The sequence below is a fragment of the Trichomycterus rosablanca genome, chromosome 15, assembly GCF_030014385.1.
Source record: "Trichomycterus rosablanca isolate fTriRos1 chromosome 15, fTriRos1.hap1, whole genome shotgun sequence".
NCBI lineage: Eukaryota > Metazoa > Chordata > Actinopteri > Siluriformes > Trichomycteridae > Trichomycterus > Trichomycterus rosablanca.
In genome coordinates this window covers 8,905,101-9,049,279 of record NC_086002.1, presented here as the reverse complement: position 1 = coordinate 9,049,279, position 144,179 = coordinate 8,905,101, and the positions used below count along the sequence as shown (strand labels likewise).

Here is a 144,179-nt window from a genome sequence, read left to right as displayed (position 1 = left end):
GACAGCCCTAATAAAAACGTATTCTGATATCCAGTTAGCAGCGTAGGGTTTATATAGCAGCAAGTAGAATACAGTGAGAATAAGGTGCAAAAACAATGCAATATTGTGCAAAGTATGAGTTGTCAGAACCCAGGGAACAAGACTGTGTTGATTGTGAATAAGTTTTTGTGTATGTTAGTGTATGTACACCGATCAGCCATAACATTAAAACCACCTCCTTAAAAAAAAAAAAAAAAAAAAAAAAAAAAAAAAGGCCATTAATCGCAATTAACTATATGCAATTCTGAGATTAATCGCGATTAAAAATTTTTAGCGTTTGACAGCCCTAATTTTTTTACTATGGGTCTCGCTCTCAACTTACAAACTAAAAAAGTCTCAGGAACATTAGGAACACTACGCCTTGATTTATAGTAACTCCAGAAAATCTATAAAAAGGTTAAAAGAGTTAAAAAGTTATTTCTTTAGGATTCCACCAAACCACAATAAGAGCAATCATTTTCAAATCTATTTAGTGATTATCATGGTATATTTTTTTTGTAAGGGTGAGGAACAGCTTATCCAGCAAGTCACAAATGATCCCAGAAAAAAGGAAAAAAGCTTTCAGTGTTCCTGACACATTGCAAAAGAGACTACGCAAAAATGGGATTTATGTGAAAAAAAAACAAGACAGAAAGAACTACTAATTAAAGCAGTCATTAGTGTTCTTCTGACTTTTGCACTTTGTTTATGGACAAACAGAGCTAAACTAAAAAATTTTTGAGAACAATGTTCTTTTAATGTTTGGTAAAGAAAACCTTACATTATTGTACAGTAAGTACATTATAATGAGGGTTGATATAAAGAGGATTTGTTGTTAGTAAGGGATCAGTGAGTTTCATTTTCTATCAGTAAATTCTCATTTTCTTTCTCTATAAGTAAGTCAGTAAAACCAAAGCTGGGGTGTAACAGGGTTATACAGCAGTAGTAGCACAATTGTATACGGTTTAATTGAAATGAATGGCATCCCTGCATGTTTGATGAATGCCAACGGATTGAACATTATAAAGACATTAACAACATCCAGCAAACTAAGAAAAATTTTAACTAGCATTTCAAATTGGAACTGGAAGATGGTTTTTGCATGCTTTGTGCGCTTAACATGCTTACATGTTACAACAACCTTTGATCAATCGTTCTTAACAGTGAAAATGGGTAAATACACACATTTAGAAAAAGAAAAGCATAACAATAATAATAATAGTAATAATGATGGACTATAAGGCCCTATGTCCTTATAAGGACATCATATTGATGCTAAGGTTAATTCGGTTCAATCACCAGTTTATAAAGTGCAGGCAGCTGAGCAGTGCAACTTGCGTAACAGTCCCATTAACAAAGCGCTGGTCTTAATTAGTGCACTGCTGCAGGCCACTTCCACACTTCCAGGCTACATGGATCAATCAATCTTACCATAAATCACATTATAAATTCCACACACATCACTCACTTATCTCTTCATATTCTCTCTGTCTGTCCATTTCGTCATCTTCCTCTAACTCAATTGTACTCTTATGGCTGTACTCAGTATTAAATCATTATACATAGAAGGGGGTATAAGTTCTGCTAAATTCTTTTAAGCAATAACTGACATTAGCTGACTGTAAACTAAGCTTACAGCAAGTCATTTTAGGCTATTCGTTTTATCTAAACAAACCCCTCATAAACCCTTCATAACATAGAACAGCAGCGAGTATAAATACCATGACCAGAGCTAGTTCTGCCTACCAACTAGTTGGTAGCTAGTAGTCTATTACATGATAGGACTATTTAGTGTTTTTGGGTAGGAGTCTATCAGCATGGCACATCCTATGGCGCATTCACATGAGAAGTAGCAAAACCACGCGCCTCAGCGCAAACCGCCGCTTTGCTCAGCACTTGGCTTAAGCGGTGCGGTAAAACATCATCAAGCCGCTCAGGTGGCGCAGCGGTAAAAAGAAACGCGCTGCAACCAGGGCTGGATTCTGAGAAGCGTGGTATCGAATCCAGCCTTGCTTTACCGGTTCGAAGCTGAGTGGCTATATGAGCAACGATTGGCCGGTTGCTCATGTGGGGGGTGGGACAAAGAACCGGATGTGGGTCTCTCTCTGTCAGAATGCGATTGCGTTCTCTGCCGGCTGATTGGAGGCGCTTACACAGAGATGGGAGAGGGTGCCCTTAGGGTGTGTCTCTCCGCATGCAACGCTAGGTGGCGCCAAACTCGTCAATGTGTGGGTGGCAAAGATGCATCTGGCTGCTGCTCGTGTTTCGGAGGGGATACGGGTTAGCTTCAATCACCTCCGTCAGGGCAGGGTTCGGCATAGACAGAGAGGAAGCACGATGCTAATTGACATACATCACATACATCTATTTTGAGCTGGATTTTCCTCACTGTTTCACTTTTAAACTTGTGTTATAGATCAGTGTGCTAAGAAACTGATAAGAGAATCAGCTTTTGCAAGAGTCTAAAATGCTTATTGTTAAAAAAGCTTAACAAGGTTTAATGTACTAAAAGAATGACATAGGAACACTTCACTTAATTATTACTGGTCATATGTTCTGACTAATTGAATTATTCGGTCGTTGTTTTAATACAATAAGTCACGTTAAGTTTTGTTCACGTTAACCGCTGTTCGTGCTGCCTGCGTCACTTTTACTACGTCATATCAAACAGTTTGTCAGTGGAGGAGCTTTGAAATAGTCAGCGGCAAACTGGGTCAAAGTTTAATCGGGTAAACTCACACTCCATAGAAAACAATGGCACATACATTTTGGAATTATGGCCAAAAGCTTGGTCTGATGAACACATTTTACCAAATGCTTTTGGCAGACTTGATGTAGGTTTTTGCTAAATGAAACTGGACTTTCCTTTGTAAGAAAAGACTTGTCTGTCTTGGCACCATTCCATCTCTTTTGAGGGTAAATGATGCACACTTGCCCAGCCGTCCACATGACCTCGAAGAAAACAGAATTTGTCAGGCCATATTCTTCCATTGCTCTGATTTACGATTTCAACGCATGTGTGCTTTTTGTAGGTGCCTTCAATGGTGGACAGATGTTAGCGTAGGCACTTTGACTGGCCGGCAACTTTGCAGTTACATACACAGAAGAGTTTGATGCTCTGAGTGTTGTGACATATGTACCTAATCACAAGTATTAACATTGTTTGCAATTTGAGCCACAGTAGCCCTTCTGTTGTGCCATACCAGTTGCTAAGAAATAAGTGTGTATCATCAGTGTATCATCAGTGTATAACCATATTTTATCATTACTGATGACTGTAAAGGTACAAATGATGTGTTTATTACCCAATGTGCTAACCAAGAGCACGTGGACACCTGCTAAATATTGAGTTAAGGTGTTTCAGCCACACCTACTGCTAACCGGAGTAATGCTCTTTCCTAATTAAAAGGACTCTCCTTTTTACTTAATAGGGTCCATAAAGGTGTGATTTGAAGAGTTTAGTGTGGAGAAATTCCAGTGGCAAGCATGAGCAAATGATGAAGGCATTTCAATGTTATTTTGACTCAAGAACGAGTGAGCATCGGAAGCGTCCTTAGTGATCAAGGCAATCCCAGCATTCAGTGCGGCAGCTCTTCTCTAACAGAAAAATAATAAAAACGTGGACATGAGTTATTTTCAAACGTAATTAAATTATTATTGATTTTTAACTTGTATAAACTTGCACTCACGAGTGTTTTTATTTGCAAATTCTGGCTTGTCAGCGAATGTAACCGTTTTCGGTACACGAAGGGAGATAGGGAGAAGAGAGTTAGTTGACATGCTAGCACGCTGTGCCACCCCATCCCATTGGTTTGAATGACAAGATGCTAAATGCGAAACCTGATGGAATCGCTGTCTAAGTAGCGCGTTCGAATAACCTGACTTATAAGTCATTGACTTATTAGAATCCTCTCTACTGAGGCAGCTGCCTATGTAGGTAGTAAGACAGCAAGGCAGCTCCCTAGGTTTTCGAACACACCCATAGATTCTGTGTTGAACGACACTGTGGTTTGGTGTTTAGCACTATTGCCTTGCAGCAAAAAGGTCCTGGGTTCAATTTCCAGGGAAAACAGTTTGGTTCCTTTCTGTTTGGAGTTTGCATGTTCTCCCAGTGGTTTCCACCAGGTGCCCCGGTTTCCTCCCACAGTCCAAAGACCCCCGGTCTGGTTAATTGGAGATACAAAATTGTGTGTGTGTGTGTGTGTGTGTGTTTGCCCTGTGATTGACCAGGTCGTTTCCTACCTTTCGCCTGGTGAATTGTACTCACTGAGACCCTGACTAGGATTAGGCGGTGTAAAACAGACAATGAATGAATGATTCTGTGTTTAAAAGAGGGCATTGTGCATTATCCTGACCTACTAGAACTTTCAGTAGTTTTCATGTAAAAGATTTAAGTCTTTTAATCTTTATGATATTTTTGTATTTGCAAAAAATATCTACAAACATTGCCTAATTAACTACATCAGTAGTTTTTTAAATGTTGGATATACTGATTACTAAAATAAATGTTGCAGATATACCTAAGTCATACTAGCCAAGTATTGTTGGTTTAAAAGTGGAAGCAGATTTGGGTTTAATGAAGAAAAAAAACTAATCAGTTTAAACAGGTGATTCCTGGATGATACGATCATACAGTCAATTACGCTCCATTAACCAAACCCTCACATAATGAATATTTTATTATGGGAGGCCAGAATATTACAGCCTACAGGCATCGTCAGCCCATCCTCCATTCCTCTCTTCTGCCCTGTTGCACTTTGTCTGAGGGCACCAACAGTTCGGGTGGTGTAACCTGATCCATAGAGCTTTACTCCTATTGCATCTCTTTAGTTTTCTCTCTCTCATTATCTCTCTCTCGTTCTCTCTTTCTCTTGTTTCTTTTTTCAGCATTGTCACCACCTGCTCATCCTGTCCTCTGGGACCCCTTTCTTTCCTTCCTACCTTCCTTTAAGGAACCCTGCTTTTCTCTCCCTCCCTTTTCCTTTACCCACAGACATACAGACACACACACACACACACACACACACACACACAGTCCCTGGGCTCTAAGTTTCCATGCTTAATTCAGAATAGAAACATTCTATGCAGACAGTAAGCTCACTGTTCCTGATGGGAAAAAGGCACTGTGAGTTTGGGGTTTGGGATTCGCTACTACGTCATTACTGTAGGCCTTCTAAAAATAATTTTACTGCTGTTGATATAAACTGATATGCACAAGTCACCCAGTCCCCACAATATTTACATGTTTTCTTTACTACACATGTATGTTTGCAGAAGTGCTTTTACAGCTGAACCAGTTGCTGCAACTAATGATTACTTTGGTAATCAATTGATCTATCCATTATTTGTTACATCAATTTATTAGGTGTGTTTCATTTTTACATTCACATACCCCCAACATGTATTTACAAATAATTTAATATAAACTTGAGTGTCATAAATCATTAATATACAAACAAATGTAGTTGTAGAACTGGACTAGGAGAAGGTTCAGACAGTATGTGGTTACTGTTTCATACTGTGCTTCTAGTGTGAATCAAATTATTAATTAAATAGATGTCATTTGCTAAAATATGATAATTACAGGCCTAAATGTGTGTTGTTGCTTGTCTGATAAAGGTTAACCGCACCTCTAAAATATTACATCTAAAATATTACATTGATGTTTGCCTTTTTTTTCTAATCCATCATAATTGAATATTTTGTCTTGCACATTAGTGATCTGTTTATAACCTAACAACAGTGGATTACATGGGGGATAAAAGCAGTGTAAGCATTGTTTAAGATGTAATATTATTAGTACAGTCCACATTGGACTGATTCTCAAAGTGAAGTGATACATGCAAAGGGTTAAAGAAATTATGTCAGGCTTTCCATGGTTCCTCCCAGTCAGATGGGAGGATGTACTTCTGTGCATCTGTGTGTGTGTGTGTGTGTGTGTGTGTGTTTTACATGTGTTGATGTACAAGAGAGGAAGTAGAGGCCTTTAAGGTTTATTTCGTTTGTGAGGGTAAGGGCAGGAGTAACTGTGTTTATGTGTGTACTTGATAATCCTGAGTATGCTTCATGTGTATGTGCGTTTACGCATGTGTGAGTGCTCAGATCTAGTCCCCAGGCTCTGTGGGTGTGGTGTTTGGGGGTTGTATTTAAGTATATGTAAATGTTTATTTTTTCATTTAGTGGCACACATACCTGTAGATCTTACCTGATAGCTGACTGATCTGTCAGCTGTGTGTAAATGAGTCAACCCAGGAAGAGTTTTCTTTTCCCACATGTAGACTTATCTGATTGCACCATGGATACACAGATGCTGAGATGAATCCAGATAATGCAATATAATGATCATATACTTCTTCTCTTCCTCTACTTCTACCTTGCTCTAATACTCCTCCTCTTCCCTACCATTTAAAAGAGGTAGGATTCATCCATGAAAATCTGAACTTTAGTGGCAACATTATTATCATAAGAAAACATGTTTATTAAAAAGGTAATTCTATGCAAATGTTAAACATATTATAAGAATAGAAACTTTTGAGTTTCCATACCTACACTACATAAAAGTATGTGGACAAATGACTTGTTTTCATTGACAATTGGCATTAAGGCCCCCCCCCCCCCCCCCCCCCCCCCATATTGGAGTGTGTTGTATTTTGTTCCCATTCAATTAAAAAAGCATTTTTAAGGTTAAAAGTTTATAATTGACAGACCTTATATAATTTAATTTATACACCTGTTAGCAATGACTGTTACTCAAACACTTGACAACTCATGTCTACATTTTTGTGGCCATATAGTGTATTTCAGTCAAATAAAACTCCTTCTCATATGTAAGTAGAAAGCTCACAGGACACACGATTGAAGCATTTTTGGACCACAGCAGACAAATACTTGTGATTTCTGGTAGGTTTAGTCACTTATCATAATGCAGTTCTGCGTTGCTAGATGTATTTAGAAAGTTGCTATAACAAGCAGGCCAGTTTTTTTTATCATATCAGCCCAGAGTGGCCTTTGCCCCATAATATGTTAATAAACAGTTATACAATATTCAATATTGATCTGCCTTTTCCTTGAAACGTAACCTGACCAGTTGGCCAGTCACACTTAAAGTTTTAGCTAATGGTTTTATTGCTACATTTAAAAAAATAATAGTTACAAGCTGAGACATGCAAGAAAAACAAGAATTAGAGATGTGCTAATTCCCTTGAACCTTTATTTAGGTAGCAAATGTATAAAGAAAATGCCTTAACTAGTCAGCATTAATGTATTTTTAAATATAAACACATTTTCAATATGATTCCTACAACACACTCAAAAACTGAGACAGGGGCAAAATAAGAATGCAAAGTTTTCAAGTTCCACCTTTTAAAACATTTCACAATAAGCAGGTGCATTTGTACCAGGTGAGGAAATCATGACTGGCTATAAAAGGAGAATACACTAAAGACTCAAGACTCAGACATGGTTCATGGCTCTCAGATTTGTGTAAAACTTTGTGAGAGAGAATTGTCATTCAGTCTAAAAAGCATATTTATTAAAGCTAGAAATGATTTAGGTCATTCACCATTTACCATGCATCTGCTCGTGTCACTTAACACAGTCTGGCCCTGCATCAAGAAATGCAATATGAAAATGTATTACACTAATAAAAATACACGCATCAGTTCTGCACAGAAATGAGTTCATCCGAGCTGGACTGAAGACAGTGGAAATATTCTGTGGTAAAACGAGTTCATGTTTGCGCTTGTTTTAAGTGGGGGAATATGTCAAGTTCTTTATGCCAAAGACGCATTATATTGTTTTACCCTCTTCACGATTTTTAGATGACAGTGATGCCAACATGCACACTACATTTTTTTATTTGTGAAAAAGGATTCATACTGGGATAACATTGGACTAAAACATGCTCTGTAACGTATCCCTGGTTTGTTTTTGCTATTCTCTTCTGTGCTCAGTGATTTGTTTGGGATGAAGCCATGTTGTGGCCACCTGCGATAGGAGGGGCCAGTGGTGCAGACTTTTTGTCCTTGACTACAGCTGCCATGGCAGTGTTGCTTGACAGTGTCACCGACAGTGTTATTTTGGACGAAGAACTGATATATCCTTGATTTAATTGGAAAGATAAACATGTGGGTTTGAACAGTGAGAAGTGTTCTGTTTAACTCGTCTATCTGTGCACCTCTGATAAGCAGGTGTGCAGGAGTGGTTGGATGAGCCACTGCTAAAAACGATCTCAATGTAGAGAGAGCAAAGAGAAGAAAGCCCTTTGTCAGTTGGTTCTAAAATGATCTGTTTTAATCTATGAGTTTAACATTATAAGGGTATGTCTAATTATCATGCATGAACCCTTACTGATAAAATATCTTTTTGCTCAAAACCAGGGGGAAACATTTAAGACCTAGGAATTTATTTTGCCAAATTCTTTTTTGATAACCAATCATCATTGCTTGCCAGTTTACCATTAACCTAAAAAGTATAGTCACCCTATACAATATGTGACAAACTTCTTAACAGTGCTGTTGCCATGACCAGAGCCAGTTCAGCTCACAGAAAGTTCATAGATAGCAGCTCATTTCAAATTGAGACCAACTAAACAAGCAAATCAGGTAATACAGTCAAAACCCGTAGAACAGACTAAGCTAGTATCTCGAAACAGTTCCTATGACAAGCAGGATTCTACCTTTTTATAAGAACTGGTTTCCAATCTCATTGCCGGTGGATTTGTGTACGAAAATGCTGCATCTCTTAAGTGTGATATGACTAGTTCACTCCCAAAATGTAATGAATTATTAAACTAAACTTTTACAAATTAGTAAAATAATAAACCTTCTCGCTAGTTGTCTGTGTTTTACTTTGTTTGGATCTTTTGTATACTTTTTGTGCTTTGATGACAGTAATCAGAAGGATTTACAAATATTGCAAAACTAACTGTGTGTTATTGGTCTGCTAATATCGTGTTCGACTATGGATTTCACATCTCGAATTACACATTAACACAACATTAAATATTTACTATGTTAATGACTATGAAGGATAGAGCTATTATGCTGATTTATAATAAGTGTCTTATAAGCATGGCAAACACACATCTCTCTTTATTTCTCTCTCACACACACTCATATGCATGTTATATTAAATAAATAATAGAGTACCTATTAAATTCCTTTTTTACTTCATTTTTACACAATGCTTCAGAAGTCTTAAACTCCACAGAAAAACAGATTATTCAATTAAAAGTAAAGGTCTGAAAATGACTCAGTCTAAGATCCTAATGCAATTTCATTTGCAAGAGTCATTGTTTTGTCTCCATGACGAGTAACATTTTGGATTTGGTGACAAACAGATTTGAGGTTTTGGAGAATTTCTCTAACTAAAGCGGTTAAACAATGACGTACATGTGGATTACATTTCATTCAGTATTGTCTACAACCACATATTTATTTAGTAATGAAGCTAGGAAATGCACATCACATGAACCCAAAAATGATTTAGTTTATTTTGTAAATAATGTTATATTTAGGACATATTTACCAGTTGGTCTTTTATGTGGTATTGACTGAAAATACACAAACACAGTTTTAATGACACTAGGATTTACATGACAGGTTGGCTGGGCCATGTAAACACAGTTACCCTTCTTCTTAAAAGACAACTTTATTTATTTTGGCTTTGTGGGTGAGTCCATTTTCTCCACTTGTCCTTTTTTTTGGTCAGTGAGTTTAAATTCTTCTGTAATATGCTGTGGTATCATTTCTCTATTTATGATTATTATTTATTTATATTATTTTATGAATGACTCAAGTACCATTACAAAGATTATAATGCTTTCACCTTCACAGTTCACTGTAGGTACGGTGTTCTGAGGTTTCTATGTGCAACCCTTTTTGCTCCAAACATGACAAACTGTATACTGGTTATATTTTGGATTCGTCTGACCAGACTGGATTTTTTCAGTCTAGTCTGTGTATCCTGACTGTTTCAAAGTCTGACCATTCAAGACTTTCCCACCAGCAGAACTGCAGCTTAATGGATGTTTATTTCTCTTGCATTATTATTGTTTTTTTGCATTCCCCCCCCAATTTTCCTCCCAATCTAGTCATATCCAATTACCTAATTGCATAACGTTTCCTCTCTACTGATGTTGACCTCTGCTTCTGACCGAGGAGAGCCGTGAATAACACACGTCCCCTCCGACCAAGTGCAGTAGCCGACTGAGTTCATATGTGGATCAGCTTTGTGTACGGAGAGACACACCCTGATCCTAATTTTCAGTCTCTGTGCAGGCGCCATTAATCAGCCAGCAGAGGTCGTAATTTCATTACGTTATGTGGAATCCCCTCTGGCACCCACCCTTGAACAACAAGCCAATCATTGCTCGTGTAGGTGCTCAGCTTGCCGGTAGCAGAGCTGAGTTTCGAACCGATGAGTTTGAGAAGTCAGCTCTGGTGTGTTAGCGCGTTTTACCGCTGCGTCACCTGAGCACCCTTCTCTTGCACTATTGTGTGTAAACTTTACAAAATGCTGTGTGTGGAAATTCCAAGACATGAAGAGTTTGCAGTGTTTAGTCAGTCTGGCACTAACATTTAGGATGAAGTCAAAGTCACTTTTTTCTATTGTGATATTAGATCTGTGTTTGTATGATTTTATGCATTGGCTGAATTAGCCATATTAGCCACTAACTGAAGTGTGTGTGTGTGTGTGTGTGTAGTGCATTATCATATCTAGACATGTCCATCCATACACTCTGTTGTGTGTGTGTGCATTTGCATGTGAACAATACAGACTAAGAAGTCGTAATTCTTCCTGCCTCTCTCGCTCAAACCATTTTACAATGACATTATTCATTTTACTCATCACACACACACACACACACACACTGTTGCAGCGAATTGAATCCTTGAGAGCAGAAGCAGTATGTTTTCATACACTGAACTCTGTAATGAACTCCTGCCCATCTTTACAGTCACACAGGTTTTCTCATAGCACTTGCGTATCATACGGTGTGTGAGTTTTATTCTAAATGAAAGCTCTTGTATAATAGCATTCCAACACAGTCAGTATAGGAGGTTTGTCTGTGTACCTATTTCATGGTGATATTAAAATGATCACCAGCAGGCCTTCATTTGCAGGTATGAAAATGAAGTGTTTGCTTCGTACTGCTTTTTACCATAATTCCAGTGCCGTGTTATGTCTCTCTGTCGCTTTCTGTTTTTGTATATCAGCTTTTCCGCTGGAGGTGTGTCCACCTACTGTCACCACACAAGAATTTAAAGAATCTCCCAGATGTTCCTCTCTCACTGCATGTTTGTGTGAGTGTGTGTGTATGAGAGGGAGAGATATGGTCAGAAAAGGACATAAGGCAAGCAGCAGTTGGCAGTGGGTGTTCCCAGTTTGTGTCTTTTTTATCTGTTGTTTTTTTTAGATATAAGGGGTCTCATGGACCTGACTTGTAACCTTCTCACTTACGTAAACACTCACTCACTCATGTTTAGCAGACAGACTGTTCTAAACTAGAGAAATCTATTTTTGCTGTATTATTGCTTCGCATTGAAGCATGGTGTGTCCTTGTTTTCCTTTATCTGAAACATAACTACAGACATAATATGCCGTTAGGCACTGATAAATGGACTCTTCAAGACATCTGAAAGCTTGCATATGTGTGCATGTGTGTGTCCATGCAGATATTTTAAGAGGCAGTACATAACCTGGAGATAGACATCCAGTAAGCATGCTTTAAAATTTTGCAGAGTTTGACAGGATATATTTATTTATTGTCTGTTATATTGACACTTTACCCTGGTCAGGGTTGCGATGGGTCTGATTTATTGGACACAAGGCAGGAAACACCTCGGACAGGTCGCCAGTCCATCACATGGTATACACAAGTTTTCATTCAAACATTAATGTAATGGGGGCGTCTAGGTGGCGCAGTGGGATGTTCCTCTAGCACACCAGTGCTGGGATTCTGAACTCCCAAGTTCGAATCTTAGCTCTGCAGGGCTCCCTCTAGCGGGCACAATTGGCAGTGCCTGCAGCAGACAAAATTGGCCATCAGTCTGCTAGGTGGGAAGGATCACACCAATAAGTGGGTGGGGTCTTCAGACCCTGGTAAGCAGCCCAAGGCGCCTGTATAGAGGTGGAGGAGTATGAAGATCGGTGCGTGGGCAAATAAGATGGGGTCGAGTGACTGCACATGCATCGGAGGGGCCATGGGGCAGGCAAAAATACCCTTCCCAGACAGGATTGGGATCCCCAGCAGTGAAAGACTAATTGACTACGCTAAAATCGGGAGAAAAAATGAATGTAATTACACTGCTTTGCCACAAAAAGCTGACAAACTGCTGCTGGTATGACTGTGTAATTTCACTTTTATTATTTTTACCTTTCATATTTTGAATCAGATATAAGCAACATTAACAGTGCTGGCATCTTGCCACTGTTCTTTTGCAGTTCATTGGAAGTAAATTAAGCTGGTCCTTTATTTTCATTTGTGGCAGTTAGCAAATCAAATAAGATGCTAGATTAAAGAAAAAGGAATTAAACACAACAGGTCAGGATACATAATAATGCTCCAGCAGTTATTTACATCTTTAAATATTTTATAACAGCTAGCATTTTGATTTATGCCTGACTTAGCAGGAGAAAACTTACTTTTCTCATGTTATTTACACCATAACAGATCAGCAGATTAAAAAGAAAACAACAGAGTATGTGTGTGGATCAGATTCTCATATTGTCAGATTCTAAATGTGCCCCCCTCATTTAATTACTTAAATTAAGCGTGTATTTTTAGTCTGAAATAGTCAGCATTTACTACTTTTACATTTTGAATCCTGGCTCATTCAGTGAAAAAAACTTGCTGTAGTCTTTATCAGATGATGACTCTCTCAGGGAAAGTCTGTGTGTGTGTATGTTTGCAAGATGTGTTTAGATCAGTGGAGTCTGGCAACCTTGTTTGGGGGTTTTAGTGTGAGTCAGATGAGAGTTCCCTTCCACACATCTGTAGCATTCCAGAATATTTATAGACAGCCACATCACTACCATTAAACTTCATTAACAGAATTATTTTCTGAATGCCACAACACTTTCAAGCCAAGTCAAAGAACAGCGGCTTTCTGTGTGTTCTGGTTTAGATAGTTTCTGCTAACACAACTTCTTTTATCCTTCTAAAATCCACCCTGTCCTGCTTCCTTGTTTCGATGTTTCCTGTCTTCTTTTCTTTAAGTTTCCTTTTTCCTGTATGCTGTGTTTGGTGCTGCTTTTGAGTGTGTTTCTCTTTTTGCCTTGTTTCCTCTTTTACTCTGGACTGAACTGTGATGTTGAAGATACCGCAAGACCGTATAACCCTAAACATTTGTGCTTCTGCGTACCTTTCTAATCTTCTTAAGCAGTGTAGCCCAACTTTAGCACCAGATCAATCACAGCTCAGCTGGTAGAGGACCATTATTATACGAGGGTTCTTCAAAACGTTTTTGCACTTTTTTAAACTCTATTTATCAAGAATTTTAAAAACAAATTACATCACATTTCTACATAGTCACATTCCGATGCATTTTTCCCAGCATCGTACCAACTTTTTAATGCCATCAGCAAAAATGTTTTTGGTTGAGCGCAAGCCACTGATGCACCGCTGCTTTCACATCATCACATGAAAATCTTCTTCCCCTTAAACCTTTTTTGGGCGTCCAAAAAGGTAGAAATCAGATGGTGCTAAATCCGGACTATAAGCTTTATCCCAGTCTCTCAATCATGATTAATTGCTACTCCTCTCGCCCTCACCATTTCCAACCAAAATATAAAAGTGCAGAAACTTTTTGAAGATCCCTCGTATTATATGTATTTTTCATGACGCCCCACCCAAGGACGGATTAAGGATAGTCTGGGCCCCTGGGCAAAGAGTTGCCCAGGTCCCCACCCCCCCACCCCCACCCCTAATCCTGAGTTCATTCTTAATACGAGCCAGTTTGGAGAATGAACGCTCCCCTTCACAATTTGTGATAGGCACAGTCAAAAAAAGGTCTAAGTGCTATGTAGACATTTGGAAAGGTTGACTGTAAATTCAAATTTATCATGGTTTTGAGCATTTTACTAGGACATTTTTCTTTTTCTGTTATGAATGATTTGTATTGTATCAATTCATCTGCCAGGCTCATGTTCAGATCTGAAGGATATGCTGCAGCGAGTGAGTTCACTGTTGGACATATTGTCAGGCATGAAAAGAACATCAAATAGCTCAGTTAAGTGTGTGTATGCATTCAAACAGTGGTTGAGACAGGACACAAGTTTGTCAATGACAACATTGAAAGTTTCGATCCGAAACTTGTCCTTTCCGTTAAATGCTACACCTGGCTCTGCACTATCATCAGACATAATTTTGCGCTTCTTTGTACGCTGGAGGTCATGCCTGTACTCTTGGGAGACAGCAGTGGTGACATTTAAAGCTGCCCCTTCAAACACCTCAAAGTTATCTCTCTGTGCTGCCACAAAGACTCGTAAAGACAAGAGAAGTTGTGTAGCTGTACATATGTCAATATCATGCTTCTGCAGCTGCAGGCTTGGGGCTTGGAACCTCTGTAGTATTGTGTCCCAGAAGTATGTTATGAAGGCCATCTCCAACGTGTCCAATTTGTCACAGAGTGCAGAGGCTTCACTTCGAGTTACACATTTCTCCTCCATATCTTTAGACATATCATTCAATGCCTCTCTCAGTTGTGCATAATATTTCCAAAGAGCCTTAGTTGACTCAGCTCGTGCGCTCCATCGAGTACCTGACAGTGATTTCAGTGTGAGTTTGATATCAGTATCACGGAAAACCTTTCCCCACCTGTGTGTAGATGATGCACAAAATGTGTACATTGCCTGTACAAAGTCAAAAAAACGTCCAGCTTCTGGGCTACTGTCAACAGCATTGACACCAACTAAATTCAGTGAATGTGCTGCACAGGGGACATAACAAATCAAAGGGTTTCTTTGTTTAAGATGAGCTTGGACTCCATTGTACTTTCCCGACATGTTACTTGCATTATCATATGACTGGCCCCTACAGTTGGATAAGTCTAGGCCCAGATTCTCCACCATAGCAACGACACACTCTGCCAAACTGTCCCCACTATGGTTTTCAATAGGCTCAAAAGCTAGAAAACGCTCAACTACATGTCCATCATTATTAACAAACCTGAAAATAAAAGTAAGTTGGTCCACATGAGCAAGGTCTGGAGTGGAGTCAACTATAACAGAGAAGTATTTTGGCTAGGGCCCAAAAGCATGGCTAGGGGCCCCAAAAGCATGGCTAGGGCCCCCAAGAGGCCCTGTGGTCAAAGTCCCTAATAGTCAGAGGATCCTTAAAATGGAGGGCCCTCGGAAATAAAAATATATTGTATCATAAATGTTGATAGGCATCGCAAAATGTTTTGGGCCAGGGCCCCCCCCGGGGACCCCTGACCTCAAGGGCCCCTGGGCGCTGGCCCCACTGGCCCGGTCAGTAATCCAGCCATGGCCCCACCACTCACTAGTAGTTTCTTAGATAATATCGGAATTTGAGCTGAAATAGAGTAGGGTGCACTATGCAAAACAAAGCATTCATTTATTTATTGTCTGTTTCACCACCGATTTATCCTATTCTGGGTTTCGGTGTGTCCAATTCACTAGGCAAAAGGCAGGAAACACCCTAGACAGGTCACCAGTCCATCACACATAAACACAGTTACCTAACCATCTGATATTTCAAACAACAGATTATAATGTATTTCATATACAGTATATTTTAGTCTGGTACCTAAAATGTATATAGCCAGGTACATTTTAATACCTCTAGTATTAACTATGACTACTTTAAATTTATAGAACTGACGAGTCTTATTACACTCACACTACTTTTTGGTTCCTCAAAATTCAACAATCTGTAGCAACATCTCTCTGTCGCTGTCACAAACCCATGCAACAGAAAAAGTCACATGACTGGTGTGACAAGTCTGATTTCTACATGTATGCACCATTCGAGAATGCTGCATGCTCTTGTGCTCTTCTTGTGTTCAGGAAGTCTTGGGGTTGGGTTGTGGCCACCAACTTCTTCTTTTTACAGTTCATTTTTTTTGTTTTAGTCAAAGACGTTACACACTTTTTTGTATTCATGTTTTTTTGTTTCCGCTGTTCACTGAGTGGGAATACAGTCTTGCCATTTGGATTGAACTCGGAGGGTAGGAAGGGAACAGTAATAAAAGGAGAAATTTCGACTATGCTATAATGGCTACAGAATACGCGAGTGGAAACGCCCCAATGGAGAGAGAAGATGTTGTGAGTCAACCAGAACTGGAAGGCATTATACAAGGGGTAGGTTTAAACTGGGATTGATTGTATGTTCCAGTGTAAATTCCAGCACAAATAGAACTGAAATGTGATTCAAGATAGCACAGTTAGTTGTATTATAAACAGGTAATTTTTTTGGCTTCTTTAAAATAGTAATTTAGGTGTAAACAGACCAGCATGTATCATTGTTATTGATTGCTCTCAGAAGGCTGATTATGTAGATAGTGCCTACGTCTGATGTTTATTTAAACTGATTTTCTTACTACTGTCTAAAAAAGAAACATTTTGGGGGGTTTGGCATTGCAGCTTAAATGTGACGTCAGTCTTTAATTTTTAATTACATAGGATATTTACATTATTACAGGTTGTTGTGGTCCCCGGACACTTGGTTTACTGGCAGTTAAGTTTCTGGTCTGCTTGCTGTGTGTTTGTTAGCTATGTGCTTGTTGAAGACTTAAAATGTGGTAAGGGTTTTATATATGGTGTTTATTAACTCTACTGCTACTCTAAGCTGTTAATAATCATTTAATGCTGAAATTCCACTTGTTTATACTTGTTTATTTTTAAGAAGATAGCATTATGTCCTATTAAACTTTGCTGAGTTTTAAAGTTGGAACCGAATAACACACTATGGTTTATATAGTGAGTCAATATACTGTACTATTCACACCACTAGTCTGACATTTGTATGCATTTTGGAATGAAGCCAAAAGCTTGAAGCAACATTGTTACATTGGATTAGTGTATTTCATTGTTTTTTTCTAAGATGTTTTTGTGTCTTTTAGTTGTTAGTTGGTTTCAATTATTTTGGCCACCTGATTTATTTATGTTCCCTTTTTCTTTGAGGCTCTTTAGTATTGAGGGCAGTTGTAGCCTAACAGTTAAGGTACTTTACTAGTAATCAAAAGTCGCTGGTTCAAGCCCCACCAACAGGTTGTGACTGTTGGGCCCTTGAGCAACACCATTAAGCCTCAGTTGCTTAGACAATATACAGTCATAGTACAAGTGTCAAGTATTCTGTACTTGGGTTATTTTTCATTCTCTAGGCACAACCCGTTACACTTTTTAATCGTTTTGGAACTGAGGATACTAATTATTTTGGTTTTGCCAGTTAAAAACAAAAATAATGTGATCTTGATGACAACATATGTTTCTCTAAAATCCCAATAAGTGGTATCTTCACACATATTAAAGTCACCCATGCAGTGAACACTGATGCATCCCTGTACGATGTCAGATGTTGGTTTTTGCACCTTTTGCTGATAACATTTGTCTGGATGGTCGTTTTCATCTCTGATATGAAGCATTTGTTTTGCTCAACAACCAGCTGAAATGTGAACTCATCTCACCCAGATGACCTTAAGTGCAGATAACTTAGCAGCATTTCCGCATAGAATTGATGTATGGCTTATTTAGTATGTATGCTTACAAAAACAGCGTATCCACCCGTCCATCTTACTGTCTTTCTAACATCATTAATAGCCAGCAAAGCTAAGTTAGAAAGATGCTTTGCTAGTGATAAAACACTGTTGTATAAAAAGCTTGAGTGCTTCATTAACTCATTCATTCGTGCTTGTGTGGGATGCTTCACTCTTTACTGTGCGAGTGCTTCTCTGATTGTTGCGTGAGCGCTTCATTTCTTGGTGCACTTTACTGAGCGCTTTACTGATTCTTGTGTGTGATTCTTTATCCTTCTGATTCTTAATTTATTAGTGAATATGTTAAGTGCTTCATACATTCATTAGTGCATGCATAAGTGCTTTATATATTAGTGCATGTGTTAGTACTTCTTTTATTAGTGCATGCATGTGTGCTTTATTTATCAGTGCATGTGTGTGTGCATTATCTATCAGTGCATGCATTAGTGTTTCACTCATTATGTATGATTGTTTAATTCGTTATTGTATGTTTGTGTGCTTCATTCATTAGTGCATGCGTGAGTGCTGCATTCATTAGTGCATGCGTGAGTGCTTCATTCAATTACTGCATGCATTAGTGTTTCATTCAGCAGTTCACCAGGTCACAGTGGATTAGGAGCTTATTTACTCAGAAGAAGGCCTGATGTTTGAAATACTAATGTAAATAGAATAGAACTCATAGTGCTGATACTATCATTTGGAAACAAAATATGTGGGTCCAACTGGCTTTTATATTTACTCTCACAGGGCCTCTTAATTTCTAGCCCCATTATTATTGTTCACACAGGCAAATATGGCGGAATATTATGCTAAATGTCTAGCTTTTTTAGATACACTTGTTGCAGAAAAAACATGATATGCCACATAAAAATGTGATAGTTGCAAATGATATAAGACAAAAATCTGTTCAAATAATCTGGGTAAATATTTTCTTTTTAAGTAAGTGATCCTCATGTCTGCCAGAGGAAGAAGCTGGAATCAAAATTAGGTACTAAAAAATGTCTTTATAGCAGACCTCATTATAACCACTTGGAAAGCTTTACCCCATGAACATTTAAAGTAGCTTGTCTAGGCTTTGTGATTATATGTTGTGTGTGAGGTGAGGGAGAAATTGTCTACACTTACACTTCATGTTAGTTGTGATGTTGCTCTTGGATTTGGTTGGACAAATCAGGGTTGACGTGATTGTGCTTTGTTATGAAGCTGAAGCCGCATTCAAGGAATAGGATGCCGTGCAGGAAAAGCTTCTATTCACATCCTGCTTCATGAGCTCATGATGTCACTATTCTCTCTTTGTTTATGCGTGTAGATTAACATAACTGCTCACACACACACACACACACACACACACATACACACACAATGCACATTAAAGTTTAGACAGACTAGGTTGAACAGACAGGAATTATTGCAAATTTGATTCTGTGAAAAACAAAGACATGCAGCACTAATGTTGACCAAGCCAGACTGAACTTCGCAGGAAACAGGAAGTGACCATGCTGAGGCTTAGCCGGATATCCTGCCCAGGGAGTGCGACCCCAGCCATGGCTTTCCCTTCCTTTTTGGCTCTCTCTCTCTGTGTCTGTGCTTCTCTCTGGCTCACTCCATGTCTTAGTACTGGCTAGTAGTTAGTGAGTAAACAGCATGTGCTGGTCTGGGGAATGGGACCACTGGGAGCGCTGGGATTACCTGGACATACAGGTGGAGTGCCATCGCTGGTCTATTTCTGCATGAATTTTGTCTGTGAGTTGAATTAAAAACATGTTGGTGGTTACTCAAGTGTCAATACAGCGTAGATACTTTTCCTTGGAAGTATAACAGTTAATGTGGGGCGATTAGCTGTATTTTAACCCTTGTATTTTTAATCGGAACGTTTGTAAACTTGTCTGTAAACGAGGCTTTTTGCTGCACAAGCACCGCTTCCTGTCTGATAAGATTTTTTGGTCGAGTACCACCAGTTCCTGGAACGTTACGTTTGAGGGTTTTGTGCCTAGTAGAGGCTTTCAGCTGCTTGTGTATTTTCGTTTTATGTCTTATAACTAGTTTTATGTCTTTGTATTGTTTTACTGTAGCAGTTTGCTTCTCTTCAGCTCATTGTTTTAGTCTCATCACTGATGTTTCGGTTTTAAGGCACAACCTTAGACTCAGTGTCTCGTCTGGGTTTGTGATATGACTGTTGTGTTAAATCTTCATTTTAAAGTATTTATTGACTGTTTTATTGAATGTTTGGGGAACAGCATTGTTTTCTTATGCAGTTGTTTCAGGTTTCAGTTTTAGGTTAGTTTCAGTTTTATCTTTATTATTTTTTTTATTTTTTAAAAATCCAACTGTTACGTTATATTTAGTATTTATCGTGCTTCTATATTGCCATATATTATTACTGTATTTAATAGTTTATGCTAAATTATTATTTTGGTTAGTCAACAGTTAATCATGAGAAACTGTATTTTTGTCAGTAATGTTTTGGATTCCTTGAAGTATTTATCATTGTTATGGGTCAATGAGATAACGTTTTTAAACAGGTTTTCCACCTTTTTTTTCCCGGCTAAACCACGTTAGCCTAAATTATCTGCCCCATACATCCTCTTTTAATTTAATTGCAGTATACTTAGATTAAGTTTAAATTTTAACATGTTTTTTCTGTTTCTGGAATACATTATTTTATATGTATTTTTTATTTAGCTGGCTAACAAGTACTTACAGTTTTATTCACATCATACTGAAGGATTATAATGTCACATCATGTAGTCAGTAATTAAAATTGAATTTTGAAATGTTTACCTTTAAGATTATTTTAAACTATTTTTCTTGTAATTTATTTTTACCAGTATTTGTCATTGGCCATTTAGTTTGTTTCATATGTGTAAATGAATGTGTGATACAGTGTATGCAGGCCTATTTTACCATGAAAATGTTAAGTCTGCTCAAAATCAAGTCAGCTTCAATTAAATCCGTTCTCTTAAGGATCTACTAACCTGACAGTCAATGTGTATTTCCATTGTTTGGCTTACAAATCTTTTCCTCTGTTTCCAGAGTGACCCGGGTGGGTTATCTGTGTTGGAGCAGCTGGGGCTGGACCAGGGCTCGGATTTTTCAGACTCCAGCGTGCAGCAGCGGCTGGATGAGGAGCGGGAGAGAATTCGTCGAGAGATCCGCAAGGAACTGAAGATTAAGGAGGGAGCAGAAAACCTGCGGCGAGCGACCACAGACAAACGCAATGCCCAGCAAGTGGACAGCCAGTTACGCTCCTCTAATCGCCGCCTCGATACACTTCATGCCCAACTGCAGGAACTTGATGCCCATATTGTTGTCAAGGGGACAGATGATACACGGGGTGAGTCTAACAACATAAAGGAAGCCATAGAGTGTTGCATAGTCAAAAAGGTTAAAACTGGTCTTTGTGATACAGTCACTGGTGATGAATCAATTAGTAAACAATTCAGGAGAGATGGACATTAGGATTTATTGTTACCCCACTTTCATAATTTCATGCTATACATATCAGCAAATACATGTTATAGTATGATGAGGAAGGTTGAATATTAAGTATTTTGATTGTGACTATATTTGAATGGACATGCAAACATAACAAACGCTCTTAACTTTTCCCTATAGATGATGCACCTCGTTCTCCCGGCGCAGAAAACCGAGCATCGGCCCACCAGCAGCGTGTTGCCGCACTGGAGAGGCAACTTAACATTGAGCTCAAGGTTAAGCAGGGGGTTGAAAACATGATCCCTGTCTATGCCAATGGCTCTACCAAGGTAATAGTTTTAAATGAACTCACATACATTTATTACCCGACGTGCTAGTCCATATGCTTTACAAATAATACAATTTGGCTCTTAGTGTAGGTTGCTCTTGAGGGGTTTGTTTGTGTAAATTATTATAATGTTTAAATTAATTTACATGTACATTAATTAACATTTTCAGGACAAGAAGATGCTGCAGACGGCCCAGCAAATGCTTCAGGACAGCAAAACCAAGATCGACATCATTCGCATGCAGATTCGCAAAGCAGCACAAGCTTACGAGCACAATGAGGATACACAAGGTAAGACTGAATGGTGTGTGTGTCTGTGTTCATGTTTCTGTATATACTGGAATCTGAGTGTGGGTAACATTATTTTTATCACCAAAAAAAAAAGAAAGAAAAAATAGATGAAAGAAAAGTTACAAAGGCTGAGTTGTGCCCAATACCAGATACTCAGTCTACCAGCAACTTTATAAAAAAGCAAAGGTTGACTGCCAATCCCATGTCTGATGCTACAGTTGCAATTAAAAATCATTTAAGCCATATTTCAAATGAGGCTTATTAGCATTTTTGTATACAAACTCTTAGCTGTTTGCAATAAGCCAGTCAAACAAGACCAATTTAAATAGCTCAACACAACTAATATTACGACTGGTTTCTCCAATCACATTTGGGCCTACATCACATTTGCAGCAGGTCATAACAGCAAAAGGCTGCTGTATTAAGTACTACAGACACTTATCTTGAAAGGGTTAAATAATTCTGAGACTGCAGTAGTTATTAAGTCGTATTTAGTGTTGAATTTGGATAAACCACTTGTTATATTAGTTGCGTTGAGCTATTTAAATTGTTCTTGTTTGACTGGTTTACTGCAAACAGCTGAAAGTTTGTACATTTTGCTAATAAACCTAATTTGCAATCAGAGTTGAATAATTTTGATTGCAACTGTACCTGTGCCCAGGAGGGATATCACATGGCAGTCTGCTGCGATGATGAAAGGCTGCCGGCTGAGTTCCCAGGAAATAGTTCAAAAGAATACCAGTAAAGAACCGAAAGGAAAGAGAGTATTTAAAACCTTTCACGGCTAAAGCAAATTAGTGCTTAATGAGGCATAGAAGCTATTGATTTAAGGAATTAACACTATCAGTCATCTGTACAACCATGCCTTCAGGTCCTCACCAACTGCCACAGCTTGATTTGTTTACCTTTAATCTTTCTCTGTTACTAAGCAAATAGATTGATTTGCAAAAAATGCCTTTATTTGTCATTATAGATATACAGACGCATAGTACAACAAAATTCTTTTTTCCATTTGTTTCGAAGCTGGGGTCAGAGCGCAGATTCAGACACTGTACAGCACCCCTGGAGGTGTGACTGTTAAGCGCCTTGCTCAAGGGCCCAGTAATGGCTGCATGGCAGAACCTGGATTAGAACTCTCAACCTTATTGATTGATATCACAAAGCTCTACTCATTTGGCTACCAAGGATTTTTTTTTCTGCATATTCCAGCTTGTTTGGGTCAGAGTGCAGGGTCAGCCATTGTATGGCGCCGATGAAGCATATAGGGTTAAGGGCCTTGTTCAAGGGCCCAACAGTGGCTGCATAGCAGAGCTGTGAGTTCTCCGACTGACAGGCCAAAGATCTACACACTAGACTACCACTGTTCCATGATAACACACTGAGTGGCAGAACTGTGGAAGATTCAGTGTGTGTGTAAAGGCTTGTGTTGTTGATGTTTGTAAAGAAAAAAAAGAACTGCAACATTTTTCCCACAGACTACACACAAAGTTCCTTAAATTATGTGGAGAATGAACCCTTTGCCCTTTGTTTGGTAAATATTTTGGTCAGAGATGTTTACATTGTATCTGTAAAGAGTTTTTTGCAGACAGATTGACTGTGAACATAGATTGACTTGTTCGGGGTGTTTCCTACTTTTTGCCCAGTGAATTGGACCCACTACGAGCCTGAATAAGATAAAGCGGTGGTAAAAAAGAAACACATTAAATTAATGAAATTTCTGTTGAGTCTTTTATGGCATAATCAATTTAATACCTCAGACTAGGGCTGGGCGATATATCGAGTTTTAAAGATATATCGATATATTTTCATACGCGATATAAGATAAGACAATATCGCGTATATCGATATAGATGTTGCGTTCTATTTAGATCCGACAGTTCGTCGTTCCCTTCTCCCAGTTTGTCTCTGCACATGTTCACCTGCCCCGCCTCTCTCCCTCACTGAACACAACTCGCCCCTCCCACCACGTGAGTCCCCCGCAGGGCATGTTCTAAACAGCTCTAGTGACTATAGAACTCCGTCTAAAAATGATATTTTTGTTGTTGATCTCTTTGAATCAATAACACTTGCATTGATGTCGTTTTGAAAATGACAATACTGAATATAACATTTCAAGAACAAAACTGTTTGATGTTTATATGAGCTTTGATCTGGTCTGGGTGCAGAGTTTTATATCGGGCGCAGAACTGAGACGAGCAAGCGAGCGCAGCAACTATGGGGAGCGAGATGCGGGTTTTACCCCGAAAAAATAATAATGAAAAAACACACAAGAAAAGCAAAAGAGAACTTAATATTTTCACAATGATTGGGAGAAAAAGTGTGTGTTTCATTCGCGGGGGGACGACAGAGAGCGGCACAATGTGGAGAGAGGCTTCAGTACGTGTCACAGAAACATCCATTTAAATCGTAGCTTTTAAAAAATCTTACTTAACTGATCATTTGTATAAACATGGGACAGAGTTCATGATTTGTTCTAAAACAAAAGTAGGGATCAGTACAAACGAGATCAGTACAAACGGGACATTATTTGAAGATGGGACTGTTAATGATTTCCTAAAAAAAATGCTACAGAAGTCATAATTGATAAAAAAAAAAAAAAAAAAAAAAAAAAAAAAAAAATTGTGTGATTTTGATCAAAATGCTACAAATATGCTCATTCATACAAAACTGTCAGGAACAATATTTACAAAAATATCAGAGATGTGATCACTCTGACTTTCAGAAATAAATAATGTTACATGTTTAAATATGTCTGTGTTTCCTGCCATGGTAAATCATTGTTAATAATTATTGCAAGAAATAATTAACATGTGATCAGACAGTCTCTTCACATATATGAATATTTATTATTAGTATTATTAATCATAATATTATCATTAAAGGTAAACCATGCAACCTTATGTTATTCAGGAAGTTTGTATCCTACAAGTAGCCCTTTGGCTTACTCAATACCCTTAAAGTAGCCCTCTGTTTCAAAAAGGTTGGTGACCCCTGATTTAATATATGCCAATAGTTTATTTTTGAGGAATTTCTCTACAGCTGAATGTTAATAAAAGTGCCTGTATAACATTTGGAACATGTAGCTTTGTCTCAGAAGTGTCTTTTTTGTTATTACTGTATGGGATGAAAAAATATCGAGATATATATCGTATATCGCCATTCAGCTAAAAAATATCGAGATATTATTTTTGCTCCATATCGCCCAGCCCTACCTCAGACTATATTTGCCACATTCTTTTAAAAAAATGGATCCTGAAAGTCACATTAATAGTAAACATTAAACCACCAGGTTGCCACTGTTGGGCACCTGAGCAAGCCCCTAACCCTCAATTGCTCAAATTGTGATCAGTCATAATTGTAAGTCGCTTTGATTAAAAGAACTGCTAAATGCTGCAAATATAAATGTAGGCAGCAACCATTTACACACACACATACACACAAACATGCATGCTTGGCTGTGTAGTCATGTACAAGGTATCCAATGTCTAAAGCCTTATTAGGTCATAAAATCATCACTTCCTATCTACTGCCTCGCCGTACTCTTTTTCCCCTCTCATTCCCTCTACCTGTCATTTTCTCCTTAGCACTGCTTTTTTTCATGCATTCTTCCCTGCCTACATCCGGTCTGTACAGCAGTACAATTAGGCTGCAGTGTTTACAGTAAATGTTGCCTGCAGACTTGTCTTTAGCATGTGGGATAAGTGAAGATACTCCAAAACTGCACTTACACAAGTCATAATACCTGCTACACTTTGTGTTTAAATACAAAAATTTAATAACACAGTTTATGCCTAAGAGGTTCTCAGGGTTCACTGCAATCAAATATAGGGCACTCCTTTAAAAAATAAATGTCTTGGCTTCTATTCTGAAAACTAAAATATAATGTAGTCACCTATATATACTCGCCCCTTCTGCTAAAATTAGTAAAGTAAAAACATATAATAAAAATGACTGCCGTTAATACTGAATACTTTAAATAGAATAAACTTTAATAATTACAAAATTTTTTTTTTTTAGGATAGTTTCTGTTTGTACTACATTTTTGTAACTCCAGTATCACCCACTAGCCTAGTGGGTATCATCATCGGGACAGTGTTAGCCTAGTGGGTAGAGCTTTGGGTTATCAATCAAAAAGGTTGAGAGTTTGAATCCCAGATCTGCCATGCTGCCACTGTTGGGCACTGTTGCCACCTTGAGCAGGGCACTTAACATCTGTATGTGTATATATGACAAATAAAGGCATTCTATTCTATCATTTACATTTACATTATTTCGTGGCTCATTTACATTATTTTAGCTAGTCATGTCATAGGCAGGCCTTCAGGAGCCCTTTACTTCAACATTATACAAAAACATGGCAGACTATTTTAAGGATTTAAGGATACTATGACTGTAAAAAATATCTGCGGCTGTAGGTTAAATTAGATAAACCGTAGGTTCAAAACTTGGGCCTTTATACTACAGCAGCTTAAGCTAAGCAAATGCTTAAGCTTAAGCTGTTTATTTTTTTCTACCAGTTTCATCAGTCTTGCAGCGAAGGAAGATATTAAATGCCAGCTGTAGCTGTTCTAACACACATCAGAATGACAGAGAGGAAACAAAGTCGTTCCTGGTTTTCTTTACAGCGTGTGCTTGAAATATGCTGTTTATAGTGTAACTTTTGTGTACCATTTTTATGCCTGATCCAAATCCTCTGGTGTAAATCCTAACCTGTTAACATTAATTTATTAAGTGTATGTTTAAAGCATCTGTTTTTGCTCTGAAGTACAGGTGAAATGTTTCTCTCTTGGCAGGGTATACACAATAGATACACTGTTTACATTTTCTAGAAACCAACCCTTTTGTAAATGCTCAAAACCTTATTTGACCTCACAGGAAAGCTGGACCCATGCGGAATGGAACTGAGGATCGAGGAGCTCAGACATCATTACCGGGTGGAACATGCTGTAGCTGAGGGGGCCAAAAATGTTCTGAGGTTGTTGGGGGCCAATAAAGTGCAGGACAAGAAGGCCATGTCAGAGGTAAGAGGACACAAACTGTCCAAGCTGGTACAGTCCAAAATTCCATGCATGTAATTCATATATTGTTTGAGTTTTTATCCGTATTCTTTTTAATCTCACTGTTTATATTATTCCTGATATTCTTCAGGAAATAGATTAAACATAGAATGTGAACAATTTTAAACACTGACAGTAAGCCAAGGAATGTTTGTCTGATGTGTGTTTCTGTACAGTAGTTTTGCAATGGAGCTATGAAGCTAACTCTTCATAGGCCAAACCACTCTAAAAATTTTGACACTGATAATGATGCAAATCTTTAAAGTACTTTAGGGACACGGGTAGCTCAGTGGGTAAAGTATTGGAGTGTTAAACTGATGGTTGCTGGTTTATTGCCCAATATCGTAAAGTTGCCACTATTGGGACCCTGACCAAGGCTTTTAACTCTTAATTGCTTGCATGGTATTTTGTAATAACTGTAAGTTGCTTTGGATAAGAGCATCTGCTAAAAGTAAAAAATGTTAACATATTATAGTACATTTCAATACAATACAGTTTTTAATTCTGATCACTATATACTTTGTATTATTTTATTAGAATAAAAATGCTATTATACATCAACCTTTACCGGAGTAATATGCGGTTGTACCTTTACCTAAGGGAATCTGTGTACTCTACAACTCAATAAAAAAGCAGCAATAGTTTTAGTACAACAGGGCTTTACTAATGTTTTAAACTCTCATACACTCACATAGAAACCTACCCAGCGTTTAAAATTATATGAATATTAAATACAAACAAAATAAACATTTTGTTATATTTGGAATTTAAGTTTATGGTGTTTACTATGTCAAAGGAAAAGTCGGTGATTTTTAGGGAGCCGATTTAAAGCCATAGTTTTGAAAATCAACTGTGAATCAAATTTACATCCACCTTGCTGTGTTCCTACCAACTCAAAAATTCCTCCTTGCTGATTAATGAAATCAGCTCCATTTACTTTTACGGACCCTAGGACAGAGAAGAAATAGCTTGGTGAATTTAAAGAGAATGTCAATGCATACAGAAAAAAACCACTGATGGAATGGCGTAGCCTTTGCCATTTTGGTACCAGCAGCCACATAAAGACTAAATAGCCAAATGTCAGGCAAAAGATTTAACACAATGATGGTAGTTATAATCACTGTATATTAATACCTGTTCTTTGTTTTTACTGTTTTGTAAGCCATATGGTCTTTTCGAAAACATGACTATTTACTGATTATTTTTCAGGCGTAAGATTTCCAGGAAGCCCTTGTATTCAAGCGTAGGCCAGCATTATTAGCATGTATTAAATACCATTCTCAAATTTTCCATTCAGAAGTGTCACATGCGTCCTGTAATTTCTTGGTTCTGTTTGTTTCCTCTCAGCTAGTTGTTGATGAGCACACACTAAATGGGTGATAATTGATCATTTTAAACTGGAAAATGTTAAAGTCTTAATAACTACTTGGCAACTCGAGAAATTAAGTTGTAACATTAGCTTTGTAGCTTCAGTGCTTAACAGTTTGCTTTATATTGAGGGCATTTCTGTTATAATTTGTTTCTCAGCCTCTTAAGTGAAGGTTGTCTGTTTTTCTCTGTTGGTCTGTAGGCTCAGTGTCGTCTGAGTGAGTCGACTCAGAGGCTGGATCTGCTGAAGATCTCTTTAGACCAGCGACTGGCAGAGCTGCCTGAAGATCATCCCAAAGCCTGCTTGATTAAAGAGGAGCTTGTTCTGGCGTCCTCACCAACCTTCAGCTCCCGTCATGGCACCCCGTACCTGCACAACCAGTATAGCACTCTGTCCAAACCCTCTCCTCTTACTGGTAAGCTCTCAGTTTTACAATTCAGCTCTGTGTAATGTCGGATAGGGTTTTAAGAGCTCAGTGTTAGATTTGTTTGTACAATTGAAACTTGTTTTCATTTGTCATTCACTAGGTTTGACTCAAATATGTACAATTTTGCACTAAATGCAGTTAAATTTCCAAGACCCGCTTGCTAATACTTGTTCTCATTTGCCAGTTCAGTTTACTAATATTGTTAATCGTATTACCCAGAGCACATACCTACATTTTCTTAAACTAGCTGTGTTAATTAGTTGACAAACTTTTAAGAAGGTTTCCCATCTGATGTAGGAACATCACTATGGCATTTAGATACAAAAGCATTGTTTAGCTTGTGCGCTGATGTAAGAGACCAGGCTCACAGTCTGTGTTCCAATAAATCTTAATGCTGTTGGATTAAGTTGAAGTCTGGCTCTGTCTGAGCTCTGTGCAGCCAGTCTAGTAATTCTATACCAGATTTAGCAGACTATTGCTTTATGGATCTGTCTCTGTGCACACAGGCTTTGCTATTCTAACACATGTAGAATTTAAATTGTCCATTGACTAAAACTAAGGGACACAAATCAGATGGTCAGTTGTTATCAGATGGTCAAGTGACAGTGTGATTTACACCACTTCAGCTGACACTTTATATTAATCATGTTGATCATAAAATTGTGCTTCACTTTTTGTAGCTGAGCTATTGTACATAATGTCTTGTATGTGTCCACTTTACATTACTAGCACTTACAACTGATCCAAGTCAGATCTAGTGAACTGATTATTTTGATAGGTAGCATAACACCTATAGCAATGCCAACACCTATAATGATTCCATATTTAAAGCTTTTATGGGAGCACATGTGCTTTAATTTTCACATACTATTAAACATTCTATTATTATTATTATTATTATTATTATTATAAAAAAATTTGTTTACACTTTTACTCATATTCACATAATAGATGTGGTAGCAACTTATACTGGAACACAGTTAGTCGTATGATAAAGAGTGAGTGTGTCAGTGCTAAGCAACCACACCTGAAAGTCTATTAATGGAAAAAGACAATTATGGGTTTCACTTTATATCACGTCTGCTCTGGAAAAATTTCAGCTACTCATACAAATGTTGTCAACTGTTAAACTCTGTCCTCTATTTGAACAATTATTTTTGCACAGACAGTATTATTTTGGGTGAACGACCTACATTACCCTCATAGTTGATACAATTAATTTGGGGAAAAAACAGTTTGTTAAATTACGTAAAATAATCCTTTTATGAATATGTACTGTTTTCTGTAAATACAAACGCCAGTCCCGAAAATGTACTCGTCATATTATTACCGGTTATTCATTATTGCTGAGTATATATGTGCATGTGTTTCAGGAACACTACAGGTGAATTTACTGGGCTGTGTGGGCTTACTGGAGGTGGTTCCAGGACGCAGTCGTGGTAACACGGTGGCGTTGCCGTGCTACAGTCCCGGTGATGGTCGCTCGTTTATGCGCAGTGGGAAAGGCCTGTATAGTCGCAGTGGCAGTGTGAGCGGCAAGAGCACACTGAAAAATGACGAGCTCTCTTGTAAGTTAGTGCACGTTAGTAAACACACACGCAGCATGTTCAACAATGAAATAAAACTTAAACAATCGCATTTGTTAAATCGTCACATCAATTCTTTGGTATTTATTTATCACTGGCCACAGAATCATGGCATCATAAAATGCCAAAGAAGCAAAATCAGCACCACTCTCTGGATTCCTGTCTCCCTAGTCAGTCATTAATTTAAATAACACCAGCCAACCTCAAGTGTTAAACACACATGAAATGTACATAATGGACATCAGGACAGTGTAAATGGGCAGATTCTATGAACCTCTTGTTTGATTGTGTGTTGGTGCAGCGGAGGTGAGTGCAGTACTGAAGCTTGATAATACTGTGGTGTGCCAGACAGCATGGAAGACAATAGGGGACCAGACTTGGGACCAGACCTTCACTATAGAGCTGGAGAGGGTGAGTTATAATAACCAATACAGCAAAGATACCACATCGTTTACATTTACATTTTCGGCATTTAGCAGACGCTCTAGTGCTACCATAGTAGACCTTACCTTACTCGAGTTTAAGTAGACAACAGTCCAAGAATATAAATCTACTGAAACCCTGTTAGAACCAAAATAAAACATCAGTTATTATAATATGTATATATTGTGTAATATGTTGTATAATATATGTTATTATATTGTATAATGTATAGATCGGTCCACTGTCTAGGGTTTGTTTCAACCATGACTAACAATAATGAATAATTATAAAATGATAAATAATAATTATAAAATAATTTAAGTCTGTCAGAATTATTACAACAATTCTAATTTCTATATAACTGTGATGTTGGAGGTTGGGGTTAGGGATTTGTTCAGTTACGTCTTTTTAGATCTCACTTTGTGCACATAAACTTGATAATTAGAATTGTCCACATACTTTTGGCCATGGGGTGTATTACTGTATGGTAAAATGCTTATAATGCCCTGTGTGTGTGCAGTCTAGAGAGATGGAGATAGCTGTGTATTGGAAAGACTACCGTTCTCTATGTGCCCTAAAGTTCCTGAAGCTGGAGGATTTCCTTGACAACCAAAAACACACAGTTAAGCTCGATTTGGAACCACAGGGTGTGCTGCTGGCTGAGGTACCCGCACTTCCATTTACAAATACACCAATGTAATGTTCTTTAAATGTTATATTCCTTTACCAGATATATGTACTAGTATTTTGAAAGTATTTGAGTTCAATGAAATGTCGGACCCACTTGATAATTTATTGACAAATAGAAAAAAATCTCTTTTCAATGGACAACTGACTTCAGTGATATTTTGACAAAAATGAATGTGTGTAGTCATAATTAACCATACAGAAGTCAATCATTTACAACTTCAAAAACAGCTTTGTTTGTGCTCTCATTTTTCAGCATTCCCATTATTGTGGTTGTTTCTGTATATTTATGTATGTGTGCGTCCATCTGTGTGTGTGTGTGTGTGCGTGCACGCATTTGTGTTTCAGGTGACGTTCTTTAACCCAGTGATTGAGAGAGTTCCACGCCTTAAGAGACAGAAAAAAGTTTTCTCTAAGCAACAGGGTAAAGCCACAACATCAGCTTCATACGTACTTTCCACATCTGCACCTTGTCTGATCTGATCTGTCATGTTTCATCTGTCTGAACTGTGGGACAATAAACACCTGCTTTATAAACACTTGGCTCAATATGTTAGGCCTGTTCTGATCGTTTTTAAACACAATAAGGCCACATTCTGCATAAAAACCTCGTGTGTTATGTATCAAACTGACACAAGCCAATTGGAGCTACTAAAAATTGTCCTAGGTGTGAGTGTGTGTAAATGTGTGTGTGGTGGCTTGTTCAGTGTGTTCAGGCCCATTGAATCAGACTCACCCTGACCCTGATGAAGATAAAGCTGTGGTAAAACAGACAATGAATGAAAAGTAATTGTTGTAGTTGTAGGCTGTAGACTGTAGACTGTGTCCTAATGCAGTGCCCTCTAGTGGTCTAAATAAATAAAACAAGATGATACAGTGTGAGATGGACATTTTTTGTGTTTTTGGTAACACTCCTTATTCTTTGTATTGACAGGTAAAGCTTTCCTACGTGCTCGCCAGATGAATGTAGATATTGGCACATGGGTGAGGCTGTTAAGAAATGCCATACCAACTGTCAACAATACAGGAACCTATAGTCCCAGTGCAGCCCACACAATGCATGCTGGGTAATACACACATTAACACAAACCCTACAGCAGACAGACCTTATCTTACTAAAAATGTCTCATCTGCAGAAAAAACGTTTCTTAGTTTGTGGATGTTTTTAAATGACAGATGACATTAGTAATCGTATAGTTTTGCTTGACCACAGAAAAAATAGTATTGAAATGCTAACTATGGTTGAGCTAAGTAACTGTATTAGTTTATTCTGTCCATATGTTTACTGAGCAAATTCCAGACAAAAATATTTTTTCTCACTTTTTGCATGTGTGTGATGTAGAGAGATCTCTGTAGAGAAACTGAATCTGGATACTGATTACCCGATGAGAGTGGAACTCAGGAGGGACGCCATAGATGGACCGACATCAGTAAGACTGAGACAGATTTTTTTTGTATGAAAGATCTTCAAAAAGTTTCTGCACTTGTATATTTTGGTTGGAAACGGAGAGGGCGGGAGGAGTAGTAATTGGTCGTGTCTGAGAGCCTGAGAGAGAGCTTATAGTCCGGATTTTGAGCCACCTGATTTCCACCTTTTTGGACGCTCAAAGAAGCATTAAGGGGAAGAAGATTTTCATGTGATGATGCTGTGAAAGCAGCGGTGCATCAGTAGCTACACGCTCAACTAAAAACATTTTTTGCTGATGGGATTAAAAAGTTGGTACGACGCTGGGAAAAATTTATTGGGAGGTGACTGTAGAAAAGTGATGTCATTTGTTTTTGAAATTCTTAATAAATAAGAGTTAAAAAGTGCAAAAACATTTTGAAGAACCATTGTAATAAGTGTTAGTAATGGGCAAAATTGGTTGTAAACAATAGTAATGCTTTAATCAATTAGTAACAGAATTAAACAAACAGACCAACAGCTTTTTGTTATTAAATCCATGCTGTGGTACTGTTTCTTGTTTAACTCTTCTAAGCATAAAACAGCCTGAAGTAAAAATGGACAAGACAAATGTGCCATCATTTTAATATTAGTGAAAATCAAAAGATGGTTGATTAACCATGTAGTGCACTGTGTATGGTCTGCAATGCTATAATGTTATAGATATTAAGATGTATGTAGTGTATATAATGTATGGTGTCATTGTAATTTGTAGTTTTGTACTGGGGTGCAGATGCAATTAAAGGATCTTAACTTTTAGCAGTTTAACTCACAGGTAAAAAAAAAACTGCCTTATTAAAATCATTTGTGCCAGGTCGACTAAATACAGCATACCATGTAAAATCAGAGTAGTATTTACCTATTTGTAATTTGAATTGGTCCTTAGAGATCCTTAATGTTTGACAACATGTAAAACCCAGGCAGTCGAAAACATTGAGCATGTGGTATTTGCTTGTTGGGAGCTTAGGGCACGAGAACATGGACCATCTGGGGTCCCTTGGGGCCAGTTCGAGAAACACTGATCTGGACAAGACTAAAATGACCAGACCACCTTGGAGTTTTTTAGAATGTAAAAAATCTGAGTATTAATATAATTATATTTTTCCATCTTCTAACATTTATAAAGGAGATAAATAAGCTGAGTTCAGCTGCTTGTAGTAGTGAGCATCTACATTGTATTCGTGTAAATTTTTTGTTTACCCTTGCGCTTTCTTTTATAATACATGTGTTTTTTTTTATTTCAGGAAAGGCTTCCTGCTGTTGAACCATGTTCTCCCCAAGACTTTTCCACGCCTCAACGACCAAACAGAACACACTCACTTAGCGGGTAATAACTGATTCCTTTTACACAGAAATCATTTACATGTACTAAGTAATCAGATAACTGCAATATATTAGATTTTGGAAATAGGTTTACAGGGCGGCACGAGAAGGGTTCGAAGGGCCTGGGCCAGGCAGCCAGGGTCCTTTCTGTGTAGAGTCTGCATGTTCTCCCTTGTTCTTTGTTTTTTACCGTACAAGTTTAAAGACATGCATTCAGGCCAATTGAAGCTACACAAAAGTGTAAGTGTGTGTGAATGTGTGTGTGGGTGTCTGCTTTGTGATGGAGTGGCGACTTGTCCCGGGTCTTTCCTGCCTGTTGCTTAATGAATCAGACACACTGCAACCCTGACCAGAATAAAGCAGTGGTAAAACGATAAATTAATGAACAGTGTTCAGAGTCCAATGTTGGAAGATGGCATACAATAAAAAGAGATCTGATTGTCTTACTCCAGTTAGGAAAAAATTAAATAATGCATAATAATTATATGGTAAGATGCACAAAACTATACATTTGAATAATCAGAATATTACAACAGCCTGAGTAAAATCTAAGTATTTATATGATTTATGTGCACATAAATTGCACATAAATGCACTTACTGTTGTATGGTATTACTCATGTTAACTGTTATATGTGTTGTGTGTTGTTTTATAGTAAACAGAAGAAGACTTCATTAGCTTTGCAAGACTTCAGGTTGATCGCTGTACTTGGCAGGGGTCACTTCGGCAAGGTACATTTTAACCTTTTGCACATGGTAGCTTATTGTCTCTTACTTTTTTTTTACTTTGTCCCATTTGCAAATGACCCAACTTTCCTTTATTTTGTCTTTTTTGCTGTCTCTTGCTATCTTAATCTCCTTTTCAACTGTAGCTTACAGCCTCTTACTTTGTCTCCACTCTATACTGAAACTAATGGTCTCTGAGTTTGCTTCCCTTACGTTTCCCTTGTGTATTTTAAATCTCTTTATTAATGAAGTTAATTTCTTTTGCAGGTTTTGCTGACAGAGTATAGAAAATCAGGCACCATGTATGCTATTAAAGCACTAAAGAAGGGAGATATTGTGGCCAGAGATGAAGTTGAAAGGTGAGTCTGCATTGAAATATGTTTAGAGTTACAGGAGGTTACAGTAAATTAATGACGGAGAAGTTCATGTAATATGGATTATTGTCAGTTTACTACTGTATTTGGAAAGCTCTGATCTTAATTATTGGAAAAAAAATCTAGTAGCTCTAGTACAAAACTAAACAATTAGATTTAAAACACTAAACAGTCTTTGGCTGAAGTTGTAATTGTAAATATAGATTTTCTAACTGATGCATTTGTGTGTTGTCCTTATTTGTTTTTACTCTGTTTCCTTTCATCAGTCTAATGTGTGAGAAGCGGATCTTTGAGACAGTGAACCAATCTCGACACCCGTTCCTGGTGAATCTGTTTGCCTGCTTTCAGACGCCAGAACACGTGTGTTTTGTCATGGAGTATACAGCAGGAGGAGATCTTATGATGCACATCCATGCTGATGTTTTCTCAGAGCCAAGAGCCGTGTACGTATCACCTGATGGGTATACGTGAATGTACTGTACATATAATGTGTGGTATTGTGTGTGTACATGTGTTCTTATAACACCTCTATCTGTGTGCAGGTTCTATGCTGCCTGTGTGGTTCTGGGCCTTCAGTTCTTACACGACCACAAGATTGTATATCGGTATGAGGGATTTTCACATGTTCTTGTGTTGTCACGCGTAAGCATTACAGTGTACTGTAGATCTGCTGTTAGATGTGATACTAACTCTGCTCTCTTGGTATTCAGGGACCTGAAATTGGACAACCTGCTGCTGGATACAGATGGATATGTGAAGATAGCTGACTTTGGACTGTGTAAAGAAGGTGGGAAATGTGAATGTGTAAATTAATGGCTGACATTATGACATTTACATGTTTTATACTTTTGTATCTTTATAGCAATGGACATAGTAAAATAGTATTTATTTACAGATTGAGAATAACCTTAGTTGACTTAAGCAGTATTTATGAACTATGAAATCAATGAGATGTATTTACTAACATCACTAGATCTGCCAAGCATACTATTTCATTTCAAGCCTTAATTTCCAGACGCAAACAAATTTTGGGAGGTCCATAAACTTATATCTATAGGCTGGTACATTTGGTTAGCGCCTGCCATAGGTGCTCCTAGGGCAGGGGTGGGCAAACTTTTCGGCTCAAGGGCCACACTGGGTTTTAAAAATTGACAGACGGGCCGGGTGGGTGCGGGGGTTTGGAACTAATATAAGTTCACGTTTAAACCTTTATTTTCGTGATTAAAGGATGAATTTTTGAATATAAATGAAACACCAGACTCATCCTTTTATGTGCACATTTACACATGCGTGAATGTGATTTTTTTTAATGCATTTTTTAAAATTATTTTTATATTTGTTTCCACTTGGTGTATCGCCGTCTAAACAAAACCAATTCAGCCTTTAAAGCAGCACTTTCAACATAAGTTAATGGTTTATGTGTAACATTTTAAACCAGTCAAGTGGTTTGATCATGCTGGGGTGATAGTAGGGTTGCCAACCGTCCCATAAAATACGGAATCCTTCCTTATTTGGAAACTAAAGGCTGCGTTCCGTATTGAACTGATACGGGACGCACTTTATTCCGTATTTTTTATCAATGGTAGAGAAATGCAGCAGATGAGACAGAGACGGGGCGATCTGTATGAAACAGAAGGAAACTGCTGCTACCGTGGGAATTAGAAAGCGTTTGGTTATTATTCTTAGTGTTCACGTTTAGTCTCAGTAACGCCATGTGTGCGCAGGGATATCAGCATAACAGCCTGTTCATTACACCGCTGTTTGAGTAGCGTAGTGGGCAGAGCGCGTGGCTCATGTTTTTCCGCCGTAGGTTCGAATTATGTAAAAATGTTGTTGCACTATGGTTACATGATTACATGATGTTCTTTATGGATGTTGGTTTGCCTAAAACATGGTTCTGGTTTATTATTATAAAGAATAAAAATAATAAATGGTAAACAGCAGAATCCATGTTCCTATGACGGTGTGAGACACGTTATATATTTCATAACATAACCGCCTGGTGTGCGCCATCTAGTGGAATCAATTAAAACGCAAGTTTAGTGCAGGAAAAAGATTTAAATTAATGCGGTTTTAGGACAGTTTTGTAAATACTCAGCGGGCCGGATTAAACAGCCTAACGGGCCGCATGTGGCCCGCGGGCCGCAGTTTGCCCACCACTGTCCTAGGGTGTGAGCAACCCAGCAAGCAAATTTGTTTGATTGCCAGACAGTCATTAAGCTTCACTATGATTGAAATGATTTGTCATTTAATCTGCATTATCAGGCTGCATATTAAACAATCAGGCTGCATATGAAACAGAGAAGAGCTATATCTGTAGCTATCTATAGCTATATCTACCTCAATCTGAATTATGTACACCCCGATACAGAGAGTTTTAGGTATTGCACCTAAATTATTGCATGGACTTCATAAACAGTCATGTTTACACTGTTTTATTCCCTTACAGTGTACTCTTGGTCATGCCCTGTTTTAAACAGATGGCCTATTTTGCTCCCTATCTTTTTTTGGTTTTATGTTTGTTTACAAGAATCATTTGGAGGACCCTGTTGATTAATGAACTACAATTTTACTTTAATTTTTCATTGTTTTTCTATTTAGGAATGGGGTTCGAGGACAGGACAAGCACATTCTGTGGCACTCCAGAGTTTTTGGCTCCAGAGGTTCTGACAGACACATCCTACACGAGAGCAGTGGACTGGTGGGGCCTTGGAGTCCTGATTTATGAAATGCTTGTTGGAGAGGTAGGAGAGAGACTTAAACTTCTAATGTTACACATTTTTAAGATGTATTGATCCTGCACTCAGAATTTTACACTTTTGTGTTTTAACACATTCCACAGTGTACTAAAATATTAATGCAGCCTTAACTAAGTAAAAGCGTTTTCTTTTTTTGTTGTTTCTATTCTTCTCTTTCTTGTGTCTAGTCTCCGTTTCCAGGAGATGATGAAGAGGAGGTGTTTGACAGCATAGTAAATGATGAAGTTCGTTACCCACGATTCCTTTCATCAGAAGCTACTGGCATTCTGAGAAGGGTGAGTGTCCCTCACTTATATGTAATTACTGATTCTTCCTATTTATTTTACCTACTGCTTTATCCTGGTCAGGGCCATGGTGAATCTGGTGCTACCTGGAAACAATAGGCTCAAGGCAGTAATACACACTGGCATGGGTGGCTAACCATTGCAGAGTACCCTACACTCACTTATTTACTCACTCACCTTCATATATTTAGACATGCCAGATTACCCTTAGTATATTTTAAGAGTATCCAAAAGAACTTAGTCAGACATGAGAATCTCGAGTCGAGGTTTGAACCCGGGTACCCAGGACCACCGTGCTGCCCTAGCAAATTTAAAACAAACACAGAGGTGTGCTTCTTGGTTGCTTTGGGTGTTTTTCAACACACTGCACATTCAAAACAGAGCCAACTTAAACAGGGTTAAGTGGAACTTGGGTTTCTGCAAAAAAAAAAAAAAAAAAAAAGTATTTTGACTTGTAGCGGTCTTTTGGTTCACACGTACACTCGTCCACTTGGAAAACATACAGTGAAGGGTGACGTATTTGACCGCACCTGTATTATTGCTTGCTAGTGCACCACTAACATCTCAAATTTGTCTTTATAATAGGGGGTTTATGCACAGCAACTCTACTATAATGATATGTTGGCAGGCTGTTTTTGTTGACTGAGCTTGTCCTGCATTGTCACTCTTAGTCACCCAAAGAAGTTTCTTTGGTAATGCACCAGCTGACAGTTGCTCAGCAATTTATACATGCTACAGATTGTAGAATTTTAACTGATAAACCATAACCTGCAGTACACCTGTCTGAGAGAACCTACAGTCGTTATGTTCCTTCTGCCATTTCCTTGAACTTTTTTTTCTTAATTTCTCACCTGTCTGTAAAAGTACTAGAATGAAGACTGTCTAAAGCATTGGTTTGATTTGTTTGGGTTAACAGCTGTTGAGGAGGAATCCAGAGAGAAGGCTTGGCTCTGGGGAGAAAGATGCTGAAGAAGTCAAGAAACAGCCTTTCTTCAGGGTAAGTGGTGGAGCAATTGTCATTTTGCGTGACACACAATATGACCGAAAGTATGTAACCACCTGACCACATGCCTTGTTGAAAATCTATTTTTTCTTTTAGAATATGGACTGGGAGGCTCTTCTTGCTCGTAAACTTCCTCCACCATTCGTCCCTACTATCGGCGGTAAAGAGGATGTTAGCAATTTTGATGATGAGTTCACAACTGAGGCGCCTGCTTTGACACCACCTCGAGAACCCCGTGTGCTCTCACGTAAAGACCAGGACAGCTTCCGTGACTTTGATTATACCTCTGATTTTTGCTGAGTTCGCTAAGAGTTCACTAAAGGCCGTACAGGTGTCGTCTAGTATCATGTATCTCTTTCCCACTGTGATGCAGTTCAAATAGACTGTCATAACCACTACACTGTGACTGGGTAAAAATGAAGAACTACTGTTAAAGTGTGAAGGACTTGGTGAATGTGTAAAGCTTTTGCACTGTGAAGAAGAAGGAATTATGATGAACGAAACAAATAGGTGGAAAAACATGGCCTTGTAATTACATGTATCCATTCTGCAAACAGTTTATTAAAAGACGTATAATAACAGTCTGGTTCAGACATTAGGGTTGAGCAGCTGAGCATTAAAGCACTTGTTCAAGACCCCAGCTGGCTTTCTAGCAGTCTTAGGATTTAAACTCGCACCCTTTGGATCACATGTGAAGAAACCTTTTTGTGTGTTGAGTTTTTTACCACACAGCTATGTGCTAAAGGTTGGTTTAGTGATTTCATATCATTTTGGCAAAGTGTCCTCACATTCTCGCAGTCGTCAACAAATATATGCTCAGAATCAAAACTTGGACCTCATGGACCACCAACATCTAACCACACAGTACAAAGAGGTTCTCTACTTCATATACGTTTATGTATGTATTTTGAGGCTATGGACTTGGAGAGAACACTGAGGGGTCCGGTTGGAATTGTTTGGACAGCTCCAGCTAACACCAAAATCTTTAAGAGAATTCTGCAAAAGCAACAATACCGTTACATTCTTTATGTCAGTGTGAAACTTTTATTTTTTAGAATGTTACAGAACTGTGTCAAATGGTGAAGAAAAATGCCTTAACTTTATACTCCTTTTTTAATCTTATAGACTTAAGCATGTTAGTCGAAGGAACTGCAACTAAGAAATATGCAGTAAACTGATGGTTTGATGTGACAAAAAAGAAAAACATGTCAAAAATCATGAAGGTAGCATGATGTGAGCTGACGATACTTATAAGGCTCATCATGAAAGTTTTTGATGTGAAGTACTGAAGTACAAAAATGAACTCATGAAAGTAAACCATTCTTCAGATACTATTACTATTACTCTTACTGCATTCACACTGCTGTGAAACGGCTTCTGATTATTTTTTTCCTCCTATGTTAGATTTTGTGATAGTGTAAACAACAAATGTTACTTCCATCTGGACCAGTTACATATGTGATGAAATCTGAACCAAATCTGATGTGTGGAAACATGATACATTTATTCCACATTTACATTAGGTGAAGGTAAAATCAGTTCAGGAGTGTGGTAAGTTTACACCATGTTGGTCCTGAAATGTGTGCTAGGAGTGGTTATCATTACCCTTATTTATTTTAAAGGGGTTGATTCACTGGCACATTAGCATTTTGTTTATAAATGCTTAACTTCACCTATGTTAAAAACTCTTAAAATATGACATACTAATAACCTAAGATGCTAACGAATCCAAGCACATTCTACATGTATATTTAAACAAAATATATAATAATAATTCATCATGAAAAATCATTCAAAATAGTCAGATTTAATAAGTGCAAAAACACTCTGTGTTAGTCCAAAGAGCTAAATCAATGTTTTGTATTCACAATGCATCTCAGAATAGGGGTGATTCTTAAGCATGCATAAATGTGCTCTTAAAAATAGAGGTTTAAATATTTACCAAGACCCAATACTGCCAGACCCAATAAACAGACCAGCTATCTGCAAGCCAATTATTCAAAAATGACTTTTGTGTGGAGTTGTGTTGTGCCAGTAAAAATTGTTGTTTACTTTTTAAAATACACTAGTAAATCAGGTTGGGGTTTATTTTTCTTAATGATTGATTTTTTTAAAATTGTTTAATAACACTTGCATCTGGTTTACTTTTTAAAAAATTCTTAGGTTGCAAAATGACTGTTTTGGGTTGATGTGGGCTGTCATTTTATGAAGGATGAATTTTATGCTTTATTTTAAGTTTAAAGAACATGTAGCAAATTGTTTTAACTCTTCCAGGTCCTGGCCCATTTTATCTTTTAATCCCTTGTTTTGAGTCACTGGTGTTTTTTATCTTCATGCGTAGCACAAAGATTAAATACACTGTCATAAACCTGTAGCACAAGTCTTGAGTAGAGGCTTTGGTTTCTTGCCCAATTAATGTTTGTGGATCACTCATCACATCTTCCAAAACAATGAAACAAGCTTTCTTTTTCTTTTATGTGGAGATGGTATGGAACCCGTGTATTCAGTGTACGACTATTACACAGCTTTAAAATTTTGAGATGAGCTTTATTTATAAAGATTTGTTATTCAATTCTTTTGTCTCGCTGTTTTTTCCAAGTCAGTTTTTTCCTATATACTATACACACCCTCAGGGATAATAATGCAGTGTCATGGGCTGTAAATCAGGGAGAAAAAGAAATTACATAGAAGACAATCTGCCAACCAGAACAATGAAGCAGCTCTACTTGATGTCAATCATGTGGCACAAATATGCACCTGCATGTTTAAAGATCTTGGCTTTGGAGTAAATCTGAATGGAGTTGCTGTAAATGAATTTTCAAAACAGGTAGCTTTAACTGTCATATGCCAATATTAAGACTTTAATAGAAAGGTTTAGATGTCCTCATCTCTTCTGACCAGAATGTTTTCTTTGTGTTGTGCTGAATTTCACAGTATAGTCTTTAACCTATAAGATATATTTTACTGTGAGTATTAATGATAACAGGGGGTATTTCATGTATACTGGTGTATTCTGTATACAGTGTACAAGCAGGCTCTTTTTGAACACAGCCATGATGGGGACCACTGACACCCATCCAATTAGAAAAATAATGTGTTTGTACCTGGCTGTCAAACATGTCAGTCATAGTTAATTATAATTTATAAAATAAATACATCTGCAGTTCTTGCAAAGTCTGAGACCACTAGCAAATATACTTCTATTTTGCATTGTTCTTTAAATGAATATGGTGTTGTTCATTACAAATCACATAATTAGCATTCCAATTTAAGTGAAAACATTGTATTAGTTTGAAGTACAAGTTGTATTAATATATGGTTTGACAAGTATAAGGTCCATTAATATATGGTTTGACAAGTATAAGGTCCATTAATATATGGTTTGACAAGTATAAGGTCCATTAATATATGGTTTGACAAGTATAAGGTCCACTAATGTATGGTTTGGCGAGCCCTGACTTCAACCCAACTGAATATACTAAAGGGTTCAGCTATTTAAGTAACTAAGTAAAAAACAGTTAAATTAAAAAGTAAATACAGTCCAGGTAAACTAAATAACTGAAGATGTAATGAAATAGGGAACTCAAAATGTTCAGTCATGTGGTGACATGGACTGAACATCGTTCTAATGTGACATTCAAAATGGTGAATGTGTTATATATTATAATAGCAGCAGGTATACTTGACATTTTGTATTACTTCTTATTGTATCAAGTGCTTGTCTGTTTTAATAAACTGTCCTAGAGTAATAAATCCATTCCAGGTGCACCGCCAGATACTTACATGTCTCCAAAAGTCCCCACCACTAATATTCCCCACCTGCTTATCCATAATAGAGAGAGTCAACAAAGTGTTAAACAACTGAAAGTTATCCACCATCACAGTGAAATTGGCCAAGTTAAGCTGTCAGTTGTTGTTTTCACATTAGCGTGATCCTGCTGGTGGGTTACATTCACTCTCTCAGACATATGTATTATATACCCTAGTGCACCTAGGGCCAATTTAAAGTTCCATATTTTTGGAAAGTAGAAAGAACAGGACTGTTGAAAGGAAACATACTGGCATACTAAAAACATTCAAAATTAACAACAGTAGTCAAAAACAAATTATTTATAGTAACAAAAATGCACCTAAACCATATTAAAACTAAACAACAGGACAAATAACAGAACGCTAGTATGGTTAATAGTTCTCTTTAGTGGCGTGTACGTTGTTTTACTTCTTACTATTTAAATCCCCAAATGTATAGTACTAGTACGTACTATTTGAAAAACTAGTATGCTAGTTTTGTACGCTGGACTTCATCTGTAGCTTACTGCACAGTATGCTAGTGTAGTGCTGCACCACCGCACTGCATTACCGGTCTCGGCCGCTGGGAGGAGTTTGTGTGGAAGCCGCTCGGATGGTGCTGAGTTTTTCCAAGATGTCGTCGCTGGAACAGAGGCTGTCCCGAATTGAGGAGAAACTGAAGCAGGAGAATAAAGAAGCTCGGAGACGGATTGATTTAAACATCGACATGAGTCCGCAGCGGTCCCGCCCGCGGCCTAGTAAGTATTAACTAAGCATATAGATATAATTAAATGTATATCTGAGTTACCCAGTAACGAGAAAGCAACGAAACCGCGGCTAAGCTAACATGCTAAGAGCTACATAAACAAAACAAATACAAGTGGAAATGTCTGACAGCGGTATTACAAATGAAGCAAATGTTTGTTTGTCTTTAATGTACTATTAGGAGCTGTAAATGGTTTGCTTTTAGAATATGTATGCTTTATATACGTTTTAAAAAGTCATTTGTTAGCTGTGTGACTAGCTACATTGATTAGCAGGCCCGTCAGTAAACATGACATGGACTGCGTCCCAATTTCATACTACCGTACTAAAGAGTGTGTAAGGTCAGTGCTTGTTACTAAGTTTACATACTGTGTAGTACACTAGTATGTGTCAGGGACCCAGCCATAGCTAACCCTGGGGTTTCTCTCATTTTAAAAATATTCTCTTATTTTTCTTAAATGTTGAGGGTTTTTTTTTCATTTTCATGTTTGATATTTATTTTCATATTCATGACAATCATATGCTAGCTAATAATGTGCCAATTTTACACAACGTAAACATACACGAACTGTTATGCTGGTGATGGGTTCATACTTGGCTGTGATTATCTCTTCAAATCTGTGCCAGACACTTTGCAGATTGAAACTCCACCATGCCTCAGTGGTGTCATGAAAATGTACATTTGTACATTATTAGTCTTTGTATACTAACATAAAGAGAGAGTGCTTTCATTAGTTATTGGTTTGTAGACAGGATTTCTGGATTTTGATGCCTTCATCGTGAACATACTGTTATATAAGATGAATTAAGTACCGACAAGGCGTGCAAATGTTGCCAGTTCTTTTAAGCAATCCATAAATGTATCAAACACTTCACTGTGTTTTATGTTACCAAGGCTTTAGGCTTTATTAAATTAAAAAGAACAGTTTGGCCTAGGAAATGAGACAATGCACTTCTAAAAATATAAATATCTAGTACTATTTCTGTTCTAATAGGTTAAGTAAATCTGTAATAGTAACTTAGTTAAGTTTATAACTTGTGAAATGAAATTCTGTTCATGAGCTTCTGGTGCTCGAACAGAGCAAACAGAAAGACTAGCTTTTATTATGGCATCTGTGTTTTGTCCAGTTTGCACACTTAATTTTTACCATAATTACTTTCTGGGCTTGAAATAAAGAAGGATAGTTTAAATTTGGAATAAGACCATTATCATATTTAAAGAAAAATCATATAATCTGCCCAGTATGTTTGGAAAAGTGCTGTATTAGGATGTCCATATTGGATGAGTGTTAGATTCAGGCTGGAAAAATGAAAAAGATGGTAACAGTACACTGTCATTGTCAGTACTGGTGTTTCTTAACCTTATTATTGATTGGTGGTGAGCACTTTGATTTGATGGTTTGGTGGTAAACCAGTGAAGGGTGGTTTAAACCCAGATTTTATTTGTTTACTTTTAGATTTAAATCTTTTACATTTATATATCAACTGTGCTTTGCCTTTTTGTGTAATTCTGTGTTTGAATTATTTAAACTCCTTCATCTTGGTGCAAGATCCCCTGGAGTTTACTGTTCTGTCTCAGTAACAAGTCTGTATGTGTCTGTATTATGATTCATAGAAATGGGTTTCTAAAGTAGTGCTAAGTTTATGTTCATAATGCTTGCCGTAGTTGTGGAACAGGTACACTGCCCTGTTTAAATGTGTGAACCAATGTCTGAATAGCAGCTAAAGAAGATGCCTTAAACTGTGTACTTTTATATAAACCCTAAGTTGCTAATCAGGCTTAGCTACAGTGTGGGTGTGCAGTTACTGTTTGGAGCCCATCTGTTAGCCCCCCCTCCATTACATCAGTTAATGGAAGTAATGTAAGGTAGTGTCCTCCAATACATCAGATCTGTTTTGGGTAATGGAATAAATGTGGTGGTAGTGGATAACATTTTAAAAACAATGTTCTGGTTCAGCTTGTGGGTGTAGATTTAAGAGACTAAGCTGCTTACTGTTTTGGTACATTTTGTGCTATTTGTCTTCTAGTTCATCAGTCTGTTTCTGTTTACTGAATGCTGTTGGCTGGATATACTCTCAATGTAGCTGTTTAAATAGATACCTGTTATACTTTTACCAATGACACGCAACCTTGGCAGTGTCACTGCCCTGCAGAGAATATTATCTGTTTACTAGTGGTCTTTTGTAGAATCTGACCAATGTGACTTTTTTTCATCTCATACCATTTTATTTAGTAAAAAATTACTCAGACAGTTGTTTTAAAGAAAATGGCTGCACTGATAAAATCTAGATTTTGCCAGACTTGCAGAAACATAGTTGTAGACCGATAATTGAAAACCTTCACCAACAGTAGGACAGTAATTAAACAGGAATTAATAACCTGAAAAGATACATTTAAAACACCCACCCAAAATATTAAAATACATTTTCTTCTCACAGCATATCTTTGTATTGTATGTAAACATTTGTACATCCTTAGTATGCAGCCTGAAGCAGTTGATTATGTAAAACCAAAGAAAGCTGTGACATTAACACATCCCAAAAGCTGTTTCTTCAGCTCTGTATAATCTATGTGATCTGAGTACTAAGTGCCCTCTAACATCCCATGGACTGTTGCTTAAAAATGCATTAAACATGAATACACTGTTCCTGTAGAACATGTAAGACATTTATTGACCTGATTTCTGATATCTGATATGATCTTAAAACCTTAATATTGGCTTATACCATCCTCATACCAGTATATTGGTTTACAGTATTTGTAAACCTACAAAGTGCACTTAAGGCAGTTGAACCTAATAAAATAGCGTCTCAATGTAGTATAAAAATAGTATGATCTGCTATATATGTACTTCTTAGTATTGATCCACATTCTATCTGAGTGTAGGCAGGTTTGTACAGGCTACATGCTGTGTGTGCGTGCGTGCGTGCGTGCGTGCGTGTTGGAGTTTAGCCTAAATGGATGAGTGTAATTCAGAGTCTCTGGTGTGTGTGAAGTAATGTGTGTGATTGAGTGGTAAATTAGAAGCAAGGCAACAGTCTCTGCAGAGCATGGGTGTGTGAAAGAGAGAATGACTGTTATTCTTTGAGTAACAAGCGTGTGTGTTTTTCTCTCCTGTATCTAGTCATCGTGATCCAGCTCAGTCCTGCTCCAGCCCCCTCCCAGCGTGCAGGTATCATTCACTAAATCACCCTCTGCCACTGCATCCCAGTCATGTTCTCTTATACCCACATGCACCCAGTAGCAGTGTTTCTATTTCTTTCAGTCTCTCTCTTTTCTGGTGTCCTTTTTTCTCTACCTATTACTAATATTACCTACTGAACTATACTTCCACTTCATTAGGAGTGTTTATAATGCAGAAATTCCCACACACAATTATAAACTTAAAATATAGTTGAAAATAAATATGCACGCTGAATGACTATGTACTGTGTCTTTTTCTTATATTTTGGCAAATTTTTTTCTCCAAATAATAGCATCTGCAGTTTTTTTGTAGATGAAAAACTGGGCTTTTTTTGGGAGCTCACTCCTAAGTGAAGCCCCCTAAGCTTCCACCGGCTTCTATGCAGGCACCTGACTGGATTATTGTTTTACACTGTAAACATACTCGACACAATTTAGTTTCCGTTAATTTCAGGAAAATTGCAAGTAAAATTCAGATGTACAATTCGAATAATAATGTCACATTTTCTGTTTTACCTCTTATTAAAATAGATTTTTAACCAACTTGCTCAAGCTTAAGTAAACCACTTAACATCACTGGTTCATAGATTCACACCAGCAGCATTTTGGTCCTAAACCTCAAATGACCAGGTGTCACCTAAGAGATGTCTCTTTAGTGGTGGAAAAGCATGAACCAATTCCAGATTATGGTCTAGAACAAGAACTGATACCTTACTGGAGTAAAAGGTTACATTTTTTCCTGTTACTGTCTTTCAGTCACAATTTCCCTGCCCTCCATACATCATGATTTCATCACATAATACACCACATGTGGGAAAATCCATTTAAACCTTCCTAATTTTTTAACTTAGTAAAAAAGTTCTGCCTGCTTCCTCATCTCTACGTTTTAAGCCTATCCTACTCATACACTTTCATCCAGCACATTTTGTTTTGGCTCTTTACTCATTTTCCTGCTCATCCATCCTCCCCATCATTTCTCTTTCCCTGCTTGAGTGAGTTTCAGTGGCAGAGCTGTGTGTGTGCGTGAATGTGCGATTGGAGTGGAGGATGTATTAACCCATTACAGTGAATGGGCAGACACTGTGCATGATGTTGCTGTAACTGTAACTGCACGGCTCAATTTGAACATCCACACAGGCTAATACAGCACTTGACAAGGCAGCTGAAGTGGTTGGTTGTCGCTGGGTTTGAACCTGTCTGGTCTTTTTCCTCTCTAAATTGCTCTGACTTTCTGTTAAAGGTGTGTTAAAAGTCACGTGTGTGACTGAAGTGCCTGACTGCACTAACTAACAAACCGTCACTAACAAATTTTCTTCCACAGGCGGGTTTTCCAATGAAGAAACTTAAAAACACAGCTGGCATATTGTCAAGTTTACATCATACATACTCCTGTATGAACCGCTTTTCCACGTGATGGCTAAATATAGATCACGAATGATGTGCATTGATTTTAATTGTTAATTAATTAAACCAATTTAGGGCACCTAATCCAGTCATGTGTGTTTTTTTTTTTTCATTTCCTGTGTTACCAGGTAAAAGTTTTGCATGTAAACTTCTAATTTAAAGTAAAAATTACTGCACTGGCTAAGCATTTTGTCACTCATTTATTTTTTGTTTTAAACAAAACACACAATGTTTTACACCATGTTTTACAGACTTATAAACATATAATTGAACATTGCATTAACTTACCAGGTTTACGTTGTTAGTTGTTGGTTAGTAATTTTGTCCTTTACATCTGATTTTCATTTATTGCTTCTTAAAATATTTATCATGTCTGAAAAGTTGAATCTGTGCCAAACAACATGATTAATCACTTAGCTGTCCAGTGTTTTAAATGTTGCGTGTATGTTCTTGTAAAAAATAAAGTACACCCTTCTTCAATTCTTCGTTTTATGTATTAGGGCCTAAATAACAACAGATTTTAATATGTAGTCATTTTTTTCTACATATAAGTAAAAGAAAAAGGTCAAAGAAAATAACTATACCCTTTAAATTAGTAACAGGTAGAACATTTCCTGTGGTTTTTCAGTGTCTTGAATCAATTTGTTTGTAGACATTGGTGTGGATCATGCAGTTGTTATTTAGACCCTGATAAAAATATAAAGAGGGAGGGAGAGTATACTTATTTTCATCTCATGACTGTAGTTAGCTAGTTAGCTTAGCTACATTTGCTTCATACCCAAAATGATAATAAATGTTAGCTTTAATGTCATTTCAAATTTGAAAATGTTTTTACATTTAGCACTTTCTACTTTTTTTTTCCTCATTCTTTTTTCTCTTTCTGATATCAGCCTTGCAGTTGCCACTAGCTAACGATGGCGGGAGTCGTTCGTCATCCTCAGAGAGTTCACCACAGCATCACTCATACCCCAGCAGACCTCGGCACATGCTCACGCTACCCACCCCACCTTATGGTCAGCAGAAGAGCTTAGAGAAGTATGCCATGCACTTATTCATGTTCATATTAGTCTTTGAACATACATACATAAACTTTGTCATGCATTTCTGTACTGCGACTTAAATACATCTCATGTACTTGCAGTGCTGAAATAGACCAGAAGTTGCAGGAAATTATGAAACAGACGGGTTACCTGAAGATAGAAGGCCAGGTGAGATGCGTCAGCCAGAGATCACAGTTTAATTGAGAGTGATGTGCTGCCATTAAGTGTACTTGTATAATAGTCAGATTTTTTTCCAGCAGCATTTAGCTGTATTAAATAAGCTTGCTAGTCCTGACTGCAGCACTGGATGTGTGTGTTTCAGCGTTATCCTGCAGAGGTGACGGATCTGATCAGTGAGGGGGAGATCGGCAGCGGTACCTGTGGACAGGTGTTTAAAGTACGCTTTAAGAAAACAGGCCATGTCATTGCTGTCAAGGTGAGTATACACACTGTCATTTTAGTTGTGACAGGTGTGGTGCAAATAAGAAAAGTGGGTGGATAATTGCTCTTCAAAACATTTTTTGTTGTCGTCATTTTGCATTAAATACTGAGTCATATGTTTATTTACAGCTTTGGTTGTGTGTAAGCACTGTAGGTTCTTGCACATGACTCATAATTCATGGTAGTGTTTTTTTTTCTTACTGTCAGTAAGTAATTCTTGTTTATAATACTGCCTGTTATTAGCAGTGTGTGTTTGTGAATACATTATTTTTTTTTCATTCGACAGCTTCCATATTTAGGGGTCACCACAGCTGATCATTCTGGTCAGCATATTTGATTTGGCAAGTGCACCTCCCAGTGGCTAATTCCCCCCACCATGACATAGACAATCATGTCTGTGTAGACACATGACTACCTGCTGCCACCACTGAGAGTTTAACTCTCAATTTCAGTGGTTCTGGGCTAGCACATTTTACCTTTGCACCACCAGAGCACGCTATGTTTGTGAATAAAATTGTAGGAGAGTACAGTATTGATTTGGTTTTGTTGCTTAACACTGCACACCTGCTTTGTGTGTATTTGCAGCAAATGCGGAGGACGGGTAACAAAGACGAGAATAAGAGGATTCTCATGGATCTGGATGTGGTTCTGAAAAGCCATGACTGTCCGTACATTATCCAATGCTTCGGAGCTATTGTCACCAATGTGAGTCATGTACAGATGCATTACTTACTTGGGTTTTTTGTTGTTTTCATTGGGTAGTCTGTTTTTCTTTCTCTTTTCCTTTTATTTCTAAGTACGAGTACCAATTATGATTGAGTAAAGAAGGGTTATGTATAATGTAGCTTTTAAATCTCTACAAACATTGGTAGAAGTGTTAAAGTCTTTCTGAACTACTTCAAATACATCAACCTATTGATTCTGGTTGGCTAACAGTTTACCTAATTTGTTAAAGTTTGTTTTCTGTGACTAAATTGCAAAAGCACCCATCATGACCCTGACAAAAAAAAAAAAACAGTTCATCAAGATGATGCTTTGCTTGCAGACTGATGTCTTCATTGCCATGGAGCTGATGGGGACCTGTGCAGAGAAGCTGAAGAAGCGCATCCAGGGACCCATTCCAGAATACATTCTGGGAAAGATGACCGTAGCGGTGAGGCTTTAGCCCATACCACCTTTTCTTCTGTTTATTTAGCTTGTGTCATTTCTTTATTTAGTTCTCAAACTAGTGTTGTCTATCCTTTGCTGATTCTGCAGATAGTTAAAGCTCTGCTGTATTTAAAAGAAAAGCATGGCGTAATCCACAGAGATGTGAAGCCCTCCAACATACTGTTAGATGCAAAAGGCCAGATTAAACTCTGTGATTTTGGCATCAGTGGCCGCCTTGTTGACTCCAAAGCTAAAACCCGCAGCGCTGGCTGTGCTGCTTACATGGCGGTAAGTGGAAAACACTGTTTCCTTTTATTAGCACTTTATTAAGTACACCTATGTACATACAGTGTATCACAAAAGTGAGTACACCGCTCACATTTCTGCAAATATTTCATTATATCTTTTCATGGGACAACACTATAGAAATAAAACTTGGATATAACTTAGAGTAGTCAGTGTACAGCTTGTATAGCAGTGTAGATTTACTGTCTTCTGAAAATAACTCAACACACAGCCATTAATGTCTAAATAGCTGGCAACATAAGTGAGTACACCCCACAGTGAACATGTCCAAATTGGGCCCAAATGTGTCGTTGTCCCTCCCTGGTGTCATGTGTCAAGGTCCCAGGTGTAAATGGGGAGCAGGGCTGTTAAATTTGGTGTTTTGGGTACAATTCTCTCATACTGGCCACTGGATATTCAACATGGCACCTCATGGCAAAGAACTCTCTGAGGATGTGAGAAATAGAATTGTTGCTCTCCACAAAGATGGCCTAGGCTATAAGAAGATTGCTAACACCCTGAAACTGAGCTACAGCATGGTGGCCAAGGTCATACAGCGGTTTTCCAGGACAGGTTCCACTCGGAACAGGCTTCGCCAGGGTCGACCAAAGAAGTTGAGTCCACGTGTTCGGCGTCATATCCAGAGGTTGGCTTTAAAAAATAGACACATGAGTGCTGCCAGCATTGCTGCAGAGGTTGAAGACGTGGGAGGTCAGCCTGTCAGTGCTCAGACCATACGCCGCACACTGCATCAACTCGGTCTGCATGGTCGTCATCCCAGAAGAAAGCTGACGCACAAGAAAGCCCGCAAACAGTTTGCTGAAAACAAGCAGTCCAAGAACATGGATTACTGGAATGCCCTGTGGTCTGACGAGACCAAGATAAACTTGTTTGGCTCAGATGGTGTCCAGCATGTGTGGCGGCGCCCTGGTGAGAAGTACCAAGACAACTGTATCTTGCCTACAGTCAAGCATGGTGGTGGTAGCATCATGGTCTTGGGCTGCATGAGTGTTGCTGGCACTGGGGAGCTGCAGTTCATTGAGGGAAACATGAATTCCAACATGTACTGTGACATTCTGAAACAGAGCATGATCCCCTCCCTTCGAAAACTGGGCCTCATGGCAGTTTTCCAACAGGATAACGACCCCAAACACAACCTCCAAGATGACGACTGCCTTGCTGAGGAAGCTGAAGGTAAAGGTGATGGACTAAACCCAATTGAGCACCTGTGGCGCATCCTCAAGTGGAAGGTGGAGGAGTTCAAGGTGTCTTAACATCCACCAGCTCCGTGATGTCATCATGGAGGAGTGGAAGAGGATTCCAGTAACAACCTGTGCAGCTCTGGTGAATTCCATGCCCAGGAGGGTTAAGGCAGTGCTGGATAATAATGGTGGTCACACAAAATATTGACACTTTGGGCACAATTTGGACATGTTCACTGTGGGGTGTACTCACTTATGTTGCCAGCTATTTAGACATTAATGGCTGTGTGTTGAGTTATTTTCAGAAGACAGTAAATCTACACTGCTATACAAGCTGTACACTGACTACTTTAAGTTATATCCAAGTTTTATTTCTATAGTGTTGTCCCATGAAAAGATATAATAAAATATTTGCAGAAATGTGAGGGGTGTACTCACTTTTGTGATACACTGTATATTGTTCTGTACATTCATCAGTTATTTCATGAGCACCATCCATTATTTGAAGAGGACTCTTATTGAATAAAGTTAGTAGTTAGTAATGTCGCTGACACACAGTTTTTGTTTGTTTAGGCTATTTGATTCGGTTCTTGTATGTTTGCAAATTTTTTTTATATTCATTTGCCTGCACACATGCAACACTTATACAAAAACCTCTACATCATGATTCTCTACATCATTAAAGCGATATAGTTTACTGTGAGAATCAATTCAGCCATATCACCCACCCTAAACAGAACCTGTATTTATGGATTTTTTTGTAACATGGCTGTAATGTTATGCTTATTGATATTAATTGTTGTTGTGATGTTTTGTTTGTATTTTTAGCCTGAGAGAATAGACCCTCCAGATCCTAGTAAGCCTGACTACGACATAAGAGCCGACGTGTGGAGTCTGGGCATCTCTCTGGTGCATTTTTTTATTTGCTTTAAAAAATTAAGTTGCTAACATGCCAGTTTTTTTTTACAATAGTACCTATAACTTTTTCTGTTGTTGTTAGTATCTCTGCTTCTACATTCACGGTGATGCTATTTATGTATTTATTTATTTCACGTTGTGTGTTCATATAAAGTTATATGTCTGTTGTGAGTCAGTGATCAGTGTAATTACTGCTCTGAATAATGTGTCTTTTTTTCTTAAATGTGTCTTTTTCTATCTCCTTTGCATTAGGTGGAACTGGCTACAGGACAGTTCCCGTATAAGAACTGTAAGACAGACTTTGAGGTTCTGACCAAAGTGCTACAGGAGGACCCTCCTCTTCTTCCTCTTAGCATGGGTTTCTCCCTCGACTTTCAGTCCTTTGTTAAAGACTGGTACGCACTCATACAGGCAGACGTTTCTGTTTCTGTATTTGCATAAGATATGTGTTAAAGCTTTGTATTTCTCTTTTGTTTTTGCAGCCTCACAAAAGATCACAGGAAAAGGCCAAAATACCACAAGCTGCTTGTAAGTGTCTCTTCTGCCTAATTTATAAATTAATATTTTGTATAAAAAAAAAAAAAAAAATCAAATCCTTGTAAGTATATGTGGTAACGTAAAGCATCCTTTATTAATAGGTTTTTGAACGTGATTTTTTATTGTGTCAGGAACACAGCTTTATCCGGCGCTATGAGGTGTTGGAGGTGGATGTCGCCGGCTGGTTCCAGACAGTGATGGAGCGCACCGAGTCTCCACGCAGCAGTCAGTGCTACAGTCAGCACCAGCTCCACTCATTGTTCAGCAGGTAGCTGCTCTGAGAGACAAACAAGGAGGGAGCGATGGTGTTGCGTGAACAGGACAGAACAAGGTGCTGTTTAAAAGACAGTGATAAAGAGAGGAAGGGTTGGTGTGTTGATAGATGGATGGATGGATCAAGAGCGAGTAAAGATGACTGACGGATAGACATGGGCAGGTGTGATGTAAATTTGAATCATATTTATATTTATCTTTCTTTCTTGTTTTTCATCCACCATTTTATCAGCACGGACGTCAGGAGTAGAAGCCGCTAGTGGTGCACGTTCATTTAATCATATGTATAGTGTTTTACACATTCACTACCGTTATAAGCTATAGAGCACTGTACAGTGTAAAGCCACAGCTGTGAAAATAGTCCACAGAGGCGTTTGCTTCTTCCATCACGTATTGACTTCAATCAGTGTAAGCCATACGCGGCTGTACATTTGTGTAGCTGCTCTACTTAGTTTGTGTACACTTTATGTTTATATCATATCTATGTTGTGTCATTCATCACAAGTCATTAGCTCCAGCTCCTCCATAGCCCCTTACTCAGGGACTGAACAGAGTAGTCGAACAACACTGAGCCAAGGTGTATGCGTGTACGTGTAAGTCTTTTTAGACCTGAATAAGTGGCCTCTCCTTGTTTTCTAGAAGGAAGTCGAACGTTCATGGATATTTAATGACTCAAAGAAAAAGTAGTGTATAAATGTATTTCCATGGTAGTCAGAGAGCATTAACATTTATAGATCAGCTTCACATCTATCAATCAGTAGATACATTTGCAGATCGGATAATGTTTTAATAAAATAAAATCCAAAAATATTAGCTGATAGTATTTTATATAGTCTACACTTTACACTTATGAGAGTGATAGGTATGTAAGCAAGAAAAAGAAAGAGAATTTAGATTACAAGGAAATAGTTTGACTAAATAATAATAATAGCCAGCTTAGACCATAGGAAAAATGGAAATGTTTTATAGCCCTACTTGGATGTAATTAGTTTCTCAGGGTGGTATGTGTAAAAAGAAAAAGATCTTTTGTAGGTCCGCTTCATAAGAAAACCCCTGCATGTGGACACCTGTAAAATTAACAAAGCAAAGAAAAATTGCCTGCATTAAAATAGATTTCCTATTCAGGTAAAATTCTAGATTTTTAATCTGTAATTTTCACAGAAATGGGGGGGTGCCCAACATTACTCATTACCTTCAAACTTTCCTTTCACAACTTTTGAATAGGCATATTGTGGCTAGACAGATGAGGAAAAAACTGGCTACGTTTACATGCTGCCTATTTCATTCATAACCTGACTGCTAGCTCTGTCCAGTTAAGAAAATTCACAGCCGATGCATATAAATTTAATTATGTACTTTATCAAGTGAGAAGGGCAAACTTTTAAAAATCAGTTAAATAGAACAGCTATCACTATATAAACTTTGCTGTTTTTAACTTTGTGTTGGTGTGCAAATTAGCTGTGTGTGTATGCATCACCAAGCATGCAGCAAAAACCTTTTTAAAGTAACAATGGTTATATTACACATGCATATATAGATATTCAGCCTTTTAAAAGATGATAAGATAATGTAGTACAGATACAAAAACCTTGCATATACAGCATATCAACTTTTTATCAGGTTGTTTATGAAAACAGCTTTGTAATGATGAATTTGGTCAATGTCTTACATGAGCGCGGATCATTTAATCAGCTTAGAATCAGTAGTTAAAATAAACTTGTTCACACTGAATATTACAAAATTTAACCCCACTCCCCATTCCATTTCATCTTAATTCATTTTATTTTTTATTCTTGTTTTAAATAAAACAACCAACCAACAAACCAAAAGGTTTTTAGTTTTCCGAACTACTTCATACTAGTTTTCAGATTTCAATTCATTCTTTGCCCTTGTGCCGTTCTTTGGAGAGTAGCCACAATTTACAGAGCCAAAGCTGTAGTTACAAATCACTGCTCTTCAAAGCCAAACTACTGCGTTTAATAGCAAAAAGTGTGAGAGGCAGAACACAGCATGTTGACAGAACGTTCAGTAGGGTTGAAAAGTGGTGGAAGGAGAATGAAGAGGAATGCATAGAAGGTCAAACTTATGTTAGTTAAAAGTAGTGATGGGCATTTGATTGAGTCTTTTTTCTTTTTTTTTTTTTTTTTCTTTGAAACATCCTGTTTGGATAGATTACCTGGCCATTTAACCGTCTGACACCCATTTGTTATTATTTGTACTCACTTAATAAGCAAAAGTTAAATATTTGTCTTATGAGCCGGTGGGATGATTCATGACATAGACCGCTGTACTCACGCCTGTTCTGAAAACACACTCTGGGAATTCTATTCTTATATATAAGTCCACATCAGTGTTAATGTAACTGCTCATGCCCATCACTATTGGAATGGATTAAAGCTCTGGTCAGAAAGATAGAAAAGGAAAGTGTCACTGAAGGACTTAGTAAGGTGTTGAGGAAAGCTTCTTTAAGGTGTTGAGTTTAGTTTTTTTATTATTCCGGGGAATTAAGACAGTTATTGTTGCTGATTGTTGTCATCACTGATTAAGTTGGAGACTGCAGAAAAGCTTTTTTTTTTAAACCAATATATTGATTTATTTTTTTATTGCTAGGGACAAATGAGTTCATTTGTACTGTCGTAGTCATAGTTATTGAATCTTTTTTTATATTTTTATTGTATTTATTTATTGTTACTGCTGCTGCTTTTGCTTTAGATGCTGCTGTTGATTTATTTCACTCTCCAAATGACAATGATCTTCTTCTTTTCCCCTTTCAAAACCAAAAAGGTGCAAAGCTGCAATGTCCAAATACATGTAAACATGTAGAGAGGCTGTAAGGCCATGGTGTGTAATGAAAGGGGTGTAAAGCTTTTTTTGGTTTTTTTTCTGTTTTTAAGGCCACATATAGGTCTAGAAAAGAAATGATGCAAACTCAGTGTTCCCATTTCATAATTAATAACTGGTAGAATGAGTATTAACGGCACAGAATACGTATATATAAGTAATGTTTCTATATAAGAGGTATATTTTAGCGGTAGAAGTAGTTCATAGCTTTGGTGTGTTTTGTAAGTCTGTTCTGTCCTGTGGTGGATGTAGTGGTTGCTATTTCAGCTGTTTGTTTTTTTTGCCAAGTTTAAATGGTGCAGGCTAAACAGATGTACTATAAATACATTTGAACCTAAAACAGGCCTACACATTTTCTGGTGCATATCTGTAAAAAAAAAAAGAAGCTCTAAATCAAGCTTGTAGATCATTATTATCAGGTGTACAGTTATATATTTACCAGACTACCACTTCCGTTTAATTCTGCCAGCTCCGTCTGATTGTAAAGCACTAGTTCACTGTGTGCTTGCCCACATACTGGATGTAATTCTCTGTCAGTCACTTCTGCTCTGTCTGTCTGTCTGTGGAACTTGTAAACTGTGACCCCAAACTGGTGTCATCAGTGGATTTAATTCAACTGCTACCAATCTCCTAATGTATGTTCATGCTAAATATTACAGTAACAATGGCACCTTTCTATAGCCAGTAAGATAGAAAGTGGGGCTGCTTACTGTAGTTTAATGTGGGTAAGAGGCCTATGTAACACAGCCACCTCAGTATACTATAAACTAAATCTAAATATGTGTCATGGTACCACATACAGGTGACAAATCAAAGGATCTAAAGGCAAATGTCACTGTAATTAAAGCATTTTCCAGCTGACTAGTCTTTGTGACTAATGTACTTGTCTGTGTCTCATTGTCCTCCTTTATCTCCCAATCATTTCCCATTCCCGATTGTGAGTCCACCACCGCTTGCAGAACATCCGATCTGATCAAGGAGAGCCGGATCACCACACACCCCCTCCAACTTGTGTCCATTGTGTTTCTGCTTCTTATTACCTGCCAGAATTGGGTTTAAGTTAAACCCTTCGCAACAGGTTGCTAGTGTGTTAGACCACTGCATCACATGAGCACAGTTTAGAAAAATTACCCTTTCCATTCTGATTTAAAATCCAGGTCAACTGGGCCTGAATTTGTATATATACAACATACTGTAATGTAGAGTTTAATTGCTCAGTTATATGCGGTACAACTGTCTGTAAGCTTCTTCACTTGTGATTTTTCATGCTAGTATTTCCTTTCAATGTCCTTTTATTTTGCTCAGGAACAAGTACAGGAGAAATCTGTGTTACATGGGCTCTCTTACCTTTACCATTATTAAGATTTTGAGTGTTGATTTATTGTCAGGTGCCTGACTGTACCTCTCTTTCTTTTGCTGATAGTTTTTATATTTTAGTTTTATTTGATGTTATTTTTTATAAATGTTATTTAATTTTCTGCTCGATTTCTAAATGAGAAGTGTGAGAGCTGGGAAAAGCATGTGTGCATATACTGAAGCTGATTTCTGATGTCGGTAGCAGAAGCAGAACATCAGCGTGTGTATGCCACTGCTTCAATAGCATTATATTTTGTTATGTGTGAGTGTATGTGTGTGTGCGTGTGGCAGGGGCATCACTGTATTGCTCAGGCATGCACTCGTCCATCGCTGTATGATGGTTTTTTTATTTTTTTTTATTTAAGTTTTCCATCTGTAAGTAAACCAAATATTCACTATGCAGTCACTCGAATCCAGTCAGCTTGCTGTATATAGAAACACATCTGTGGAGAAATTGCTGAAACCTCCTTTAGCTCCTTTAGATTTTCTCCAGATAAGTGGGTGGATTTTTTTGCCTTCAGCTAGTGTGGAGAAAAAAAAGACGTGTTTTTTCTTAACGGTTTGATTTGCGTGTGAATGAGCTGACATATTTAAGGATTGTATCGGGGAGGGAAAGGGTGGCAGGGTTTAGGTTTAGACCGGGGTTTAGTTTGTCCAATGCTGTAAAGTATATCAATTGCATGTTATAATCTCTGATGTAACTGCCATTGATGTTAGACTTATTGATGGGAGGGGGGCATAAACGATCTTTATTTATGATTTTTACATATTATATATATATATATATGAATATATATATTCTGTACTTTATATTGAATTGTATTTTTTTGAAAAAGACACACTTTTGGCTTGTCTTATTATGCTGTTTTAATCATTTCACAACATGAAATGTTTTACTTTTTTTCATTATTCCGTTGTTTGTAGGTTTAAGTTACCTTAACCTAAAGGATTTATCAAGTTAGCATATATGTTTAGAAAACCAAATGTCTTTTTGCTATATTGTGTTATGATGTTTATCTTCAGGGTTAATCTCACACCAAATTGAACAAAGACATCATGGTGATCCATATGATGGGGGTAAATTACATAAAGCCTTATTCAGGAACATCATCCCAAATGTGTGTCTTTTTCTTTTAAAGGTGAGCAACTTGTTCCTTTTAGCTTTTTTTTTTACCCATAATGTTGATTTTTGGGTTATTTTTTTATGTCTGTTCAACATGATTTCATCCCAAGTCGAATTTATTCATGTGTAATTGAGTTAAATTTCATCATTTGGAACAGCTGTTGCTATGTTTGTTGATTAAACACAAATACAATTGATTTGAACTGGACAGGCTTTGTTTGACTATGCTAATGAAGTTTGATCCAGATAGTTTACTGTATTTAGTAGGATGTGTATTTACTGCTTAGTTCTCAGATGTCATTGGTTTTCAACCAGAAGAGATGTTTTGAGTGCCAACTGCTATAATTGGAATGCTTAGTTCTTTATGTAGGTAGGAATAATTTGTCTATTGGGAATCCTTTAACCTACCAAATATGGTGCAGTAAATACAAAGCCTTTCAAAAGTGTCATCAGCCTTTGTTTTGGCATTTTAATTACTTAATAATGAGCAAAACAGCGAGCATGCTCAAAACAATGAGCATAATTTCTTTCTTTCTATTACTTTATATCTTTAGGTCTTGTTTTGTCACTATTTCAAATGAATTTAATGCCATTATATTGTCAATACCTCAGGATTTTTGGAGAAAAAAGACTTAAATCAAATAAATATAAAAACTAGAAAAACCTAAGCTGTTGTCATGTTCTTATTTGCTTTTTTGTATCTTGATGCTAGCACTCGCAATCCTCTAGGATGGAGGTCCCTGTTGAGTCTGGATCCTGTCAAGGATTCTTCCTGGTAATATTTCAGGAGGTTAGGTCCTAGGGATAGTAAGATGCAGCTGGTATTGAGATGTTCCACCAGCCTTGAACAGAATAATAACTGAAAAAGTAGCAACTGAAGCAGCCAAACTTGCCCTCTAGGCTGCATTAATCTTTTCCTATCTTACGCTGGCTCGGACCGAAGTGTCAAGGGGGAAACTACCTACATAGTTATCAATAGGCCACAGCTGCTGGCCCTTATCGATCAATAACGTAAATTACATCTATGGAAGTGCGTCCTCCCTGAAGCTATATATAGACTGGCTTTTGGTAATTTATTGGGATTTCTGTGGGCAGGCATACATTTTTTATTGGATGGATAAAGGTTCATTCTTCTGTACTGCCTCTTGTTGCTGGGTGAGCTGCAAGCAGACTGGTGGACAGTCAGAAGCATCCTTCTAGCCTGTAAAGTGAACTCCATGTGACTTCATATAGGCAAAGTGATGGAAATGGAGCTCAGTAAGTGCCTGCTGAGGACAACATTCCTGCCCAAACATTTAGGAATGGATGACCACATTCAAATCCATAGATGCTTAACAAAACAAATCCTCTTTAAACAGTAAAACAATTATAAGACCTAGTAATAGTATGCAACACAACCAGAAGCAACAATGGAAATGCAGTTACACACTGACACAAAGAAAAAATATCACAAATACATCAACAGTGGAAATGCCAAATTGGCTGCATGTCTGTGACTTAAACAGTAAAGAAGATGGTATCCTTAACAGTCTATCATGAAGACACACAAAATGAACGGCTCACCACAAAGTGTAGGAAAAAAATCAAAACAATCAAAATATTATAGACAGTTTTGTAATAATTTAGTATTTATTAGTTAACAACTAATATTTTTACAATAAGGCAGTAGCCACTGGAGTACTGCAAAACCACATCTGACTAAATATTCTATTTCAATCAGTAAAAAATAAAATGCAACCAATATTAGAAAACGAATCTATTTAAAATCCAGTTGAAACAAAAAAATAATAAAGTTTTGGCAACCTGTAAATACACAAAAATGAGATTAACCTTTGAACCCGGAATTGTTAGGGAAAAAAAACTGAATGGTAAGGTCTGAAAATGTTTGGTAATTTTGATGGAGGATAAAAACCACTAACAGAGCATCTGGGAATTTTGCTACTGAAACCTAAGCAAAATACAAGTAAGTGCATGTGAGCATCGTTACTTACATTTGTTTTATGAATATGTGCAAAAGAAAACAGCCTTGGAGATGCAAGCATCTAAATACAGGCAAAACACACAATGTAAAGGAAAATCTTTACATTTTTAATAATGAAAGGAAGCTCGTAGTTACTATACTTCAATCACAAACAGCATTTTTCTTATTGGTCCTTCCCTACATTTCATTTCACCCTTTTAATGTTTTAACTCCACAGTTTTCAGTCTTTCATCCTCTGAAAATAATGTTAATACAGCATTCAATTAAAAGCTTCCAGATTGGACACGTACTGTAAGACTTGAAACCTATTAACATTAAGTCAGTGTTTTTTTCCTCTGGTGCATCATGGGTTCCAAGCAGCTCAGTGATGATTCACCTCAATTAAAAACTTATTAATGGAAGTTTACAGACCTTTTTCTGTATTCCTGAACATTGCATGTATTTAGTATTAATATATTACTATATTGTACTGTATTTGATGAAGATTATAAATGCTCTCTTCATTCTGGACGATTTAGACTCAATCTTTTATTTCTTGTTTCAATATTAAGTTCAATATTATTTATTTTTATTGCACTATTTGTTTTGAAAGAAAAAAAAAGGAGTGTTAGAAAGTTCAAATGGTTTCGGGTTTTCACAATGACGAAGAACTGAAGAAACTCCAGTCAGAAAATGCTGACTTGTTAAGTTTAGTTTTGCAGTCGTTTATCTAATTTGTGCTACTGGACAGCGTCCCCATGAAACTTTTTTTTGGCGCCTACATTTTTAAGCGTCCAACTTGTACCTGATTCTAGCAGCAATGTAAACATTCAGTCAAACACACACAATCACTCCCAACCACACGTAGAGTTTCAATCGCACCAGGTTCCCATTTGAAGAACATGGACATCACACACACACACACAGTCCGTCCTGTACTGGCCGTCACTGAAGATTTCGCTCCTGTAAAATCTTTTGCCTGTCCGAGGAAATGAGCCCCTTCATTCAGGTAGAGATTCTTCCACACTCAAGCCACCAATCCATCAAAATCCAGTATGATTTTCTTCAAAACAACCTGTTTTCCTCTAAAAAATGAGAGAAGCACCAGCACAGTTTTCCCAGATCTTTTTTAGTCAATTTATCTTTGGTTTATCATCGATTCATCTTCCTCTGTGATCTAGCTATTCTTCTTTTCCAGTCTGCTTCAGAGGAACACTTCTCCCTTTTCATTGCATGTCTTGTAATGTCAGCAATCAGAAAGCTCAGAGCATGTGTTGGACTCACTCTGGTTCTTCCTCCTCTGCCGGATTGATTTCTCCTCATCCTACACATTTAAAAGAAAAAAATATTATTATTATATTAAACATAAATATTTTCCAGGGGCCATAATGATGCTGAAATATACATGATCATATAGGCCAAGAGGAGGAGCAAGGAGAACCACAAATGGAAGGACGAAGTTCCAACAAGGTGTTTAAATCCACTATAAAGAGTGCACAAACTAAAGAACTATACAAAGATTATAAAACAAACTAAAGACTGTCTTCTTCTGAGGGATCTGCATCAGCAACTGAATCGGAACCATTCGTAGTGCCCATCTGCTGACCTTTGCTTTTTGGAGGTGGACGAATCAAATTATTGTCCATTCTCAAAGACACACCTTAGTCTATAGGTAGTTTAAAACATTTATAGAACATCTCAAAAGATCTGACATATGTTTTATTTATTTATGAGGATTTTAACATCATGTTTTACACTTTGGTTACATTCATGACAGAAATGGTAGTTACTCATTACACAAGATTCATCAGTTCAAGTCTTTAATGTCGAACACAGTCATGGACAAGTTTGTAGCTCCAATTCACCTCACTTGCACGTTTTTGGACTGTGGGAGGAAACCGGAGCTCCTGGAGGAAACCCACACAGACATGGGGAGAACATGCAAACTCCACACAGAAAGGACCCGGACCGCCCCATCTGGGGATCGAACTGAGGACCTTCTTGCTGTGAGGCAACAGTGTGACATATGTTAATAGCCTATTGATTTTCCATCCCATTATGTGTAATTATTTTTACTCTTCTAAATAAAATGCCAAAGCTGCTCCTCTGTGGGCAGCGACCCCCTGGTTAGTCCACAGACTGGACTTAACCTAAACTGAACTCCTACTGGCCGCTTTACTTTCATACGCATGTTTTCCCCGCCAGCCACTTAAGGGTTAAACCATTCTGAACAGTGGGTCATCTCCGTCAATGCTTTAACTTAACACATAACCAACACATACACCAATACCACATCAACATTTTATCTAAACACAACAGAGTATAGGCTTTAATAATCTCGTTCTCTTCTCACTGTGCTGTTCTCTTTTTTACAGGTGCTCAGTGTGAGAATGGGTGAAACTCCCCCTCTCCTGCTGAAGGAATGGGCGCTCCCACTTTCATAAAGGACGGAGTTTCACGCGCGCGCTTCCCGCGTTTCTTCGGGAATATAAACAGGTAAGGACGTTATAGTTAGCTATATTCACGGTTCTCTAATATTATATGTATATTTGTCAGTGTTTTTATTTTAGTTCGCGAACGTTCCGTAAGATGCGTCCAACAACTAGGGAACCACTTTGGACGTATTTGTCTTAATTCGCTTCAGCTGCGCATCCGGGTATAAAACTCATGAAAGGTGCATGAGATGACGTCATCACAGCTACAAGCACAAGGGGTTAATGTACTACCTACACTTAATGGCCTCTTTATTAGTGACACTTTTCTACACAAGGCCTTAATCACAATATATGCCTCCTCCCCCCAATATATGCTCAAATATACTAATGTAAAAATTATGAATAATCATATCTAGGGTTGCCAACTTTCAGAACTGGAAATAAGGAACACCCTGGGCTGGCGGATTGGTGGAGGGCATAGGGTGGGGGGTGGGATGGCAGGTGTTTACCTGAGCGGGAGCGGAGGGGTAGGCGGTTAGGGTTGCACCTATAAAAAATATAATGGGTCTTACACCGTCATAGGTAACATTTTTACATAATCCATCTTCACACTGACATGCAGCCCCGGTTCTGGACTGCGTTTCTAAGGGGGGCAGTGAGAAAATCTGGGGGGGCAATGCTCACCCCAGAGCCCCCATAGCTCCGGCCCTGCTTGTGTTACTTTAGTTTCGCCCTAAGTCGGAAAAATATGCGCGATGCGCTCTGCCCACTGCGCTACTCAAACAATGGTGATTAAATAGGTTGTTATGCTGATATGCCTGCGCACACACGGCGTTACTAAGACTAAAAGTGAATACTACTTAAAATAATACCCCGTGTCCGCGAGGGTTTCCTCCGGGTGCTCCGGTTTCCTCCCACAGTCCAAAGACATGCAAGTGAGGTGAATTGGAGATACTAAATTGTCCATGACTGTGTTCGATATAACCTTGTGAACTGATGAACCTTGTGTAATGAGTAACTACCGTTCCTGTCATGAATGTAACCAAAGTGTAAAACATGATGTTAAAATCCTAATAAACAAACAAACTTAAAATAACGCGACGTTTAGTTCCCAAATAAGGAACGATTCCGTATTTTACGGGAAGGTTGGCAACCCTAATCATATCCCACTCACTATCTTTGCTTAATTTTAGGATCTATCAGTGTTCCGATCAGTTAAAATGCCCCCATCCAGGTAGATTTGGTCCCCTCAGTGTTTTGTTTATGGCTACGTCTTTTAGCATAACTACGGTGGCTTGGTAGGTAGCACTGTCGCCTCACAGCAAAAAGCTCCTGGGTTTGATCCCCAGGTTGGGCGGTCCGGGTCCTTTCTGTGTGGAGTTTGCATGTTCTCCCCGTGTCTGTGTGGGTTTCCTCCGGGAGCTCCGGTTTCCTCCCACAGTCCAAAGACGTGCAAGTGAGGTGAACTGGAGATACAAAATTGTCCAAGACTGTGTTTGACATTAACTACCGGTTCTGTCATGAATGTAACCAAAGTGTGTAAAACTTGACGTTAAGATCCTAATAAATAAATAAATCAATTTAGCATAATTATTAATTAAACGATCCGATTAGACTGTCAAGTGCACAACGCATAAAAACCTTATTTTACTTTTTACAATGTTAATGTTACATCAGATTGAGAACATAAACATGATCTAAGTGACTTTAATCATTGTATGGGCAGGTGAGGCTACCTAGAGAAAACAAACTTTTTGGTGCTTTTGGCAAAACCAGCAAGTGTAGGTTTAGTGGAAAAGTAAATAGTTAAACAAAAAAAATAGCATATTTATCTCTATATACAAAAGTGTGACAAAACCAACATAAAGTGTCTTTGTAAGGTTCTGGACCACCATGAGCGTGCCAATGCACCTTGGCACAGATTCTACAAGCCTGTAAAGGCACTTACAGAATTCTAAAATGCACTGTAGAATGTACATGAAAAACCAGTTGACTTATTTTAGATCTAGATAGCAAAAGCAAGAAAAGTGATTTTTTTAAAAAGGGGCACGAATGACAGGAGTTTCAATCACACAAACTGACGAACATGCAGATCTATACGAAGGACATCTGTAAATAGGGTTGGAAACTAATGATGAAAGTGAGTGTGATGCTGTGATATGTTGTGAATAACGGTTCTTCAATCAATCAATCAAAACGTTTTCCCGACTGATGATTTTTTTGTCTTCTTCAAGGTGACCGTGCCGCTGATCTCCATCCACAGAGCATGAGGTGTCATTAAACAGTTTGATAAGCATGTTGTTGATGCTTCGGCTAAATGATAAGTATCGTCGGGCTGTTTTGACTCACACTCATCACGTTCTACCACCACGTTTGAACTTACCGCCTGAAAGATGTCGTTTGCTCCCCAATCTCCAGGTGAGTGGTCCTCAGGATCATCAGCTTCATCCTCCTCTTCCTCACCTTCCTCCTCTCTCACAGTATCCATTCCATCCATTCCATCCTCCTCATATTCTGTTAGCCCATCTGACTCTTCTGCTGCACAAACACACACGAGACCTTAACTGGTTGTAATGACTTGTAATAACATAGCTAGACAAAAAGAAGTAAAGATGGTGGACACTGAGATTGATAGGTAATGGGGGCCTGACTTGGGCTGATCTGAGATTAAATAATTATTTTTTATGGGCACCTGAAGTTGCACTCAATAAAACAATAATAATGCAATACTTTAGAGTTACAGTTATATAGCTGGATGACTTGAGACTGGTTTCTAAAAAAAAAAGGTGGAAGTACCAAGTCAATCATAAAACTCCATGGCAAACGCAAATATGATGGCAAAGGACTTGCAGTAGTGTTTAGCTGGCACAGCAGTGGTGGTGTATTGTTTTAATGGGCAGTGGGCATTATATATGCATCTTTTGCCATTTATGTTAACATTTGCCAAACAAAATCAGTCTGAAATAGTTTGCTGCAGAGTTTGTGTTTTCTATTTGTTTGACAACTAAACAAAAACAACTAAATATGTCATTTAACAGAGGGGCCTGAGCTTTGGCATACAACAAGTATTAAACCCCACCTAGCATAGTACAGTTAATAAATACCATCAGCTCCCACAAAGATCGGCACCGGCTCAATCCTGGATACAATCTCTGCTAGATCAGTGAAATCTGCACCAGGACAAGTATAACTCTGTTAAAACACACACACACACACAAAACAAAACTTATTACTGGCATTGTAACAAACCTGAAAAAAATACCAAGCACCCAGCATTGTCTAAGCAATTGAGGGTTAAGGGCCTTGCTCAAGGGCCTAACAGTGGCAACCTGGCAGTGGTGAGGCTTGAACCAGCAACCATGTGATTGCTAGTCCAGTACCTTAATCACCAGGCTACAACTGCTTACTGACGACCTTTTCCATTTTTGGTTTGAGTGGCACTAGTTAATAGTGGGTGGGTTGTTTGTGGGTTGTTTGCTCCTCAATGTGGGTTCAGCTGCTTTGTGACAATATGTTAAGTGCTTAGTAATTATTATACAAAAGTCATCTGAGTAATGTTTATGTGGAACTCACGTCTGTCTTCTTGCTGTCATTGTAGTCTGCCGAGCGGTGATCCTTCAGTATGTTCTCAATGATATCACCACGTGCCCAGCCACTGAATAGCAGCTTCCCATGTTGGAAGCCCACGTCCTGTAAAAAACACACACATACAGTATGATATGACTATCAGGTGTATCAAATATACAAATAACATCAAATGAACATATGCTCCCAAATTCATGACAACACTTTTAGGAAGGCCCTATTTTGTCATACCTGTGTACATAAAGACATGGATTGATGAGTTTGGTGACCTGCACAGAGTCACAAAATAGAGCTAACTCCAAATTAATGCCCATGACTGTGGAATGGGATGTCCAACAAGTTTAAATGGTCAGGTATCCACATACTTTTGGCCATATAGTTTACTTGTGCTTTACAAATGTATGTAAAATCTTACCTTTAACTCTATTTGTAATGTATGTTTTAACATTTAATTATTTAAAAAAGTGTAGCACATTTAATAATGACCTAAAAAATCTGCACAATTGTACTTACGTAGATCTCATCAAACTTGCCAAAGTCCATTGTCTTAAAGCGGTCGATGGGCGGTCGGATGTACTCGCAGTAGGCACTCTTTTTGACCACTTCCAGTTGTCGTACGCAAGACACATAGGCTAGTCTTGACTGGATCTCAGCCATGTCGGGTACCTGACACCAGAGATATTTGTTTTAACCAGAGCTAGTAATTTTACCAATACATCAAAAAAAAATCAATACAGGCCTTAATTGCTTGTAGGATTTTTTTTTGTTAGTTTTTTTGCTGTAGCATGTCTCCACAAATTCTCTAGCATCATATGACATACATACGTAAATCTAACATTTTTATTTATTTAATATTTTAATATTTAATTATAGTATCTGTCATTTAAGGTGCTTTCTCACTTAACTGAGTGATAATAAACAGTACATGTAGCAATTTTTTCCTTACTTTTACTTTCTCTGCCCATGGGTTGATCCGTTTCCACAGCAGCCACCAGCCAGACAGGTTGTCGCCGTAGTTACACAGGTCGGTCTCGTCTTGACTGCCCACGTCAATAGCGATGACCGTTTTGGCACCCATGTTGCGAGCGATGTCCGCTGTGGGCCATTAGAATCACATACACAAACGCATCCGAAGAGCAGCAGGAAGAAACAGACTTAAACGTTATTATACGTTACAGCTTTGATCTTGTACAGAACATGACAGTACCACCAGGAAGCTGCATACTTTGCTCTTATATGACGTTTGTATAAGTTTAAATCAGACCAATTTTAAATTTAAGCTAAAGCTCCTGAAGCTACAAGAAGAGTAAAGAGCATGGGTACTGTAGCTCACTGGTGTGTTTGGGCTTAAGAGCCAAAAGACTGGGAAAGGGCAAGCTTAAATGAAGATTAAATTGAAACTAAAAATACCTTTTTGAAATGTTGGTCTAGAGATATGTGAGCATGTAAGCATTTGCTGATATTCCCAGTCAATTACACTTTCACGCCCAGTATTAAAAAAAATCTCAAAATAAATTGCCAAACAAAGCATCAACTTTGTGTTTTTCCCATCTGAGGTGTAACATTTAATACTGTCCAGTGAATTAAAATGACGTATTACCAAAGAAAATCCAGTGTTTTATTCCATCTGATAAAATATGTCTGCTGTACTATCTGTACAACATCAGTGAAATTTGTGCAGTTTAATAAACTGGAAGAACAATGTCATACTGCATTTGTTGAGAAGTCATGCTTATCAAACCTGCAGCAGTTTCTCTTGCCCAATTCTATTTTTTGAAAATGAGACTGAAATTACTGGTAGATCTAAGGTCAGAGGATTGTATACGTTTGTAAGAGACATATATTATTGTGCATTCAGTTGGATCTAAATGATTTCTTGTTCTTTACTGTGACTACATAATTGAAACTTTTTAAGTTTATTGTGCGTCAAGCATTCATTTTCATGAACCGCTTTATCCTGGTCAGCGGTACAGCAGGTCTGGTTCTATTGGGAAGCACTAGGTGCAGGGCAGGAATACTCTGGACAGGGTGCCAATCTATCGCAGGGTTTCGACCGTCCCCCAAACATAGCCAATCATGTCAGCGTGTAGATTCCTATCCGGCTGATAGGACTGCTGAGATTCGAAACGACACCCGATCAACATGTAGCAGCTGATGACTTATCTCTTATTGTAGATGAACGGGATCAGACTTTTTCAAATACCAAGACTGCCATTACATGTAGGCCCCTTACGAGTGTACATAAACTTCTGACCTTAACTGTACCAGTTATTTTGGATGTGGAGTGTGGCAGTGATGGTTTAAATATATTCTTGTCAAATGAGTAAAAGAGAATATTTTGTTTCAGCAATCAGAATTCACACACGATTGTTCTTTTTACCATCCATTCAATTATGCATTAATTAACAATGAGAACAACATTATATAAATGTTATATTAACTCTATGCATTACACAATCAGATGGAAAATGTGGCACCACTCGATCATCCATATTCCCAATCAAGAAAAAACATGCAGCTTACCCAAAAGCAGACATGGGCTGAGTTTCCCGAAACCATAAACACACAGATGTTGACTGTAGAGAAGCTATGGTTTTAAACTATGACTCTTTAATTTCCTCAATAAAATAAGCAATTGAATATTATCTATAAGAATTTTTTAATCACTAGAAACATAGTTTATCCAATTCCAAAATATCTTTTGATTGAACATTTTTACCACATTGCCTGCCCGTGTTCCACAACAGATTTTACGGGAAACTAAACCCAGTCCTTTTTACAACCCACAACTCATCAATTCAGCTGACCGCCCCATTTCTTTTTCTTCAGGCCCGGTTAATAAAGGTCGTTTCTGTGCGAGGCTTTACTTGCCTGGTAGGTTGTTGATGTAGCCGCCGTCCATGAGCAGATTGCCATCTTTGGGGTCGCAGAGGGGCGGCAGGTACCCAGAGAGGGTCATGCTCGCCCGCACATAGCGCCACAGAGAGCCTGCCACACGGGGGAGGGAGGAGGAATATAACCTCTTAGTAATATCTAAAAAAAAGTGTATTGAACGTCCAGGCAATGCTGCTAGCGAGAAGGTTAACAGAACGCAGCCCAGTGGGGGGGTGGATGTGATGATGGTCACCCTGTGGATGGTGTCGGATTGCACAACTTGGATTTTGCTATCGTGCTACCTCATTGGTGTGTGTAAGATACAGGATATCAGATAGGATTAGTGGTTTTGTTATAAAGACTTACAAACACAAGACTATCAAACTCTCTGCACTTACAAATCCAGTAGTTATAAATGTTTGTGTTTATAGCCAATATATTATATAGATATAATTTGTCTTTTTGCCTTGTCTTTATTAAAATCATAACACAAAAGTTTGATCGTTTCTTTATAGTTGATAACATTCAATTGGATGTGTTGGTTGGTGCACTGTTTATTAGATTTATAAGCTACACCTACCATACAGATGCACTTTCTACTGTCATTGCAGTGCTGAGAATGGTTCAAAACCCAATGTAAGTCCCTTTTGAATAATAAATGGGGTACAGGGGTTAAAAAATGTATACAGCGACAGATGTGCTAGAGTCAGTAATTGTATCCCCACAAAGTTAATTTGTGTTTTGTAATTGAGTTTGGCTTATAAAATCAAACTATGTAGCAAATAGGTGTACCTAATAGTGCTTGCTCAGTACATATGATATACAAGCTGTATCTTTTATTTATAGATACACCAGCACATTTTTATTCTCTTACAGTGCATTACCAGCAGAGAGCTTGGATGAGCCTGTGTTTGTGAAGTCATTTGAACATAATCAGGTTGAGTCTGCCAAGTCTGCGGTACCCTGCACGAGCAGGAGTAGGCAGGAGAGCTATGGCAGCAACATGGATTGGAAGGAGAGAGAAAGCATCACAGAGAATGAGAAAACCCACAGCCTGTATATATATATATATATATACATTCAATCAAATTTAAAAAGACAGGACAGATCAGTGCTTGGGTTAATACAAGGTAAAAGGTGTAGCACACGACAGCCAAAATGATATACACAAGTAAAATGGGTGCATCTGTTAAGTAGCCATCCAATTAAGGACATAATTTTGTCAAATGTAACATCAATAAGCCTTCTCTAAATCTAAATCCAATAACTTGCAGCATGAAGACACATAAGCAAACACAGTACTGAAGACAAGCTCAAACTGCCCAGGAGAGGAACATTTAGATGTGGACACCTCTTCCAATTATTAAGCTCAGGTTTTTCAACCACACTTATCGCTAATAGGTTAAAAATGTATAGTTACATTTAGAACAGTGCCTTTATTATGTCCCAGTGTGACTGTGCTCTTAGGCACGAAGTGAATGGTTTGATGAGTTTGATGGAAAGGAACTCCAGTAGTCTGTACAGAGCCCCATTTTCAACCCAACAGAACAACTCTGGGATAAACTGGAATGATAACTGAGAGCCAGGTCTTCTCACCCAACATCAATGCCTGATGTCCCAAATGCTCTTTTATCCAAATGGTGAACTCCATATTACTGTCAAGCTAATGGTCAGGTGAATGAATACTTTTGGCCATACAGTAAATTTACAAATCAGCTTGTGTACTGACTGTCTACCCTTAAATATTGTTCTCGTGAACAACAAAGCATCGCAATTTAAATTATAACATCAACACTACAAGAAAACAAGCGAGATTTTTTTTTAGCAAAAGCACAAAGTTTAGAGGTGCCAAATGAGGGTGCCAACATACCACATATAACATTCTTGGTATTTAATCAACTACATCATTTGTTTAAAGCATATATGTCAAGTCGATGAAGATTTGTCGTGCACAAGCAAATAGGAACAAACCGGGAAAAAAAAGCAGTTTTCAAGAAAACAAGGGGTACTGTGGTAACTATGGTAAACTGTGGTATTTTTTTTTCATAATAAATGAAACCAAGCAACCAAATGACAAAGCTAAGTGACGGCTTTCATTTGATATAAACACTAACTTTGGTTTTACCATAATGGCAGTATTAGCACATTAGCACTGATATTCACTAGGTTCCACTCTATCTCATATTGGACTCTTTAATCTTTCCTTCCAAGCCATGGGTCCCCAATGTCCGACTGGTCAGTAGTGAGTTAGTACTAAAAACAGGACTAAATAAAGTGGACTTGCACTTGGCGGTCACCAAAGAGGTTGTGGGTTGTTTTTTTGTTTTTTTTTGCTTCTCTGGGATTTTTGTTTGGGATGGAGGGAAGGGGGTAATAATCTCTGACCTGGGACATTGTTTACATAGCAACCATCCACGAGGAGGTGGCCATCCTTGGGGTCGCAGAGAGGAGGTAAATAAGGGGTGTAGGAGGCACTGGCTCTAACATAGCGCCACACACAGCCTGGCAAAAATGAAGATGGAATTAAAAAATGAACAGCATACAAGAGACTTACAGAGGGAGGGGGAAACAAAGCAACATAAAGGGGAAAATAAAGGAAGAAAGGGACAAAGATAAGGAAGGATGTGCAGTAAGAAAATGAAAAAGCACAAATATATACAGAACAGATAAATTAAGGAACAATGTCAAATAATAGCTAAATAAATTAAAATAATATAAAATTAATATCTTAAATAATTTTAATTCAATTATTAATTGAATTTAATAATATAATGTTATCTAGTCTCAGTCTTCTGAATCTGCAGCAACCTGTGATTGACAACATGTTTTTTAGTTTGACCTAGTACAATTGACGTAACTGATATTATCCCAGAATTCTATAAATAAACACTTACGTCAAGGGCATTTTTGTAAAATGCTTTCAGAAATTGTTTGGTCATATATCCACTCTCTTTAAAACCTTACCTGCTCAGCATGTTCAGACATTATACAGTAATGTTACATTTACCATCCTATTACCATACAATAATAGATCAGATGAACATAACCCACACTGCAGGGCAGACTGTTCCCAGTACCCAGACAGTATTTAATTTTGAGCATTTAGTTTAGTCATGTGATGCAATAAAAGCAGTGGACACGGCATAGCTAATATTAAAAGAGCAGGGCCATGAAGTGACGTCAACAGGGATAAAAAACGAGATCATTCTACAAAGAGGGCTTTGTACACAGCTCTAACAGCAACTCATCTAGAAGCACTAATGCATTGTCTATACACACTGATGGCTATTTAACAGATGGGGATAATAATGTAGGTTTTAATGTATAAAGGAAAGAATCTCAGCTCAACAGAAGTGGTGGATAAAGCACGAAAGAATGTAGAGAGCACATATGGGTGGAGTTCAAATTAAACTGGGTAAAATATGAAAAGGTACTGTATGATAAGAAAATGAAATTATGGTAAGAAAGAAAGACTGACAACATACGTACAAAAGAAATAAGGGGGGGAAGAGTCTCCAACTTAGGTTAGTCATGCAAAGTATCTCATGCAGCCCCACTAGCCAAACACATATATTGAAATGACTGGTACAATCCCCAAATCCAGCGTACCAATGAGTAAATCTAATTACATGAGAGAAAAATTCAAGACATAAGAAATGTACAGTGTATCACAAAAGTGAGTACACCCCTCACATTTCTGCAGATATTTAAGTATATCTTTTCATGGGACAACACTGACAAAATGACACTTTGACACAATGAAAAGTAGTCTGTGTGCAGCTTATATAACAGTGTAAATTTATTCTTCCCTCAAAATAACTCAATATACAGCCATTAATGTCTAAACCACCGGCAACAAAAGTGAGTACACCCCTAAGAGAATACAAATTCAAAATTGAGCACTGCTTGTCATTTTCCCTCCAAAATGTCATGTGATTTGTTAGTGTTACTAGGTCTCGGGTGTGCATAGGGAGCAGGTGTGTTCAATTTAGTAGTACAGCTCTCACACTCTCAAAGTGTCATTTTGTCAGTGTTGTCCCATGAAAAGATATACTTAAATATCTGCAGAAATGTGAGGGGTGTACTCACTTTTGTGATACACTGTATTTGTAGGAGTAATCGTTACACATATATGCACACACGCAAAAACAACTCTGTGCTCATATGGTATCTGGATTTGGAAACAAACCAGCACTTAATCATTGTTTCATACCCTACACTGTTATACATGTGACATTACCTGCCCCCCCCCCCCATTGAATTACTTAAACAAATATAAATAACCCATAGTTAAACAATCTCCACTGCAAATACATCAAGAAAAGTATTTGTTACCCTAATGTTACATTTTCATCCTATATAATATTGGGCTGATTAGATAGATACTGTAGTATATTAATGTACAACTCAAACCAATCTCTGGGTCTTTGTAATATTAGTTCTCATTCAGATTTTCAAAATATGTGTATAATTAAATGTCTTAATTTAAATTTACGTCAGCTCTAATATGAGACCTTAAGGGATATTCCTGTTCTGTTTTAGGAAAAAAATTAATTAGTGCTAGTAAAAATGAAGCAAAAGCATGTTTAGAAACTTAAGATCAACCCTAACTCACCATCTTTATGTACCCGCATTGAAGATGCTGTAATGTCAGTGGTCACATTAAAATAAGGCAGCCACAAGTCCTGCAAATAAAAAAAATAGATAATAAAGTATCATTAAAAAAGTAGCTTGATTAGAACATTAAGTTAGCTTAAGATTAGCCCCAAAGCTTAATGAAAAAGTGAAGTTAATTTAGACACAATTTACTATATTAGAATAAGAGACGGTTTAAGTGTTGTACTCTTACCTCAATTTGCTTTTCCTCAAACACATTAGAAATGCTGGTGTTGAAGGCGGAGCCAGAGAACATAGAGGTGATGGGATAGGTTAGATCGAGCACCGTTTTGAACACAGAATTCATCGCCTGTGGATCCAGAGAATTAAATTAGCAGAAAAGAACAAGCGCTTCCTTTCACTTGGCTTCACTTAAGCATAGACTACTTTATAAACCCTTCCATTGCATTCCCCATAGTACATATTGTATCATTTATAGGAGGTCATGCGATTAACTGACCTTCAAATAAGGTTCCTTGCCAAACAGCTGATGGAACTATAGATCCTACCTTGGACCACTCTCTTGCTCGCTGCTTCACCCGAACAGCACTCCTCTCCTCTGCATACAGTGCACCGATGAAAGAGCCAATAGACGTTCCACCAACTACGTCGATGGGAATCCCAGCCTCTTCCATGGCTTTGATAACTCCCACATGCGAGCAGCCCCTATGTTAATAAAAGATGTGACAAGTGGTGAACCAGGAGCTTTAAAATACTGGCAGTCCCACAGGCAGTAGTACTGACATCCTCTTGTGCAGGCCACCTACAGGAATATAGCCAATCGTCCGTGTAGGCCCCCGACTGGATCACAGCGGTGGTGGTGAATTGCTTTCTAAAAGAAGGATTGACCACACTTTATGGCGGAAATCACACTTTTTTAAGGACTAAAAAGAGTGATGATCCAAACACTCCAAAACTTCCCATATGGCTTTAATAGTATTAATAGTGATGGTCAGTGAACTTTCATTTATGATCAGTGTTTGCTGATGCATGTGAATATTGACTAGTGACCAAAATGTAATTTCTGTCATTTCTCATACAAACAAAAATTGCAAATTTAAGTAAAGATGCCCATACCTACAGTCAGATATGACTCACCTAGCTCCTCCTCCTCCCAGTACCAGAGCAATGCTGTTTCCTGTGAGTACCCGAGCCAGACGAGAGAAATCACTGTGCCTGTCTGCAGTCTTCTCAAAGACTTTCTCATACACTTCCCTCTACAGGACAGAAACTTAATGTTATAATTGTAGCATTTTTTTTTAACAAACTATACTAATAAAGTGCCTCTAGTGAGTTAGTGTGGCATAACACTGTGGTAACAGCAGTGCCTGAGTTCCAGGGGCTCAAATCCCAGCTGGGCTCACAAATATGGACCGTGCATAGCATACTATGAACCTGGCCAGGTCACCCAAAATTTAAGTTCCATAGTCAATAGCTAGGTTCTAATAATAACCGCAATCAATTCCTGGTAAACTATTCATTTACACATTGAGAGGGATTGTTACCAGTCTGGTGGGGCTTCGGCATGAGAAGACCCTGCGTGGACATTTGAGATGAAGGTGTCCAGAACACCAGCTGCGCATGTTAAGCCATTCCACTGTTCTGGATGGACCCGGACCATCTTCACGATGCAGTAGGACCAGCTGCTTTAGAGCCCGCACTGCTGTGTTCTCCAACATCTGCTCCAGCTGTAGGAACAAACAAGATTAATAGCTGACAGAACCACAACAGCTAAATTAGAATTTGAAGACACAAGTTAAATGTAAAGGCAACGTTTGCATAGTACACTGCTCAAAAAAATAAGGAAACGTTTAATATGTTAAAAAAGAGAAGAAGTAAATTTACAGACCTGACCAAGAGTGGGCTCCTGGTCGCCCAGGCCGACAATAAGGATGCAATCTGCCTGTCTGATGCAGCGCTGAGTCCAGGGAGTCATAGTGCTGTCAGTCTGATACAGAACTATTCTATTAATGTCCTCCTGCTGAGCCAACCAGCCAGATAACCTGTACTCATGAATGCTGAGCGGGAAAGAGAGAACAGTGTATTGACACAGACATAGAAAAAGTTAAAATGTTGTGGCTATTGGTTTAAGGAGGGCTTTTACTGTGCATGTGTACACACTTACTATTACCTGTCTAATGCTGAAGCTCCAAGTCTCTCTCTGATAATGTCACTTGTCAGCAACAAGGTAGGTCCTGGACAAGACAGAGTTTATTGACATTAATATTAGCAATTTAAGAGTTTTGTTATTAAGATACCTTGTCCTATAACCAAAACCCATTTCCTGATTTAGGGACCTCATGTTTACTAGTGTTTACAAATAGCTGATTAGGGTGAAATATATTAAATGCTGTCTGTAGTAAGCAAATGTACCAATTTGGTGACAGCTATGATTTCTCTAACTATACATTACTTTTTGGTAGACTTTTGTGAGTATATAGCTTCCAGTACCAGCTGATCTGAAAAGCAGTAGAGACTTAAACTTAAATCTTCATGATTTGTGATAATACTACACTGTGTCTATTCCAATAAAGACATACATGAGGTACAATACATATGTAGGATATGTGCTAAGTTTCTAGGCAGTGAGTGGCAACCTAAGTCACACAGTACATCATACCTATGGCACTGAGGGCGTGGCTTAGCTCCAGATTGAAGGCATTGATTGGCACATCATCACAAACAGGTAGCACAGCCACAGTGGATAGGTTACTGGCTGGGTTGGTAACATCAGGACTAGATGCCATGCTAGGTAAACCCAGAGCAGAGCCTGAAAAGACGTGTTAGTCATATGATATATGGTTTTAGAAGAGCTGGTAAACATGACTGCTTTTATGAAGAGTTCAAGTTTCATATGTACTCATTAGGATTGCAGTGTATTAACCTGAGAAAGGTCCACGATTCTGCTGAAGATTTCCAAGAATTTTCTGACCCAACAAATGGATCAGCCGAGTAACAACCTACAAACAGACACAATATTTGCCATAATCAGATCTGTACTTGTGTGTGTGTGTGTGTGAGAGAGAGAGAGGGTGTACCTGAGGATAACGTCTTTTAATGTTGTTGAGGGTTCCCTCTGGAAGTTTCACCAGTTCTGTATCTCGGACTGCGTGTACTGTGGTTGCCCGTGGCTGTCTGGTCAATGCCTCCACCTAATAATCAGGCACAGACCCAAAAATGACCCTCAGTATTAATACACAGATGAATCTGCTAACAAGGTCTTGAGATTGGATTTTTAGCTCATGGTCAGGTGTTCACAAACTTATGACCTGTGTGTTTTGTGTAAAATTGACATCTTGTGATTGGCTAGCTAATTTAACTGTTTTACTGTTCAGTTAATGAGCTTACCACTCCAATGAGGTCTCCTCGACCGTACTCTCCTGCCAGCTCCTTTTTCCCGTTGGCCTTCCGGATGACGGATCGCAGTCGACCATTCAGCACGATGTAGGTGCAATCAGACTGATCATCCTGCCTGAATAAAAACAAATACTAAGTAAACAATATTCAGCTACAATTTTAAAAATGCACTTATTTGGTACTTTGTACTGGGATTTGATTGATTATTATTATTATTATTATTATTACCTATAGAGAGCACGTCCAGCCTCCACAGCCATCCAGTCAATGGCAAAGTCCATCTGCCTGACAAACGGAGACATGCGGATTGCTACGGTATGTGCTGCACTCAGTACCACACTGGGTTGCTCTCTCATGATCCTACAGAGAAACATAGTGAGACTTCATTAGCAAAATCTTTAATATTATTTATTCCTTAAACAAGCAGTGCGCATGGTCTTATTTTCATTGTCCTTGCCGTGGGTCTGGTTTCCTAAAATCACTGGGCGCACTGCAATAACACACCCTGGACAGGACGCCAATCCATGGGCCTCAGCCACCCCACACCCCACTCGGACACATCTGATATTGTCTTTATATAGATGCCTGACCGGTTGATAGTATCGCTGGGGATTTGAACCCTGGATCCCAACAGAACTGTATTAAAGTAATTAAAATTAATTTACTGCAGCACCACCCAAGCACCCACTCCTGGCCCCAAAATTGTAATCCAAAATCAAATTGTGTACTAACCACTATGACACACCTTTCAGGCAACGCATCAATGTGGTGGAAATCCTTTACTGTTTATGAGTATTGGAGATGTGCTTCGACAGGAAAAGCAGTGACTGGTAGTTAAGCAAAGAAAAGGGAGGGTCATACAGGGTCTCTTCCCGCTGCTGCAGTATGCGGTTTCCGGGATGAGTGGGAGGGGAGTCACATGGAGCTTAGCATGGCTCACTGTACGCAATACAGCTCTGTGCGGCAACCCAACATTTGCAGCTGATAAAAAGCGGCCACAAATTGAACACGTGTCAGAGGGGGTGTGTGGTGATCCGACTCTCCTTGAGCAGATCAAAGGTTGTGCAAGCGGCAGCAGATTCACAATCAGGAATTGGAAATGACTAGATCTGGGTGTGTCTGGCAGGTGCGTGAACAAACAGTAACAGACTGCAGTTTTTTCTAAATCACAAAGTCTTCAACCACACACTACCACACTAGTGTGTCTAATCAGCACACTACCAGTGTGTCATAAATAACTCCAAACGATACTTTAAAGTACCCGACTTACTCGTAGAAATCAGATTTGGAGATCTTGAGAAAGGTGCAGTCGCGGAGGGCCCGGATGGTAAAAATAAGCGGCTCTCCGGTCAGCACGGCCAACTGTCCCACCATCTCCCCCGGCTGTGTTACAAACAGGCATACGTCCTCCTGCTTATCAATCATACGCTGATACACATGCAGGCAGCCCGACAACACAAAATGAAGACTCACATCCTGGGGGGAGGGAGAAAAAGAGACAGATTCAGTCATTTACACGTGGATTTGTGCAACTAATGAACTGATGACATTTAACTTAATCAAACACTCAAAAGGATACAGTGTATACTACTAACGTTTAGGTCAACATACTTTTGGCCACACAGTGTAAAAAGTTTAGGTCAAAACTAAATTTACATATGTCACAGCAGGCATGAATTCAATTGATTATAGTTATTGTGGGTCTGCTGGGTCAAAAATAAACATACAGACCACCAACATAATTCCCATGACTGAATGACTGGAACACAGTTCTTCTTTCACCTCGACCGCCCGCTTTTGATAGCCATTAAAAAGCATGTAGCACAACTCTGATTGGATCTTTGATGACTTTACTTGGCCGAATTGACCGAAATGGTTTCCTGCCATGGAGATGAGTGTGTAGTACAGTCCAGATATTCTTGATAGGGTTGGGATTAGAATTTTTGGAAAGGCCTGTAAATAATTTTGAGGTAATCTTCCTTCCTTAATATTCCACCCTATTTCTACAACACACACAAAACTGCCTTGATCACTGCAATGCTGAACAGAAGATACAGAGGTGTTGGGTTTTAACGTCCACTTTTCTCCTCAAAACATAACTCTGGTCATTGTGGCCAAGTAACTCGTCCTAGAATTCTTTTTGTACTATTAAATTATTGATTTAATATACACTATGAGGACAAAATTATTGGGACACCCCTTCTAATTATGGAATGCAAAAATTGTTTTCAGAATACTTTCTTTTATGGAATTCAAGAAGAAATAATGGAAAATGAAAACGTTGGGAACGTGCCTGGTCTCCTTGTCTGGCTAGAAGAGTGCCGGCTTTGGCATGATGCAACGTCACTCGACCATTCAGCAGAGCAGGATCCTAATGAACAGAGAACAGCAAAATTCAACCACTTATCACCAGTCAAACTTCTCCAAAAAGTGGTGTCACCTTTCCTCCATGATCCTGTTGAGAGTGAGGTCAGCACTTAGGGATAAAAAGCTTTTAGACTTCCATCTGCACAGTGCACTGCATACTCTGACAACACCTTTTTTCTTTGTAGCTATTTACATTATTTTTAATTAATTAAAATGATCCAGGGTTTGAATCTCAGCTGTGCTTTCTGCCAGTCAGGCATCTACATGGATAGATTGGTCACATCTGGGAAAGGGGGGGAAGCATAGTCATTGGAATGTGCACTTGTCAGTGTTCGGTAATTGCTGCCATAGTGGTTTCTATAAAGTACTGAATAAAGGATCTGAATACTTTTATGAATGAGAGATTTCAGTTTTGTGTAGATTTATGGATAAGAATGGCAACTATATCAATTCAAAATCAAAACAACACCACAATAAAATGTGCGAAAAGCCAAGGGGTCAGAATACTTTCTGAATCCATCGTATAGCTGTACCTCAATTTTCATTAGTCTGAGGAGCTCTTTCTGAGCTTCCTCAAACAAAGTGGCACTGGGTCGCCCTGGCAATGATCCGTCAACATTCTCCATGCCGGGTTCCTCCTCTGGGTACAGATACACTCCTGACGGCACCTCATCTACTGTTACCCTCCTCTCTCGTTGGTCCTGAGAACCACACAGTTAGTTGTACAATGCAGCTTACACAGATTTAACATGAAGCTGATTGAAATTTTGAAGTTGATTGCGTCTTACCCGTGTAAATGTGGGTGGTACAGGTGCTCCGTCTTCTGCAGAGACAGAAATGCGACCCCTTTCATACGCCATGTCAAAATCTGATCGCAGGCTCTTTTGCATACCTGAAAAGAAAATCTAGGGTTAGATTTCAGGTGTGACTTATAACCGCTGTCTGTGTGAGGGATGCACACAACTAGATTTATAATGCTGCACAGTTTGATTAACCTGGTAAATCAATATTGAGTTAAAGCAGGTATGTTTAAGCAATCAAGGCACCCGACTCTGAGGAAATCTGTCCCTCTATAAGTAGAGTTGTGCACCCCAGCTTTATATTCAACTAATCTTTAGTGGCATAATGAGAAACACTTGCCAAAAGCATCAAAATCTAATGAAAAGCTTTTCCAGAAGATTGGAAGCTGGTATGGCAGCAAAGTAGAGACCAATTCAAACAGCATTTCCAAATACTGTTGACCATATAATGTACTGACAGACACCAAGATACATTCATAATATGATTACCGACACAAAAACACACTTACCAGCAATGTCCACAGGCATGGAAATAGTCCTGCTTAAAGTTGGAGTGGCGCTACCTTCCTTACCATGTTCTCCTACACCTTAAAAACAAGAAGATATTTGATTCAACATTAATAACAATTCAACAATGAAACACTTAAATTTATGCTAATTAGACAGCATCAAATACATAATAAAAGTATAACTGAGCATGTACTTCATAGATGAACAAAACAGATTTGAGAACTGGACGTTTGACTTGTCATAACTAAAGAAACCAGACATTTTGCTCTTTATCAGAAAATCCTCGAGGAGAATGTCTGGTTATCAGTCTTATCTCAAATGCAGTTCTGTTATGCAACAGGAGAACAATACAAAGCACCAGAGCAAGTCCAAAAAGGTTTTTTGGTTTTGGAATGGCCTAGTGCCCCCCATTCTTAAGGTTCTTACCAGTGGCATCTCGGACGGCTGCATCCCGTTGATCCTCTGGCACGGTAAGGCTGCTAAAGCGCTTGCTGTGCCGTACAGGGCTGGTACGACTAGCATGTGGGGAGAGAGGGGGCAACCGTAGTGGCTGCATCTCCTACAAAAAGAAAAAAATGCATGAAAATTATGCATGTAAAATATTGAAAATCGAAATACATAACTTAGATATTTAAAAACAATAAAGTACTCTCAATGTATCTTTGATTTTATCCACAATTGTCTTTAAATAAATTAGAATAAATTTTACATAATAAGCAAAAGAACAAGAAACAGCTGAGGCTTAATATTGTACACCGGTACATTGTTTATTCTAGTAAACGTTTAGTACAAAAAGAAGAACCTAAATGACCTGTATATACATCATGGTAATATTTACAGTAAGCTTCAAGTCATTATTATACACATATCAGACGTGTGTTTTTGTGCTTTTGCAGAAGAGGAACTGTGCATGGCCAGTAGGAATGATTATTGTGGATTATTGCAGTTCTTTGCTTACTTTTGACTGTGTAAGTGCTGTTTAAGCTGGTTTCTGTGGCTGTTGACTTCTCTTTTACATTCTTTCTGATTAGATTAGCATACTGAAATCTTGTGTGGTGCATCTTCCTGTACTCCCAGTGCTGAGTATTTGTGGTTTCATAAAAATTTGACCTGAATAGTAGTAAACCATTTGTTTATGTGATGGCTGTGTAGCTTTAGCTCTTATTTGACAAAATCCCAACTTTTCCGGAAATGGGGTTTGAACAGAGAAAGGGTGCTTTCACTTGTTTCCACTGCTGATTTAATACTCCACAGTATTGTTTGATGGGGTAAAAACCATTACCTGTTCTAATGAACAATAAAAGTTCCAGGTTTTCTACTTTGAGATGCACTTCTGAGGAAGCATATCACAGCCTCTAGACTTATAATACTAAATTTGCCTGGTAACGTTAGTGCAAAAAATTATTAAGCAAAGATCAAATATCAAAACTGACTTTGGTAATTTAGTAAAAATCTATATTTGTTACTTCATTAAGCTTTTTACTGTTCTAGTTGTCTTTACTGCAGTTTTTCACTGATCTTGCATGAAAATAGATTCTAATTTATGGTTAGTATCATGTTTAGAGATGAGATTTGTGCCATAGCTCAGGAATGAATGTGTAAGTGTCTGTGTGTGTGTTTCTTACATGGGAGAAGAGCTCATTGGTGAGGCCAAGATAGTTGTGCAAGGCTAGAATAGTCACTCTTTGAAGCCTCACCATTATTATCTACAGAGGAAAAGGAATGTAATTATTTTTTTTAACAATTTACACACATGTTAATTTAGAAGGACATGTTAGCAGGAAACAAAACCAGAAATATACACATACCTGCACCACTCGCACTAAACTCTCTGGATATTTCTCAAAGATGGAAAGAAAGGCTTCAACTGGCAGGCGCAGGACTGTGGAAACCTCTGCTGCTCGGGCTGACACCGTCCGATACGGCTTTTGGTGACCCTGTAATAGCCGGTAGTCATATGACTGCGCTTACAGTATGCACGACTGTGCAGGACTATGCAAGACTATAAGTAAATATAGTATTATGGAAAGGAAATGAGTTTGGCTTACTGTGATGACATCCAGAATACTCAGCAGACTATGAACAGAGTCTCCAGGGTATACCTCCTTTACCACTCCATCCTTCCCATCCTGCAGAGAGGAAATAATTATTCATTATTTGGATTTAGAATGGCAGTATAATGAAACCCCTGATGGGTGTGGATCAGTACTGGGATTCGAAATGACCAAATGTAAGGAGTTTCAGCAGTGTTATGTGGACAAGGAGAAATGTTTAAACCCAGATGTTGCAGGACAAATGAAGTTACAAAGCACATGCCTAAAATAAGCCTATTTTTGTGATGCCTTTGGACTTTTTTAAAGACAATTCACTACTTACATTACTCCTTATTTCACAATATATTTCCAATTGCAATTACTCTGCAAACACAGAGAATGCCCCCCACATGGCCACTTACAGAGATCTCTAACTTGATGGAGGACCACGCTTTGCCCTTTGTATTTCTCAACCGCTAATGTCAGTGCCTGAACCATACCAGGAGTCACCGGTGCAGCAACAAGGCTTTTCACAATTTGACACAGACAAGTTGGTCTGTTAATTACCCGTCCAGGCTGACCTAGAGTGGTTTACTCAATTAGTAATTTCACAGCATTGTCAGCACTTAAACTCACAACGTTTGGACAACAGGGCAAATATTTATATCTAGAAAACCACAGTCTATGATAAAAACACATACCTGTCCAGTAAGACAAAGCTCCAGTTTGCCATCCTGTACCACGTAGATGCTGTTGTCGGGTTGTCCTGGTCTGAATACATACTCGCCCTGCTGGAACTGCAGGAACACCATGTGCTTACACAGCTCTAAAAACAGCGGCTTCTCAAAGTGGCCCAAAACTCTACACACACAGCACAGAAAAAATTGTTTTTTTTATACACACAACACTTGCTAACAGGTGTAATAAAACAGTTATACAAAGGAAATTATTTTCTTCCAACTTTGTAGCAATGGTTTAGGGAAGGCCCTTTCCTGTTCCAGAATGACTGGGTCAGTGTGCACTAGCAAAGACTATAAAGACATGAAGAAAATCTTGGTTTAAAGAAACTCCAGTGGCCTGCACAGAGCCCTGACTTTAGCCCCACTGCACATGTCTGGAATTAACAAAAACATCAATGGAGGCTTTCTTGTCGTATACAACCACACTTCAAACTATTGTGAGAAGCCTCAGATGACTGACTGTTATAGATTTGTTTGCTCAGCGGTTAAAGTACTGGACTAGTAATCAGAAGATTTCTTGTTCAAGCCCCATCACCACCAAGTGCCAGTGTTGGGCACCTGCACGAGGCCCTTAACCCTCAATTGCTGAAATTGTTTTCAGCCACAGTTATAAGTCGCTTTGGACAAAAGTGTCTGCTAAATCCTTCTCAGCATGGTGGCACAGTGCCTATCATCAAGAAGGTCCTAGCTTTGATTCTCTGGCTGATTGGGAATCCAAGGATCTTTGGCGCCCAATGAATCAGACCCACCACAACCCTGACCAGGACATTTATTATTCTGTAAGAATATCTGTAAGAATAATAAATATCCAACTGTGATTGAAAGCATTCAAATTAGCAACATATGGAATTAGCTTACCGGACATTTTTGAGCATGTAAAGCACTTCTGATGGCAGGTGTGAGTTAGCCACATCAAACTCGGTAAGATCAGCCTCCAGTACAGAGGGAGGAGGCTCCTTCATCTGCAGTGTGGGCACCTCCTTCTTAAAACGCAGGATCCTGAAAGAAGAGAATGATATGTGGTTATGAAATGCATTTTGGCACACCATCCAAGCTAAAGTACTTCATTGATATTCTGATATACTTTTTGGCAATGTTTAACATCTTCTGTTTCTTCTTTAATCTTGGCCGAGAGGAGGACGAGGAGGTTCCCACCAAAGATGAGGTGGACTGAGACACTTTTCTCATTATTTTCCTGCCATAGAATAAAACTTTGTCTCTTTTTCGGAAGCGGTACTTGGGAGCTTCTTGAGCTGCAAGGTCTACAAATAGAAAAGACAAAGGATTAAAAGATAATAAATAAAGTACATACAGAATTATTAAGCTTTCTAAACGTACTAAGTTAGTCCTAAACATTTTGTCCGAGTTACTTACTCCGAAGGTGGATTCTGCGCAGAACAAAGAAGATGAAGCCAGCGATGAGGACGATGGCAATGCCAGCACCGAGCACTATTCCCAGCATCTTAATAAATAAAGATTGATAAATAGTTAGAGAGGACAGCACAAAAGACACATCATATAACTAAATGTATGTGAATATCTGACTATGAGCTTTTTAGACATCCCATTTCCAAACTATAAGCAAATTGCATCCCTCACTCTTCTCAGAAGACTTTGGAGTGTGCCTTTGAGAATTTGCAGCCGTTCAGTCAGAACTGAATTTGTGAGGTGAGGTGTTATTACTAATAAAGGTGTTTAGTAGGGTTAAGAACAATGTGCCTCTTTAAAAGGCACATTTTGAGGCATATATGGATACAAACCCCATTTTTTAAAATAACAGTTGGGACATTTTGTAAAAGGCAAAATAAGAAGGACACCATTATAAAAATGTTGTACAATAAGCAGGTGAATTAGTAACAAGTTAGGGAATGTAAAGAAAGAATCCACCAAAGGCTCAGTCTTTACAAGCAAAGATAGGTTGTGGCTCAGCACTTTGGCATTTTGTATTCTCATTACTTACCATGCTCGTCTGAAGCTGGTCCTCCACAAACGTCTTTATACTTCCAAGTCCGTCCTGATAAAAGGTAAAAGGAAAGACAAACCACATGGTTATAAAAGAGAATATTTATACATCAAATATCCTTTTCTTCTCCCCTCCTGTTCCATTATAGATTTTGCTTAATCGCTGTATCTTTCAGTGCCCCCCAAACTATTTCCCATACTCCTACACACTCATTCCGTCCCCCAGCCTGCCATTGTTTATCTGTCTTTTCAAGCTTTAATTCTTTTCTTTCATACAAAAGTCCCGAAATGTTGCTAATGTAAGCTGATTGTTTTATTGTGAACTGCTTACAGTCTAATATGTTATAAGTTTATACTCAACGTTTGAGAAGAGAAGACGCAGTAATGAAACATACAAAAGTAACATTGTGTATGACATGCATCAGCATGTTAGACAAGTAATAATAAAGTGACTAAGCACTAAATGAATAGCAAAAAATGAAGAAATCTCATTAATTATGACGCATTCAGAGATTTATTTCTTACACCTTACACGTTAGAGACAGGCTCAAGATTAACTCTAGCATTTATTAACCATTTCCAACAGATGCATTTTAAATCTGATCAAGTTCTTTTTAACACACATTAAAAAAAGACAAGAACTGACCAAAACTGGAACCAACAGAACCAACCACTGTCAGTATTTAATTTTGGGAAAATGATTAAGGCAGTGGTTAATGCCAGCCCTGTTAAAATGAGGAAGTAGGGAAGGGAATCCTCTATAAATTGCGAGTGAGTCAACGTATAAGTGTGTTGCACTGAAATGGACTGGTGACCTGTCCGGGGTCAAAGCAAGGATGAAGTGGTTATTGAAAATAAATAAATAGATAGATAAACTCTACTGGTCAGCTCTTAAATCAGATTATGTAAAAATGCATGCACCATCCTAAAAATGTGCATTACATTCTCAAATGGTTAAATGAAGGTGCAAAGCCATGCAGGTATTAAAGGTTTATGTGAGTATTTTTATATACGTTTCCATGCATCATGCACGCTGTAATAGCAAATTTAAATAGAATAACAGTGCTTAGCATCAAAACATAACTGTATTATGATTATGGAGTATTAGTTGTAAACTGTGTCTGTGCTATAATTTAAAACATGGTCTTTAATATACCTAATAAATCGGTTTTCATTTCAAAAACATTATCACTGTATTGAAATGAGCTTTTCTTGTAATAACCAAAACCCCAACATGCTTTGCACTGCATGTTAGAAGAAGGGCAGCATGCTCACCTCTGGTGGTTCTGGGGACTCTGGTCCTGATGTGTTTTGTCCCATTTTAACAGTGGCACCGCACACAACTGGTCCATTAACAACTAGAGCTGCAACACATACACAGGGTGACCCAGTGGGGATCATGCAACATGCAAGGGTGTACACATCAGCCAAATACACACATTTCAGAACATAGTTCTTATTAAAAAAAAGAGATAAATAAAAGTATTTTCCCTCTTTCTTGACTTTTCTTCTATTTCTAAGTCACACGTATTTGTAAATTAAAAAATATGAATTTAAGTGTATTAAAATGTGACTACTAAAGTGCAAAAATTGATCCACCACTTAATTTATATTTGCTGGTATTGCTATTGAGATTCAATCCTGGTTGGGGGCACATGAGGTACAGTTTCTATACAAAGTGTATCTGTGGCACTCGGTTGGCACAGCAGTCTAATGTGCCCACCCCCGTTCTTAAACTTCAATCTAACAAGCACAGTTGGTTGTGCCTGAAGTTGGCTGAACGATGAGGTTCCTCCTTACTGCTGCAAATGTGAAGACATCAGGCTGGTTGGGACACTGATACGAGTAGTGGAAGATTCACAAGGAGCATAGTATGACTTCATACGAAATATGGCTTTCTGCGAGACCTCAGGCAGGTGAAAGGACGCGGCTGGCAAGTGCACACGTCATCGGGGCGGTGTTGGTCAGGGCTGGGGAGTTGCGAACAGGAATTGAAAATGAGTAGATTGGGAGAAAAGGGATAAAATGGGGGAAGGGTGGATCTTTGATATATGAATAACATTTCTTCCATTACATTCGTTTATAGCATTAGTGCAAACCATGTGCAGGCAGACGTTTTACAATATGATTTTAAATGTCCATTATATGGTTAAAGTTTTTTTTTCTTTTCCTTTTTCATCCAGAAGCAAAAGGCATCAGCTGAAACACTAGATGGTACAGAGGGTAAAAATGATCCATTAACTTTATGTGCATCAGAGGACATTAGTGTAGCAGAATATATGTAGATTGATAATCATCAGATTTTAGAGAAAACCATTAGTTCCTGTGAACTTGTCTATATAATTTGCAAGAAGGAATGCCCCAGAGTGTAAGCCCTAACCACATTCACAAGTCAACCAAACTCAAAACCTCATTTGCATTTTAAAATAAAATTAAACAGGCAGTGTTAAGGCACAGCACACAAACACTGACACACTTTAAAAACATCATGAGACATACCTGAGGGGGGGCTACATTTACCACCAACAAACAGCAAGCAAGAAATAGGATCATACGCTGTTTTTTAAAAAGCTGTTTTGATGTGATTAAAATTGTAACTGAAGTCTCACTGAGGCACGGTCACGCAGCAACTTATTGGTGAAGAACATGACAGTTGGTGGGGTGGTGCTGTACTGTTTTATTACAGGAGCTACAATCGATTTCTGGCTACATTTCCCAGACTTCATTGTGTCTCTTTGTTTGTCCTTTACAATAGACAAGCATCCTGCTTTACAGTAAAGTCATTCAATTGAAATAATTGGAAGAAACCCCTTTTATCTCAAATACTGAGAAGCTTAAGGGAGGGTTTGGAAAGAAGCATTAATAACACACACTACCATGTAATAACCATGTTTGTGTCATTGCAGTGATTAAGATATTCTACTGGTGCTTCACATTAGGGTCCCTCTTTGCATGATCAATAAGATGACAAACTGTCCAGACCAACAGCTGAGCTGCAGTTAGTAATTGTATACCTACAAAGTTCATCTGAATGGTAGGTATAGCTAATAAAATAAACAATTAATAAATCTGAGAAATTCTAGGCTTTTTTCAAGCTTGTGGCTTTGAGACATTGAGCCACCTGATAATCCATCACTACTGTGTGTTTACTACACAGCCCCTGTTTGAGAAACAGCTAAAGAGTTCTTAAAATAATGGTAACAGTTGTTTTCAGGCACACATCTACGGCTCGTTCCTTAGGGCGATCGGGCGACGCACCAACAAAGGGCGAAAGTACAATACCGCCCCTTTTGGGGGCGATTTCAGTCTAACTGAAAATTGCCCCGGATTGCTCTCAGACTCTCATGTTAAGGCTCTTTTTTTCGAACTGCAGGCGCTGCAATACATTCTGTATGGGTTCCGGGAGGGCTCGGGTGTCGCGACCTCGTCACCATGACTACCATCACCTCAGTTCGGAGCAACTCCATCGTGTAATCAGGATAAATTAGCAACTAAATTATTAGGGCCACCCAGACCAAATTTAGACATCAAGTATCTACAAAGGGGGGGAAATCATATAAGTTACAAGTAAATTACAGGTAAGTAATGTCATTTTTAAATTGTGAATTGTGATTGCACTTATTGTATCTCCCCAATTGTTTAATTGTACTTCTTTATTCATTGCACATCAGCCCCGATGCCAATCTTTAATTGAAATAAAGATTAAAGAAATAAATGATCTGCTGCACCTAAAATAAAATGCTATCTGTTAAAGACTATTACTAATTAAAAAGACTACTAATTAAATTGTTAGTGTGAAGCTTTACTTAATTTTATGATTAATGGTAAAGCTGGTCTCTCTCCATGTTCAAATTTATTTGTGAGGGCAAACTGACAGATGACTTAAGATGTTAATTATTTAAGCTTTTATTTACCCATTGAACGGGTCACCTTGGCCATCATCGCAACAATTGCCCCCCCCTGAGAGATTTGGCAGGAGCTGCCACTGGTAAGCACAACTGCTATATAAGCACTTTCTCAACTACTTCACACCACATTGTCTCATGGAGATGTGTCAACAGCAGCAGTAACAGTTCAATGACTGACATGGGCTGGGCGGCCAAAAGTTTATTTACTTATTAGGTTGATTTTTCACACTTTGGTTCCATTCATGACAGGACAGGTTACTGGTTACACAAGATTCATCATCAGTTCACACGCATAATGTCAAACACAGTCATGGACAATTTCGTATCTCCAATTCACCTCACTTGCATGTTTTTGGACTGTGGGAGGAGACACGTGGAGAACATGCAAACTCCACACAGAAAGAGCGGCCAAACGAAAACACTGATTCTGGACTTCTTATATCAGGACCAGTGAAGTTTACCAGTCTAACCGCTGATCATATCAGTAATCAAATACAATCAGTATTTATGTGCACCGTATGAGTACATGTAGTACTGTACTGTGTACTGTAATCCAATATGTGCCAATGCGCTATTTGCGGCAGAATGATGCAGAATCCGCACCGGTTACCTTTGACCTGCTGTTAGCAGGCTAGCTACAGAGATGCTAACTATGTCGATTAAAATGAACTTGTAGTGGTCAGTGGTATAAACACCGTGTTTGTACATATTCATCTGCAGTCCAAATTCACGCTTAGGTAACGCTTAGCATACGTCCAGAAAATCTAATGTAGCAACAAGAAACAAGTGAAGGATCACAGATTCCGTTGGCGGCTAAAGTGTTTGTGTCTATCGTGAAATGTTTTCAAAATAAACAATGAAACAAACCGGTTTTTATTTACAATTCCTCCATGTTTACTGCATAAAGGTACATGTAACCTAACGTCATAGGTTTAATCGCATGTCAGAATACAAGGACACCAACAGCGTCCCAAATACATGCCGAAATGATATGAAGTGCACTGTTTTTAACATAACAGCCATATCGTCATAGCAAACTAGGTGCTCTAGCGTAGGGTGCGTGGGTCGATTTGGAACGCTGAGAAACACCGTTTTCATTACGACTCGATCAAAACATCACAGACAGCAAATTTCACAACAAGTTTTTCTACGACAACTGCTAGGCTAATACGTTGTGAATGTACAAGCTACTGACATGTTCTAAACATTACATTTTTGAATGAAATTGAGTTGTTTATCCTACCTGAACCTCCCGTCTCCTTCTGTCAAATAACAACTGTACAGGAAACGGCTCCTCACTAAAGCCCGCCCACTTAGGGCGGGGCAGAAAAATAAGTCGTGTCGTCATTTTGTAGGCCACGCCATGTTGTTATGCCCATATTTGGTAACCCGGGTCTAAGAGAAATTTTGAATAGGAAAAATGAACGGAGATTTCGCAAATTGCCTCTCTCGCATCCTGTAGTCATAAAAAATTTTCCTAAGCTGTTACGTTTTGTTTTATGGAGATTCTTCTGCCTATTATCACTGGATCCTCTGAATTATGAAGTCGTTAAAGAGTCAAAATATGAATATTGCTACATGTAAGCTAATGCTACTGCGCACTGAATTGACGTTAGGGTGGCCGGACAGTCCGGCTTTTCAGCTGCCAGTCCTCCATTCACGCAACGCTAGGACGGACACTTAAAAATCCTCCTTTTGGAGTGAACTGGTTTCATTTTTGATCAATATTATTTACCATTGGCTCAGGTACATGTCAGAACAAATGCTTTGTATTTCATTGGTTTAACAGCCTCATTTTGACTCCTTATAGAGCTACCACTGGCCAATCGGAGAAGGTCCGCCCTCTAAATGCTAGTCTGTGATTGGGTGGTTGAATTTCGCCCGCCCTCTCTGTCCTGTAAACACCGCTACCTGAGTCAATCACTCAGCTCTCATGATCAGGAACGCGGTGAAAATGCCAAAAAGTAAACTTTTGGTGGCAGCGAGGAACAGAAAGGACCCGGACCGCCCCACTTGGGAACCGAACCCAGGACCTTCTTGCTGTGAGGCGACAGTGCTACCCACCGAGTCACTGTGCCTCCCTGTACTTGTAAGTAACGGTTACCTTATTAAATGCATCACCTTTTCATGGCCAGTTGGTGGCGGTAATGCACTGTAACGGTGATTTCGCCAAACCCCTAAACTCCAGTGAAGAATAAGATTCATGCCAGTTTTGAACAGCGTCTTTTACTGCTGTTCTAATGATCTAAACTAAGTGTACCAACACCTGGAATAACCATAATATATTAAAACAAATGAACGAGAGCTTTTTGTGGTTAATTATGATCTTAAGGACATTATCTGGTTTATCGGTGAGGGCTGGGCACTTCTCAGGACTGGTGCGACACCAGAGCACACTGCACTTACACTTCAATGAGACCGGAAATGTGGGACTGATTATCAAATCTTCTTCTGCTGATATATTTGAGAACCTGGCACTGGAGGACTGGATCCACGATCGAATCGACATGCAGAATCGGAGCATACTGCTGTTATGGAGAAATGCTTCAGCTGTGGTTATAGGGAGGCACCAGAACCCCTGGCAGGAGTGTAACCTTGGTCTGCTGAGGCGCATGGGCATCCCGGTGGCGAGGCGCAGGAGCGGAGGAGGCACTGTCTACCACGATATGGGCAACTTAAACATGACTTTCTTCACTTCTAAAAAGAAATATGATCGACATCGTAATCTAGGAGTTGTAACTGGAGCTTTGAAGGAGCTCAGACCTGATCTGGATGTCCGATCTACTGACAGATTTGACATTGTGCTTGACGGAGTGTACAAAATTTCCGGCACTGCAGCCAAATTGGGCAGAACTTCAGCATATCATCATTGCACCTTGTTATGTTCTGCAGATCGCTCTGTTCTCTCATCTGTCCTAAAAAGCACATGTCCTGGTATTAAAAGCAATGCCACAGCCAGCGTGCCAGCCCCTGTTACGAATCTTTTTGATCAGGACCCAACTCTAGATCCCAGTACCATCATGAGTGCCATTGCTTCACGCTACAATAAGGAGTTTAGTCTCAACAGCCCGGTCATTACAATAGACCCAGGCGTAGAAGCACAAATGCCTGGAATTCAACAAATGGCCTCCGAACTGAAACAGTGGGATTGGGTTTATGGGAAGACCCCCAAATTCAGCATCTCTACATCTCTAATAGTGGACAAAACCAACATTGGATTTAATGTAGACATTAGGAATGGAATAGTAGAAAAGTTTGTCATTGATACACCTGAACAGTGGCTGCCTCAGGACATTGTGAATGAGCTTTGCACCACCTTGACAGGCATCCGGTTCAGTCCGAATGAATTTGCAGTTGCTGTAGCTGCTTTAATCAGGACTACCCTGGTAAATTCTGAGCATATCCAAAAAACTGTAAATCTGTATGAAAGTGTTGTGTCAGTGATGTGAATGAAATATATATTTTATAAAATAATATATTTCTCAGTTTCTTGTGTTTTATTAGCAGTAAAGGATTATTTGTCTCAAACACAGAACTGACGTTTCATCAAGCGATCAAATTATAATATGAAGAACATTTGAATTCAGGGGCCATGGTAGCTCAGTTGTTGTGGCATCATTTAAAAGGTCAAGCTTGCTCCATCAGCAACCAGTTTAAGATCCTTCTCGGCTCCAGGGGTCCAAATGTTATAGTTTTGTCATTAGATGTCTCAACCTTTTGATTTTTTTTGTAGCAGTAATGTTTTAGAGATTTACTAAAAACAAAAACATGTCTTAAATGTCTTTAAAAAATATGTTCACTTCCCATCTAATGCACACTATAAAATAAAATACATTCTAGTAAGGACAATAGAATGGCATTTAAGATACTATAAAATATGGGAAAATGACACAATTTTGAATTTTCTACTCTTTTTAAACAGTGGTATTTAAATTTTAGTAGCCAAACTGGGCTTTACATTTCAAGCATAAAAAAATAATTAGAAACACAAAAACAATTTTAGTAACATTTACCACAAAGTGCACAACTGCAGCATTTAGGGCAAGTTTGCGTTCAAAACAAAACAAGTTCTCTGACTTTCAAGGTTTACAAGGTTTCACTTGATTTCTCCGCTTGGTAAGAATCTGTCCTGTTTTAGAAAATATGCGCTCAGATGGGACAGAAGTAGTCACAGTACAAAGCCTTTTCATCACGAGCTTGGGGTGCCAGGTAGGCCGCAGTGGTGGAGGTGGGAAAACTAAATCCTAAGTTTTGATTTGTTGCAGCCAGCAGTACAGAGATGTACCAATCACACTTTCTCAGCAGTTGCTGGGCAGGATAAAGCTGAACTCTCAGTTTTGATTGGTTGCTACTGACAATGCTCTCTGCTCAAGTTAACCTTTTGCTTGTCAAACTAAACAAGCAAACTTAGTAATGCTGTAATAATTAGGGGTGCCAGAGTCTAAAACTACTCTTTTTAAACTGACATTTTACTCTTAACAATTTCACATTTTAACTACATCTTCTGTTGTTTTCCCCCGAGGTTGTTCTGACGGAAACCTGTTTACCCTTTAAGACTGCAAGTCGAGACTGCAGTGCCAACAATGTTGCTCCTACTAGATGGGATGGAAACCTGCCGTGCTTGCACCAAAAATGTCCAGAACTTACAACGGACATTATCACAGACTGGACTGAACAATAAAGAACTCCAATGATTTTTTGCTAGTTACAACTTTCAGTTCAATTCAATTTTGTGTTTGTATAATTTGTGTAAATCCTATTTATTTAAAGTATCCTCCAGGCCACCCAAAGAGGATGGGTCCCTGCTGAGTCTGGTTCCTCTAAAGGGTTCTTCCCGTAATTTTGAAGGAGTTTTTCCTTGCCACTGTCGCCCTCGGCTTGCTCAATAGGGGTTTTTTGTCTGTTGGTCCTGGATTCTGTAAAGTTGCTTTCAGACAACGTTCATTGTAAAAAGCGCTATATAAATAAATTTGACGTGACTTGACTTAACCACATGAAATGCGGGTAATGCGGGCTATGTCCACATACTTTTGGCTAGCATTTTATTTAATTAATTTTTCCCCAACTGTCCATGTACCTACATTACATACACACATTATATTGTTCCTATACCAGGCTGAATTCTAAATGTCTTCCTGATGAATGTGTAGTGCACTGCGTATAATGTGGCGACTATTAATTTTGACCAGTGTAGTGCGCCTTGGTAGGGTGCAAGGAGATATTTAGAACGGCACCTAAGTGCGAGGTTTCAATTGGCGCACGCGCAGAGGAGGTCCAATCGACCATATGCGCTAAGCAGTGAGTAGACTCAGCATTGCTAAGAGGGAAATATATGTTAATCTGAAATAATGGGCAAGAAACAGAAAAATAAAGGAGATGACGGGTGAGTTATTGTTACATACCCGTCTCGTTCCAATGTGTGTATAATGTGAGGAATATATATATATATATAACTTAATATACCAGGACACACAGTTAGCTTTGGGCTAGCTAGTAGCGTTAAGAGCCATGGGTTTCATGTGGCTTTAGTTAGCTTAGCATTTCTAGCTAGGCCTGCCCTTATTCCAGCTAGCTAACGTTAGCCAATTATATCACTTAACAGCGTTCAGTTATTTATTTTCTAGTTGTGGACATGTATAAACACGTGTCCTGCTTTTCCTGAAGCTTTCTGTAGTACATATGTTAAACATCTATCGCATTTCAGGCAGTAAGTACAGGATTATATTTAGTGTTACACATATGCTTGATTCTCCAGCTTCTTTACACCTGTCCATATCGCCCTGTTTAACTGAGTTGCATTAGTTTATTGTTTGTTAAAGGTGATTTATGGGATTTCCAACATCCATTTCATTGTAATCCCTCTTTGTCTTTATAATCACCTCTGTATGGGAGCTTAATGGGAGGTATGAAGACCTTTGTTCCTCTACTGCTATACAAATGATCGCGTGGATTATCGCGTTGTATTTTCCAGTACAGCTCCAGTGATGCTGTATTCAACACCAGTTGTTTCCACCACCAAGTAGTGCATTTAAAAACGTGTAAAAAGTGTAAAATTGCTTGCACCTACAGATAGAGGACACACTTAAAGGTGCACTTGCTAATACATGTCTTGATGAGGTCCCATGATCTTCTAAAATATATTCCCTTAATAACATTTTACTAATGATGTAGATATTTGCTGTTAACAATATGATTAGGGCGGCTCTGTGGGTAGCACTGTCGCCTCACAGCAAGAAGGTCCTGGGTTAGATTCCCTGGTGGAGAGGTCCGGGTCCTTTCTGTGTGGAGTTTGCATGTTCTCCCCGTGTCTGCATGGGTGTCCTCCAGGAGCTCCGGTTTGCTTCACCCCATGTTCCATGTACTTTTTAGGGGTGCAGTCAAGTCTGTTACATTAGCCCATTGCCACTGAGATCAGGGTTTGAATTTCAGTATTACTATCAGCCAGGCGGGCACCTACACAGCCATGATCGCCTGTGTGTGAGTGGATGGGATTGCCTGCAATAGATTGGACAGTTGCGCTCAGAGTTTCCCCAGTCCATCCGGACTCACCGTGACCCTGTCCAGGATATTTCTGACCTGATTTTGTTTAAAAAAAACCTGTAGTTAACATATTAACCTGTAATTAACTTAAGAACTAACTAACCCAAGGAAAAGGGTTGGGACCATATTGCTAATATGTATGAAATTAAATATGAGTAATATATGCAAAGATAGATCAGGATCTACAAATTGTGCTTATAGTCAGATTATTAGGTACATATTCTGTATTTAAAATACAGGGTGAGTCAAAATTACATTAAACACTTAAATGGCAGAAACCATTTATTCACAAAACATACTTCACATGTGTAAGATGATTTACAGGACAGTCTCAACCTGTTTGCCATCATGTTCAACACACTAAAACCAGCGAGCAACAGTACCATTTAAACCCGGACAAATTTCGTGGGAAATAGATCCATTAGTATTAACAAAATTTTGACTTACCCTGTATATGAAAGATTCTGAAGTTGTGTTTTTTAGGTGTGACTATACAGTGAACAGGGTGTGGTAATAAATGTACAGGGTGAACTGTAAAATGCCTGTAATAGTGTCTGTGCAACTTCCTTTCAAAGAATGATAAAGCAAACTGCATGACATTACATTTAAACCGTTTACAGTACAGTTCCCTATCATTGAACTGTTTTCTTTTTTTATTACTTTCTTCCATTCAAAGCTTCATAATTTAATGCTTTTTAACCTTGTTAATGTGTCTAATGTGCTAGCTCACGTCTGCCTAGGGTTTCTTGTGCCACTGGCCAAATCAGGTGCTATACAGATACAGTTGCCTGTGTCTGGAAAAAGGAAAGCTGGATGGGGAGTTACTTTCCTTGGTGCTGCAGTTGCAATCCCTATATCTCTATCTCATGTTGTGTATACGATGAAGGTTTAAAGTTTAACGACAAATTGACTCTCTGAATAGGTGGGAAAAACGGGGTCACTGGCCAGCACCTGATTTAGCTGCTCTATGTGAGTTGTGGTTTATCTAGACTGTTTGCTGAGTCAGCAGATTTATGTGTTTGCGTTCTGCCCTGTCTCATCTTGTAACAACTCTCTGTGAGGTGCTTTCCAGTGCTGATGCAACCTTTTGCAAGGAGGTTTGCTATATAAAGGGCTGAATGTACCCTTTCTTTTTATTGCATAAGCTGCTGAAGGTAAGAACATGAGGATCATTACTGGATTAAGTGTATTAATCTGGCATTAACATTGCTTTAATTCTGATGTCTTTTTTTAAATTTAGTTTTGCATACAGTTGTATTTTTAGATGATTGAGGTCCTACACAGATCACCAGTCTTGTTTTGTGGCTGATATTGATTGTCCAGGCTTGTTCTTGTTCTGGTACTGGCGCGTCTGTACTAGAGGCGTGTTGATGTTGGTGTATGCATGCTGATTAAATTGATGGAAATATGTAAATATAATAAAAACTGACACAAAACAAATGCTAAATGTAAATCTGTTTTGCTAAAAAAAAAAACTCACATTCTTTTAATATGCTGGATTTTCTCACTGTTGTTTGAGTTGCTCAGAATGTTTAGTTTGTTTAACGGTTGTTCATCATTCATACCATTAAAAAAATTACTGCAGTTACGTTAGGTCCAAATCGTGTAGGTGACTTGACTTTAAATATGAAACACAAACTTAGTGCAAGTAAATGTATTTTTTTGTATAGACGGGAATAAATCCTTCATTTGTAAAGCATAAACATGGCAAATTAACTGTTGGCTCTCTTTTACTCCTCTTTGATTGTTTTCTTCCCAGTATACCTGTTTAGCCAATTGTACACAACTCTCTTAATGGTCATTCAGTATGGTTAAGACTAGCATGTGCTTCCTCATGGACCCTCACAGCCAGCCTTGTGCAATTGGACAGGGCAGTGCCTTTAATACACGGTGCTTCTTGCCCTACGTCAATCACAGGCACTAACAGACGTCATCCCTCTTATCTAGAGAGCAGTGGGCCAATCATCTTCCGGCTTTTGGCCACAGAGTGATGCGGATCAAACCAGAGCTTGGAGACCCTGACGAAAATGTGTCCTCTTTTTCAATAGTGTAATAGGAAATATATGAAATTCTAATTTTGTTTTGTTTCTGCAGTGCCAAAGATGATGGCGTTGACATCGATGCATTAGCAGCTGAAATTGAAGGAGCTGGTGCAGCCAAGGACCAGAGCAAAGGAAAGAGCAAGAAAAAGAAGGCAGGAAAGAAAGACGACTTTGAGTAAGCTTTTCTGTCTTCCAGATCATGTTTATTCTGAGCAGAGAAGGGTAACGCTGATAAGTTATGCCTAAGGCTGCTTTAACAAGGAGATAAGAAGCGACCTGCATTGTTTCGTTTTATGCATATTTGGAGATGTTTTTCCATAGTTAAGCGCATATGCTGCATATTTAAAATGTTGAATTAAATGTTTTTCAAAAAAAAATCTGAGAAGTGAAATGGTCAGTTTGGCAGTAGTGTGTATTTTCATTGTCATGTATTGGTACTTGCTGTTCAAGAGCCCAGTTTTTGCATTACAGTTTTTTTAGTTCAGTCCTCCCTAGCTCTGATTGCCCTTGATAAAATCTGTGTTGTTTTGCAGTGAGGATGACATTCTCAAAGAACTGGAGGAATTATCAATCGAAGCTCAAGATGGAAAATCTAAAGAACCAGCAAAGGTAATGCAGTAACACAGTATATCCACACACAGTGAGTGTCATATAAAATAAGACGAGATGTTTTAGTGGTGGCTTTAGTTAGCTTAACTCTTTAAATGCCATCAAGCCTCCTCTGGCCATTCAGATTCACATTGATTGGAACTCCTTTTCCCCCCATGTTTTGTTCAGAAATCGGACTCTATAGAGGACACAGAAGCTGAGCCTGCACCAACTAAGGCAGAAAAGAAAAAAACAAGAAAAGGCAAGCGTGAGGAAAATGAGGGTGAGGAAACTCAGAGTAAAGACGACATGGAAAACGAAAGTTCGGACAAAATCAAGAAAGCGGTGGCGGCTCCCGCTGCTGCTCCTGCTGCTTCGGAATCTGACGATGAGGCGTCACGACCCTTGCGCAAAGCCAAGGGCGCCAAAAAGGCCACGTCTGACTCTGAAGATGACGATGAGGATGAACAAACGAAAAAAGCAGAAGCAGTTGACGATGAGTCAGACGATGACTCCCAGGCCGCCCGCAAACAGAAGAAAAAGGGAAAAGCAAAAGCAAAGCCGGAAAGTGACAACGACGATGGTGGAGATAACGATGGCACCTTCAAAATGAAGACCGCGGCTCAAAAGAAGGCAGAAAAGAAGGAAAGAGAGAAGAAGAAGAAGGAGGAGGAGAGAGCAAAGTTGAAAGCCAAAAAGGAGAAAGAGGAGGAGGCTACTAAGAAGGATACAAGCAAGACTCAAACAAAAGGTGCTGCAGCGCCCATCCCAGAAACGATAAAAGTAGAACCGGAGGAGCAGGAAGCAGCTGATGACCAAGGCGAAGGTAAAAATGTTCATAACACACACATTCCTAAGCTTTTGGGCCAGTTTCTCAGTGTGCTTTCCTACACTTTCAGCCGTAAAAATTCTGATTCATTTCAGGGTTGAGCTATACTGTAAATAGTCCCATAAGTAAATAAATAAAGTGCTTTTGTGTTATCAAGGTGGTCAAAAAATTTAAATCTTCCATTCTTTTAGATGATGAGGGTGACAAAAAGAAGAAGGACAAGAAGAAGAAGAAGGGAGAGAAGGAGGAAAAGGAGAAAAAGAAAGGTCCAAGCAAAGCCACAGTGAAGGCCATGCAGGAAGCTTTGGCTCGGATGAAGGAGGAGGAGGAGAGAGCCAAAAGAGAGGAGGAGGAAAGGGAGAGACGTCTGGCAGAACTGGAGGCTCAAAGGCTTGAACAGGTAAGCGTGTTTATACACTAATGTTGTATCTGTTAAGGGGTTATCTTGTAAGTAGGAACCAAATCAATATAGTGAACACACCAGTAATGTAGAACAGTTACTTGAACATGAACACCAAGACCAGAACACATTCAGAATTTGGAATAGAGATTTTAAACACTGTCAGTTTGTCCATTGGTTACTGGTTAAAATAAATAAGCAAAAATTGCATCCGTATACTAAACTGTTACAGTGGGTCTTTGCATTACTTAAGAAAGACTAATACATAAATAAATCTAACAATGTTACTTTTTGAGTGTGTGATGTCTTTGTCTTACTGGTTTGCTGTCACATTCAGATCGTAATTTCATTTTCCTGCAGGAGCGACTGGAAGCCGAAAGGAAGGAGAAGAAAAAGCAGAAGGACAAAGAAAGAAAGGAAAGGTTAAAGAAAGAGGGTAAGCTGCTTACCAAGGCCCAAAAGGAGGCTCGAGCTCGAGCCGAGGCCACACTGCGTGCGCTGCAGGCCCAAGGTGAGAGAAACACATTCAAACACAAAGACTAAGCAGTATTAGTGTGTATGATTAAGCTTTGCATAACAATATTTATAATTTAATTTTAAATCATCAATGTTTTGCAGTTCACTTAGGGACCAAAATGGGTTTTAATGCCAGTTGTATGTTTTAATCCCATCATTTATTCAGGTGTAGAAGTGCCTACCAAAGACTCCATGCCAAAAAAGAGGCCAGTTTACTCTGACAAAAGAAAGAGGAAGCCAACATCACAAACAGAAGGTACTTATTTGTATGAACACTAAATATTACCTTACCATTTTTTTTCAGTCTTTACTCTTGTACTATAGTAAAGTTATTTTCTCTTTGCTCTGTCTTAAACCTTAGAAGTGACATCACCTACGTCAGAGGTGGCTGACCCACTCGCCACTGAGATGCAAGTGGACACTCACATAGAAAAAACTGGTATTACCTTTTGTCTCCAGTCATTTTGCATAGAACAGCTTATTAGTACTTTTACCTTCAAAGACTTTGGCTACATAATTTCATATTATCCTTAGTTCCTGCAGAGGCAGAGGCAAAGGCAGAGGCAAAAGATGAGAACGCTGACATCGATGACTGGGAAGCCATTGCCAGCGATGAGGAAAAAGGTATGATCTTATATATACACAGGCACAAACATACACAAACCAGAAACACTTCCTGTGTTCTTAATATTTTTATATTCATACATTATCAAGTAATAAAACGTTGAAACTCTTCGAAACATTTAAACACTGCTTTCATTTTATTTGTAATTTTTTTATATTCCCCACAATAAATATTTATCTACATGGGAAAACAACAACTTAAGAATTCCTAAATACCTAAGAAAACACACTAGTAAAACCTGCTAGCCCACCAGTGCTGACATCTTGAGGTCACGAGTTCTACTCTCAGCTCTGCTATCAGCCGGCCTGGCGCCTTTATGGATATTGGCTTGTGCAGTGAGGGGAGGGCTGGAGGGATTCCTCATAACTGATGCCATTATGACCTCTGCTGGCTGTTCAGTGACGCCTGCACTGATGTGGGGTATAACTGAGATTGGTACGTGACACCCTGTGTGATATATGAATCCGCCACTAGTGACCGAGGAGGGCCACAACTAACACACGTCCCCTCTGACATGTGTGCAGTAGTTGACCACTTCTTTTCACCTTCACATGTCAGAGGGGACGTGTGTTAGTTGTGGCCCTCCTCGGTCACTAGTGGAGGTCTGCTGCAGTAGAGGTCTAATACGTTTGGGTAATTGGATATGACTAGATTGTGAGAAATTGGGAAAATGCATAAAAAGAAAGTTGTGTTTATTCAGAAATGTATCAGAAGAGCACATTTACTTGAATGTTAAACGGAATAAAAAAATACACGTTTTAAAGTGAAATTCTAGGATTCGTGTCCCAAACCTTCTAAACTTTTGGTGCATTGACCTTAAAATGTGACTTTCTTACTCTCATTTCTTGTTCTCAGAGCTGAAGAAGGTCCACATTGAGGTGAAGGTGACAGCAGTTCCTCAGCCAGCTCGCAAACCCTCTTCGGCTGAGGCTGAAAATGTTAGCGAAGAGGAGGAAGACGAAGATGAGGAGGACGAGGAAGATGAAGAGGATGAAGATGAGGAGGACGAAGAGGAAAGTGAGGAGGAACAGGTGGAGGACAAAGAAAATCGGACGCCTAAAAAGAGCAAAAAAGAAGAGAGCTCCGAATCCAGCAGCGAGAGTGATTCAGATGACGAGCGCACTAAAGAGGAAAAGCTTTATGACAAGGCCAAGAGAAGAATAGAGGTACCTTTTTTTTTGTTCGTATTTTCTCCTTTTATCTTCAATCTAGTCACTTCCAATTCCTAATTGTACCTCCGGATCACCACACTCTCCCCCTCCGACACGTGTCCAATCTGCAGATGCTTAAATAAAGTATGTAACAGTAAAACTTGTATTGTAGTTTGAAATTGTGACACTCAAATTGTTGTTGTTGTTTTTTTTTTTTGCAGAAACGGAGACACGAGAATATAAAAAACATCAATTTGGATAAACTCAGAGCTCCTGTGGTCTGTGTACTTGGCCATGTAGACACAGGAAAGACTAAAATCCTTGACAAGGTGTGTAAATTCTGTATATATTAATGACTTGGTTGTCAGCAGATCTTCAAATTTGCTGTATATATGACAAAGTTTTTATTATTATAAAAATATCACATAGAGGTCACTATTTGAATATTTAATAACAATGGAATGTCCAGCAAGCTCATGGTCAGGTGCCCAAATACCTTTAGCCATATAGTCTATTTCATTTTTTTAAAGTTAGTAACAGTGAAAACTAATTAAAATGATGTATTTATTAATGAAGGTTTTCTTGTAAATTAATGTACCAGTGTGCATATAACCCCTTTTCGTTATTTGTGATTTGTGACTCTTTCTGATATTTTCATTTCTGCAGCTGCGACATACAAACGTACAGGATGGCGAGGCAGGTGGAATCACTCAACAGATCGGTGCCACAAACGTTCCCTTAGATGCAATCATCGAGCAAACCAAGATGGTGAAAAACGTAAGTAACTCTCAAGCAGTACTAATGTAACTCTATTCTGGGCTCTTACTGGGAAATAAGTGGGTATGTAGATGGCTTAGGGACTGGTAGGTTTATATGTTTGATGTTTGTGTTTCAGTTTGAAAGGGAGACTATGAAGATTCCAGGTATGCTGATTATTGACACACCAGGGCACGAGTCCTTCAGGTGAGCACACGGCAGCACTTTTTAAAGTCTTTGCTTCCTTTTCTAATGACCTGAAATTAATGGACAGATCATGCAGCAAAGATTCAAACAATTCGCAAAACCTAAAGTTGCTATAACACAGTACACGGTACATCAAAACCAAATGACAGATGCAGTGGAACACAATCAACAATAACACACTCTGACCAAATGTCTGACCGAATTCTGCCAACAAAGAATGGAATTTGCTTTGCCAGACACCATAGGAGATACATTAGCCCTAATAAATCCCTTATTTAAATCACTGGGCATAACGAAGATTAGATTAGTGGACTGAAAACAATGACGCATGCCCAGCACTACTGCTTACTGGAAAAGACCCGTGGTGTAAACAATAACAAAAACAAAAAAACAAACTTTTCCTTTTACCAATTTGCCCTTTCTATATGTCTTTTTTTTCCCCAAAGTTCTCCATTTTTGTTTTTTATATTATTTACTTATTGATTATTGCATTCATGTGTGCAGCAATTTGAGAAACAGGGGTAGCTCCCTGTGTGACATCGCTATCCTGGTAGTGGACATTATGCATGGATTGGAGCCGCAGACACTTGAGTCCATTAACCTGCTAAAAGAGAAGAAGTGTCCCTTCATTGTGGCCCTCAACAAGGTATGTCCAGTGCTCTACTGCTGACCTGAAACCATTCAAGCCTGCATAATCCTGATCCTAATTACAAAGTACATATTTACAGGTGTGTGTATAAAGAAAACATGGACTATTTTTCTTCCTCTGTGGCTGACGTTTATTTCTTTGCTTCGTTTATTCAGGTTGACCGTCTGTACGACTGGAAGAGGAGTCCAGACACAGACGTGGTAGCTACTCTGAAGAAGCAAAAGAAAAACACAAAGGACGAGTTTGATCAACGAACCAAAGAAGTTATTGTCGAATTCGCTCAGCAGGGTTTGAATGCTGCTTTGTTCTATGAGAACAAGGACCCTCGCACCTTTGTGTCTCTAGTACCCACATCTGCCCATTCAGGTGACGGCATGGGTAACTTGATTGCTCTACTCGTGGAGCTCACCCAGACTCTGCTGGCACGCAGATTGGCCCACTGCGACGAGCTCCGTGCTCAGGTCATGGAGGTGAGCTTAATCTCATGTTTACATTGAATAACAAATCTTATTAGTTTCTTAATGTGAAAGCTGTGCTCTCCCTTTATCCTAAATCATAATTTCATTCAAAGATAATTTCTTATTCTGTGTCTTCCTAACACCACAATATATTGTTATAGTTTGGTAAGATTGTGCTTTTACTTTCTGGAGCTTGAAAACGCAGCATTGTTACTTGACTCTGTTTTTCTCCCAGGTGAAAGCTTTGCCTGGTATGGGCACCACAATCGATGTGATCCTGATTAACGGGTGTTTACGAGAGGGCGAGACCATCATTGTGCCAGGTGTGGAGGGACCTATAGTCACCCAAATTAGAGGCCTCCTACTGCCACCGCCCCTTAAAGAGCTTCGTGTCAAGGTACGTCCTGTTCAGTTTTTAATAAACAAACCACTCATTTTTTTAAATTTTCCTTTGCATATGCCTTTATCGCATATGTAAATGTTCTGGTCTGTTATAAGAGACACCTGACTGTCAGTAAAATCAATTCTAGACAAGTTATAAAGTCATATAGCAGTTGTAGAAGTGTAACAACTTTTTGTATTTAGAATCAGTATGAGAAGCACAAGGAGGTGAACACAGCTCAGGGAGTAAAGATCCTTGGAAAGGATTTGGAGAAAACTCTAGCAGGACTGCCACTGCTCGTGGCCCATAAAGAGGATGAGATTCCTGTACTGAGGGTAAGTCAGCCAACTTACAACTTAATAATTTTAATAATAAATTAATAATTATTAAGGAAACAATTGTCCTGGTGAGTGCTTTCTCATTAATCATAGATGTTTATTTATGTAGCTGAATATAAAAGATTTTAGGTTCATTTAAAGAACAGTGCTTGACCAGACACCTTCTATTTATTATATTCAGTCGAGTGTGCAGTAAGTCCTGCTCCTTCTGTTTTAATTGGTGCCACATTTAACCAATCATACATTTTTCATTTTAGACTCTAGTTAATACTTCTGTACAATTAACAGTATTTTAAATAGTTATTATTATTTGCATCTTAAAGGCCTTTACTAAGATATTTAAAGTAGTCTCAGACTATCGCATACATTCTGTGCTAACACAGTATTTGTGCTTAGTAAAGCAGCCAGAACCTAATAAAGTGAGTGTGTATAATGCATATCTGCCCAACACTACCTGTTTTTCATGTTGTAGGGAAAATTGGCAGCATGCACACAGTACCTAGTATATAAATGTAAGACAGCTTGGCTAATTATCTATTAAAACAGTAAAATCTAGCACCAGATGATTACAAGGCAGAGCCGGTGTGTAATGTGTCTGAAGCTGACACATAAATGGAAATGAGGCTAATCAATTAAAAAATTGCCTTTTGTTTATTAATTTAACTTTGTTCTGCCCATTCTTACTAGGAAAGCACACTTTCACATAGAATTAACAAAACATGCAGCTTTGTAGCTATATATAGAGATGTCTCTAAATACAGAGCCTATAATGGCGATAAAACACAACAACAACATTGCAGCTATATTGATTGATATTTATTTTTGTGTGTGTGTTTAGGATGAGCTGATCCGGGAGCTGAAGCAGACACTGAATGCGATAAAACTGGAGGAGAAGGGTGTATATGTACAGGCCTCCACTCTGGGTTCACTGGAAGCTCTGCTGGAATTCTTACGCACATCCAAAGTGCCTGTAAGTGCAACCATGCTTCTATTCTAAAATATTCTAAAGGATTTTGGCTATATCAGCCAACAGCAGCCTGCAGTATTTGTTGGTGGTGATCTGTATTTCACTGTAGCTACAGATTATTCTAAACCATTAACCACCACTCCTCAACCCCAGTAACACTTGCTTTTTTCCCTCCTCTCTCTTAGTATGCTGGCATTAATATTGGTCCTGTCCATAAGAAAGATGTCATGAAGGCATCCACTATGCTAGAGCATGACTCACAGTATGTATTTTCTCTGTATTTTATTTTAGAGCATGTGAACAATGAGATCTACTGTTTCAGCATACATTTAGTTTTGGCTTTTTTTTTTTTGTATGCACATCAGGAGTATCATGTGCTTTCTCTGTACAGGTACGCAGTCATCCTGGCATTTGATGTGAAAATTGAGAGAGACTCTCAGGAAATGGCTGACAGTCTGGGTGTACGAATCTTCAGCGCTGAAATTATTTACCATTTGTTTGATGCCTTTACCAAATACAGGGATGACTACAAGAAACAGAAGCAGGAGGAGTTCAAGTAAGAGAATAGTTTACTTTTTTGGGGATAAAAATAATCAGAGCACTTTCTGTTGCCTCGTGAGGAGACAAACTGTCATCAGTAGCTGTTCTCTTCTGTGCAGGACTTTGCTAATCATTAGTCCTAGTGCATAAGATCACAGGAAACAAATTTAGTATTATTCATACGATGATCAGTTTGACATTTTATTATTACACACAAATACAAATAAAATGTGTACGTGAAGTACACTCACATTTATTATTAAAAGGGTGTTTTACAATGTCTATGTAGTGTATTATTCAAATTTGTGAACAATATTGCCACAATGACAACATATTCAGCTGGATTTTTTTGTATAGGACGATTGTAGCATGCTGGTGTGCGACTGGTTAAATATGATTGCTTTTTAATGGGGACTGTGAAGAACAACCTTTTGTGCTGTTGTCTCCTCTCATTCAGGCACATAGCAGTGTTCCCCTGTAAGCTGCGTATCTTGCCTCAGTTTATCTTTAACTCCAGAGACCCCATTGTCATGGGTGTGACTGTAGAAGCTGGTGTACTGAAGACGGGTACTGCACTCTGTGTTCCAAGCAAAGGGGTATGTGTTTGTTCAGTTTTACACATTTTTCTACACAGTTAACTCATCCCTGCTTGAACATTTATACTTTGTAATCCTAAAGTTTGTAGACATTGGTATCGTGACGAGTATCGAGGTGAACCATAAGTCGGTGGATACGGCTAAGAAAGGTCAGGAGATCTGTGTGAAGATCGAACCTATTCCCGGAGAGTCGCCCAAGATGTATGGCCGACATTTCGAAGGTGTGGACATCATTGTTAGCAAGGTGAGAACACGTTGCGCAACAGGAAACAAACACACCACACTGTGTTTTGTGTGTGTGTATAGAGCTCTGGTTGGAGATACAAAATTGCCAGTAACATTCACTGCCAGTGGCACATCTCAGTAAGCATGTGGGTGGTGCATTCAGCAGATGAATTGTGTTGGGGAATTGGATATAGCCTCATTATGAGAAAAATAAGTAAACATGCAATGCTAAATCATTTAGGGGTTTAAAGCTCATGAAACATGTCAGCCAGCCAATCCTAGTTTATGAGCTAGTTTAGGAACTATGATGGAGCATGATTAATATTTAAAGTAACCACACATCACAGAATTTAGTAACATTACGGATATTATAAATGTTTTTGGTTTTTCTGCAGATCACTCGTCAGTCCATCGATGCTCTGAAAAACTGGTTCAGAGACGAGATGCAGAAATCAGACTGGCAGCTCATCATGGAGCTAAAGAAGACTTTTGAAATCATCTGAGCATGTGCACAGACTTTAAAACTGATCTACGTGCTAAGACCCATACACACACGCACACAAACACACACACACCCTGGGTTTTGCACACTCCTGAATTCAACCAAGCTATATGTGCTAATGTTCTCCCAGTCAGACTCTCATCCCCAGACATGCAGGGGTAAGTGTGGATGTGTGCAGGTCGAGTCATGCCCTCTTTTTTTCCCCTCCATTTTCTTGTAAGTGGTGGAGACTTTAAAAAAAAAAAAAGGACAAAAAAATAGAAAAAGTGTTTTTCTGTGAGAAACAAACTATTACCACTGTTTTAAACAGTGACTTGTTAAAGAAACGTTATTATATACACATTATTCCAAACGTGCCTGTTCTTTCTGATTCATCACTTATTTTCCCTGTTCTGAGTGTGCAGCTGCTTTAAACAGGGTCAACCCAAATGCTAACATTTGTAGCTGTGCAGAAAAGGTACCTGGAACCAATCAGTGTTTATTCAAACAGTGCTGATTGGATCATGTTGTATTGCAGTGGTTATTAGCGAGGTTAACATGTTTGAGTTGAGTACTCAGTCGCAGGTCAGTGGCAGTTTGTCAGCTCAGCATTAACGTCCTGTAATTTCAATGATGCATCATTGAATCTTCACTACATGACTGAATTAAGTGTACTAAAACAGTTAAAACCACTGCAGTGTCAGACAAGGAAAGATTAGGGCAAGGGGCAGGCGCTTACTTACAGTTTGCAGGATTCCAGATGAAACCAGGATTTTAGACTTTTGAATATATTAACTTGACAGTGTTTTTGCCCTTGGAATGCAGATTTTATTCGCATTTGTGAAAATGATCAACACATTTGATGCATCATGGTTCTCGAAGTTTGCCTTGTGCCTGTTGCTGTCTTTACTGGGAACCAGGTCCTAAAGGCAGTTCTTAATTTCGGTTTGACTTGTTCAATTACAATAAATTGTGGTTTCAATTAATACCAATAAAGAGACGGCATATTTATACAATGTTGTATTTATTAGTTTGACCTGGAAATGTTTATAAAATCCACACTAAACCTTTGAAAGATCTTTAATTTATGAATGTTTTGCAAGTAAATTACTGACTGCCATGATTAGCATGTGGCCTGCAAGTGTACGTCCAACTTTTGCCTTTAACTGTATGAACTTTTTTATGTTTTTTACTTAAAAGGTTTGCATCCAAATGTCAAGGTTGACTTAAAACTCTTTAAAAAAAAAAACTTTTCAAGCAGTTCTTACCGGACCAAAAATGTGTAAATGGTGCTGTCCGGCAGTAGAGCAGCGGAATTGCATGTCAACAGAACGTGTCTACAGGGTCTTGCAGCCAATATTTTCATTTCTTACTCCATTAAAGGTTTTGGGCTCATGCAGTTCACAGATGCACAAAAACACAAGGACAGATGTGCTGTACAATGGTTGCAGTTGCTCTGCACATGTGAGTCAAAATTTGATATTTTTGGCTCAACCAAAAAAAAAAAAAGCAATTTGTCCATCGACGGGCTGGACAGCGCTACATGGATCAATATCTGCATTCAATAGTTAAGACTGGTGGAGGTTCCCTGCAGGTTCGGGGCTGTATTTCAGCAAATGGAGTTAAATTGTTCAAAATGAAGAACACTATTACAGCTGAGGAGTACAGGCAGATGTTTTTTAATTCCAGATTGTGGGTGTAACACTGTCAAAAACCTGGCAACCTTTGGTTTATTTCAAGCTGTTGACTGGCCAGTTTACTGCTTAAATTGAACCTTTTTTAAATATGTCAGCAATACATAATAAATACCTTCCAATGATGTTTAAGAGATGTAGGGAGTGCGGTTACAGGCTGTATAATACTGTGCATGTACAGAGCTGTACTGTAAACGTCTGAGTAAACAAACTACAAAAATGAAAAAACCAAATCTAAATAATTAGGCCAGTTTTACAGAATGCTTAGAAAACTAAAAATAATTTGGTATAATACTCAAATGTATTGGTCCGCACACGAAGCCAAAAGAACACCTATTCCCCAAGATGAAGGCTGTGTCTCAATTTAACCAAAGCAGCCTTTCCGTTGGCCAAATGTAATTTAGCACACTTTTTAGTACACAAGGATGGAGTTTGGCACACAACAGCTCTTCTCTTTTCTGTGTTTTGATTAGGTAAAACCCTGAATAACGTTATGAGTAGCTTTGTGAAGAACGACTGAATTATCTTTGTCTGATGTAAACAGACATCCCAAGTTGCAAAAATACATTTCAGGGATGTACCCCAGGAGCTCGACCCCGACCCCCCGAAGCCCCCCCCCAAAAAAAGCTAAAAAACCTCTCGCACACACCAAAGGATTATGGGTGATAACAGAACTTTTAGGAGCTGCTAACTGAGCTACTAAGCTAACTGTTTGTGTCACAAACACATTAATGTTCCCTACATAGTGCACTAGATTGTATATTAGAAAAGAATTTATGTTCCTTACTTAGTGCACTAGATAGTGTACTAGATAATAGACTTATGTTTCTTACGTAATGCTTTAGGTAGCGTATTAGTTAATGGATTTAGGTTCCCTACATAGTGCACTAAATTGTATATCAGATAACGGATTTATGCGCACTAGATATATAGTGCACTAGATAGTTTTTTAGATATGAATTTATGTTCCCTACGTAGTGCACTAGATAGTGAATTAGACAATTGGTTTATGTTCCCTACACAGTGCACTAGATAGTGAATTAGACAATTGGTTTTTGTTCCCTACGTAGTGCACTAGATAGTGAATTAGACAATTTGTTTATGTTCCCTACACAGTGCACTAGATTGTATATCAGATCACGGATTTATGTTCCCTACATAGTGCACTAGATAGTGTATTAGATAACGCATTCATGTTCACTACATAGTGCACTAGAAAGTATAACTAGATGATGATTTATGTTCCCTACATAGTGCACTAGAGAGTGTATTAGATAACGCATTCATGTTCACTACATAGTGCACTAGAAAGTATAACTAGATGATGATTTATGTTCCCTACATAGTGCACTAGAGAGTGTATTAGATAACGCATTCATGTTCACTACATAGTGCACTAGAAAGTATAACTAGATGATGATTTATGTTCCCTACATAGTGCACTAGAGTGTATTAGATAACGCATTCATGTTCACTACATAGTGCACTAGAAAGTATAACTAGATGATGATTTATGTTCCCTACATAGTGCACTAGATAGTGTATTAGATAACGCATTCATGTTCACTACATAGTGCACTAGAAAGTATAACTAGATGATGATTTGTGTTTCTTACACAGTGCACTAGATAGTGTCGCCTGCGTGCGCGATTGTGTGTGTGTGCGTGTGCGCGCACGCTCTTGGCCGCTCGTTCTAGATTCCGGGAGATTTTATCTGACTTGCGGGCATCAGGGAGCCGCTGTGTATACTTGGGATGTCTGATGTAAAAACTGTGGCGACGGGACGTCTGTATCACGTGACGTTGGTGACACTGTTGTGTGCATACTGCTTTACTGGCCGAGCAGTGCGATACGATTTCGGACGCAGCCTCTTATCCGACTCCAATACCATTGTTAGCATCGATATTTAGATCGCTTCGCCCACCGCTAGTAATAAGTATTGATGGGCAGATGAAGCCTCATTGAAGCTTCTTACTGATTGTGCTTGAAGCATTGAAAGTGGACATTAGAGAAGAGTGACACCTGCTGGCTTTAAGAAGGTGGCTTGTATTGTAGCCTGTGGCTACTCAACATTGTGAAACACACTTCTTTTTATCTGCAAATAGTTAATAATAATACCAAGCACACCTTAAAACAAATTTAACGTCTATAATTAGCACACTTAATATTAGATATGATTTAAAATGATATAGTTATTTTTACAATCTTTATATTGGGGGGCAACTCTCATTTTTTTGGTTACACGATGAAGCGTCCCCACCCCGTGATTTCCGCCCCTGATATAGGGGCACCTATGTTGCAGTCAGTCAGTCATTTCAGTTAATTCTTTGAGAGGGTGCAAATAATTCTGGAACGGACTTGACTGTGAGTGGTTGTTATAAAGAGCAAATGAAAATAGCTCTATATTTGCATACGCTTTGTGCCAGCACATCTGCTCTGTTGACCAGTTAAAAAAAGAGGAAGGGAGAGGGGGGTCAGTCTGACATCCTGCCAGAGCAGTTTGGAAAAAGCAGTAGAGGAAACCAGTCTCCTGCTAGACACGTTGGGGTAAACGGTCATGCACCCGTCAGCCAGAGAGAAGAGAGATCATATCTTTACCCACAATCCACCAAATTTCACCCCGCACTGCCTGCAGCAGCAGCAACAACAACAGCTCTACATGTATGATCTGGATCTCAGTATATCGTCCCCCCGACTTCGGAATTAGAGAAGGTGTGCAGTTTTTCTGACCGAGTTCGGGTGATCATGAATCCGGCTGAGCAGACAGTAACGTGGCTGATCGCACTCGGGGTGCTGGAGTCTCCCAAAAAGCGGGTGTCTGATCCGGAGGGTTTCTTGCAGAACTCGCTGAAGGACGGAGTGGTGCTGTGCAGACTGATTGAGCGCCTGCGCCCCGGTCCGAACCTCACGGTAAGCTACCATAATAAACAGTCCTGCTGTAAACTGAACACGCTTTATGTGTTACACAATAGATAAAGTCCCTTGCTGTCACTGTTTACGTATGTATTTATATACACGAAGGAAAGGGTCTTCCCATAAAAAATATTTTTCTGGGAGAGCTTTTGCCAGGATTTTAGAATGTGACGATGGGAATTTGTGCTCATTTATTCAGAGGAGCATTTGTGAGGTCAGACACTTATGCAAGTCAAGTCAAGTCACCTTTATTTCTACAGCACATTTAAAAGACAACGTGTGTCAACCAAAGTGCTGTACATTAAAATCAAGTATAAATACCACTCAACTATGCAACATTTAACAAATCATTAACATACATACAAAATAACATACGTACGCACCAACATATAAATCAAATAAAACCACTAAAACAAAGATGGCTATGACAACCCAACAAATATTAAAACTTATTCATTAAGAGGACTCACATGCCAAAGAAAACAAATTAGTTATTAAATTTGACTTAAAGGCATCTATTGTGTGGGAGCATATGTTAGTTATGGCCCTCTCTGGTCAGCAGTGGAGGTTTGCAGCAGTAGAGGTGAAATACGATCAGTTAATTGGATACAACTAGATAAGGAGAACAATTGTTTTGGCTGCTCAGGGGTGTCCACAGCTAACATCAGTTAAATACTGTTACACTATGTTCATGTTTTAAGGGCAATAGTAGTTCATTTTAAAAGTGTCCAGAATGTGTAATGTCCCGTTGTAATTGAGGTATTTTACTAAACACAAAACAAACTATCACTGCTGAGGCTTCGAATAAGGTGCTTAACAGACACAGTTGGCTGTGTCTGTGGGAGGGAGGGCTGAATGGGTTGTAACATGTTTCCGTTGCAACAGCGACTTCCACTGTCTGGTCAGGGCACTGGCTTAGGTGGAGGAAGAAAACAAATGGAGTAGTATGGTCTTTTTTATGTGCCTAATCTGTGTGTATGGATCCACCACGTCCCGAAGGAAGTGTTGGCTAGCTTTCTGCCCTCCTTTGCCAGAGTAGGTATTTTGCAGCAGGTAAAGGTTGCCAACATGCTTGGTACAAAGAAAAATGTTCATACTTTTTCATTTATTTTAAATATTATTTTTAGGGGACTTGATAAATTCTCAGAGGTCGTCTGGACTCGTACCCAGGTGAGCTTTAAGTACTCAGGTCCAGTTGATGTAGCACTGGTTTGCTAGTAGTAGCCTACATTTGTAAACAGATCCTCCGTTTTCCGCGTCATGTTACATCACTTCCGCTCCTTTCTGCACACAGGGAGGAAAACGCGTCGTGCAGCTACAGTGGAGAAATGAATCCCTCATTATTAATGTCGGTTATTCGCTGTGTTTGTTTTATTTGAAGCGTTTGAACCGAATAACCGGCTTTAAATCACCGACTGCAGAGTTTTGTGCATATTTCTTTGCACACAGGTCTTTCAGGAACCGAGGAGTGACGGGGAGTGTTTGAGTAATATCAGAGAGTTCATCCGAGCCTGTGCTGTCTATCGAGTGGAGGTGAGAAACTGCTGCTCTTTGCGTGCTTATTTTTATGCTTTACATATTTACGTATTTGTTTGTTATAAACGGTTGTATTTGCTTCTGAGCTTGTTTAATACGAAACCAATCATGTCGGCAGGCTGGAGCTCAGTAGGGAGCAGGGAGTATCAGACTAATCCTTTATAAAGCAAAACAAACCACTCTGCATGTAGTGGCAGGTCCTGTAATGATTGCGTTTACAGAGCTGTACTACACTAACGTACTAATGAGTACACATGTCCAAACAGTACGCTGACATGCTGCTTAGTATTTATTTATTTATTTATTTTCATATATTATGCTCCCCTGCTACTTTTTAGGCTATTTTTAGTAATAAAATTCGCAAAAAAAAATAAAATTTAAATTTAAATGGTTTATAGCCTAATTGATGACTTTCTTTGAGCCCTGTTACACTTGTATCACACTATAATAGCATAAACTGTAATAGTGTACTGAACTTGAAAATCAATCTTCCTGTAGCTGTCTGGAATTGGGACTTAGACTGCTACTTTGGTACATGTGCTACCCATTTGTAAGGGGCGGCACGGTGTCTCGGTGGGTAGCACTGTCGCCTCACAGCAAGAAGGTCCTGGGCTCGATCCCCAGGTGGGGCGGTCCGGGTCCTTTCTGTGTGGAGTTTGCATGTTCTCCCTGTGTCTGCGTGGGTTTCCTCCGGGTGCTCCGGTTTCCTCCCACAGTCCAAAAACATGTAAGTGAGGTGAATTGGAGATACAAAACTGTCCAGGCCTGTGTTTGATATAACCTTGTGAACTGAAGAATCTTGTGTAATGAGTAACTACCGTTCCTGTCATGAATGTAACCAAAGAGTAAAACATGACGTTAAAATCCCAATAAACAAACAAACAAACCCATTTGTAAACATTTATGAAAAAAGTTAGTTAACCCTTGCCACATCAAGTGTAAAAATTTTCATATTTGTTTATTTATTTGGCTTTGCTGTTCAGGCTTTTTGAATATTTAAATTAAATTGCAAGAACAGGTAATATACAGTATATTGCTGAATCAAAACACTAGAAACGTCTGCCTCATATGCTGTCAAAAATTGCTCACTGAGACACAGATTTCACAAGACATCTGTGGTATCTAGCATTGGATAAGTCTCAATTATCAGCAGATTTATCACCATTTGGTAGAGTAAGGTTTAGCACATCCTTCTACCAAGACATTAGAAGCCAGCCACCACCACTTTACGAACCGTGACTTTTGAGTTGTTATTATGTTATTGGGCAGATTTGAGTTTTTTGTGAGTGTATGTGTGGGGTGGCACTAATTGCCCTTGTGCTAATGCTGAATTGACATACCTTGGAAATACTGTAAGTTAGAGGAATTCCTTAAGGAATTGAGAAAGCATTTTGAGTTGCAAGTGCAGTTGAGTTAAGCATATTCATACCAATGGTTTTGTAATGCGTTGTCCAACAAGCACATGATTGGGTGTCCACAAACTTTTGGCTATTTTGCTGTATGTTCGCTGTTTGTTTTGCTTTGCTGCTATTAGGCCTTTTATGTGATTTTAAATGTGCCAAGAAATCCTAAGATCCTTTATAGACTTGCCACCCCTGGCTCATTTATTTATGCTTGGCAGGGCTTTTTAAAAAGTATGTAACTTGAAAAAAAAAAACATTAAAACATTTGGCATTCAGTGCACGCATTTATTCAAAATAATTATGTCCAAGTGCTGTCTAAGTAATTTTGGTTTTGAGTCTTGCTCAAGCTCCCAGTAGTGGCAATATGGCAGTGGTGAGGCTTGAACCAGTAACTGCTGAGCCACCACTTTCATTACACCTGCAGCATTTCAACATGCTTCTCATAACATGGATTATATTTAAACGTTTTCTTAATCGCCTCAATAAACACATGCTTTCCAAATTTTGGCAACTCTCCATATTGCTGCTTCTGCAGTTCTTCTAGCTTTATCAGTAGCTCTGGCCCATGGTCAGTCTCACACAAGCCTTCTATTGTAGCAAATAAAGCTGTGGGTCTGAATGAGCCTGTCATGCAGTTCTTTAATAGCCTTTGGGGGCTGGCACACTTCATCTCAGTGAGAGACTCTCCAGAGAAGAAAGGCGGGGAAAACCCACAAAGAGAAACAGTCCCTCATTTAGGAGGAAAATAGAAAGTATTGTTGTAGATAGTGGTGATGTCATGTACAGATAAAGTATGTAGTGCTTATTTTGCGTATATACACTACAGTCAAAACGATGTGGATATTGATCCATGAGCTTGTTGGACATCCAACTTCAAAACCATCGGCTGTAAAATGGTGTTAATATGTAAGTTTGTATTTGCTGAATTATTTGAAACATCACTGGTTCCTCTGTTCAACTGCAGTATCCTGAATGTGCCGTTTCATGTAACATGCAGTCACATCTAATGTCATTTAGTGGCAGGGCTTTTGACTATAATGGGTGATATCTTTGTGCCCATGCAAATGGGGCAAGTTTGACTGAATCTATTAGAAGGTGCAGAAAACAGCGATTATTCACAAGATCCAAGAGAAGTTCCAAACTGTCCTCTTATGTTAAGAGGAAATTTGTCTGAATACTGAACATACTGACATTGCTTCTGAATGAACAGGGGCAAATCTTAATGATTTTAACATGCTAAACACAGTTACACCCATGAAAAGTTGTGATTGGCTCTTGTTTGAAAGATACTTAATGTGGTCCATAGTGGAGGTTGCAGTAAGTCCACTTGTGCAATGAGAACTTTTAAGAACTCATTGTCTGTTGCATTGCAGTATGATTGCTGACATAAGTTTACACAATCTGCATGTATCATAAAAGATATAAATTAAACAATTTATTTCTGCTAGTTCTTGTGCAACTGATTCGGTGCCTTGTAACTGTGTTTAAGTGGAATTAACGTTTGCAAACAAGAAGAAAGTCATCACTTCAAATGGATTTTCAAATGATTTTGGATCAAGACAAGGCCTGGGTCCCACAAGTTTGTTGTCGTACTTGTACAACAAATCTGTCACAGTGGATTAATGAGAAAAAAGTTTTCCCTTTGCTGTTCCAGTGGAGAGGACCCATCAATCACGTAACTGACTGCTACTTCTGCATGGTGCTTCCTGTTTCTGGAGGCATTACAAAGAACAAGAAGTGGATCAAATATTCCACTTTTTTAATTCCCATTTGGAATTTTATCCAAAAACTGCAGCATGTGATAGTGATGAGCACCTTACCTTTATATCAGGACATTTCAACAATTGAGAAAAGATACGAGGGGAAATGGTCCACTTCTGTGTCGGCTGATCACTGTTAAACGCTAGTCAAGATTCTGTGGTGATGCTCCTGAGCAGCTCCACAAACAACAAGCAAAGCAAAGACAAATAGATGTAGACATCTTTTGTTATGCCTAGTTCACACTACACGATTTTTGCCCTGATTTTCGCTTGGCGACTGGTCGGCGCTAGATTTGCCGGCTCGGGAGCAACTCGACGTTCGCTCGGCGATCAAAACTCGGCTCTTAATCGCTATGTGTGAACTACCCAACAACTCGATCCGAGCGGCTCGCCGAGCGCTCGGCAACCGGATTGAGATATCTAGCATGTCAGATATCTGAATGGGTGTTTCCCGACTGGCAATGAGTGCTGTGTCGAACAGCCAATGAGAACACAAGATACAGCATGAGAAGAAATGCAGGGGAGGAGTGTAAAAGGCTGTACAGGGGCTTAATATAGGGGCTTATACAGTGTATCACAAAAGTGAGTACACCCCTCACATTTCTGCAGATATTTAAGTATATCTTTTCATGGGACAACACTGACAAAATGACACTTTGACACAATGAAAAGTAGTCTGTGTGCAGCTTATATAACAGTGTAAATTTATTCTTCCCTCAAAATAACTCAATATACAGCCATTAAAGTCTAAACCACCGGCAACAAAAGTGAGTACACCCCTAAGAGACTACACCCCTAAATGTCCAAATTGAGCACTGCTTGTCATTTTCCCTCCAAAATGTCATGTGACTCGTTAGTGTTACTAGGTCTCAGGTGTGCATAGGGAGCAGGTGTGTTCAATTTAGTAGTACAGCTCTCACACTCTTTTATACTGGTCACTGAAAGTTCCAACATGGCACCTCATGGCAAAGAACTCTCTGAGGATCTTAAAAGACGAATTGTTGCGCTACATGAAGATGGCCAAGGCTACAAGAAGATTGCCAACACCCTGAAACTGAGCTGCAGCACAGTGGCCAAGATCATCCAGCGTTTTAAAAGAGCAGGGTCCACTCAGAACAGACCTCGCGTTGGTCATCCAAAGAAGCTGAGTGCACGTGCTCAGCGTCACATCCAACTGCTGTCTTTGAAAGATAGGCGCAGGAGTTCTGTCAGCATTGCTGCAGAGATTGAAAAGGTGGGGGGTCAGCCTGTCAGTGCTCAGACCATACGCCGCACACTACATCAAATTGGTCTGCATGGCTGTCACCCCAGAAGGAAGCCTCTTCTGAAGTCTCTACACAAGAAAGCCCGCAAACAGTTTGCTGAAGACATGTCAACAAAGGACATGGATTACTGAAACCATGTCCTATGGTCTGATGAGACCAAGATTAATTTGTTTGGTTCAGATGGTCTCAAGCATGTGTGGCGGCAATCAGGTGAGGAGTACAAAGATAAGTGTGTCATGCCTACAGTCAAGCATGGTGGTGGGAATGCCATGGTCTCGGGCTGCATGAGTGCAGCAGGTGTTGGGGAGTTACATTTCATTGAGGGACACACGAACTCCAATATGTACTGTGAAATACTGAAGCAGAGCATGATCCCCTCCCTCCGGAAACTGGGTCGCAGGGCAGTGTTCCAGCATGACAATGACCCCAAACACACCTCTAAGACGACCACTGCTTTATTGAAGAGGCTGAGGGTAAAGGTGATGGACTGGCCAAGCATGTCTCCAGACCTAAACCCAATAAAACATCTTTGGGGCATCCTCAAGCGGAAGGTGGAGGAGCGCAAAGTCTCGAATATCCGCCAGCTCCGTGATGTCGTCATGGAGGAGTGGAAAAGCATTCCAGTGGCAACCTGTGAAGCTCTGGTAAACTCCATGCCCAGGAGAGTTAAGGCAGTTCTAAATAAAACTGGGAAATAATGGTGGCCACACAAAATATTGACACTTCAGGAACTTTCACTAAGGGGTGTACTCACTTTTGTTGCCGGTGGTTTAGACATTAATGGCTGTATATTTAGTTATTTTGAGGGAAGAATAAATTTACACTGTTATATAAGCTGCACACAGACTACTTTTCATTGTGTCAAAGTGTCATTTTGTCAGTGTTGTCCCATGAAAAGATATACTTAAATATCTGCAGAAATGTGAGCGGTGTACTCACTTTTGTGATGCACTGTATGTATATTATCATAATACACAGGTGTTACACACAAGTTTTACAGTATTTCTGACCTTATCGTTCTCTACAAAACACCAACAACTCACTACACAACAACCCAAGCCAAATCCACTAAGATTCATTTATTTTTTCTCTTTGTTTTTACGCGCACAAACTTTGATCGCTCGCTAATTGTGCATTTTAGGACGTCATTAAACCTTTCGTCACATCTCGTGTTTGTTTTCGTAACAAAACGATATTTGGGAGACCAGAGAAGTTCGCCTGCAATTCCAGTTGGTGATCGGTCGTGTAGTGTGAAACCCCCTATCACCGATCAGTCGTGTAGTGTGAAATACACACCGACTGAAAGACTCCCGAGTGCAAAAGATTCAGTCGTGTAGTGTGAACTGTACAGCGACCTGGCAAATCAGAAAGTCGTGTAGTGTGAACTTGGCATTAGATGTCTCATGGTCATAATTCTGGCAATATATGTCCTTATACTTTGGCCAAAATGTGTTTTTTATTGTATGTTGGAAGTGCGTACTGTGTGAAATTTTAAATATATATTAAATATTTTGTTCTGGACATCTCATTTGGACCATACAATGTTGTGTGTGTTTGGGTGTTAAATAACAGCCTCTGTGTAGCAATTTGCATGTCGCAGTCATGTTTGCATGTAGTGGTAAAGTCATTCTTTGGTCAGCTAACATTATTTAGATCTTAATAGACATGTTTTATTTGTGCATTTCTTCTTCTGCATTGGTAAGAACCTGAACTAAATGTTTAAATTTCATGTTGAACATGTAGTAAGTTCCTTAATGACATTTAACTTTAAGGCATGACTCTTAATTCCTGTTTAGTAATTATTATTAACTGTAGCTAGTGACTTCTCTGTGCCAATGTAAATAGCGACTATTTAAAAAAAACACTTTAAAAAAAAATCCTACAAAATAACTGTCCAGCTACGGTAAGGATGTGTGCCCTTAGCAGCCTTAGATTTATGTTGTTGGATGACGGAAGCAAAATCCAACATGGTTTTCTGCAGTTGTAATTCACCTTAATATGTGACATGTTGTCCATTGAGTGGGGCAGCTACATTAGCTTCTGCTGATCCTCTGGGATATTTTATTCATGTTTCTGAAGTTTACACAAAACGGGGAGGAAATACAAAAAGCATGAATTGAGCAGCAGTTCTTGTTGATGAGAGGATTTAGAGGAGACAGGCAGGTTGGAGCTGACAGAAATGCTTTAGTAACTCAACCATATACGACTGTGGTGAGCAGAAAACTGCTTGTAATGAGTGGAAGTTACCATAGACTTTCTTTTATTTTATTCATTATTTTCTCTCAGTTGTGCGTGCTTGTCATCTTGCTTGTTTACTGATTTTTTCAAGTAGCCAAGGCATGTTTGGTGTGTATTAAGTGTTTTTTAATATTGCACGTAAGCAAATAGGCTAGTAATAACTAAGAAATCTGTTCCAGTTAACATGTGGTACAAGAAAATTAAGAGGGTTTTTGTATCTAGGACATGGTAAATAGCTGGTTTATTATTAAATAAGGACAATTAACATTTGATTTGGGGTTTAATTATTTTTTCCCTTTATTTCTGTGCAGGCATTCGAGCCTGATGATCTGTTTCAAGGCCAGAACATCACCAAAGTGCTGAATTTTATGATCACACTCAACAATGCAACAGCAGGTAAAATGTGTGTGTACACACAAAAGTATGAGTATCTCTGTGTGTTTAAGAAAAGGGTAGTTTTTTTTATTACTGTCAATCCAGAATAGGCCATAATATAGAAGACATTGGGAAACTATGATCAGATTATTGATTTATTAGCTGTTCACAGTTTTGTGTGTGTGGATGGCTTGTTGACATTAAGCTTATTTATTTAATAGTACCTCTTCTTGTCTGTCTGAACCTGTAGATGTTGGTTTAGGCAGTGACTCTGTATGTGTTCAGCGCTCCTCTCTGCGGATCAAGTCCTTTGACTCGCTCAACTCTCACCCTGTCCGCAGGAGATCCTCAAAACCAGTGCACAGCCAGTATCGCAGTCTGGTAAGTACTTAAACTATTTCTGATGAGCACTAAATCTAACAAAATCAAATATCTGACTGTGGTGAATAATATACATTTAGGGCTGCTAACTGAACTTGATAAACTATAGTACTACTAACAAAATCAGTACAGCACTGCTTTACTGTGTTACAATTAAAACAAACAAAACCAATACAGACACTCCTCAGTTGGGTGGGGTGTCGATCTGATAAACACATCGTAAGTTCATTGTATCTCAAACCGAGGCTATCGTATATTGTATATATCATAGCCTAGCTTATCTTAAACGTGTCTAAACACTTACTTGAACCTACAGTTGAGCATGATAATTAACACAAAGCTTTATAACACAAAGTTTTATAATAGCGTTGAATATCTCGTGTATTTTATTGGATGACGTTTTGAAAGTGAAAAACAAAAACAAAACATTATACAGTACTCGCCACCAGCAGGAGACACAAATAGGTGTTTTGTAGAAATGATGGATATCACATAAAGTAGATATAAATTGGTATCCAAAAATGTCAACACAGAACACTAGAGTATAGTGTATCGGTTTCATACACTAGTGACATCTGCTTAGCTAAATGAAAATTAAAATTCAGAATTTGATTTCTGCTGAATGTTTATGTATGTGAATTACTGGATTTATGTCATTAAGTCGAAATATCATACAACTATACACATGCTCGACCTGTGTGGGAGTATTGCTTGTGGTGAAGGTTGCAAGTGGAATTTGACAAAATCAGAAGAAATAAATCTTAACAAATTGCTGCTAGCAAATTCAGTACTGATATTCAATAATGTTAAAACCAGCGTTAAATAAAAGGTTGTAGCTTAGCTGCTTGAAGTGGTTGAGTAAAGTGTAAACAAATGTACCAATCAGTCGGATCTCTCTCTGAATCTCCCACTCTTTTACACATCAGGACATGTCTGAGAACAGTTCAGCTCATCTGCTGGTAAAGGCGCGGTTTAACTTCCAGCAGTCCAATGATGATGAATTATGCTTCAACAAGGGTGACATCATCCAGGTTATGCGGCAGGAAGACGGCGGCTGGTGGGAAGGGACATTCGACGGCAAGACTGGCTGGTTCCCCAGCAACTATGTCCGGGAGGTTAAAGGAAGAGGTGAGCTTTTTTGTTTGTGCAACATTCCCTTTAATCCTTGCACAGACGGGCATTTTCAGAGTCCAGATTCACTTCCTGTTTCTTCTGGAGTTTGCTGTATGGTTTTATTTGAATGTTTGTTAATTTTTACATTGTTTGTCAAATTATCATTATTTTAAACACTATTTTTAAAGCACTGGAATTTCATCTGCAACATTTGGGCAATTATATGTTAAGAAATTAGCATATACACCAAGTTCAAATGTGGTTAATCAATTTAAAGTGGTTTAGGGTCAGAGTTTTGGACCAGAACTACCAGGCCGATGTGTTGTTAAGTTCTATCAGACAAAATAATTTAGCTGAGCAATTAAGATGAAAATAAATCCTCTTTTTAATTCAAAATAAAATGTGGCTTTGAGTCCAGACTTGCAAAGCCACTAAATTATTGGATAAAACCAAATCTTATGTGATGTTTGTGAGTCAAGTTTTGTTAAGCTTTTACACACATTAAAGCATTTGTTGGGAGGAGTGTAGTAACAATAAGCTAACGAGTCCAGACTACAGTAAACAGTTCACACCTATTGGTTCATCAGCACAATGATTCTATTTAAAACATTTAAGCTAGCAAAGCCCATGTGGCTAAGAAAGAATGAAAGCTGTCAGACAGAAGAAAGAATAATAATGACTAAACGCAGCTAAAAGTTGTTTGCGTAATTTGCATTAGCAAGTGTGTAGCAATAATCTTTAACCCAGGCTGCAATAAATTTCCACAAAGCCTTGTAATCTGGTGTCTAATATCTAGTTTTATATTCTATTCTATTTTAAATTTAATCTAATAAGATTTTTTATTTATTTATAATGCTTTATCTTCTACCACTGTGCAGTCTGTTTAGTTTCCTGTGTATCCCTGTCTAGGTACAGCATGGGTTTGGGTTGCTGTATGACAGAATTAATGAATCTTTAAAAAAGATACTGAACAAAAATGGCATTTTAAGTAGCATGTGAAAACACAGTTTATAAGGAAAAGTTGCAGTGGCTGTACGGTTATTGTAAACTCTCTGAGTAACGTAGATCCATGGGAATTCTTTAGGATGACATCAGAACCTGCTCACAACAGCCTCATCAGGAAGGAAACTGCATCCTTAAACAAAGGCAGGAAGTACCACAGCCAGCAAGTGATACTTCCTATAGCTAAACATGGGTCCCCTTGCATTTTTGGCATGTAAATAGGGGACAAAATAAACAAACGCTTGTAGTACCAAACTTTATATTTGGATAGTTTAATACCTGCATATCCAAACTGATTGTTTAAAGCATGATTTTTGTGACACTGGGTTTTAGGTTTAGGTTACGTTGTTAGATTTACATTAGCTGCACGTGATTTTAACTTTAATCGTTTAAGTCGGCACCCTGACCATACAGTAAGAGCCGCTGACTCACCTTTTTCAGATGCAGAAATGTTTTTGTAAGTGCCCCACCTATGCCGGTGGCACTGCCTGTAAAAACCAGGGAACACGTTTTTTTATTTATACCCCCCCCACACACACACAATTTTCTTTGTATGCAACAGTATGCAGGCCACTTCAGTCATTTTATGGAGCTGAATTGCTACATTTTAAACTGCTTTGACTCCATGTTTGCTTTGTTCTCCACAGCTAAAGTTCTCATTCCTACCCTTTAAACCTAGGAGCATTTCATAATGCACACCATGCTGTGTACACAAGCACACTAGTTCAACTGTTCATGTTATCATTCACGCTGAACTGTAATACATACCGCTGTAGAAATGCTTGAACCACTGTTAACTGATCTTGTTGTTTCTTCTGTATCTTGCTCTTCAGGTGCAACTGATGTTATTTTATATAAATAAAGAAGAAACAAAATTTCTATGTTGGTTTATGTAACCAGTTTTTCCCTTTTTTGCTTTGCAGAGAAGCCCATCTCCCCCAAGCCTGGCACACTGAAGAGTCCCAAAGCATTTGAGACCAGCACTGGTACCAAGACCTACTATAATTTGGTAAGAACAATGATTCTCTAAATTTGGTCCTATAGTTATATGAGCAGAGTGTGGGACTAGGGAAATTAGGTTGGTTATTTAGAATATGTTTAGTAATATTGGTTCACTCCTTAGACTCTTTGCATGATTTAGTCAAAATTATTAACAACTGAAAATCAAACTGCCTTTTTACTGTTTGCTTCTTGGTTTCTTCAGTATTTTGTTTTGGTTGCTCCAGTGTTTAGGGGTCGCCGAATGCCCTTCCTATTAATAAGCCCTCACAAGTTTATGATTTATTAATTCAGTAACCACAGCCATTTCTGTCCTATAATCAGCTTCTCTAGTAAACTCTTCTCTTTTGTTCTGTAGTCCTCTTAAAGTGATAGCTGTGTGTGTTTTGTGAGTTACCATTGCTACATTTAAATGTGTTGAATTAATGGTGATCCCTGTGTGTGAATGTTGTTGTGAGTGTGGCGTTGTAATGTAATGTAGGTCATTGTTTCCTACTGACCAATCTTTGAGACAGCTGCGCCCGAGGCCACTTACTGTTTGGACTGTGTATGTGTGTGTATCTGATTTATGAGTCCTGACATATTTCATGGTAAGAGAGTTGGAGTAAACTTGGCTGAGTTTCTGTTGCAGATTTGATTATTATGGTATAGCAGAGAGCTAAATGCTGATGAGAGTCCAAAGCAAAAATGTCTAAGGACAAAGGAGTACAAGATACTTCTTATGCAAACCTGTGGGGTCTTCATTCAGACAATGACTACTTTTACTTGTTAATGCTTTTTTAGCTTTGTCTTTTTAATTTTTATAATCGAAACATACATGTTTTTAGATGCAAAGCACCACAAGGACCTTGTTGGTATCTTAATTATTCACATGCTCATACCCTCACTCACATTTTACCAGCAATATTTTCCACACTAGTAAGTAAGGCTGAGTTTTAAATTACCAGTCCGAACTCACGCAAGCAGCACTTTCAGTTTGAATCAAGCATCAAGATTTCTTTGTCTATTATTGGTTTAACTGTTTATTAACATCCCTAATGCATGCACATGTTCTACAGGATTAAAGTATTTGTTGTAAATTGATCCCAGAATTCTCAATTAAACTAGAATAATCAGAGTCTTTTTTATGTATATAATTGATTTTTAGAGGTAAGGAATACACCACTTGTTAGCCGACTTCGTCTTTAGAAGTAAACTAGAATGTAAACTTTGTTCTACCATGACTGACCTGATTCTGTCATCTTTCTCTCTCTCATGCTCTCTTGGCTTCTCTCTTGCATTTACTTTAATGAATAGTTAAATAAGCGCTCACTTTGATATGAGAAACGATGATTTTTGGGTCTTAAAACGTCAGCCGAAACTGCAACATCAAAACCTATTATTATTATTATGCTATACCAGCCCCGGTTCTGGACTGCTTTGCTTGGGGGGGCAGTAAAACCTAATGAGGGGGCATGTTGATAGTCATGTTTTTGAAGCCAGAAATATATTCAAGGCTTGATTTGTGCATGAATGATGACAGCCAAGCTATTGATACTGGCTTAAAGTGATGTATGAGGTAAAGAAATAAAAATGCATGTTTTCGAACTTAAACTTAAAACCCAATGATTAAAAAATACATGTTGATTATGTAAATGGAGAAAAAAGATTATCTAATTGTATTTCATTTTAATACGCCCCCTTAATTAAATTGCCATTACTAATAGAACAACTCTATTTCTTGAAAGGCTTTAATACAAATTTAAGTCAAAGCTGACAAATGTACCTACACACAGACTGAGAATATTCAAACGTGGAAATAGGAATGAGTGAGAATATTTATATTATTGGGAAATTAAAATATAAAGAAAACAAAAGAATACTAATTCTGTAAAAAAAAAGTGTTTACCAGTATACCTGCCTCTCGCTCACACTAACAGAACATATACTGCCGAACTGAACTGTTTGGGGCAGTCTGCCGATTTTTATATGACTCAAAGAGCCAATCAGGAATAAGCAAGGAAATATCTTCACACTGTAAAACAAAATGCATTTTTGTGATTGGTTCAGAGATAATTTTAAAAATAGCCGTTGCTTGCATTGTGCTTGGGGGGGCAAAGACACAATTTGGGGGGGCAATGCCCCCCTCAGCCCCCCCCTAGCGCTGGCCCTGTGCTATACTGTATATTTATATGTAGTCAGACAGTAGAATTTTTACCTGTCTTAAAAAAAATCACATTAAAACATGAAATGTATAAAACAAGTTGATGTGTAAAATCTTTTTTTTTTTTTTTTGTGGTTTGTGTAGGTACTTCAGAACATCCTGCAAACAGAGACAGAATACTGTAAAGAGTTACAGACTCTTCTGTCAACATACTTGAGACTGCTGCAGCCCACTGACAGGTACAGTTAACTACAAATGTTTATATTAAAGCCAAATTAGGAGTCTTGTTTGGTAGATTGTGCCATTATTTTTGGCACCCTGGTAACTCTGTATTTTTCATGCTGTAAATGCTATTTTACATGAACACTAGCTCACTAAACCATGCAATCAATGGAAAATAATTGTGAAAAGTAAATGCTTGCAATAACTTGCCTTAAAGTCAGGTCTGGTCTTAATCAAAGTAACAGTGATGTTACACATATGGGCAGATTGCTGTTAGGTAAAGGAATTTTGCAGTTTTTTGGGGGTTGCATTTTCCCCCTTTTCTCCCAATCACACTCCTCTTCCCCCTGCATTGCCCCCATTCTGGCCAAAGCGAGCAACTGGTACTTAGCTTTGGACATGTAGTGTACTGTAACCACATACTTTTTTTTTTTTTTACACTTTTAAAGAACCATGTTTGATTACATTTCAAAAAAGTAGTAAGAATTTTAAAGCTGTTTTTCACTGGTTGGATGTCACATGTCTCTGTTTTTGCTAGCTTTCTTGATCTCTTACTGTGAATGTAATAAACCTGATATCTCTCTCAGACTTACTGTTACTGAAGTCTCTCATATTCTGGGGAACCTAGAGGAGGTCAGCTCCTTCCAGCAGACGCTTGTCCAGTCATTGGAGGAATGCACCAAGTAAGCCTTTTTTCACATACTGTTTACCTCAGAATGGCAAGGATAACAAAACATATTTTTACATAGGCTTACATTAGCTCCTGGAAAAATAGGCTATGATTCAATAATTGGTGAGATGGCTGTCGCTAAAGACACCTGAATATTCTGTTCATATAAGGACAGATCTTTTATAGAATTAGCTGCATGTTATCATCAATGAATTAGCTGCATGTTATCGTCTTGCTTTGATTTTTTGTTTTGATGGCTGAAAACAATCCTATTTTCATCCATTCTCAAAGACCCAGCGTAAGATATAGGTAGTTTAAAATAGATTTATCTTACATCACAAGATCTGCTGTATGGCAATACCTTAACGTCCCATCACGTGATTATTTTTACTCTTTTCATTAAAATGCAACAGGACCACCCTTCTGATTTCACCAAGGCTTCCTTAGTAGGTCATGGACACCGGTTGAGAATCACTGTGCTTCAGCATTAATACCAAGATTATTATTATTATTATTATTATTATATATATATTTTTTTACATTATCTTATAGCGCCATCTAGTGATCCTTTTCTAGTACTGCCATTTATTCAATTTTTCTGTTGACACAACCTACTGTATGTCCTTCACATAAATTCTGTGGATGGCTTTAAAGATAATGTATGCTATAATGGAGTGTTTCTTGCTATGGGTGCTGTGATGTCTGTCCAGGAATACTGAAGAGTTCACTTTGTGTATCAATAATTTTTTTTAATATAACTGGAAAGTGAACAAATTTGTGCTGGTGTGGTGAGAGGTGTGAGATCTAGTAAGATTGTGTGTTTTATGTGCAGATTACCAGAGAACCAGCAGAGGATAGGGGGCTTCTTTATGTCCCTTATGACTCAGATGAGGAACCTTTATGTAGCTTATTGCTCCAATCACCCCTTGGCTGTCAGTGTACTCACACAACACAGGTAAATATCTTCAAGCAAGTGTGTGTGTAATACCTGTGATGATTTTGCTTTCCGTCCAGGGCATTATTACATTACTCGCAGTGATTCCTGGAGGAAGATGGAAACTTGGCAACTCTGACCATGATGAAGCGATGAAAACATGACAATATATTGAAATTTAGTTTGATATTTTCATTTGAAATGATCTACACTAGACACTGTTTAACTCTTATTATAAATTGCAGTTTGAGGCAGAAAAAGAATTAAGCATTAAATACGTTTTAAGGCAGCACAGATAGCCCATCATGTTTGCATTATAACTGATGGACATGTATTTAAATGGTCGGTAGGTTAACATCTGCATTGACTGTGTGTTTAGTGAGGAGCTGGGTGAGTTTATGGAGAGTAAAGGTGCGAGCAGTCCTGGGATCCTCACCCTCACCACCAGCTTAAGTAAACCCTTTATGAGACTGGATAAATACCCCATACTGCTTAAAGAGCTTGAGAGACATGTGGAGGTACTGCTGTGTGTGTTGTGTGTGTGTTGTGTTGTGTGTGTGTGTGTGTAAAGGACTAAAACTGAAATAATTGTTTTCAAATACTTATAACAGAATCCTTAGGGTTAAATTAAGGGCTTTGGTGAGGCCACTGGAGTTCACCCGTACCAAACCTATTCATTCATGTCTCTATTGACTCTGTTGTATGTACATAGTTTGCTAAATTAGCAATGATTATAGCTTAAATACCAGGTCTAAATAATGATCATATACTTTTGGCCCTATTGTGTGCAGTTAGACCAAGACTCATTATAGAGAAGTGCACATGTTTTTGCTTATGTGGTTATTGTGTGTGAGGTGTAAGACTTTTTTTCTGATCCACGCTTGTTTTGTTCTGGGTCGTTTTAGGATTTTCACCCAGACCATCCTGAAATTCAGAAAAGCATTCAAGCATTCAAGAACCTCTCGGTAAGTCTTAAACCTGGTTTTACTGGGGTTTATGGTTTTTGGTTGTAGACTGCATAGGCCAGGCTGTACATTTAGGCTGATTATTTGTTTTTTGTTTTAAATTATATTTAAGATATTGCATAAAGTCAGTTTACTTAATCAGCCGAGATATGAATAGAAGTATTTAAGTAAACCGAGTAAATTGCTGTATTATTATTATTATTAGTAGTAGTAGTAGTAGAATTATTATTTTAATGTGGGTGTTTGGTAGACTTTTTTTCTCACAGCCATAAGTAGTTATTTATGTCACTTGATCCCTACTAGTGACCCCCTTCTCTAAAACAGAGATATCCGAGTAAGGTACAGGCACTTCTTGTTGTCAGCAAAGGCCACAACTGTCCCAGCAATGATGATCCTCGTTTCAGCCATTGTCTCTCCCCCAACAGACAGACAGTCTGTGTAGGTGACCGGCCGTCTAATTTTGCAGCTGAGAGTTGAATTTGAAAGCTCTAGATCTCAGCACTGGTGGGTTAGCGTGTTTTGCAGCCACTTTTATTGCAAAATGGTGAATTGCAAAGAGGGTGAGACCTGAACTAGAAATCAGAGAGAGAGAGCAGAAACAATGGGAAGCTTAGATTAATAGGGCAGGCACTGTACCGTGTGGATTGTGCATGTGTGTAACCGTGTGTGTATGGATTTGTTTGGTGTCAGGAACAATGCCAGGAGGTGAGGAAGAGGAAGGAGCTGGAACTGCAGATTCTAACTGAGTCGGTGCGGAGCTGGGAGGGCGAGGGCATTAAGACTCTGGGCACTGTCATATACATGTCTCAGGTCCACATTCAGAACCACGGCAGTGAGGTGAGCTTACAATATAGTTGTGTTTTAGTTGCAATAATAGGGTTAAAAATGTCCTAAATTAATAGTTACATGATTATTGGCTTTGTAATTGTAATTATATTCACAATTTTTTTGTGTTTATGTTGTGCATTCGAGTTTGGTGGCAGTATGGATTCTGAAAATGTACTGTAATATAAAACCTACTATATTGTTTTTGATTACTACTTTTTAGGAAAAGAATGAGCGTTACTTGCTGCTCTTCCCCCATGTGCTGCTTGTACTCTCCGCCAGTCCCCGGATGAGCTGCTTTATTTACCAGGTACTTAGTCATGCCTCTGATTAATTAGTTGGTCTGATGCTTTGCTTTTGAGTAGTGAGAGCAAAAAAAAATTATCAATGTTTTTTTTGTCCACAGGGAAAACTTCCTTTAACAGGGATGACTGTGAGCAAGTGTGAAGATGTGAGAAATGCATTTGAAATATCTGGTGAGTAACAAACTGTACTGTTTTGGGAACCACACTTCTGGGTAGTGTCACATTCCTTGTTATATGAGACAACTTACAACTGCCAAGTGACCTGTCTGTGGTGTTTCCTTCAATTGGCCCAATGAATCAGTCCCACCCTGACCAGGGCAAAGTGGTTGTCAAACAGACAATGAATAATGAATTGCTTTCTAATTATAATAGCCAGTTCACCAAATTTATTGTATAAGACAGTTTTACTTATTGAACACAACCAGGCTTGATTGTTAGCTAGCTCTGCCCAGGACATTGTGGATTCCTGGGCAACATAAGAGCAGCTCTAGACATGGCGTTCAAGACCCAAACACTAGCTAGCTTTGTAAAATAACTTCACACTCATCTTGAACTTTACCATCAAAGTCAAGCAGTTTTTTTTTAAGTTTCTACAGGAACATATGTCTGGTGTCATGCCTGACCTTGTTTTTATTTGTGCATGTGCATACTTGCTCTGTAGGGAGTTTGATTGATAGGATGCAGGTGATCTGTGCTAACCAGCAGGATCTACAGGACTGGGTGGAGCACCTTCATCGCCAGACCAAGCGTACATCCACCAGTTCTACCAGTTTAAAACCGCAGTCTGTGCCATGCCATACGGTCAGTCCACACACACACACACACACACACACACACACACACACACACACACACACACACACACACACACACTTACACACACAGACTCACAGACACACAGACACACACACACAGTGTCAAAAAATGACACAGTAGTAGCCAGAAGTATGTGGACACATTTAGTGGGTTTGTTTATTTTACCCACACACAGTAAGCACATATGCTGCATTGAAATGCTGTTTATACATGAAAAAAATTGGGAGCGACTTTTTTCAGTATTCTGCAGTTTGACTAGTTTCTGTGTATAACCAAACACAACTGTTTTTATATTTGTATCTGTGTCTAAATCTGAATGCTACATGTTGTAGTAAAACTATTAGTAATAAAAAATTATGTAGACATTAAAATGTTGGCAAATACTTTTTCATCATGATACTTTTATAGTAGTTGTCACTCTACTTTGTAATCGGCTGGAGTGGATTGGGTATCTAGAGAAGTGTTTTCAGTCCTCTTTATTAATGTTAAGACACGAAGAAGAAAAAATTGTATGTAAAGAATTTACAAACTTTTTTTTCCTCCACCCAGCTCCCCACTCAACCTCCAACCCCATCCAGACACTCTGAGAGTCGAGGGACCTACCACACCCTGCCTCACCCATCTTCCCACTGCACTCCACACAGCACCATAATGTGGGGACCGCTGGAGCCTCCCAAAACCCAGAAACCCTGGAGCATGAGCTGTCTCAGACCAGCACCACCACTTAAACCATCAGCTGCGCTCTGTTATAAGGAGGTGTGGATGCTGGAATGATTGCTACATTTATTAAACTGGTTAATGTAATGTATTATGCTTGTCAACATTTTAGGGAATCATTGCCTTTTCAAAACATTCTTAGCATTTTTAATGGATAGCATTTTACTGTTAACATGCTTTTTCAGTAAATATGTTGTTAATGTATTTTTAAATTCAAATGCAAACAATTCACACTGGAGTGTCTGGAATCTCATTTCTTACTTCATGAATTCAATTATTAGAAGGGGTGTCCCAATACTTCTGTCTATATAGTGGATTTTAGAATCATACCAATACACTGTTTTTCTTTTCTGTGCATAGGACCTTAGTAAAAGCCCCAAGAGTATGAAGAAACTTCTACACAAACGTAAAGAGAGGAAACCTTCAGACGAGGAATATACTGTGAGGAAAAGTAGGTTGATACTTTTTATGGTAAAACTCCCTGACCTAATTCTAGTAATATGGTTGCCTGTATTGAATTTTGCCTCAAAAAAGTGTATGTTTGTACTTATATGTTCAAATGCTATAATTAACATCTTCATATTAGTATTTTTAAAATATAGTGAAGCTCTGTGCATAATTACACTTCAGACGGCTAAATCTGAACGGTTGAGTAGAAGTTAAAAATTGCTTTCCCAGTTTGTGTAAACAATGCAATACCTTTTCAGTTAATTTTAATTTATTTAGTCCGAGCTCCTAAATGCCGTAAATGTATAGCAACATCAACAGTTCCAGTATTCAGTAGGGGTGCTCAGTGACCCCCTCATCACTGCACTAAAACATATTTTTAAAGCCTTCAACAGTCATTGGTCTGTCATGGTTGCATGTACATTTAAAAGAAATATTAGAGAAGAAACAGCTGCACATGATGCAATGTGAAAGTAGCTTTTTATTCTTTTATTGATGTATTTATTTATTTTTTTTTATTTATGTTTACCACTTGAGTGTTGTTTGATACTGAGCTATGTTTTTTATCAGGTACTGCAGCTCTGGAGGAGGATGCACAGATCCTCAAAGTAATAGAGGCGTACTGCACAAGTGCCAAGACGCGCCAAACACTTAATTCAAGTAAGAACTTCCTGTACTCTTTTCACCTTTGATATACAGTATTAGAGATGTAAACACTCAAGTTTATTAGCTATAATGACAATATAATAAATGAATACATTAATTAATTTTTTTTGCATGATAAAATTACACAAATCACATACTATAACGTTCTGATGTATAAATTGTGCCATGCCCTAAGGTCATTTTGCTTGGATGGCTAGGATGCATAAATGGATTCCATTAATCAAAAGAGCTATGGTGTGTAGGAAAATAGGCTCCCCTCATACCAGCCTGATTACTGCTGATTATAGTAGTATAGTATAGCGCTTTGCATTTATTTTTGAGGGAGGCATACAAGTGAAATTCAAATGATCACAGTACACATACTTAACAGTACGATTTTCCATGAAATATCAGTACTTTATCGGTGTAGTAACATTTTCTAATAAAATGAAAATCAAGTTTTATTTTTTAATCCTTCTTACACATCCTACTAATATGTCTAACAATTAGTGCTACCATTGTGGGACCATTAATGCTAAACTCTGTGTGACACTTTAAGTACTTTAGATATAATTAATTATGTTCTAACATACTTTCTGTCCCCCTCTTTCCTCTCTTTCTCTCCTGCATTGCTTACACTTCCATTAATGTCTATTATTTGTACATTTTTTAATTGTTATTAAATTGTTTTGGCCCTGCCCTTTTGATCCTGATTTGGTTTTATTTACCCTCCAATTCTACCTCATCTTCTGTTTGATTGGTTTGATCCTTTAACCCATCCCCAATCCATTAGCATGGCAGGGCACTGATTTGATGCATAATCACGTGCTGGCTGATGTTGGTCGTTCGTCTCTGGAGGCAGTGTCTAGCCGTACCAGCATCTTGCGCCTGGAATGGTCATCTGACCTATCAGAAGACTCGGACTATGACAGTTTATGGACAGGCCATAGTTACAGGATGGGTTCCACCTCCCGTAAGAGCTGCTGCTCATAATGTCTCTTCAGAATTACAGATCGCTGCCATTTTTTTTAGTGGTTGAGTCTTTTAATTCCTCTTTATTTCCTCTTCTTTTCCAATTTCTCTTACTTAGTACATTTGTATATTGTGTGTAGTTTTTATAGTGCGTGTAGTTTAGACATTAGTGTCTTATACTCCTTATTTGTGTTTGTGTGTTTTATGTTGCATATAGCGGAGCATGTCCCAGTGTGTGAATTTGTGTGATATTTAATACATATTATTCATACATATAGGAATTAACCATGTTTTACCTTCTGTAGATTTAACTGTATGTGTATTTAAAACTGTATATCTGTATAACTGTATAACTGTATATCTAACAAAAAACATCTCACAGACATAAAAAATCTCAGAGGCTATCAGAGCAGTACTGCATACAGTTTAAAATACATTTTCAAAAAATACAATTTCAAAATTGTCTAGAAGGTTTTATTTACTGATCATATTTTATGCATTGTAAAATGTAGCCATGTATGTAACAGATTTTTAATAACAGACAGCTACTTGATAATCTTACATTATTCATTTGTAATGGCTGTCATATTTGCACCAGCATTAATGGGAAATGTTCTCAGAGTGACATTTCAAATCTATTTATTTTTTAAAACAGGATCGAAGAAAGAGTCGGGGCTACACATGCTTTTTCCTGAAGAGGAGAAAATTATTGTGGAAGAAACAAAGAGCAACGGACAGACAGTGATTGAGGAGAGGTAGAAGCAACGTCAATGAAATGGCAACAGACTTGGTTGTTGTTGTTTGTTTTATAATGTTTTTTGTTATTTATTAAAGGAGTTTGGTGGACACTGTTTATGCACTGAGGGATGAAGTTCAGGAACTTAAACAGGTATTTATGAATATTTTATCAATACATATATTTTGCTTTCATTGGATCATATAAGAATTCCTAAAGATTTTGTATAGACTTTTAGGATTTTATCTAAAGACTATTTATAATCTAAATGTTATAACATGACATGAAAAATAAATTATTCATACATTACACAGTATTGAGGATGGAATACAAATAAATAGCATGTTAATCTAGCTTTATGTGGTAACCTAGAAGTATTTTACTCACTAACTCACCCACCATGGCCCTTGGGCAATGCAGCACCCATTTGCTGTGCCACCATGCTGCTGGTGTGTTATTGTAAATATACAATAACATAATGTTTGACCAAATGTTTGGTTTTATACCTTTTAAGTATTGTGATAGAATAGAATAGAAACCATCCTCTCTCTCAATAGGATAACAAGAGAATGAAGAGCTGTCTGGAGGAGGAGCAGAAGGCAAGAAAAGACCTGGAAAAGATAGTCAGAAGAGTAATAAAAAGCATGAACGACCCTTCTTGGGATGAAACAAATTTATAAAGTCGACCAATGACGATTAGCCTAAAAGACTGAGTGACGATTAGCCTGAAAGAGGACACTGTAAACTAAAAATGACTCATAAATACCTTTTGGGCTGAGAGTAAAGTTGAAGAGGCTAATGCAGATGCATAAAACAGACTTAATTTGATTCCAGCTCAAGAGTCTTCAGTTTACCGGTGCCAAATCTGCTGGCGTTTGCCAAATGAAATATCAGCATCCGAACCGAAATCGATATTGGAATAGTGGCCAAATACAGCTTGCGATTTTGCCTTAATTTTTAACACATTTTTAAAAATGTACTAATATATAATTAATGGTAAGTATGAGTTATTCTGTACCTGAAAATCTTTCTCTATTCACAAATTGACTGTATTTCAGTAAATTCTTAGTTTGTACCTTTACTAACAGTTTATATACCAGCATGCACTTTTTTTGCAATAGCTGATTGTCACCTCACATGGTTCCTGGTTTGACAAAATCCTGGGAGTCTCAGGGATTACTTGGCTGAAGTTAATATTTCAGTCGGGAACTTCTTTGGGAACTTTAACAACACTGTGAAAAAGAAATGACTTACTGACAATAAAACACAGCCGGTATACCACTGGAACCAACCAGATAAAAGCTTTTTTTTCTTGCCTGTAACTCTTTTAATTTTTTTTTTGTTTGTATTTTATTTTTTACTAATATGTTTGTACAAATATTAATTTCCTGCCAATATTGCAAATGAGGAGCAGTAATGTGCCTTCTTGGGAACTTTTTTTTGGATTTTTTTTTCTTTTTCCTTTTTGGGAAATTGTTTCTAAGTATATACCTATTCTCTCTGCAATTCCGGGACTGTTTGTAACAAAGTACATATGCAACAGATATCTGATTATGCAGCACTATGAAACTGACCACATATGATTCCTTCACATTGTCTAATTTATGTATTTAAATGAAATGAAATAAATGTCTACTGCAAACACTTTTATTCATTTGCGGGTACCAATTTTTATGGGAAATATTTCTATTCACACTATCCCACTGTACTTTCTTTAATTTGTACAATCAGTTTTTTTTAATGTCCTCTGTAATCTGTATGAAAAATTATGTGAATTAAAATAAATCCTTACTTATTATTTATACTTTAATTTCTGTAAGTGATGTAGCATGACTTGCTAGCTTCTTGATTCACCAAAATATGTATGTCTTTATTCATAACCAAAGCCCTGTGTAACCAAACCAGTGTTATTCTTGTCAATGAAATTGATGAAAATGCTTGTGAAAACAGCAAAAGCAATTATGATTTAAACAAATTATTGAAATATAATAAATACAACCCCAAAAAAATTTCCTAATGTTGCCCCATGTATGATCAGAAACTGTTTCTGTTTATTTTTGCTATATTAAAAAATGTTACACAGTTCTTTTGGCACAAACACAGTAGAAGCAGCTGGCTGGTGTGGTATTGTTTGTAGTTTTCAATTTTTAATACATTTAATGGTCATTTTATGAGCTACACCTACTATATAAATGCACTTTTTAGATATGCAGATACTGACAGTAGACCATACGTGCACTTTTCTGCACACTGTCACCCCACCTACCCTGTCTGTCATAGGAGCCTCACTGAACAGATATGCCATTTGTCCTTTGATGCATGCAAATAGTGCTTACTTATATTACCTCCTTTCTGTTATACCCAACAATGAAAAGAATCAAAGGATTTTAAAGATGTGCTATCAACAGAGATAGAAAGGCATTGTGGGAGATCGTAATCTCTGGCTGTGGCCCAGGTGGAGAAAGGCAGGTTCTTTTTGTATAGCCACTGTGACAGTGATATTTGGGGAAAAGAATGACGTTCAGAACCCATTTCCATAAGGACAAAGCCTACTGCAGTAAACAGGAACATGAAAGTGAAAGGAAATGTTAGCCATCACCTAATTGGACATGTTTGGGTGGCATTCACTGCAGGTACAGACTTTTTTTCTAAACAAGATGCACCTTGAGTGCTTTTTTCCTCATTTATTCATCTATTCATTTATTTTTACTAACAGCTGGATGAAAATTCATCTAGCATTTAGCAAACTCCAGGTGCTTATGTTTGTGTGCTAAATGACGGAAAAGGCTTTTCCTGGCAAGACAAGTAATTTGTTGGCATGGAGACGACATCTGATGGTAGTTTTGAAGATTTGGTAACCACTGGATTCTGTTTGTTCTGTAACTTTCCAACAGTGATCCTTGGGGATTTTGTCTCTCTAACCATCATGATGTGCCATACATTTTCCAGGGCTAGTCAAGTACATAAATTCTGTCTACAATGCCAATCTGTTGTGGTACATGCAGAATTAGTACGGCAGTTGATTTGCTGCATCAAGCAAGAATGGGTGAAATGTTTCAATTAAATTAGCAAATCACAGATTCTTATATTTATTGCACTTTATGAAATGTCCCAACTATTTCAGGAAAGGGATTTGTAGTATTTAGTATGTGGGTTATCATTAGGGCCTTAAATTTAGAATTTCACAGCAAATTGGATATTACACAGGAAACGACTCATTTCACGGTCCATGGTGTGATTTTCATGGCCGTAAATTAGACAGGGCCTTAGTTATGATGCTAGTTTCCCAGTCATGTGAAAAAATACTTGCAACAAACATCAATATGTTTACTTACATATGACAGAAATGTCTATAAGAATGCAGCCAAATGGTCTGATGTGCAATTTTTGTCATGCACTATTATTGATTGCTTAAATAACTACCCTCAGAGGATTTGAGTAAGTAGATTTCCTATTTCTTTCTCAGTGCAGGAAAACCTGTCAAGATTCTTGTCAATGTCAACCACATGTACAATTCAGCGATACTGATCTTGACTACCTGTTTAAGTTGGTGCAGACAGAGGCAGATCTGGAGTCAAATTTTGCTGTCTGCACTTAAAATGAACTGCACAGTGAAACTGATTTTAAGGGTTTCTGTAACTTCAAAAGGAATTACGTCTTTATTCTCCTCACAATAGAAGTGCTTCGTCAAAGCTGGTCAGTGGACTGCTTGGTTCCTATTCATAAGCATAAAGACTAAAAGACAAGAGCCAATTCCTTTTTTTCCTCTATGCATATACAGTGTATCACAAAAGTGAGTACATCCCTCACATTTCTGCAAATATTTTATTATATCTTTTCATGGGACAACACTATAGACATGAAACTTGGATATAACTTAGAGTAGTCAGTGTACAACTTGTATAGCAGTGTAGATTTACTGTCTTCTGAAAATAACTCAACACACAGCCATTAATGTCTAAATGGCTGGCAACATAAGTGAGTACACCCCACAGTGAACATGTCCAAATTGTGCCCAAAGTGTCAATATTTTGTGTGACCACCATTATTATCCAGCACTGCCTTAACCCTCCTGGGCATGGAATTCACCAGAGCTGCACAGGTTGCTACTGGAATCCTCTTCCACTCCTCCATGATGACATCACGGAGCTGGTGGATGTTAGACACCTTGAACTCCTCCACCTTCCACTTGAGGATGCGCCACAGGTGCTCAATTGGGTTTAGTCCATCACCTTTACCTTCAGCTTCCTCAGCAAGGCAGTTGTCATCTTGGAGGTTGTGTTTGGGGTCGTTATCGTGTTGGAAAACTGCCATGAGGCCCAGTTTTCGAAGGGAGGGGATCATGCTCTGTTTCAGAATGTCACAGTACATGTTGGAATTCATGTTTCCCTCAATGAACTGCAGCTCCCCAGTGCCAGCAACACTCATGCAGCCCAAGACCATGATGCTACCACCACCATGCTTGACTGTAGGCAAGATACAGTTGTCTTGGTACTTCTCACCAGGGCGCCGCCACACATGCTGGACACCATCTGAGCCAAACAAGTTTATCTTGGTCTCGTCAGACCACAGGGCATTCCAGTTATCCATGTTCTTGGACTGCTTGTCTTCAGCAAACTGTTTGCGGGCTTTCTTGTGCGTCAGCTTCCTTCTGGGATGACGACCATGCAGACCGAGTTGATGCAGTGTGCGGCGTATGGTCTGAGCACTGACAGGCTGACCTTCCACGTCTTCAACCTCTGCAGCAATGCTGGCAGCACTCATGTGTCTATTTTTTAAAGCCAACCTCTGGATATGACGCCGAACACGTGGACTCAACTTCTTTGGTCGACCCTGGCGAAGCCTGTTCCGAGTGGAACCTGTCCTGGAAAACCGCTGTATGACCTTGGCCACCATGCTGTAGCTCAGTTTCAGGGTGTTAGCAATCTTCTTATAGCCCAGGCCATCTTTGTGGAGAGCAACAATTCTATTTCTCACATCCTCAGAGAGTTCTTTGCCATGAGGTGCCATGTTGAATATCCAGTGGCCAGTATGAGAGAATTGTACCCAAAACACCAAATTTAACAGCCCTGCTCCCCATTTACACCTGGGACCTTGACACATGACACCAGGGAGGGACAACGACACATATGGGCACAATTTGGACATGTTCACTGTGGGGTGTACTAACTTATGTTGCCAGCCATTTAGACATTAATGGCTGTGTGTTGAGTTATTTTCAGAAGACAGTAAATCTACACCGCTATACAAGCTGTACACTGACTACTCTAAGTTATATCCAAGTTTCATGTCTATAGTGTTGTCCCATGAAAAGATATAATAAAATATTTGCAGAAATGTGAGGGGTGTACTCACTTTTGTGATACACTGTATATGTGTACACCTGAGGACTGAAGATGTACATGGCAGGTCTTTATTGCATAAACAAGTCAATTTCATTCTTTTATGGACCCTAGCTGGATCTCATTGACTTCCATTGGGAAGCATGTAATTTTGCAGATGTTGGCAAAAGGCTTAAATGTCAGCCTCTTTTCAGATGCCTGACGCTGCCTTTGCCCATGAATGAATAATGTGTCATGCACCTTTGTCTATTGTTTAATATTCATACAAGCATACAAAGGAGCAGCAGAAAAAAAGAAAGCAGAAAAAGCATCTTAATTTATCGCGGAGATAAGGACACATTTTACAGACAGTTTGTTTAACAAAGGAATAAAAGAGAAGGTTTTGGTTGTCTATACTTCTGCCTGTGTTAGGTTTTGTTCACTGATGGCCTCTGGGTCAAGATCCTGGTGTTCATGTCATTTCAAAACTATTGAGACCACTGAAGAGCCACAAACTAAAATAAAAGGTGGCCAATTTAATAAAATAAACAAAACAAACAAAGTTTGCAGCACAAAGCAGAGAGACAGGTCCACTCAGATGACCACGAGATAGAGATGCCCCCACAACTACAAAGGAAAATAGGAAATGATAAAATAAAAAAAATCAAGGGTGAGAACCAAGTTTTCACAACACTAGCTACACAGTCCTCCACATTTATGGAAGAGAAAGATAAAAGAGACAGGAGCCCAGTATACGCCTCAGGTTGCATTCATGCCACCTCTGGATGGTAATTGTATCAGTTTAAGATTAAATCCACAACAACAATAAAGTGTGCAAAAAGTCTAAGGGTCTGAATACCAAATCCACTGTATATACAATGAATTATATGCTTAAAACTTTGTTTCAGCAGTTTGGGAAATTCCAGCATGACTGTGCCCCTGTGGATAAAGCTATGTCCATAAAGACCCTGTCCAGTGTCCATTTCTGTCCTGTGCCTAGTGTTTCTGTGTGGCACTGGAACCACAGTGAACATGATCAGGATGAGATGGATGGTTATCAAAAGGAAAAAGGACAAACAATTAGGGAACTCGCATACACTCATTGGTGTTTTGGTTAGTCTAAGTTAGCTAGTTAATATCTAATAAGTTAACTAGTTAGAATTGTCTTAAAGTATATAATTCTTAAGTCTATAAGTCTTACAGTATATAAAAATACTTTAGCTAATTAACTTCTACTTAGATTCTTCTTAGATATTATTGACTAGTTAATTGGCTAGTTATTAGTTTCACAATACCTTACTTTAATTTTGAAAATGTAAAAAAGTCTTTCACCCAACCCAAGGCTTATTGTTCATAGTTTTTCATAGTTTAGCTCCTCTATTTACATTTCAAACAAAAACTGCACACTTTAGGTACAAGGAGGTGTATGCAGTATTTAAATTTGAAGTACCTTGATCCATTCACAAAAAGGTTGCACAGGTAAGTCTTATTAGCTTAATGGCCTGTTAGTAACAGCAGGTAACATTTAATATTAATGTAAAGTCAAAGGTTTCTGTTTTTTTGGAACTTCACTGCATTGTCCCTTTTCTCTTCCCACTTATCTAAGTTATCCCATAAGAATGAGCACGTTTTCTCTGTCTATATCACAGCTATATCAAACTTTTACTCACTAGAACACATTCAGGTTTAATGCACTCTTTGATAATTACTTACACACTGCCAGAACTAAATGCAATGGAAAGAATTGACTGCATTGTGTTGCAATGAAAGCCAAAGAGACCTGGCTGCCATTGATTGTCATTGCTCTCAATGATGGCAAGTCACCATGGACGGTTAACAAAAGCCACCAGCAGCATAATTGTAGGGCTCTGTAACAATCATTTTTTTCACTGGACAGGATCAATCAGGTGTAGCCACCCCCATTCGTACTGCCACTTTTATGTCTCCTTTTTCAGTCCCTTACTGCTGCCCCACCAGAGCCATGTGGTCTATGCCAAACTCTGAAATCTGAATAGCTCACACTGCTGAACTTTTGCCTATGGCTATACAGACCTTGAAGCCAGGTCTGCTCATATCATGTTGTCTGTCATCATTTACAATAGATTCAACTCGCATTGTACTGGAATGCTGAATGTCCAGTTCAATGTGTTTTCTTTCACTCCACAAGACATCATTAATTTTTAGCCTCTACAGTTTCACAAAAAGATGAAAGTGGGCACCAGCAGCGTGCTCACTTTAGCTCTATTTACTGGCCAAAATAGCTCTGTAATCATTTTTTATCCATGGTTTACTCCAAAAAGGCCTTTTCCTATTTGTGTATTGAAAGGAAAGCAATAAAAGCCTTTCAATAGGCTCGGATAAAAAAGAGCGCCAGAGAAAGAAAAGAGAAAATAGAAAAGAGCCTTTAGGGGGTTGGCCAAAAGGCTTCCATTCTTTAGCTGGTAATCAAATTGAAGCTGAAATTAAATGAAGGTTTTTTATGAAAATGGGCTTTGTTGACTGGCAAGGCTGGTAATTCATAAACAATACACAAGCTCTTTTGTGAGGGTAATAATATATTCATGCACATGAAAGGTGAGGAGATGAAGTATGGTGGATAAAAGGCAACTGCATTGACTGATTTGCCCAGTTGCTTGGTGCTCTTTCTACTTCTCTTTCTATCTTTGACTATCTTTCTCATTTTGAGAACAAGTTTAAAGACTTTTACTACTGGGATGTTTTTTGAAATAATATGCCAATGCACTT

The 144,179-nt window shown here is 38.5% G+C and overlaps 6 protein-coding genes across 11 annotated transcripts in view; 5 read left to right on the top strand and 1 right to left on the bottom strand.

The window, feature by feature from the left end:
• The window catches only part of pkn1a (protein kinase N1a), a 47,954-nt gene extending 6,129 nt beyond the window's left edge, over positions 1-41,825 (top strand). Inside the window, exons 2-22 of the mRNA XM_063009694.1 lie at positions 20,772-21,072; positions 21,354-21,502; positions 21,672-21,792; positions 26,668-26,813; positions 28,420-28,633; positions 30,019-30,213; positions 30,533-30,642; positions 31,175-31,318; positions 31,690-31,765; positions 32,276-32,408; positions 32,684-32,771; positions 34,030-34,112; positions 34,764-34,839; positions 35,101-35,192; positions 35,474-35,650; positions 35,750-35,812; positions 35,918-35,994; positions 37,809-37,951; positions 38,134-38,241; positions 39,167-39,247; positions 39,350-41,825. Coding sequence (XP_062865764.1) covers positions 20,772-21,072; positions 21,354-21,502; positions 21,672-21,792; positions 26,668-26,813; positions 28,420-28,633; positions 30,019-30,213; positions 30,533-30,642; positions 31,175-31,318; positions 31,690-31,765; positions 32,276-32,408; positions 32,684-32,771; positions 34,030-34,112; positions 34,764-34,839; positions 35,101-35,192; positions 35,474-35,650; positions 35,750-35,812; positions 35,918-35,994; positions 37,809-37,951; positions 38,134-38,241; positions 39,167-39,247; positions 39,350-39,553 — 2,781 coding nt within the window. The 3' untranslated portion in view covers positions 39,554-41,825. The remainder of the gene's footprint in view (positions 1-20,771; positions 21,073-21,353; positions 21,503-21,671; positions 21,793-26,667; positions 26,814-28,419; positions 28,634-30,018; positions 30,214-30,532; positions 30,643-31,174; positions 31,319-31,689; positions 31,766-32,275; positions 32,409-32,683; positions 32,772-34,029; positions 34,113-34,763; positions 34,840-35,100; positions 35,193-35,473; positions 35,651-35,749; positions 35,813-35,917; positions 35,995-37,808; positions 37,952-38,133; positions 38,242-39,166; positions 39,248-39,349) is intronic.
• A 1,830-nt stretch (positions 41,826-43,655) lies between these two features.
• Positions 43,656-54,859, top strand: map2k7 (mitogen-activated protein kinase kinase 7). Of its 2 annotated transcripts, XM_063009846.1 has the most exons (12): positions 43,656-43,800; positions 46,933-46,980; positions 49,286-49,430; positions 49,537-49,603; positions 49,758-49,871; positions 50,462-50,581; positions 50,922-51,029; positions 51,134-51,313; positions 53,341-53,421; positions 53,683-53,825; positions 53,913-53,958; positions 54,099-54,859. In XM_063009846.1, exons 1-12 carry the CDS (start codon positions 43,656-43,658, stop codon positions 54,237-54,239), a joined length of 1,338 nt encoding a protein of 445 aa, XP_062865916.1. In that variant the 3' UTR covers positions 54,240-54,859. The 2 variants fall into 2 exon arrangements, with proteins under 2 accessions (XP_062865916.1, XP_062865918.1); XM_063009848.1 differs by lacking the exon at positions 46,933-46,980 and having other exon boundaries at positions 43,677-43,800.
• A 6,311-nt stretch (positions 54,860-61,170) lies between these two features.
• pnpla6 (patatin-like phospholipase domain containing 6) lies at positions 61,171-88,238 on the bottom strand. 4 transcript variants are annotated; one of them, XM_063009284.1, is made up of 34 exons: positions 88,115-88,238; positions 86,838-86,891; positions 86,252-86,339; positions 85,962-86,139; positions 85,736-85,876; positions 84,839-84,998; positions 84,153-84,233; positions 83,913-84,041; positions 83,730-83,810; positions 82,531-82,663; positions 82,104-82,181; positions 81,583-81,686; positions 81,328-81,495; positions 80,721-80,798; positions 79,698-79,903; positions 78,656-78,787; positions 78,419-78,542; positions 78,109-78,222; positions 77,955-78,030; positions 77,691-77,840; positions 77,202-77,265; positions 76,920-77,088; positions 76,576-76,758; positions 76,169-76,287; positions 75,580-75,736; positions 75,264-75,380; positions 75,030-75,099; positions 72,800-72,916; positions 68,487-68,635; positions 68,054-68,206; positions 67,529-67,645; positions 67,060-67,147; positions 66,339-66,493; positions 61,171-62,844 (listed from the first exon to the last, which is right to left on the bottom strand). In XM_063009284.1, exons 1-34 carry the CDS (start codon positions 88,157-88,159, stop codon positions 62,767-62,769), a joined length of 4,056 nt encoding a protein of 1,351 aa, XP_062865354.1. In that variant the 5' UTR covers positions 88,160-88,238; the 3' UTR covers positions 61,171-62,766. The 4 variants fall into 4 exon arrangements, with proteins under 4 accessions (XP_062865354.1, XP_062865353.1, XP_062865355.1 ...); XM_063009283.1 differs by lacking the exon at positions 72,800-72,916 and adding an exon at positions 70,412-70,528; XM_063009285.1 differs by lacking the exon at positions 72,800-72,916 and adding an exon at positions 70,412-70,528 and having other exon boundaries at positions 66,339-66,490.
• Positions 88,239-92,611: 4,373 nt separating this feature from the next.
• On the top strand, positions 92,612-95,737 carry lipt1 (lipoyltransferase 1). Of its 2 annotated transcripts, none has more exons than XR_010014844.1 (2): positions 92,612-92,836; positions 95,270-95,360. XR_010014844.1 is itself a non-coding variant. In XM_063010438.1 (2 exons), the coding sequence occupies exons 1-2, from the start codon at positions 93,042-93,044 to the stop codon at positions 95,426-95,428; spliced, it is 1,251 nt and encodes a 416-aa protein (XP_062866508.1). In that variant the 5' UTR covers positions 92,950-93,041; the 3' UTR covers positions 95,429-95,737. The 2 variants fall into 2 exon arrangements, 1 of the variants encoding a protein (XP_062866508.1); XM_063010438.1 differs by lacking the exon at positions 92,612-92,836 and adding an exon at positions 92,950-94,133 and having other exon boundaries at positions 95,270-95,737.
• A 303-nt stretch (positions 95,738-96,040) lies between these two features.
• On the top strand, positions 96,041-110,112 carry eif5b (eukaryotic translation initiation factor 5B). Its single transcript, XM_063009621.1, has 23 exons — positions 96,041-96,130; positions 99,382-99,504; positions 99,863-99,938; positions 100,107-100,743; positions 100,938-101,146; positions 101,507-101,657; positions 101,829-101,918; positions 102,024-102,101; positions 102,197-102,286; positions 103,143-103,453; positions 103,660-103,767; positions 104,105-104,215; positions 104,334-104,401; positions 104,906-105,047; positions 105,206-105,520; positions 105,744-105,905; positions 106,094-106,225; positions 107,067-107,198; positions 107,381-107,457; positions 107,587-107,751; positions 108,193-108,331; positions 108,414-108,575; positions 108,952-110,112. Exons 1-23 carry the CDS (start codon positions 96,096-96,098, stop codon positions 109,057-109,059), a joined length of 3,621 nt encoding a protein of 1,206 aa, XP_062865691.1. The 5' UTR covers positions 96,041-96,095; the 3' UTR covers positions 109,060-110,112.
• A 3,149-nt stretch (positions 110,113-113,261) lies between these two features.
• On the top strand, positions 113,262-138,109 carry arhgef7b (Rho guanine nucleotide exchange factor (GEF) 7b). The gene is made up of 21 exons (XM_063009292.1): positions 113,262-113,641; positions 115,094-115,177; positions 122,158-122,242; positions 122,472-122,602; positions 123,529-123,730; positions 125,641-125,726; positions 128,004-128,098; positions 128,669-128,764; positions 129,584-129,706; positions 130,065-130,203; positions 130,591-130,650; positions 131,341-131,487; positions 131,699-131,785; positions 131,882-131,951; positions 132,442-132,581; positions 133,146-133,352; positions 133,674-133,764; positions 134,331-134,420; positions 136,033-136,132; positions 136,212-136,266; positions 136,671-138,109. The coding sequence occupies exons 1-21, from the start codon at positions 113,477-113,479 to the stop codon at positions 136,791-136,793; spliced, it is 2,376 nt and encodes a 791-aa protein (XP_062865362.1). The 5' UTR covers positions 113,262-113,476; the 3' UTR covers positions 136,794-138,109.
• Positions 138,110-144,179: the final 6,070 nt, after the last annotated feature.

Coding starts and splice junctions, on each gene's coding strand:
- arhgef7b (XM_063009292.1), top strand. CDS start 113,477: ATGAATCCGGCTGAGCAGACAGTAACGTGGCTGATCGCACTCGGGGTG. Junction 122,603..123,528: donor ACAGCCAGTATCGCAGTCTG/GTAAGTACTTAA, acceptor TTTACACATCAG/GACATGTCTGAGAACAGTTC. Junction 131,786..131,881: donor TGAGCTGCTTTATTTACCAG/GTACTTAGTCAT, acceptor TTTTGTCCACAG/GGAAAACTTCCTTTAACAGG.
- lipt1 (XM_063010438.1), top strand. CDS start 93,042: ATGAACGAGAGCTTTTTGTGGTTAATTATGATCTTAAGGACATTATCT. Junction 94,134..95,269: donor CTTTAATCAGGACTACCCTG/GTAAATTCTGAG, acceptor TTTTCCCCCGAG/GTTGTTCTGACGGAAACCTG.
- pnpla6 (XM_063009284.1), bottom strand. CDS start 88,159: ATGGGACAAAACACATCAGGACCAGAGTCCCCAGAACCACCAGAG. Junction 75,737..76,168: donor CTGGGAGGAGGAGGAGCTAG/GTGAGTCATATC, acceptor TTATTAACATAG/GGGCTGCTCGCATGTGGGAG. Junction 67,148..67,528: donor ATGACAGCAAGAAGACAGAC/GTGAGTTCCACA, acceptor GTGTTTTAACAG/AGTTATACTTGTCCTGGTGC.
- map2k7 (XM_063009846.1), top strand. CDS start 43,656: ATGGTGCTGAGTTTTTCCAAGATGTCGTCGCTGGAACAGAGGCTGTCC. Junction 46,981..49,285: donor AGCCCCCTCCCAGCGTGCAG/GTATCATTCACT, acceptor TTCTGATATCAG/CCTTGCAGTTGCCACTAGCT. Junction 50,582..50,921: donor TCGGAGCTATTGTCACCAAT/GTGAGTCATGTA, acceptor CTTTGCTTGCAG/ACTGATGTCTTCATTGCCAT.
- eif5b (XM_063009621.1), top strand. CDS start 96,096: ATGGGCAAGAAACAGAAAAATAAAGGAGATGACGG. Junction 99,505..99,862: donor GGAAAGAAAGACGACTTTGA/GTAAGCTTTTCT, acceptor GTTGTTTTGCAG/TGAGGATGACATTCTCAAAG. Junction 106,226..107,066: donor ATGAGATTCCTGTACTGAGG/GTAAGTCAGCCA, acceptor GTGTGTGTTTAG/GATGAGCTGATCCGGGAGCT.